At 43.9% G+C, this 130,358-nt stretch overlaps 1 long non-coding RNA gene across 1 annotated transcript, besides 11 other annotated features; it reads right to left on the reverse strand.

Moving 5' to 3' along the window:
- Nucleotides 1-1,148: 1,148 nt before the first annotated feature.
- On the reverse strand, nucleotides 1,149-68,461 carry LOC309346512. Its single transcript, XR_014158653.1, has 7 exons — nucleotides 68,282-68,461; nucleotides 15,127-15,179; nucleotides 13,309-13,679; nucleotides 12,359-13,074; nucleotides 11,782-12,007; nucleotides 5,448-5,595; nucleotides 1,149-2,273 (listed from the first exon to the last, which is right to left on the reverse strand). It is a non-coding gene; the product is annotated as an uncharacterized lncRNA (long non-coding RNA).
- Nucleotides 21,399-21,556: a sequence feature (RNA overlapping with rRNA (AC0ZRL_020874) was converted to a misc_feature.).
- Nucleotides 59,797-59,931: a sequence feature (RNA overlapping with rRNA (AC0ZRL_020874) was converted to a misc_feature.).
- A 5,962-nt stretch (nucleotides 68,462-74,423) lies between the features above and the next one.
- Nucleotides 74,424-74,502: a sequence feature (RNA overlapping with rRNA (AC0ZRL_020874) was converted to a misc_feature.).
- An 882-nt stretch (nucleotides 74,503-75,384) lies between these two features.
- Nucleotides 75,385-75,599: a sequence feature (RNA overlapping with rRNA (AC0ZRL_020874) was converted to a misc_feature.).
- Nucleotides 75,600-88,140: 12,541 nt separating this feature from the next.
- Nucleotides 88,141-88,249: a sequence feature (RNA overlapping with rRNA (AC0ZRL_020874) was converted to a misc_feature.).
- A 1,211-nt stretch (nucleotides 88,250-89,460) lies between these two features.
- Nucleotides 89,461-89,537: a sequence feature (RNA overlapping with rRNA (AC0ZRL_020874) was converted to a misc_feature.).
- Nucleotides 89,538-90,820: 1,283 nt separating this feature from the next.
- Nucleotides 90,821-90,891: a sequence feature (RNA overlapping with rRNA (AC0ZRL_020874) was converted to a misc_feature.).
- A 229-nt stretch (nucleotides 90,892-91,120) lies between these two features.
- Nucleotides 91,121-91,170: a sequence feature (RNA overlapping with rRNA (AC0ZRL_020874) was converted to a misc_feature.).
- A 10,431-nt stretch (nucleotides 91,171-101,601) lies between these two features.
- Nucleotides 101,602-101,728: a sequence feature (RNA overlapping with rRNA (AC0ZRL_020874) was converted to a misc_feature.).
- Nucleotides 101,729-126,296: 24,568 nt separating this feature from the next.
- Nucleotides 126,297-126,463: a sequence feature (RNA overlapping with rRNA (AC0ZRL_020874) was converted to a misc_feature.).
- A 3,840-nt stretch (nucleotides 126,464-130,303) lies between these two features.
- Nucleotides 130,304-130,358: part of a sequence feature (RNA overlapping with rRNA (AC0ZRL_020874) was converted to a misc_feature.) that runs on past the window's edge.

Raw genomic sequence — 130,358 nt, forward strand, 5'->3', positions numbered from 1 at the left:
CCATATCTGCTTAAAGCAGGGGTAGAGAACCTTTGGACTTCCAATGGGTTTTATTCAGTGTAAGGCAGTTTCCTATGTTCCACATTGCATGTTATAGAGAAGGGCTGTAACTCAGAGGCAGAGCATCTGCCTTGCATGCAAAAAGTCTCTAGTTCAATCCCGGCATCTTCTGGTAAGGCTGGGAAAGGCTCCCTCTATGAAACCCTGGAGAACCTTTCCTGGGTCGTGTAGGCAATGCTGAGCTAGATGGATCAGTGGTCTGACTCACTATCGGGCAGCTTCCTATTTTCCCAGGAGGGCACTGTTGCTGGGTGTGCTCAGCTGGTTGAAACCTTAAGCAGAAGCTCTTCACGCAGCAACGTTGCAGACCCAACCTGTATTAGTAAATACTGGTTGCTTGGCAGCAACAGCAAAAGAGGAATATTGCCTCCACGATCTGCTTCTAGACTTCTGAAGGCATCTGATTGGCCACTGTCGGAAACAAAATACACTGGGCTAGATGGACTTTTGGTTTGATCCACCAGGGCTCCACTTCTTCCCCGCCATCTTCACTGGTCTACTTGAACATAATGTATTAAGTAATGCCACAAATGTAAACATGAGAATGCTGGAATACTTATCCAGACCGAAATCCCCTTTCCCCTCCTTTTTGTATACGGTGGTTTCCTTTCAACAGCAACAAAACCTGAATCCACTGTAGCAGAAATCTATACATTTTAAATATCTGTAGGTGACAACTAGCATAATGCCTTCCAGGTTTTGGATTTCATCGGACAGCAGCATAACAAGAAATTGTGTGCTGAAAAGCAGGAGCGCTTTCTCTCTCTCATCCCTCCCCCTTTTGTCAAACTTAGCTTTACGCAAGAGGTAGCTAAGATCACACATTGATTTTTATTTAGAACAAGGACTTACTGATCTGTACAGGACTTGTAATGAAACTGGCAAATCTCTGAGCAACTAAAGGTTCTTCAAGGCACACGATAAACGCTTGGTGGTCCTGTTTTGTCGCAGATGTGACATGCATTTGATGAAGAGTGTCGTTGCCTGTGACAGCTTATGCCACAATGAACTGGATAGACACTTGCAAAGTGATGTGTTCAGGAGGCAGGAAGGAACAGAATGCACACACATCTAGAGGTTTGTGACATTTCTATAGGAGATGCCTACGTAGCTAAGCAGGCAAGTTGCTTTTCAGCTCTGCAGGCCTAGGTGGGTGCACTGTGTAATGTACAGTTATGACCTGAATCAGGGATGGCAGAGAAATTAGTTTAAGTTTGCGTTTAAAGGAGAAGCTACCTGTTTCACATTTCTCAACACAATGCATGAACTGAAAAGTAGCTGTCCTTCAACATTTGCACCTCTCCAAATTTTGCAATGCTTTTCTCCATTCAAGTGATCTGTACAAAAAATGTATATATCAGGGTAAAGTGTTCATAAAGATGTATATATTAGTGAAAATATCAAAGAAAAGTGCATTGTTTTTGGAGATACTGCTTTGCAAAAAAAAAGTGTATATTAGGCAACATTACACACAAAAAAATGTGTTTATTAGGATAAATTCACACTGAAATAGTGCTGAGGGTTTTTCCCCCAAGTGGAAACTGATACAGGAATGTGGAGAACTGGAGACTGGAAAAATGAGAAACTGAGTGAAACCAAAGTTGACACATTCTTCCACCAGTAGGCCTGATACATTCCTACATCATGCAGATGACCTGTAAAGAGTGAGTGAACATAGTGTGGCTGTTGGACAATAAATGCCCAGTGCTGAAGCACCTGTAGCATTTGGAAATGTATTCTTAGCCATTCATTCTGAAGGTGTTCTGCAGGTGCGCATTTTTAACTACGAATGTTGGGGAAACTCTTTTCTAATAATAGCATTAAGCGTACCTAGCAAAGCACAGGCCGGTTTGTTTCCACCAGCGGCTGCTGTGAGAGAGAGCGAGAGGCTTCCTTTTTCCATACACTTCTTCTCCAGCGTTTCCCCCCATCCTCATTGTTCGCATTTTAGGTTGGAGTACTATGGAGTTTCAAATCCCATTTGCAAACAAACGGCGAGTCATTAGCCATGAAGAAACGGAGATTATTGTGAAGAGTGTGAGAGGTGGGGTGCGTGGAATGTAATCCTGCTTCATTCTCTCGCAGCCATGAATAACCGATACACATGTCTTTCCACCGTGGAAGTTATGCGATTAACGGAAGCCATTCTGTCGGTTGAGTTGCCACTTTCAGGGGATGCTTGCCATCAATCTGCATCTTGTATAATCGACTTCCTTTTTTTCCCTTTTTTTGTAAAAAAAAAAGAGAATCAAAATCAGAGCTTGCCTTAGGAATTAGGGTCTCCTGAATTGGGCCCATAGAGTCACAATGTTAGTGGGACCTCGAAGATCTAGCACATCTCCCCTCAGCCCTAGCAAGCATGGCCAGTGGCGATGGGAGTTGTAGTTCAGCAAATTCTGGAAGAAGAAGAAGAAGAGTTTGGATTTGATATCCCGCCTTTCACTCCCTTTAAGGAGTCTCAAAGCAGTTAACATTCTCCTTTCAGACAAGTGTGACTAGCCCAAGGTCACCCAGCAGCTGCATGTGGAGGAGCGGAGACGCGAACCCGGTTCCCCAGATTACGAGACTACCGCTCTTAACCATTACACCACACTGGCTCTCTTTGGAAGGCCAAAGGTCCCCCAATCCCTGCTTTATGATATTAAGCACCTGTTTGGAAACAGTCTAAAATACACTTGCAAAACAAATGGAGGAAGGAAACCCATATGAAGCATTATATTCATGACTGGTGAGATGTTATGAGATGGCCGACCAAACATATGTTGTGCCTCAGTGGGAGTCTTGTTTATCTTTATTTTTTAAGAACCCACCTTCTTCACTGTACAGCTCCTCTGTCTCATTCGTGTCTCTAGAGGATGCCGGTGAATGGCCTATCTCCTTAATTCTTCCATCCACTTGGTGGTGTAATATGCAAAGGAAAAATGGACCCGTCGCATTCAGCATTTCTGCATTAATGAAATGTGGATTTCTATTTCAGATAATGTAACTTGCTGGATTATTTAATAACCCTGGAACTTGTTAAGAGCTCGGCTAAGCTGCTGAGTTATTAAAGTGGGAAGAAATAGTCTTTCAAACAGTTGTTTTATGAGGAGTCTCTGTAGTCGTTGGCTTTGAGTTTATCCAGTGATAAAGCTATTTGCTAAGGTTGCCGTTTTACTTCATTATGGCAAAATCACTTATTTGGGAAATAATGGAGAAATCAAAACTTTTTTATATTAAAAAGTTAGAGGAGATTAAACCCCCCCCCCCCCACATTTTGCCTATTTATTTCTCAGCGTTCATAAGCTGTGCTAAGAGGAGAGGTTTTGAGATTCAAAGGTGGAAGCCACACCTTCTGCTCAGGAAACACTAAACCAGTTCAGAGGTGTACCTAGGCTCCCTGGGACCCCTGGCAAGGAGCAGTATCTGCATCCCTTGCACCCATGGCAATCGCCAGCTTGTCCTTCACAATTTTTGTGCCTGCTTGGACCTGCATCCTTGGCGGGGCCCAACCTGACCAACCCCTAGGTACATCCCTGCCAGTTGCACAGGTAGTTCAGGTGGTCAGGGCATGATGCTAATAACATCAACGTGGCAGGCTCAATCTCCAAGTGGGTGGGGATATGCAGGCTCTCCTTCCAAGGGAGACAGAGGAGACTACAGGCTACATAACGCCATCAAACCATTGCTCCATCTTGCTTAGTATTGTCTCCATCAGGGGTAGCCAACATTGCACCCTCCAGATGTTGTTGGACACCAACACCCAGCATCTCCAGTTGATATTACCAAGGGTCAGGGATGGTGGTAGTTGGAGTCCAACAGCAACTGGAGGGCACCCTGGTCTACACCTACAGGCAATGGCTTTCCAGGGTCTCAGACAGGTGTTTTTCCCAGTCCCACCTGGGGAGGACAGAGATTAAACTTAGAACCTTCTTCACGGAAAGAATGTGCTATGAACTGTGAGTCTTCTCCAGAGAGGCATAGTTCAGTGGTGGATAACACTGCCAGATTCAAAAACAGAACAGCTTTACACCTTTTGCTCTCTAGGTCAGTTTTCTTTTTTAAATTCTATTTCCAGGGCAGTTTTCTTTTTTAAATTCTAATATGGGGAAGCTTTCAGACATGTGGTCTCTCAACTGCAGTCTCAAATGTAAAACTCAGCAAAAGCTAAGCCATATGACTCTCTTGATCACCAGCAACACAACCTCTTCCGTTCACTCTCAGAAACAATGACCTTTCACGTGCAGCTGCTCCACATTTTGTGCAAATTAATTTATTGAGTTATTTGACAGCTATTTGAAATCTTTCCTGGAAATTGGACTACACATTTACCCCATTTAACAACAACAGCAACAGCATATCAGACACTGGTATGGTTATCATATCTCTCTCTCTCTCTCTCTCTCTCTCTCTCTCACACACACACACACACACACACACACGGCAAAGCTGCTTGGCACCCCTAAAAAACCCCACACCTGTGTGCCTGGTAAACACATAATGCTAAACTATTGTTTATGGGTTATTAAACCATGGCTTAGCATTCTGTGTGAACTTTGCAGCTTACCGGTAACTATGGTTTGTTTGCTGGTGACAATGTATTGCTGTTGGTTTGTGAACTTTGGTTTGTTTTAACTATAGCTTGATGTTATGTGTGAACCCAGCATGCTTCCTTAACCATGGTTTGTTTGACCACCCTCTCCCAGACTCTCACCAAATCACAGTCTTCATAAGGCAAGAACAGCTGCAAAACAAGACAAACTTTGGAGAAACAAGCCATAGTTCTTAAACAAACCATAGCTTACACGACAGCTAAGCCTCGTAGTCTGGATACTGTACACAGGTCCCATTTTCAGGGCACTTGTTATGTGAAATTTCAGTTATCCAAGCACAAATAATTATTCCCAAACCTTTCTACACAAATGGCTGATTCAGATATCCAAACAGCTGGAGTTTGCCCATTTCCTTACTTGCTGTGCTGGTCAATGGCAGCCATTTCAGGCAGAAACCAGGGAGGGAGGGAGGGAAATCAGCCAAATCAGGGAATAGGAGAAATTGGGCAAATTGGTTTTTCCTTTGTTTGTCTTTTGCCTGTTGGCTGCAACCAGGGAGTGAAAAATCAGGCAAATCACAGATTAGAAATGTTTCCATAGGAAATAATAGAAATTGTCAGCTCACCTAATGAATGATTTTCTGGGAACACATTGTATTGAGAAAGCAGGACCTGCATTTACTATAGATTTTCAGTGGGGGCCTGGCAGACTTTTGCATGCAGGCTAAAATAGGGTTAAACATACATTCACTAATGGTATGTAGAAGCCCAAAGAGATAATCTGTCAAAAATTTAGACGCATCATCATTGCACTGGTGTGGAAGACAGTCATGCAGTCTTTGGTTGGTTTACATACCAGAAAGCAGCGAAGAATCTGAGCTTTGGAAATTCATAGTTGACATTGTAACATGTGTAAGACTTCACTGCAGTGTGAATTCCTTTGAGCGTCAGTTTCTTTTAGAGGGGATTAATTGCCACAGATGCTCCAGGCCCTGGAAATAGCTCTGAACACACCACACAGATTAATTTCAACTGTTGACTCTGTGTGTGTGTGTGTGTGTGTGTGTGTGTGTGTGTGTAAGTGGAGACCCATGCAGTTTCATGGAGGCCGTTGTTTTGTCTGTAATGCCTTCTTTGCTGTACAGTAATTTCTTTTGTTTATGCAGCATGATGAAATTGCAAGGCACTCTTCCAAAGTAAAGGAAAATAGGTCTCTGCCCCAAAGGACTTACAATCTGGGATGGGACACATGTTGGGAAAGGTTGTGGGTCAGTGGTAGAGCACACACTTTACATGCAGAAGGTTCAATCCCCAGCAACCCCAGGAAGGGGTGGGAGAGATGGGTGCTGAAATCCCGGAGAGCTGCTGCCAGTCAGTGTAGACTATACTGAGCTAGATGGTGCCGTGGTCTCACTGGGTGTTCTTGGGCCCATGTCTTGCATGCAACTCTGCCCCCCATTTCAGCCATTTGGTTGGCATGTTTGGGGCATTCTGCAGCATGTTCCCCACTGCATGGGTGTATCTGCTGTTCTGCCTATGCAATGGGGCAGAATCCTAAAGCCCCTCAGCTGGCAGGTCTTCATTCCAGGATTACATAGGAAGCTGCCTTGCACCAATTCAGAGCGTCGGTCCATCTAAGCCCAGTACTATTTGCGCTGGCTAGCAGTGGCTCTCTAGAGCAGGGGTAGGCAACCTAAGGCCTGGGGGCCGGATGTGGCCCAATCGCCTTCTAAATCTGGCCCACGGACGGTCCGGGAATCAGCGTGTTTTTACATGAGCAGAATGTGTGCTTTTATTTAAAATGCATCTCTGGGTTATTTGTGGGGCATAGGAATTCGTTCATACTTTTTTTCAAAATATAGTCCAGCCCACCACATGGTCTGAGGGACAGTGGACCGGCCCATGGCTGAAAAAGATTGCTGACCCCTGCTCTAGAGTTTGAGACGGAGGTCTCTCAGAGCCCAGCCTGAAGATGGAAATTGGGACCTTCTGCTTGCAAAGCAGATATAGTGGAACCTCGGGTTACATACACTTCAGGTTACATACCCTTCAGGTTACAGACTCCGCTAACCCAGAAATAGTGCTTCAGGTTAAGAACTTTGCTTCAGGATGAGAACAGAAATCGTCCTCTCGCGGCGCAGCAGCAACAGGAGGCCCCATTAACTAAAGTGGTGCTTCAGGTTAAGAACAGTTTCAGGTTAAGTACGGACCTCCAGAACGAATTAAGTACTTAACCCGAGGTACCACTGTACTCCCCTTTCCCAATGACACCCTGGATCCTCTATAAATTCTACAAGCAATCTCTGCAGTCCGCCCAGAAATCTCTTCTTCTCTGTTCCTAAATGTTACCCCTCCTCATTGTTTGTAGATCCTCAAATAATTGTTAACCTTTTGGGGCTTTAAGTTTGTTACTTATCATGACCCTTAAGCCATTTCTGAAATAATTATTTTCAGGGATGAAGCTCCTCCCCACTGTAGGAATGGCATGCATCTATTTACCTCCTGACACATACTACCTGGAACCGAGCTTTTAAAATGGCTCGCAGGGTGATTTCACCTTCTTAATCATCTCAGATAGCACTCTGTCACCATGCAGCTTCCCATCTTGGTATAGAGTTTATTTTATATACAGCTGATGGCCATTTTGAGTGGGGCTTCCGTTTCCAGCCCCTGTATGTGTTGGTGGAGCGCTTATAAGTGTTCCCCACCCTGTTACGCCCTTTTAGTGATGTGTTGTTTTATCGTTTCAGGTCACTTCTGAGTTCGCGCCATGTGTGTGTGCGCAGTCTCACACCTTTCAGGCACACATTAATCGGTTGTTGCCTGTAATACCAATATACAATGCACAACTGCAAATAATTGCAATGCATATTTAGAACAGAGGTGCCCTATTTTCCATTCACCGGAAGCTTTCTGATACCTGGATCTTTCTGACCTCACATCAGGGAGTTCCCTGTAAAGAGGGATTAACCATTAAACCTCTCTGGGAATTGTAGCTCTGTGAGAGGAGGGTCTCGTAACAACTCTCAGCAACCTTAACAAACTACAGCTCCCAGGATTCTTTGCAGGGAGCCATGACTGCTTAGGTGGCATAATGCTGCTTTAAGCATGTGGTGTGAATGTGGCCTTACTCTGACTCTTGATTTGACTCTTCAGCTCTGCTCCCTAGAGCAACTTGTGGATCCCGGCGGTCCCCCAGCAGCTGCAGTTGGCAGGCATATTAGCCCAAGTTGCCCAGCATGGAACTGGGCACACATAACACAGCACAGTAAGCTGTGATAAACAGACTGTGCATTGCAGCTATTTTGCAAGAAGGAAGTACGGGGCAATGGCTGTTGTTGTTTTTAAGAAGAATTTGCTTTCCTCCCTCAAGTTGCCTCTTTTGATCAGCTTCTGCTGTGCCTATTTCCATGCCCACCAGAGAGACAGAAGGCAGTTTCTCCAGTTTTCATGACAAAGGTCTTGCTATAACAAGGTATTTTGCAGTCTGGGGAGGGCGGGTGGCGGAGGTGGAGGAAGGATGGGTAAGAGCACTGCTCTCTAGCAAAGGACTCTCTGACAATCTCTCAGCTTAGTTGTGTTGATTTGCAGGACTAGGAGGGCAGTCCAGAGCAGGAAAGGGCAGGGAGAGAGGCGGCTTTGCTAGCGATATCAAGATCAGAGGAGTGCAAGGAATGAAAGCAACGGGGAGAGAGGAAATGAGAGAGGAAACCTCTCCAGCACCTCATCATAATGATCGCAACTCCACGCTTAATATTTCTCCCCTCACTTTGACACGGAAAGCGACAGAACATTTTCTCCCCTCCTCCCTTAGCGCATTGCAACTGTGTTCTGTTGTAGGAGGGGAAAGGTTCAAACTAAAGATTTCTCACCCACAGAATTATATTATCGCCGTTACGTGGCAAGTCCTAACGGTGTCCTTTATTATTTATTTGAAAGTATTTCTGGACTTCTTTATATTTCAAAAATCTCAGAGTGGCGTACACAATGTACAATATGAAAACAAGATCCAGTGAAGCAAAAATATAGGGTTGGACTAGATGACCCCAGGTCCCTTTCAACTTTCCCAATTTGTGGCTGATGAGTTGAAATTCAGCCCAGATTTGCTCTTTGTTTTTTTAAAAAAAGGTGAGAGGTGAAAGCCGTGATGTTTTGAAGCAGAACTGGTGATATCAGGCATTTGGGTGATTGCAGTGTTTACCCGGAAGTAACCCGTTCCAGTAACTCCGGGTTTTGGCAGCCTGTAACCTGAAAAAACACAACCTGAAGCGCCTGTAACCCGAGGTATGACTGTAATAAACAGTATAAAACAACAGTATAAAAGCATATATAAGCATGGAAAGGCAAATAAAAGAGATCAAGGGGAGGTTCAAACTAAAGATTTCTCACCCACAGAATTATATTATCGCCGTTACGTGGCAAGTCCTAACGGTGTCCTTTATTATTTATTTGAAAGTATTTCTGGACTTCTTTATATTTCAAAAATCTCAGAGTGGCGTACACAATGTACAATATGAAAACAAGATCCAGTGAAGCAAAAATATAGGGTTGGACTAGGGGATTCATACACCAAAGGGGGATTCATACACCAAAAAAAGGGTCTGATCTCTTGGGTCAAAACAACAACAACAACAACAAAAACAAGTCTTCACAAGATGTCTGAAGCAACAGATGTCTGTGATTGTACAGGTTTTTTGCCTTTTACTAGGTGCAGTCCGATGAAATTTCATACATCAGTGTAGCTATTTGTCATGAGCCCCATGGAAACCTCTTGGCAAGATTGGTCAGAGGAGGTGGAGAATTGGGATGAGACTACTGAGACTGTCAAGCGACATCCTTACCACAACACAGCCTGACGTCCCAATGGTGGAGAGAATTGATGGAGTTAGCCCCAGCTCTGTCCTCTGAGAGTGTGGTAGACTTGACAACTGAGGAGGCATGCAAGCTTGAGTTGGCCAGTGAATCGGCCTGGCAGGCGTAATTCCCAAGGATGCTCCAGCAGACCTGCCGGTGTGAGTAACCTCAGTCTATTCGCAGGAGTGCCCACTTTCTTGCCCAGTACCGTTGCTTTGGACTAGAACTGCACCAATAATTTTGTCCACCATGCCTTCCGAAAAGAGAGCCAAGAGGGCACGTTAGGCGTTGAGGCAATTACCACATTCACACCATACATTTAAAGCACTATGATACCATTTGAAACAGGCATGGCTTCCCCCAAAGAATTATGGGAGCTGAAATTTATTAAAGGAGCTGAGAGTTGTTAGGAGACCCCCCCCCCCCATTTGCCTCACAGAGCTACCATTCCCAGAGTTCCCTGGGAAGAGGGATTGATTGCTAAACCCAGGTGCTTAGAGAGAGTCTTCACACTGAAGATGAGCTGTTTGTTTTCACAAGCTTTGAGGCTTTATGGGGGGGGGGGGTTAGCACCACTGATCTAGAAAGACCTCAGCATAATGCAGCTCCCTGTCTTCCTATCTGGCCAGAGTGGTCTGTCTCTCCTGGCAGGTTTTTGGGTGGGAAAGAAGAGGACCACAGAGATAAAAAGGGAGTGGCAGAATGAGAGAGGGGCAGTGATGGCCTCCTTAGGTATAGAGGAGAAACTAGATTTAGTTTGGATTTGAAGGCAAACCTACCCAATTCCCATTTACTGAAGTATGCAGAGGGAATACTGTTACAATATGCAAACCAAAACACAGAAATCCTTTGAAATTTGCACTTCTCTAGATTTTGCAATGCAGTTCTGCAGCCGAAACTATACGAAAGGACACCGGGTGGTATGCAGCTAAGTTTTACTCAGAGTAGACCCACTGAGATTAACAGATTTAACTTTCTCATGCTCATTATTTTTAAGGGGACTACTCTGAGTAAATCTTAACTGCACACCGCCCAATATACTAAAGCATGCGGATAAATCCAGATGCTAGTGAAAATAACATACACGACTTAGGGGAATTTGCTTTGCAAAAATGTGCATATTGGGAGAAATTCACACTAAAATACTGACGAATTTTCATGAGGACATTTTTTTTAAAAGCAAACTGATGTGGCAATGTGGAGACGTGAGTTTAAGACTGGAGAAATAAGAAACTGAAATGGACAGATTCAACCATCCCTGGGCTTCACCTGCCACTCCAAAAGGTGACCTCAGGAGCACAGCAAAATGGTTACACCTGTTATAAACTGTTCATCGTATAGATTACTATAGCAGCCGTGGCCAGGATTACTGGGGTAGTTGGGTGAATGGGTTGATGTTTGTTTTTCCTGGCTTCGTAAGACTGCAGTTTTGGAGATTTGCAAGAGTTCAGGGAAGCTTCCACTGCAAGCCACATCTGATCTGGTGGAAATCCGGCTGAGTTCAACTGTCCTCCCAAATCTGCCATCTCTGTGGTGCTTCCCCAGTGGCATAGACACGTCTCGTTTACATCTCTCACTCCCTGTTACTAGCGCATTAGAGCCCAGTAACAAAGATTGACAGTATCAATAATATGTAAATTCGTCTTTTTAATATCTTTTCTCTCCCTAGGAATGTTTGACATCACCCAGGGAAAAACAACAAACGCGTTTCATGTAGTCGCAGATCAGAGCATCTCTCCCTCTCTCCCCCTCTCCCTCCTTTCTTCTCCTTCTTCTTTAAACGTATCAATCATTGTATTCTGACATTGCGAGGAAATGTTCTGATTGGAGATATTTATGTCGCCAGTTATTAAAACGAGACAATTGCAATTAGGCGCACAGTGACGGCTTCTTATCTTCCAAATCATTTTGTCCTTAGATGAAACAACTTCGCTTTCTGCCCCCCCCCGTACATGTCCCCCCTTCCTCTGTGTGTGTGTGTGTGTGTGTGTGTGTGTGCGCAAGCACGCCAGCTTAAGCTGTCAAAACCGGATTCAGTAAATAGGAAGTGCTGTTCTTCCCTGCAAAAGCTTTAGAAATTCCAAATGAAGTGTTTAATTATATAATTACCAAACAGACCGCCTCAGGTTAAATTCATTAGTGTTTCACCGGATTGCTTTCAGTGACTTCCCCAAGTACCCTCTTTTGCTTCTGGTAATAGAAACTTGTGGAAGCAGATTGCACCAATCGTTTCTCTCTGTCTCTCTCTCTCTCTGCGATTGCCTAGGTGTTCTTGCAACTTTTTTTTTTTTTGAGGGCGACACATAAAAGACAAAAAAAACCCCAAATCAACAAACCTGCCAGCCGGCCATTGTCGCTTTGAAGAAACTGTTTCAATCACTTTGCGTCGTCTTTATGTCAGTTTGCCAGATGGCTTGGGTCTTTCTGAGGTCCTGTACCAACGGGGCTTACAGAGTGCTGTTAAAGCTTCAAAGCCGCTTTTTAATCTTCCCGAACATCACAGGGGCTGCGAAAGTGACTTGGGCTCCCTGAAGTCTCTCCTACAAAAGAGGCCAAGCGAGCCTGGAAATGAAAGCCAGATAAAGGGATTGCGGGAATAAGAAACAGAGGGAAAAGAGCAGTGGTTAGTCTTTCTTGTAGCGTTTCAAAAGGAATTCTAAGACAAATTATGGCTCTGGGTGTTTCCAGCCCCCACTCTTCCCCCCCATCCCCACCCCACCCCGGAAAGAAAAAGGACTGATGCAGCGAAGAGATGCTGAGGCAGAATATTTTGACCCAAAGAACCCTTAACCTTGTATGAAGCGAAAAACAATGAAAGCACCTCTTTTTAAAATCATCTTAAGACAGTGTCCCTTGCATAATTACCAGTGTGCATGTAAAGGAAAGAAGGAAGAGGTTGTGTTCTCCACTCACCTTGCCAGCGGCAATGTTAATAATGAGGTCTTGGTTTTTATTTTAGGGGTTGTTATGGGCTGCTTTGGGTTGTTGTTGTTTTTGTTTTTTTAAGAACCTCTTTCCTTAGCCTGTCTGCATTGCCACACTGAATGATGTTGTCCTCAGATGTTCATGACATTTGACGACAGTTGTGTTTATTCGATGTGGCACTCGATCTGAAGAAGTACATCTTTCTTCTACACATAAAGGGCTGGCTGATATTGCGGTTGTTTTGGGGTTTTTGCCTCCTTAAAATGCTTAAGTTCATCCTCCTTGCACAAATAAATACTTGCAATGTGTTTTGAGCAGTGAACACGAGCTGAAATGAGAAACTGGAGACTGGTTGACCTTTAGAACCGCATTTAATGGCACTCTAAATACTGGTTGCCCCCATGTGAGCTTAACATTTTGGTTGTGTCTGGTTGAGCTAAGAGCTTGATGGCTGTTTGGAAGCTTCTGGAACCCAGCAGCCCATTGTAGGCATTCAGGAATACAAGATGCCAGTTGTCCTGGTGCCTGCAATGGTCCTCTTCACTTGACTTAGGGTTGGCAGAGGAAGCTGTCATCTCTTCAAGGGGTGCAGAGTTGGAAGGGACCCTAAGAGTCATTTGGTCCAACTCCCCACATGCAGTAATCACAGCTAAATAATCCCTGACAGATGGCCACCCAAACTCCAATGAAGGAGAGTCCACCACCTTCTGAGTCGTTAAGAGTCGTCAACAGGCTCATCACAGCTATCTGCCAATCACCCATTCCCACCACCCTTCTGAGTAATACCCCTCCCCACCTTCTCACTATATAGAAGGGTCTGGTGACTTCTGTTTCAGTGTATCTGAAGAAGTGTGCATGGACACGAAAGCTCATACCAAGAACTAACTTAGTTGGTCTTTAAGGTGCTACTGGAAGGAATTTTTTTATTTTGTTTTGACCTTCTGAGGGAGTCTGTTTCACTGCCAAACAGCTCTTACCATCAGATAGTTCTTCCTCATGTTTAGTTGGAATATCCTTCCTTGTTCCATTAGTTCAGCTCCTACCTCTGGTGCAGCAGAATACAAGCTTGCTCCATCTTCAATCGGCCAGCCCTTTAGATATTTGAAGCCAGCCAAGATCCAGGGCCAGCATCAGGAACTGGCAGGAATGTGCTGAGGGGGCCACAACCCTCCCGGGGGCCTGTTGACAAGAGCCCCTGCTCTTCAGTGTTGCACCCTGCTTGCTTGACTCTCATTCTGGTCCAGGGCAACAGTTCCGGAGAGATGGAGGAGGCACAATAGATGCCACTGCTTGCTTGTTCATTGAGTGTCTGCCTGGCAAGGGAGCAGGTGGAAACAGTGAGAAAAATGAAGATGGTAATTATGGTGGTGAGGAAGCAAATTCCTCAAGAGAGAGGGATCAGGCCATGGATAGGCAAACTAAGGCCCGGGGGCCGGATCCAGCCCAATCACCTTCTAAATCTGGCCTGCGGATGTTCCAGGAATCAGCGTGTTTTTACAAGAGTAGAATGTATCCTTTTATTTAAAATGCACCTCTGGGTTATTTGTGGGGCATAGGAATTCGTTCATGCCCCCCCCCCAATATAGTCAGACCCACCACAAGATCTGAGGGACAGTAGGCCAGCCCCCTGCTGAAAAAGTTTGCTGGCCCCTGAGTCAGGCTGTGTGACTTCCCCGGAGCCCCCCCCCAAAAAAAAACCCCTGGATCTGGCACCGTATGGCTATTAAGATGCTTTGCTCTGGTGATAACAAGAGGCCATGATAAATAATCTTTGGAATGTTCATCTTATATTTTGAATCCTTTTCATATCACTTGAGGGAGGGAGAATGTATCTTTTCGCAAATGTCTTTGGCTGCAGGAGATAAAAAAAAGTGGCTGACTGGCTATAGCAGGAGCCGTAGTGATTCCATCACAATCTGCAAGATTGGTTTGGGGTATGGGGCAGAGCAGGGGCAGCTCCTCTGATTGGTGCTGAATGGCTGCCATTTTAAATTTCCCACAATGCCCTGGAGCAGCTGACATAGTGTTGCTCCAGGGCAAAAGGGAGAATTTAAACTGCTTTCCACACCTCAGCCTGGGGTAGGCATCAGCATCGTTGGGCTCTGTCGGACTGCACAGGTCCTGTCGCCTTCCCTGCTGCCTGCTCTTCAGGATCTGAAGGGGAGGCTATCCTTCACTTCCTGATAGAAACACAATTGGGGAAAGGTTGCGTCTCAGTGGTAGAGCATCCCAGGTTCAATCCCTGGCGTCTCCATATAAGAGACCTTATGGGGTGGCACAAAGCAGGGCCGGTGAGGGGCATGGCCTGGGAAATAGGGATGTGAAACAAGGAGATTCCCTAGGGTCAAATAGAAAGGCCCCATTTGTAAGGCCCCATTTGACCCTCAGGCCTGAGGTTCCCTACCTTTGTAGTATGGGGTAGCATAGTAGGTATCTTTCTGGAGCTGCTTTTAAAATTCGCTCTGTTCCTAGGTGGAACACATGGATAAGTGTGCTGCATCTTGGAATGGGTAGGGTGTTCTGTCCTTCCAGTTGTGCAGGATGAGGTGACTGGCAGCCAGTTTTGCACAAAGAAGCCATTTCCCACATCCCAGGGCTATATCCTGGAAATGGCTAGCACATTGCCAAGGTTGGAGCTGACAAAATAGAGCCAGATTCTGGTTTTAAAGTCCCCCCTCCCCCAACAGAGTCTTCTGAGACAAAGGATGACAATGGAACATCCTTGATCCAGAGGAGGACTCATTTTGCAGACATACATCTGGGGCTGGTCCTGGATTCAGCTCTTCTCCTGACTCCTCAGTCTCATCCCCTGGAGAAGACAAATATGAGCCCAGGGTCATGGCTGGTCTGAGCCACCACCGGCAGTCACTCCAGCACTGTGGTGACAAGTTAATCTTGTTGTATATAAAAATGAAGGGTTTTCTGCATTTTAATTCATAGGTGTGCTTCAGCTACCAAGAAGTTGGAACAAAAACATGTACTGGCACTGTCTTTGGGCAAGGACCACATAAACCAATGTCACTGGTTCCTGGAACCAATCAATTAAGCCCTTATTGGTAAATTTACCTGGAAACTCTGTTATCTTTCATCTCAAGTATCTCCTTGAAGATAAAAAAAATAAAATAACCCTAGCCATAGCAAAATTTTCTCTTGGAGGTAGTAAGAATTAAAAATCCACATGTCTTGCATAAAACACAGTGACTGCCTAGTAATGTCTTTTCCGTATTCTGTACTTTGCTTTCGAAATTGTTTTTTCGGGTCTTGGGACCTTAATAAAGAATGTGTGTAGTGTCACTGGAGCTCACTTAAAAATAATGATTAACATCCAAACTGGGTCATTATGGATAAATCACCAAACCATGGTTTGACCAAAAGGAGCAGGTCTTGGGCTTACTCAGTCTACTTCCCTTGCATGCTACAACAGCCTATCTATCAGACCTGGTTCACAGCAAACCATAGGGTTTTCTAACACCCAGTTTGAGGGGAAATATTGTTTGCTACAAAGCAGAATTGGTCTGTGCTTCACAGTTCTCACCTTCAAACAAACAATAGCTTGCCTGAGAAACATAGCGTTCTCAACTGAGATGTAATGGCAAACTATTGCTCTACCCAGGCACTTGTCTTTTGTGTCAAATCAACATGCTGGGAGAGAATATGGACAAAACTGCTTCCTCTACTGTCCCATCAAGATGGGACAGTTGACCTTCATGAACTGGAGGTCAACTTTCTACAACTCTCTGTATTTGTGTTGACCAGCCTTCCTCAAACTGGAGCCCTCCATCTGTCTTGGACGATACAACTCCCATCTTCCCTGACCAGTGGCCAGGCTACCTGATGCTGCTATGAGCTTGCTTCTTGAGAGCCAGTGTGGTGTAGTGGTTAAGAGCGGTAGACTCATAATCTGGGGAACCGGGTTCGTGTCTCTGCTCCTCCACATGCAGCTGCTGGGTGACCTTGGGCTAGTCACACTTCTCTGAAGTCTCTCAGCCCCACTCACCTCACAGAGTGTTTGTTGTGGGGGAGGAAGGGAAAGGAGAATGTTAGCCGCTTTGAGACTCCTTCGGGTAGTGATAAAGCGGGATATCAAATCCAAACTCTTCTCTGAGGCAAAACATCTGTCACAGCAGCTTACAAAATCAGTTGTAGGCCAAAACATCTGCAGGGCAACATTGAGAAAAGCTGGTGTAGGCTCTCTGTTCCAATATAAGGATGTCCATGGCTGCTAGCCACAATGACAATGTTCTACCTGCATCGTTGGAGGCAGTATGCTTCTGAATACCAGTTGCTGGAAACCACAGGAGAGGAGAGGGCTCTTGTGCTTGGGTCCTGCTTTCTCCCTACTGTGTTGGCAGCTGTGGGAACAGGACGCTGGGCTAGATGGGCCTTTGGTGTGGCCCAGCAGGGCTCTTCATAAGTTCCACAGGGCTCCAAGATGGTTGATGGGTGGGAGCTAACATGCTCCTCTCCCCTGCCTCAAGCGTTAGCACAGAGGAGAAATGCCTGAAGAGGGCTTATGGTTTGTTGCAAACCAGGATGTCAGGAGCAGGTCAGCAATAAAACACCCATTGTGTCTGTGAAGTCAACTCTTTATTCAAAGAAAACAAAATAGTGCAGGCTTAGCGATCACAGCAATTCTTCCCAATAGGGCTTGCATCAGTGAAGGAGTTTCAAGGACTGGAGGTCCCTGCCTCCTCACTGCTCTCTAAGGTTCCTTCTGCGGTTGCTTTCCCAGCAGCCTAAGGCTGCTTCATTTTCTCTCTCTCTACTCCGCCCTCTTCATTTCTCTCTGTGTTCTGGGAGACCAAGGGGTAGGGGAGCTAGTCACTGCAAGAGGTTCCCCAGCCTCCCACCAGTCTTCTACATCCAGGCAACCCATGACACAGGAAGTCCAGGGAACTGGCAGAACACCCTTGGAAGGAGAGAGAGGGAGGTTTGAGAATGGGAGCATGAGGAAAGGGCCTAGGTGGTCAAACAATGGTTTGCCTTCCCATTGCTTCACCAGTATGTTTCAGGGGAAAGGGATGGGCTATGGACTTCTACATTTCAGAACGTATACTCCCCTGTTCTCTTTTTCCTCTCTCTTTTTTAATCATCTCATTTTCCATAAGGATGTAATTTGCAGCCCTCTTTTTTTCTTTTTAACAATTAACACCTTCCCAGCCCGCCCCCCGCCCCGCCCCCCGGTTATTATACCCACAAAAGAAGCCAGCGTCTCTTTGCTTCCATGCACAGATCCCAAATGTAGGTCATACAATCTAATAACTTTCAGCCCCTCGCTGACAAAGTTTCATGCGAAAGAAAAGAAAAAGGAGGAGAAGAAGAAGAAGTAGGGTGAAAAACCTGGAAAAAGAAACACACAATAACTTGGCTTTGACCTTGCACTCTTCAAAAAGGAAGTTACTTCTGAGCCACAAACATCAAAAAGAATAAATAATTGTTTTTCTTTTTTGTTGTTATGATATGGATCATCTGAGCAGTTAGTGGTAAGCAAGCCGCCTTTGATATGGTTTAGATGCCCTGGTGCTCGGCCCTCTATTTATGTCAGCGTGTTCCTGTTCCCACACCAGGAAAGTAGAATCCCTTGATTAAATTCATATTTGTTTTAATCTTTCCCTGTGTCTGATCTCAAGCTCAAAGATTCTAATGAAAAAGTAACACGTCCTGCTGGGTTTAGTGCTGATGTCAGGCATTCATGTGTTTGTCCTGTTCTAACCTGATAATGCCAGAAAAAGCTCAGAACCCCAAATGGCTCAAAACTCCAGCCGGTTCGAAAGACAAAAGGTATTTGGGTATTTTATGTGGGGTGTTTCCCCCACCTCCATACAAGCCACAGGCCTCTTTTTGGTGGTGGTCTCTCTTTTTATAGATGTAAAAAAATGTTTTGTTTGTAGAAGTAGCAAGAAAGGAGGAAGAAAGAGAACCCCGATAAACAACAATTTATAAAATATCAACTGGCCACAACAGGGAGTTTAATTAATCTGACCCAGGATGTAATTTTGTATGCAGGGGACATTCATGTGTAATCTGTAGGAGTAAGAAGAAAAGAAAACCGATGGGCATAAGAAGGAATGATAAGGAAGAGAGAGGTTGTTTAATTAGGCTGGCCCTCTTTTGGAATATTTATGTAAATGTTTGAGACTTTTCCAGGAGCGTTTGAGCTGCTTGAGTACTCAGTTTTGTTGCTCTTTGCAATTACCAAACCAACTTACGCAACTTAGGCCACATTCACACCATCGATTTAAAGTACTAGGATACTACTTTGAACAGTCATGGCTTCCCCCCAAAGAATTCTGGGAGATGTCATTCATCGAGGGTACTGAGAGTTGCTAGGTGTCTCTGAGCAACCCTCAGAACCCTTAAGAAACTACAGCTCCCAGAATTCTTTGGAGGATGCCACAACTGTTCAAAGTGGTATCATAGCGCTTTAAATAGATGGTGTGAATGTGGCTGGGGTCTCTCCAACCCCTACCTCAAGACATTGAGAAATTGAACCTGGGACTTTTGGCATGCAAAGCGGATTCTCTACCAGTGAGCTACAGCCCTTCCTCTCTCATACTGAACCAAAACATGCACAGGAAGCTTTACCATCTTATTAATTCTGCAGACTATAATCACGTGCTGCTTTTTGTAGGATTGCCTGTTTCCTTTTTATAACCTTTTTGTTTACTCTTTCTTCTTTTGATTCCTTTTACTCTGTTGTTGCTTTTGTTCTGGGACCCACAAGATCCAAGGGTGGGTTATGGATATATTAAAAGTGCAATATTCAAATCATTTTTAAACAAATGCAATCAAAGGAATGGGGTGAGCTGCTTACAGCTGTTCATTTAACTCTTATGAGATTCTGTAAAGATTTAAAGGGCGCAGCGTTCGACTACAGCTATGAGAGAGTTTGGAGGGTACCTTGAGTAGAAAAAACTTAAATATAAATTGAAAGTAATTAGGTGGCAATCAAAGAATTATTACTTTGTAGTAGAGTGGGATGATTTTATCTCCTTTGCTAATGATAAAACTAATGACCTATCTCCACATTATATGAGGCCTTGGACGTTTTAAAGTAAACGACTCTTTTGGCAGACTTAATATATTTTCGTATGTATTATGTTTTGCATTTAAGCTGCTCTTGCTTTGCTACAGTTACCTGCTGAGGCATAATGGGACATTCTCATTCTTAATGACACTTGGAACCAAAAAGTCATTTGGTTGAGGGGGAGGATTTAGTTTTGCTTGAATTAATTTATTTGTCACGGTGGTTCTGCCTATGATGTTTCTTTGCTGAGTGAGGGAAGTGTAATGCAATTGTTTCGACATACGCTATTGAAGAGATAACTTCCTTGGCTAATGTGTTTACTTACTGAAAACACAATAAAATAATTTCAAAAGAAATTGGGGGGGGGGGAGAGCTCTAATGTAGAGAGAGAGGAAGAGAGTCAAAGGCCAGGGTAAAGAGGTGCGTCTTCAGCATGCAACGGATACTTCATAATAAAAGTCTCACGTGCACCTCTGTGTGGGGAGGGAAAACCACCACTTAGGGTTTGCCACAAATAAAGTGCTCTCCAGCATGGCCACTCCTCAAACTTCTGGGGTCAGTGAAGCTACCAAGAAAGGACTCTCTGCTGGTCTTAACACCTGAAATGATCTGTAGGGAAGGAGGCACTATTTCAGATAATTGGGTCCCAAATCTTAAATGCTGATGTGAGCACCTTGAGTTGGGACTGAGGGGAGGGGGGACGACTGGCAACTAACCCAGCTGCTTTTAAAACAAGGGTGATACAAGTTCTAAATGGAACACCATCCAGTAATCTGGCTGCTGCATTGGTTGTTCCTGCCACTGTCCTTGGGGAGGTGACCATTTTGAGAGCAGCGAGAAAGAACTGCAGCTATTAAAGAAGTTTCCTTAAACGATTTTCCAGACGTCCTCGCACGGAGACACACACTCGCTTTAGAAATCAGACTGGGATATGTAGGAGTAGCTTGTCTCTTGACAAGCAGAACTACCCAGCAGACCCAAACATAATCCTGCCAGGGAAGAGAGGAGGAGAAAGTGGTGGCAGGGAAACGGAAACACAGGCCTCTAATGTTTTTGGCAGACGTGTCTGCTCCTACAAGTGGGTGCGTAGGCAAGTTGAGATTACTGCCTGTGTTTCCAAAGACGTGTGCGGTGGGGGTGATGCTGAGCGCGCCTGATAGCAAATAATAGGATTTATACTTGTATCTCTACTCGTCGCTTTGAAAATGCATCTCTGCAAGAGGGAAAATGCTGAGCTGTACAGAATTTAATCGGATGATGCCAACATAAACTGCTTCTCCTCATCCCCCACATTAAGCTGGAGGTCAGAGCAGTCATTTCTGCTACTTTGACACCACCAAAAAAAATCATACACAAGGTGTTTTCCTTCCCGAACTGGCCAGTACAGTAATACCTCAGGTTACAGCCACTTCAGGTTGTGTTTTTTTCGGGTTATGGACCACCGAAACCCGGAAGTACCGGAACGGGTTACTTTCGGGTTTCAGTGGTCACGCATGCGCAGAAGTGCCGAATCGCAACCCGCGTGTGCGCAGACACGGGTTGTGAATGTACATCCCGCACGGATCACGTTCGCAACCCGAGCGTCCACTGTACTCAATAGGGCTAGGGACAGAGGGGAAGAATTTGATTCAGTTCACACTGAAAGGTGAACCAACCCAGTGGCCATTAGGCTTGGGTGGATATGTCAATTTTGGGTTCTCATTTTTTAATCCCTAAGTTCAGTTTTGTATGTTTCCACATCAGCTTGAGATTTATTTATTTTTAGTATTCATAAGCATTTTTGTGTGAATTTCTTCTAATACACACATTTTTATTGCAGTTTTGCCCAGTGCATACATTTTTGCAAAGCAATTTTCCCTAATGTAATGCATTTCTGTATGTTATTTTCACCAATAAATGCATTTATATGCACATTTTATCCTACTACATAGATGTTTAAGGGGAGTCACGTTGAAAAGTACATTTGATGTTTTGTGGAACTTATGTGACCCATATGTTCAGATTCAGGGTCAGATTCTTCCACCTGCTTCTCAGCAACCAGTGTTGATCCTGCCTCCGTCTTCTAGTACTCGGAAACACAACCACAAACCCATCCTTCAAGCTCAACCCACCCTGAGGATTGCCCAGTCTCATGACTAGAGCCATTTGCTATGCTAAGTGTTGTGCCTGTCCTGTCCTTTGAAGCAAGGTGCAAGGGACATATTGCTTGTTGGACTAGCTCCTTAGCTTGCACCTAGCTATGTATCTCATCCTCTTGCATACCTGCTGTACCTTGTAACTGTGCCTTGCCTATGTACCACTCTTATTTAAGCATTAAAGTCTTTGGCAGAAGCCGAGCTGGGAGCTGGAGTTCCTCTTCTGGCAGTGAAGGCCAGGATACTTGGAAACCCGTTTGCTCACATGTACTAAGCACGGCAGAAGAAATTAGTATGTGCACCAATATCAGCAAGTGATTATGTGTACCATATGTCCATAGATCTCAAAAATCTTTGCCAGTCTCCTGCCTGTTATTGGTGCAATCCTACTGAAACTACCATCATCATTTGGAACTGTTTATCTGTCTCATGGATGAAAGCCAGTGTTGAAAGTTTGCTGCAAGCAAGGATTTTACAATGCTCCATCGCCAATGGGCATCACCAGCAGTAAACCTGAAAGCTTGAAAGGAAACCACACTGTCCTTCTTAGCAAAGCTTGTTAGTTACAAAGCATGCAGGGCAAAGGGATGGAGCCTTATTGCATATGAGTGACTACAGGCTACATCTCTCTATCTCTCTCCTGATACTTTCTCCAGATGAGCAGCTTGGGATAACATCACTAGAGTTATAAGATCATAAGAACGCTGCTGGATCATGCCAAAGGACTGACTAATCATAAGAACATAGGAAGTTGCATTATACAAATTCAGACCATTGGCCCATCTAGCGCAGTATTGTCTCCTCTGACAGTGGAGGACATACACCCTTGCGCAAATTAATTGAAACAAAGCATGTTTTCTATCTTACTCGTAATCCTGTACTCAAAACAAACACAAAAAGTCAGTTGATCATTATGGTGTCGGAAGCCTGCAGCCAATAGAAAGAATGATGCACTCGCCACAATATACTGAGGTTCTACGAAAGAGAGTTATTCCAGAGTTGGAAAAGAGGTATTCTGACGGTACTGGGATATTGCAGCAGGACCTACCCCTCTGTCACACATCGAAAGTGGTGAAGAAATTCATGACAGAGCAGCAAATACAGGTACTTGATTGGCCAGGGAATTCCCCGGACGTAAATCCCATTGAGAATTTGTGGGCTATATTCAATACTCACCTCTGTGCTGTAGACTGTATGACTATGGAGAAGCTCATTCAGGCGCTGATTCAAGTGTGGTACAGGGATCCAAAAATCAACAGTGACTTTTCAAAACTACTAGACTCCATGCCAAACCGTGTTCAAATGCTGCTTAAAAATAGCGGAGGTCATATACGTTACTAATGTATATATATGTGAGTTTTGTACATGTATATGTGAGTTTTGTACAATAAACTACATTGTTTGTTTCAGTTAATTTGCACAAGGGTGTAGTCATCTTGGCTAGTAGTCACTGATATCCTGATCCTCTATGGGTGGCATCGTGGCAGCAGACTTTGTCTCCTATCTATGCACATTCCTTAAAACATTTGTAGAGAGTCCCTGCCCTTATAGCTGGAGGGCCTTCTCCATATGATTGGGAACCAAACCTGTATAGTTTGGTGGTAGAGCCTTCTACTGCAGTGCCATGCTTATGGTACCCTGTTGAATGTCTATAAGAGGACAATAGTCATTCAGTGTGCATATATATGTGTGTGAGAGAGAGAGAGAGAAAGAGAAAGAGAAAGAGAAAGAGAAAGAGAAAGAGAGCGAGAGAGAAAGAGAAAGAGAAAGAGAGAGAGAGAGAGAGAGAGAGAGAGAGAGATCTGGCCAGACTGTGTGTGTGTCCCTGAGAAATAAACATACAATTTCTGAAACTCAGAAAATGCGTATGGAGACAAACGCAACCATATTCCTCGAAACTGGATTAATAAGAATTGAGGCAAGAGTGTGGCTCGCCACTCTTAATTACTGGCTGAGACTAGCCTTCCTTCCGAGCGGCCTTGCTTCCCTGACTATTATAGACAAATTTCAGTCGACATGGAAACAAGCAGTGGAAAATATAATAGCAACTTTAGGATTCAATCCACAAATCCAACTCAACATGGGGCACGAACAAGCAAAAAACAATATTTAACAGCGTGTGGTAGATATAGAACGACAGGTAGACCTAGCCAGGTCCACCAAATTTTTAATTAGCGAAACTATAAGATATTTGACTTCCCAAATGCCATACATAGCTAATCTCAAAATACCAAAATAATGAAGGGCTTTCACTTTGGCCCGTTGTCAGGCCCTCCCTTCAGCAATGCAGAAAGGCCGTTATAGGAAGATACCTTACAAGGAGAGGAAATGCCCGTGTGGCTCTGGGCAGCAGGAAACAAAGGAGCATGCCCTTCTTCATTGCCAGTAGACATCTGAACTAGGCTTATCCAGCCCATTTTATATAAGTTTCCTGGGCGTTCGGAAGAACATACATCTCCCTATTACTACAGGACGAGAGCCCAGAAGTCACATATTCAGTCACCAGATTTTGTGCTGCCATGATAGATATTCGACGAAGAATGGCCTATGCTACAATTCAGTCCTAAACTGAAGGCCCATATTGTTAGATCCACACTTCTGAAACCCACCCCATATAGCTGTGTTAACCAATCTTTTAATTTTTCTTATAATCTTTTACTCACCCATTGTCTATGCTTAATTAAGTATTCTATGTATATGTTTAAATCTATGTTTGGTTCTTGCTCCTATTTATTTAATAATTATTAGCTTAGATTTATACTGTTATGCTGTTTATTAAGATGTTTTGCTTATGCTGGTCTATGACCGTAATAAAGTACGGTACTTGACTTGACTTGACTGGGTATGGAGACTATTCCCCTTCCGAAACAGTGCCCTGGCCCTATATCTTGCCAAGGCTTCTGACTCAGTCCCAATTCTAAGAATGCAACCCTTTTGATCCTAATTTTGCCAATCCTGCCCATACCCTGGTATCTGTCAGTATGATACTCCAAGCATATAGGTCTTCGTTTCAAGAATTTTGTATGTTATCAAGTATTTCTGGACTTTGGACCAGACACAATTAATGCTTGTGTTGTTCAATAAATCTAGCTATATCTGTTGATCTTAAGCATCAAGAGCATATGTCACACATAAAAAGATCCAGCTGCTGGCACACAATTGGATAGATTTATGGTGCACTGCAGATAGCTCTCTCCTCTGCTTTCTCTTTGCCCAAGACTTTGAGCATGCTTTCCCATTTTATACGCACATAAAAGTTTGTTCTTTAAAAAAGAAATCTGTCTTTAAAATCTTTTCAAAGTGTGTGTAGATATATACATGCACGTGAAATCTTGCAAAATCTTGAAAGTTGGTTTCTAAAACCAGATCAAATAGTTCTGACATTTGCTATCTAGCCTTTAAAAGATGTACTATAGATGGCGGTAGTTTCTTCCCCTGGTTGATTTGCTGTAGATAAAGAGCTAACCTGCACCTGTCGCTATAAACACAAGGAGACCAGATTGTGGGAGCCAATGTCCCGGAGAGAAACACATTCCTTTAAATGTTAATCCATTTGGCTTAACTTTTTGTGACTCTTTATTCTTTTAGGAAACCAGGACCTGGCATAAATTGAATTCCTCTGCCACAATCTTTGGAGAGGGAAGGGAAGAGAAACATGCATGTTCCTGGCCTGATCTCTTTACTCAGGCGTTTGTCATGGTAGTCTAGCCAGAGAAGAGGCCTGTAGCCGAATATCTGACTAGATGTTTGAAATCAACATGTCAACATCAGCCCCCCATCAGTGCCAGCACATTGGATGTCCATACCCACAACTAAGCCCAGGGACAGGGTCCATGAGGTCATTCTTTTCATCTGGAACAAATGAAACAAGAAAGTTGTCACAGTTCCCTGTGAATAGCAATTAATTTATAAACCACCCTTAAATATCATAGCACTTGTTTTATTTTATCTGCTTATTTTATTCATTTCATAAAATCCATCCGCTGCTTGATTGTAAAACAGAAAGAAAAAACGCAAAGCAGTCTACAAAAACTGTGAGGGAAATGGGGGGGGTCTCCAAACAGCTCTCAGCAGGCAGCATCTTTAACAAACTACAGCACCCATAATTATTTAGGGGAAGCCATGACTGTTTAAAGCAGTATCATAGTGCTTTAAATGTCTGGTGTGGATGTGGCCTTAAAATCCTCACTGAAGTTAGAAGTCTGCTGTGAAGCCAGAGGTAGGATGGAGGGATGGCCACTAATTTAGATGACTTTAAAGGAGGACTCAGAGAGCATAGGTCCGTCAGAGGCTATTAGCCACAATGGTTAAACAAACTACTAGGCTTAAGAGGCCATATGTCACTCAATACCAGATGCTTGTTGGAAGTTTGGTAAATATATTGCAATGGTGTGAAGAAATAAAATTTACTGGTAAGACTGCCGGTTGAAGGGATAAAGAAAACTTTTATTACTCGTGCCAAACAAAGAGAACCTTAAGTATAGGTTTTTGTTGTTGTTTAGTCGCTTAGTCGTGTCCGACTCTTCGTGACCCCATGGACCAGAGCACGCCAGGCACTTCTGTCTTCCACTGCTTCTCGCAGTTTGGTTAAACTCATGCTGGTAGCTTCGAGAACACTGTCCAACCACCTCGTCCTCTGTCATCCCCTTCTCCTTGTGCCCTCAATCTTTCCTAACATCAGGGTCTTTTCTAGGGAGTCTTCTCTTCTCATGAGGTGGCCAAAGTACTGGAGCCTCAGCTTCAGGATGTGTCCTTCCAGTGAGCACTCAGGGCTGATTTCCTTCAGAATGGATCGGTTTGATCTTCTTGCAGTCCATGGAACTCTCAAGAGTCTCCTCCAGCACCATAATTCAAAAGCATCAATTCTTCAGCGATCAGCCTTCTTTATGGTCCAGCTCTCACTTCCATACATCACTACTGGGAAAACCATAGCTTTAACTATACGGACCTTGCCAAGTATAGGTTTTACATGTGGCCAAAATAGAGTCAATACACACACACATGTTTGCTCATACTGATGTTGTCTGAACTTGGAGAAGAAGCAGGAAGGAAGTAAAGCCTAAGAGGAAGCCTAACAAGGTCTGCTCTTAACCTGAAACTGTTCTTAACCTGAAGCACCACTTTAGCTAATGGGGCCTCCTGCTGCCACTGCATGATTTCTGTTCTCATGCTGGAGCAAAGTTCTTAACCCGAGGTAATATTTCTGGGTTAGCGGAGTCTGTGACCTTAAGCGTATGTAACCTGAAGCATATGTAGCCCAAGGTACCACTGTAGTTGCTAAAAGAGAAGTGAGGGGGGGAGAACAGATTAGCTTTCTGTTTGCCACACCCCACTGGTTCAGGTAGTTTATTGCAAACATCGTCCTTTCAGTCCCAGTGTTGCTGAGGAGTAATATTGCCTTCATGCCCAGCTAATGAACTTCCTTCCTAGAGGCGTTTGGTTGGCTACTATGGAAAACAGGATACCACACTAGGCTTCCAAGGAACCACGAGGTTGTCCCCAACACGTAGTTCTTCTACCCCCAGAAAAACTCACCCTGTACCACAGTCTATGCCTGCGAAAGGGAAGGTTTTTGTGACTGTGAGGGTCTTGACTCCTTGTGCCAAAGCAACCCAGTGGAAGCTCCCCACCCCCACCCCTACTTTTTTTTTGTCCTGGAGATGAACATGATGAAGAGTTAACCACATGTGAGACAGGGATGGCTTGAAAGGGCAGGTAATTAATATCATCTGTCGCAACCTTCTTATCTTGATGGACTGATGTTTAGAGTCGTGACCTGAGGACTGGCGGGAGGCGTGACCCCCACCCCTATAAAACCAAAGGAAGGCCACTGACTTTTGAGCTTCACAAGACAGCTTTGCTCCTTCTGTTGTCACACAAAACAGCTTGATTTGTGCGTGAGCATGAGAGTGAATGATGTTTTGCACCTCCATCTGCTCCAACATTAAGTTCCTTTCAAGTTTCTTTTGGCAAATGGGGTGGGAGAAAATGTTTGTGGCACATTTCTTGTCTTAGACTTAGAGGCTTTATTGTCCAAAAAAATAATAATATTCCTGTCAGGTGATAGAGAATTTTTTTGGAGGGAGGTCCTCACAAACAGACCATTGATTTCAAATAGCTCCCCACCCCTTCTACGTTTAATTATTCCTGACATTTTGCCCATCATGTTGTAATGAGCTTCTTCAGAGGAAATTAAAACAGCTTGTCCCTTTGAAAGCGGAGACGGAGCTATTTTTCTGTGTCTTTGTTATCACAACACAAGCTGGTTCCCCACGCCCCCCCTTCCTCAAAGCATACCTTGCTGTGCAATGGAAACAACATCAAGAATTTGGTTAGACAGCATCAATCTCACATTAAAAGAAGTATCTCTTTAAACACATTTGTTCGTTTTTAGAGAGAGAAAAAGCAGGAGATGTGGAAGTTTTAAGGATTTAGAAATCTTCACCTCCCTCCCCCCCCCCCATTCTCCAACACCCGTGAGGGTCTGTTTTTGAGCGCAGATGTGATGGTGAGGAACTGAACTGCAGATTTTAAGATAATGGCCTAATTGTGAACAAGGAGGCTTGAATTAACTCAATTCATTTGGGAGGTCTTTTGATAATTCCCTATATTAGCTGGGTCTCGAGCATTCTATGGTCCCCTGCTCATTTCAAAATATGTATCCGCCTTTGATCGTTCGACGATGTTAAGGATAAATCACAGATTAATTACTGGCTGCTTTGAGAGGCTCTTTATATAAGTCTAAGGCGGTTTTCTGGGAGCAGTAGTAGAATTTATATTTTAAGTCTGAGCAAATAAAGCCATTTTTAGTTTCAGTGATTATCATAATATCCCTAAACATGGCAGGATGAGAGATCTGGCTGTGTAAGGATACAGGGCGAGGAGCTGGGCAGCTCATTCACTACTGCTTCTATTAAAGGCTTGTTGAGATGACCCCATCAAGAGAACTCAAAGGGTTGGTTTTGCAATATACCACTAACCCAGAAGTAGAGGGGAAGGAGCTACCACTAAAAAGTGAGGAATTATCAAAGAGCCCTCTGGTTTCTGCTGGTTCCCAGAGCTGATCTAGATGTTTACATATTCTGTACTATAAGTTCCTGCAATGTGTTTGTGTGTGTTTAAATGAAGGCAATCCTTGGAGGCTGCAGTTAGGAGTGGGAAAGGAGCAATTGGGAAGGAGATGCTTAGCTTTTTCCTTGACCACAGTTTTTCCTCTCAGAATTTTTGGCACTCCCCCACCCTGCACTTGGGAGCTCCTTTCCCCCAATCTGTCCCCCTCGGGGGTTGATTATGAGAAAGGGGAGCAAAGACCAGCATGTAAAGGGTTAAGTATCCCTCCCCACCAGCAGTTTCCTATCCCTAAATTGCAGACTCCAGGGGCTGCATTAAAAATGCTATGATCAGCGTGCCAGACGCATTTTGCGACCAAGTAAAAATGCCCGGACCTGAGGTCTCCACCATCTGGAGGTGCATGCCTGGTGATCCTTGGATCTTGACTGTTTTCACACACTAGCAACACATCCTGTAGAATTCTATCCACTATATTTTATCTGCGCCATCAGAATAATTTTCAGGAATGCAGAAGTTTTATTGAAAAATACAACTTTCTGTCTGCCTGGCCCCAAAATGGCAAGTAGGCATTCCGTTTTGATGACTCTACCCTGGTTTAAGGAGCCATTTTGCACCTAGCTTATATATCTGAGTTTCTAACGTTTGCTTTGATCTCTTTCCACTCTTGGAAGCAATGTGTGTCTGAATATCGGTTGCTAGGAATTGCAGGGAGAGTGTTGTTGTGCTCAGATTCTGCTTGCATGTTTCTCACAGGTATCTGGTTAGTCACTTTGAGAACAGGGTGCTGGACTAGATGGGCCTTGGGCCTGATCCAGCAGGCTTTCGCTTTCACTGGGACACTGCTACTGTCGCCGCCAGTGAATTTCAAGAGCTTAATGGGGAGGGAGTGTAAGAGGAGCCCACCAGAGGGCACTATGCTGAGGGCCTGCTAAAATACGGAGCTAATCCTGCCATACAGCTTTACAGGGAGAGGTGTATGTAGGATGGCTAACATGGTGCCCTTCTGATGGAGATGGAGGTTAATTGGGAGAAAGGGGCAAAGGAGGGCAGATCTCCCAGAGCGTCTGTGCTATAATTTGCAGTCAACTCCTGCTGGGCTGAAGCTTGCAAGCGCTCTCTCTCTCTCAAATTAAAGGCACTCTTGCTCACCTGGAGATTCAAACCTGCCACCTGGAGGGGGCCAGTCAACCTGGAGACTTTGGGTCAGAACTGGAGGTCTGGCAACCCTAAGTGGTACTTATTCTTTAAGTGCTATTGTCCTTTTCCTGGCGACTTCTCATCAGCTTTTAAACTGAATGACCCTGTACTGTTGGGGCTGAAGAACCCAGCTCCTCCTTTCCTCTCCTGAACAAAATAGCTTTCTTTTCACTTGAAGTGACCAATGTGTTGACAAAAGAGCCTACTTATCTCAGGGTGGCCTAGATAATTTGAGTGTTTGCTAAATCAGCTTGGGCATTCCAACCCCCCCCCCTTTGTGTTTGATTGTTTGTTTGTTTTTTGCGTAAAACCGCATGAATTGAACAAATTTGAGCTCCACTCCACATTGTGCATGTGCATTGTGGTTCACCAGAGGCATTGTGAAAAGCGTTTGTAGTTAATATCTTTACAGAAAGCATCTATTGAATCGGAGGGTAATTTGCAAACAAAAATGTAAACCTCATTTTTGTGGGATTTGGGAGTTGCTTATTCAGTGAAATGCTATGGAATTACCTTACTGCATTTCGAGAAATCATCCTTGCCAGAAAGCATCAGAATGGGGCATCTCAGTCAGCGCTGCACAAGGGAGCAATGGCTAAAAGGCTAGCAACTAAGGGTGGGAGATAAATTTGGCCTAATTCACATTTCTCCGAAGCAATATGCAAACTTTGATGCAGCTGTCATTCAAAATAATCATTTTATTTCAATTTTGCACTGCTCCCCCCACAAATGTACAAAAATGCATATATTTAGGAGCAAGTGTGCATAAATATGGATCACTGAAAATAACACTTGTATTGGGCAAAATTGCTTGTGACAATGTGTATATTATGAGACATGCGCAGTAAAAATGCCAATGAATTTTTGTGCAGGCATTTTTTTCACACAAACATTTGGAGAAATGTGGAAAACTAATCTTCAGTAGAAACAAAGGAGATACCAAAATCATTTATTAATTAATATATTTATTTGTTTGTTTGTTTGTTTCATCTATATCCTCCCTCTTCCCTCCAAAGAGCTCAATATTATGGCTTATACACATTTCTCCCTATCCTCATTCAGACCTCACAACAACCCTGTGAGGTAGGTTAGGTTGAGAGACAGTGACTGGCCCAGTTCCTAGTCCGATACTCTAACCACTACACCACACTCTCTTGCTAAAAAGAGGGAGAGGTGGGGAAAATATGATAGTTATGTAGATAGGAACATAGGAAGCTGCCTTCTGCTCAGTCATACCATTGGTCCATTTAGTTCAGTAATGTCCACACTGACCATGATTTCAGAGAGGGTTTTCTCCCAGCCCTAGCTGGAGATGCCAGGGACAAACAGATGCTGTGCCATGGAGCTTTGCAACTCTGAGCTCTCTGAGTCAAGGGCGCCTTCTTTCAAGCCTCAATTCAGCTAGAAGAGAAGGTACTGTGGTTATCAGGGAAAGACTCTTTGGGTGAATGTGTGCCCCTGGGCACTGTGTTAATGAAGTGCATGACTCCAGCTGTACAAATAAGAAGCCAAGAATATAATAAAAACACAGCAAACAGCAACAGAAATATCTATAAATCAATACAAGTCAAGTACATAGACAGAGACATCTTGAACCTTCGTTTGAAGATGTCAACTATTAGCACAGGCTCAGTGTCACCTGGAAGGAAATTCTGTTGCAAAGGATCACTACCCAAATCCATGGGTTTGAAATAGGTGGCTTTAGGATTATTACTGGCCCTTGCTAATTCCAAGAGGACAACCCTCCCTCCCCCCGAACCTGCGAAAGTTTTGTAAAGGAGCGAAGTTAATTTTATCTTGTATAAGCATCGCAAGCTGTAAAATGCAAGCTATCCACAACTAAAAATAGAAAACAGCTGGTGATTGTGAAAGGGTCTGTAAGCACCGACAGCTGTAATTACACACAGACACCCACCCACACCCACACACCCAACTCTTCACCAGTAAGTGTGGAGAATGTGTATGGCTTTTGCCACCATTTTTATCTGTTTATACAAGACTTTGCAATATGTACTGAGGCCAAGGTATGAAACTATAGCAGTAGAGCTTTTAAAAAGGATGCCGTTTCACACGATTTACTAATAAGCCAGATAATGTCTTTTAGTAGATGGAGCTATTTCCCCCCACACTTCCAAGATGAAACTTGGAGCATCTTTGTGGATAAAGAAGCTGCAAACAGAAAAATAAATAAAAATAAAGCAATTGTAAGATGTACACTGGGACTTTATAGGCTCAGATTCCCCAGTGCTGCTTCCCCTATCCCCAGAGGGCCACTCACAATGGCTCTGGCACAGTAGCTGCGTACACACCATACGTTCAAAGCACTTGACTACTCCCAAAGAATCCTGGGAACTGTAGAGCTAGCACCCTTAACAAACTGCCCACAGCCTCCACCTTTTTCTCTGTTACACATTGCTGATCGGTTTTTAAAAACTAAAGAGCAGGGGGTCTCCAACCAGTGCCGACCAGATCCAGCTTCCGTGGAGGGCACTTTGCACTCATTGGCCTCCTCTGCTGTGCACTTCGCACCACCTGGTGGCTGTGCGGGGGGAGGCAACTGGTGGGGAGGTTGCACAGAGGAGGAGAGGCCATTTTCTGCTTTGCCTCTACAGTGGTACCTTGGTTTACGAACTTAATCCGTTCCAGAAGTCCGCTCTTAAACCAAAACCATTCTTAAACCGAGGTGCGCTTTCCCTAATGAGGCTTCCCACCGCCGGTGCCCTTCCACCATTCGGATTCCGTTCTTTGACCGAGGTAAAGTTTGCAAACGAGGACACTACTTTGCAGAGTTCGTAAATCGAATTGTTCGTAAACAGGGCTGTTCTTAAACCGAGGTACCACTGTATTGGCAAAATACAGGGCCGGCCCTGGTTTCCACCCCACCCCACCCCCACCAAATCTACACTGAGATCCTGGTGGGTAGGGGAGGAGGGCTTTAACCCTTTGGCCTCACTGATTCCAGTCCAGAATATGGAGGGCCTCCTCTACCACTAGATAAAGAACCAGTCATACGTGCATGAATGACGGTCACCTAGTTTGGCCCTGAGTGATTCCATTTGGAATGAGAGCATCTTAGGCTTCCTCTTTACTGTCCATTTAAAGCGATATCAGGGCACCATCTCTAAGGGGCCCTAGGAACCCAAGGGCCCCCAACACAACTTCCAATGCTTCGCAGAGCACTGGAAGTCATGTCCGAGGCATCACAAAGTCAGGGTCTGAGGCTGCAGGGTGCGTGACGTCATGACGTCATGACATGCACGCTGGGCACTCATAACCTGGGGCCCAAGTCAGGGCCCCTGAACCATATCAAGCAGTTGTAAATTGGGAATTCTAGTTTGTTAAGGATGCTGAGAGTTGTTACAAGATCCACATTCCCCTCTGAGAGCTACAATTCCGAGAGTGGTTTAACAATCCTGCCAATGGGGCCCTAATGAGGAAATCAACTGGGCAACGTACAGAGTGGGCTTGACGGGTGTTATTGATTGATTCTGGTTTCTTGTCCAGCCAGTGACATGTTTTGGCCAGAGACTGTTTTCGTGGGTTTGTGCGGTGCCTCCAGTAGAAAAACCGCCTTGGAATTTAGGTCTCTGCCGTTTCACTGTCTGGTTCACATTCCCCCAGTGTTGAATTCCTAATCCCCACAAAAGTAAAGCTGCTGCCTGCTGTAGCTTTCCTTCTCCTTTGTTTTTGTTTCCTAGGGTTACTTTATTATTATTATTAAATGTCATTACTTTTCAAATACATTCATGCTTCTTAAATCACTTCACAGAGGAGCCTTTAAAAAATACAGAAAGAAAGAAAGAAAAGGAACTAGTTGTCTGCTGACACATTTTTCTTTGCTATTAATGCTGGCTTTTGGGGGGATCCAAATCCTCTGACACAAGGACTTTTTCCAGAACATGGCATTAAAATATGAAGCCAGCAGTTCATGCACACACCTACATGTGTGCGTGCGTGTGCGTGTACACACTCACAGTCTAAAAAAGGCTAAAGCTACATTATTTATTAGCAGAACCAAGAAACACTGTAAAGCATTCCCTGTGTTCAGCAAATTGCATCGACTAATGCCATATCCAGTTACCTGCGTGCTGGAGGTACGTCTTGTTGCATTGCCAAGAAAAGCAACCAGTAATACTTCTTAGAATTTTAACTGTAGGATATAAAATCTGCGGTGTGCGCTTGTTCTTGGCACTGACATGAGAGGGAAAACCAGATATAAAGTAAATAGAGGGAGCTTATTCTGTGGACGCGGCTGTTGTCGTTCACCACAGGCCGGCCATTGTTTTTCGCTGTGATGAAAGTTGAAAAGCAGCATCATTAAGTAACAAGGCGTTGCATAATGATTCTGTATGCTGTTTACCCAAAAGGAAGATAGAAGGCCAAATCTTACACAGCGAAGTTTTGAACTGTTGCATGGGGAGGCCTGTGCTACTTCAGTGTGTAAAATCAGACCCCTGAAAAATGTATTTGTAATAACAGAAGGACCTGAGTGGAGGGGAGAAGGCTGGATGAGGTGGGTGAAGGTCCTCTTCATGCTGCCTCTGATCTCAGCTTCCTTTGTTCCTAAATAGGCCAGTGATCTGGTGCCACTTTTGTCACCTCCCCCTACTCTACATTATTTTTGGACTATATTTAAGCTTTTCAGCAGGTCCCATTTAGAATTCAGAATGAAAAAACATACCCTCCAACATTTCTCCGATGAAAATAGGGACGTGCCATTCCACAACAACAACAGCTGTTGTTTTTATTGTTATTGTACTATTTACACTTCATCCACAGCCACACTGGGCAGCTTCCAACATATATAAAAACATAATAAAACATTAAACATTACAACACCTCCCTTTACAGGGCTGCCTTCAGATGGCTCAGGGGTCAGATAACTCCATACCCTCCAACATTTCTCTGATGAAAATAGGGATGTCCTAAGGAAAAGTGAGATATTCCAGGATCAGATCAGAAACTGAGATGGCTTCTGTAAATCCGGCACTATCCCTGTAAAAAAGGAACACTTGCAGAGTCTGAAAACCCCCCAGTTAAAACAGAATACTGTACAGTCATGGGAATAGGGTGGACCTGAAAACACACCTCTCAGGTGTCGAAGGCTGGAGTAAAATGGCACATCTTCAGCATTTACCAAAAGTGCACCTCTGTGGGGAGGGAGTTCCTCAACTTTGGGGCTGCCACAGACAGTGTCCTCTCCCAAGACACACCCACCCCAAACTTCAGAGGTGGGGTGGCGGTAAGAGCTAACAAGAGGGCCCCCTCTCCTGATCTTACCATTCATGGGGCTTTATAGAGAAAGAGGTGACCTTTCAGATATTTGGGGCCTAAGTCGTTTAGAGCTTTAAGCACAAATGTGAGCACCTTGAATTGAGCCCAGAAGCAAGCTGGCAGGCAATGTCTTTGCTCATGACCTGCCTTCCGAGCTTCCCACAGGCATCTGAATTACCACCGTGAGGAACAGGATACTAGACAACTTTCCTCGAATCTAGCAGGGCTCTCCTTCAGGAGAGGTGGTGAACCCTCTGGAAACCCTGCCTTCTCCTTGCGTCGAACGTCACATGGCATCTCGGTTTTTCCAGTCCATGTCTGCCCCAGGGGAAAGGGGGCTGATGACTCAGCATTTGTCAAAATGTCTGGTATGAGAGTTTGTTTTATTAACGCGGGTGAAATAATGCTAATACAGAGGAAAGGCAAAGATGCTTGCCGAAAGGCCCAAAAGTGTCTGTGAGGCTAAGCAAGCGTTCGCCGGGTGAAGAAACGCTGCAAGCTGCTTATGAAAGCAAACTGTTCTTTTGATTTTAAACCTTTCACCTTGCGCCTTTCTTTGAATGATGCCATTCAGAGAATGAAACCTAATCCTCACATAGTTTATCCACGCTCAGTTGCCTGCCAACAAGGCTGCTAACAAAGAGGAAACTACTTCTATATTTGCAGACTCTCACCATCCAGCACAAGTGCATCTCTCTCTCTCTCTCTCTCTCTCTCTCTCTCTCTCTCTCTCTCTCTTTTGCAATATGGGTTTTGTCATCATTCCACAGGTGAATCCCTGAAGCCCAGGGGACAACAATCCCACCAGCCAGTTCTGAATTATCACCTTACAAAATGAAGAGCAGGGCCTGATGCTGGATGACAGTATTAACTTGGGGTTCTTCCAAATGACCAGTTTCTCAAGCATTCAACGCAATTTTGTGTGCGCGTGTGCTCACACAAAATTTGTGTGGAAGATAAGCAATGTCTCTGTCAGTGCTTAGGAACGCCATCAACTCTGTGCTTAGGAAAACATATATTTATTGCAACACATGACAGTATCTGATTTCCTCAAACTATTTTGATCTATGATAGTAGGATCCTCCTTCATCACTGGTTTAGGTGGGAATAAGTAATAAAAACAGAACGTAAAAAGGGGGCAACAGGGTGGAGTGAAGGAAGTTTAACCAAGTTATGATTTGTCCCCCACGATGATTACTTTGTTGCTTATTTTAAAATACATCAAATGTAAAATTATTATTTTTTTAATAAAATAAAAATCTTTTTCTTTCTTTCTGCGGCCCCTGCTTTGCTGGTGCCCTAAGTATGTGCTTAATGATACTAATAATTTTATTATTTTTATGCCACCTGGACTGGGTTGCCCCAGCCACTCTGTGCTGCTTCCAATCTGCTGATTGGGTAATCCAGCGCTGGTCACGGACTGTTCATTGGCCATTCTATGGCCCAGTTTGAATGTCACAGCAAGCCAGTGTATGGATTTACTGTGACTGTCCAAACTAGTTCCCAGAGAGGGTAAACCTTGGGTACAGATGCCAGGGCCTGAACCTGCGACTTGGCTCCCAAACCCCTTCTGTGAACAGGAAGTGCTTAGATCCAGTGGAGGTTTCCATGAACAGAAGTGAGGAGGAGACCATTCTGAACCATTCACTCTTCTCCCTGCAAACCTGCACCCCACCATGCCACTTGAATATCATAAAGACAAGTGAAACCTGCAACAAAATGTTGCAGTACATTCTGCCTCCTAAAGGGACTGCTCCTCCTAGCCAGTCATTCTTTCCAAACAGGGAATTCCACTCCCCCTCTGATATGTCAGCATTGTGTTTGCGCTCTTAATTCTTATTATATAAAAAAAAACCTTTTGTTCCCCCTGTGCATACTGATAGCTCCTGCTTGCTTCTCGTTTGATCTGTTTTCACTACAATTCAAGCGGCACTCACTACCTGAGTTTTCTGTGAGAAGGAATGATGCTCCTTTAACATCCTCCAACTTCAATTCTTGCACCCAGTCACAACAACTCATCTTCAGGAGCGCAGGTGGTTGGCCTAGCCTGACTTTTGAAGCAGCAGTCAGCATTTATGTGACCTTTTTAGGCTTGTGGAAACATAGGGGGAGTTTTAGCCAGGCTGTCCAATAAATGTGACAGCCATGAACCCTAAAGGTCATGCGAAAGTGGAATGAAACACAAGCTAGGTTTTTAAAAAGAAAGAAAAGGTGTTTAAACATGTTGTGAAGGCATTTGTTTATCTGTGGCTACTGACCAAGCAGCTAAGAACGGAGCCTTTGACTAGAGTTTCCCATTTTCAAAAAGTGAAAATCTGAAATCTGGACACAAGAGTTGTTGAGCTCTTTTTGTAATTTCTAAAAAGAAGAAGTTTTTGAGCTATTTTAAAGGAATTCGTCAAAATCTAGACATGGGTTGCCATATGTCCGGATTTTCCCAAACATTTCAGCAATTTCCGCCTGGACACTGCTTCCAACTGCTGTACTCTGGCTATGTCTGGGAAATTCTGGACTTATGGCAACCCTACATTTAAAGAACATGGCTTTCCCCCAAAGCATCCTGGGAACTGTAGTTTGGCCATCACAGGGCTACAATTCCTAACCCCCTTAACAGACTACAGTTTCCAGGGTTCTTTAGGGGAAAGCCATGTGCTTTAAATACATGGTGTAAACATGACAGCTTTCTTGGGGTATCTGCTTAGCTGTTGTCAGAGACAGATAACTAACTAGATGGGCCCCTGACATGATCCATCAATACATATTACATGTTTTTATGGTGGTCCAAAATGCACAACCAGTGTACATTCCCATTTAAACCTTCACGTTCATCTTAATTTTCCTCTTGTGTTTTGCAGTCCTACTAAAGCAATGAAGAATTGCAAAGGATGGGCAAATTCCTGATGCATGTCAGGATCTAACAATACCCTTGGGACTCCAGAAGCAAGCTTGTGGCTTTGGTAATGTGATATACGAGATCACGATGGCAATTAAACCCCCTCCTATTATTGCAGACTCTAGAGTTTTTCCTTGTGGTTCCCATGATGAGGCCATAAACATTGCTCATATACCGCTAGTCAAGCCCTCCCTTCTAATACCTGTTGCTGTTTAAATTTTGCACGTTAAGTGTATTGTACGACACAACTGAAACACACATAAATAATTAAGAAGCGCACCAGCTTGAGAAAAAGAACGGCAAAACCTACCCCGTTTATTCTCCCAATTGCTTGAGCTCATTTGATCATGAGGGACAGAGGGAGAGACCAGGCTGCTCTAAAAGATCTCACATTTTCCATCAGCTGAACCAAATCCTCCTTTGATCTGTTAATCCCAAATTTATAAGGTTAGGAGATAAGCAAGCGTAACCAAATTCCTTTTTCTTTTTTGTATACCTAATAGTCTATGAATCAAGGCAAACATAATAAGCTTCTTTGCTATGTTCCCCACCCCCCTTTTAACCTCTTCTTGCTGAATAATTCAAGGTTTGCATTTCAGGGTCTTTTTTTTTTTTTTTTACTAAAAAGAGAAAGAAACTCCAACTGTACATGCAGAGCACTTTTCCATGTGAGGAGCTTTTTCTCTCTCTCCCCCCCAATTTTTTTTTTTTTTTTCATTCCTTAAATTTGCGTTCATAATATTTTGATTTTGTATTTCTGACACAGTGGCTGACTAGCTTACTCTCCTTTGTGGGGGCGGGGGGGGGGGAGGTAGAGCAGGAGTTCCCTAGTTTCTTTGAAGTCCTGTGGAGGAGAAGGCCTCTTTTGTCCAGGAAAGCCTCAAGGCAGATCTTAGGTTAGTGAGGAAGCCAGAGGTTTGAGGCTAGTTAAATGTCACCCAAATGGCTCTCTTTATGTATTGAAATATCAGTCTTCTCCTCTTAAAGGAAAATGAATCGCATTACCACTGAAGGAGGCATGTCTTTGTTGGAGGAGACTGCTTGTCTACTGCTTAACAAGAAGCTTTTAATTCTCCCTCCACACACACTTTTATAGGTTTCTGGTCAAGCCAACCTTGCTTGCGCCATGTTAGAACTTCAAGACAAGAGTGTTGTTTGCTTGAGGTAACAGAGCACAGACTCATAGCATTGTAGAGTTGGAAGGAACTACAAGGTTCATCTAGTCCAACCCCATGCAATGCAGGAATCCTTTGCCCAAGGTGGATCTTGAACCCATGGTCCTGAGATTAAGAATCTTATGCTCTATCAACTGAGCTAAGAAGTGCCAGGCGTTAGCTATTGGGGTCATTCCCAGACCATCTATTTATTGAGTATTCATCCTGAGCATTTGCAGAACATTTGCAGGGAGGTTAGATGGTGTTAGCTATGTATTGATTGTTCCTTCTGATTCTGTGTGTGGAGGTTATATGACCGTTGCATCAAGCAGTCATTATCCCACACTTTCCAGTGCATTTCTCCGTCACTGCAAAATGTCCAGTTCTTGTTTTCTCATTTGGAGCAGGGGTTCTCAAACAGAGGGGTACGGCCCTCCCAAGGAAATTGTGTAGCGATTTTAACCTCCCCCCCCACCCCACCCCCCAAAAAATAAATCTCAAAGCCACATGCTTTCCTATCGCACACACATTTTGTACTTGGTTTAACTCGGGAACATTTCTGTCTATGCTTCTCTGGCCATAGAGGTTTCTGCAGCACTCGGCCAATCCTAATCCAAAAGTATTGCTATGGCAAAGAGCCCCACCCCTCCTGTGTGTCTCTAATCAGAAAAAAATCATTTGAATGATCAGGCTGCCTGAAAGACAGCCCTACTATGAAGGCTTCTACTACATCTCTTGTTATGAGGCTAACCAGCAGCCACAGTATTGACCTAATAGGGCTGCCTTGAAGGGGCAATCTGAGCATGCTCTGAGCTGTTTCCTACAGCCGTACCTCCAAGTATGTTCTTTGTAGCTCAGCAGGAGAAGCTGTGCTGACAGCATGTGACATCTTTGCTGAAACATCTGCACTGGCTGCCCATATGCCACCAGGCCAAATTCAAGGCTCTTCTGTTAACACCCAAAGCCCTGAACAGTTTCAGTCCAGGGGATCTTCAGGAAGGGCCTGAGCCATTCCATCCCTGCTCAGTCACAGAGGTTATCCAGAGGAGCGTTGTTAGTTGTCCCCTGTGTCACAGAGGCCCAACTGGCCTCAACTAGACATCAGTCACTGATTGTTGCCAGCCCCATGCTGTGAGACTTCTGGCAGAGATTCTGCAGGCACCCTCACTTTTGACTTTCATCTGTCTCTTGAAGACCTCTTCATGTCAACAGGCCTATGCAACTATTTAAATTTTCCCGATTAGCTAGTCATTTTAATGATTACTTGGTATTTTATGTTTCATTGTACTTGTATACATTGTCGTATACCGCCACTGCTTTTTTCCAGCCAGAACTTGCCAGAACCCAGTTCCAGAGCCTCTCAGGTGGGCGCTGTTGTCATTATAAGAGAACAAGGGAGGCGTACACGGTGAGTTCCAACACCTCTTTCTCTAGAAAAATAACGCTGTATACCACCTTAATATTTTATGTGAGTTGGTCATAGAATCATAGAATCATAGAGTTGGAAGAGACCACAAGGGCCATCGAGTCCAACCCCCTGCCAAGCAGGAAACACCATCGGAGCATATGGTTCCTGACATATGGTTGTCAAGCCTCTGCTTAAAGACCTCCAAAGAAGGAGACTCCACCACACTCCTTGGCAGCAAATTCGTACGTGCTTGGTCGCACATACATATTTTTTATAAATAAATAAAACTATTTTCCCTAGTTGCATTTGCCTGCCCTGTTACATGTCATGCTAAATGTTTGGACTCCTTGGCAGAAGGATGGTATAAAATGTAATAAATAACCAGTTAATCAAGAAGCAAATTAATTAAAGCAGCAGAATCAAACTGTCCATACAAACCAAAACTATTTTAATGGGCAGAGACAGGATGATGTCATCTCCCCTTGAAACAGGATGATGACGTTCCCTTTGCTCTTAGAAGGGACATTTTCAATGTGATCTTTTACACGCCTGTACTCAGATCACACCCATATGGTACATCTAAAACACATTTAAAACTTCCTGGAAATTGTGGTTTGTTAAGGGTTCCAGGAACTGTATCTCTGTGAGAGGTAAACTACAGTTCCCGTGCGCTATAAATGTGCTTTTAAATGGTGTGAACGTGACTTCAGAAGTAAGTCCCATTGAATTCAGTGGGGCTCATTCACAGGGAAGTGGAAATAGGATTGCAGTGTTATATGTAAATCAAGCTCCCCGCCTTTTCCTCTGAGGTACCTTGGCATGAGGAGAATCATGGTCCATTATGGGATGCCAGTTCTAGGGTCTTTGTTATTCGTATGAAAAACAAAATATTTGATTTGAAGTAGAAAGTGAAATCTCAGAAGGTGTGTGTGTGTGTGTAGCTTTGATGGTGTCCCTTTAATTGTGTGCTGGAGAATATGAAGGCAAAGCTAAGGTAGCCTTCTGTTGGTCAATCAATAACAGGGGTAATATAATAGAAAACAAAAATACTTTTATCTCTAGAAACCAGCCTCAAATCTATTCTGGATCAAAGTAACAAGAGTATCTAGTGTCTGTTAAAATGTCCCAAGAAAGAACAGTCAGGCAGCTTCTTTCTTTGGTTTTTTGCATATCACACAAATCTATTCTTGGCATGCTTTAATTCCATAGAAAATACACATGCCTTAGTTAACAGTCAGGCCACCAAGAAAAGAAAGGAAAAGACTCTAACATTGTCACATGTCTTTGCTTTATGCTGGGCTCAAAAGCTTTTAAAGAGCAATTTTAGAACAGCACACACAGTGTATGGAATAAATTTGCTTTTGCTCTCATTAGAAGTTAAATTTATCCTCCAAGAAACTGGCCTTTGTGCTGGGTGCAGATGACAGCTGGTGGGGTGGGAGCTTCCTTCAAGCTAGACACATAAGGAAATTTGAACAAGAATGAGAAGACTAATTGTCCTACTTAGCCAGAATCAGCATTTGTCTTTGAGAGAGCCTTTGCAGAACACCAGTGTTTCAAAAGTACCACATCCTCCTCTGTGAACCTGTCCCACCAGTTGACATCTAAATCCCTGAACAATTGGCCTTCAAAGCCATGTGTGGTGCGTGGTCAGGAGATCAGAGGGGCAGCTTCTACCCATCTAAGCCAGCTGAGAGTCAGCCCTACCATTAGACTGTCATGATCCACAGGGATTTCCACCACTGAGGAAGGGTGATGGCGTGAGCAAAGGGAGGTCAGTAGTTCCTGATTCTCAGGGCAAGACAAAGCAAGAGTCAGCACCTGGGAAGGAGATTAAAACTGTGCTCCTGAACCAAGGCTAAACATCAAGGTGTCTCAGCAAGTTCTTGGAGAAACTGGCTGAGTTTGTATGTCAAAGTGCAAGTAGATAAATCGGTACCGCTCCGGCGGGAAGGTAAACGGCATTTCCGTGCGCTGCTCTGGTTCGCCAGAAGCGGCTTAGTCATGCCGACCACATGACCCGGAAGCTGTACGCTGGCTCCCTCGGCCAATAAAGCGAGATGAGCGCCGCAACCCGAGTCGGTCACGACTGGACCTAATGGTCAGGGGTCCCTTTACCTTCATTTACCTTTAGGTAGTTCTTGAGAACACAAGAGTCCTGCTTCATGAGGCCAAAGGTACATCTAGTCCAGCATTCTGTTCCCACAGTGGCCAATCAGATATCTAGGGCACACCCACAAGTGGGACATGAGCACAATAGTCATCTCTCACTCATGAATCCTAAGCAACAGGTATTCAGAGGCACACGACTTCTGATAGTGGAGGCAATATATTGACCAGTAGCCACTGGCTACTGGTTTGATTCAAGCTTTGTTTCGAGAGAAGGAATGGTTGTGTGTGAAGGGAGGAATGAGCATGTGAACGCAAGGTCCTTTGTCACTCATTTATGTAAAGGAAAAGCATAGTTTGACATAACAACTAAACTGCTCCACTGTGTTGATCCAGGAACATAGGCTGTGTAGACGTTACTGCTTTCTCTGGCTCCAGCGCACTTCCTACCACTGGTGTTTAAAGTCAAGTACACATGACATTAGCCACAATCCATTTGTATCCCGAGCTACTCGTCTATAAGGAAAAGTTACAGCGTTTGGGACTTTTTCGTTTAGAGGAAAGGCGAGCAAGAGGTGACCCGATAGGAGTTTATAAAATTATGCATGGCATGGAGAGAGTGGAGAGAGAAATTCCCCACCACCCCATAATACTAGAATTCATGGACATCCAAAGAAGTTGAATGTTGGGAGATTCAGGGGAGATGAAAGAAAGGACTTCTTCCCACCCACTGCCCCAGGAAGGCAGTGATGACTTTGAAAGGATTAGACAAGTTGATAAGACAGTTGGAGGCAGCAATGCTTCTGAATACTAGTTGCTAGAAACTGCAGGAGAGGAAAGTGCTCTTGTGCTCAGGTCCTGCTCATTGGTTTCTCACAGGCATCTGGTTGACCAATGGGAGAACAGGATGCTGGACTAGATGGGCCATTGGTCTGATCCAACAGGCTCTTCTTATGTCCTTATGGTGCAAAAAACACTGTAGTCACTGTCATGGACCACCTGAAAGAAGCTTGTAGACCCTGTGGAAGGCAGTCCATTAGGGCAAGTGGGACACTTCCTCACCATCCTCATTCTTGTTTCCTCCAAGCCCAGCTGCCTTCTTATTTACAACAAGTCCAATGAGGTGGTACTGCCTGTCAACTTCCTCCTCCATAGTCTCTGCCTCGCTCCTACAGAGCTCAACAGGAAGGAGGAGGATGGGACAAAAGTAGAATTAGATGGCTCCATCAGTCATTGACTCTCTGGCTCCACCTACTGTTGGCCTCTGCACCTTCTGCCCCACCAGTTCCAATGGGCACCAGCCACCACTGCCAGCTGACCATACTTGGGGAATCTCTGGTCTATGGTTTTTCCCATTGCCTTGTTCCTAACCTTTTAACTGGATAAGCTGCATTTGAAGCTGGAAGGAGATCTGCTGTTTGCAAAACCTCCTATGTATCCTAGGTATTCTTTGCCTGTGAGTGCCTAGTGAATAAGGGTATAGACTAAGGTTACCAGATTTTTTTCAATGAATCCGGGGACACTTTTCATCTTTAGTAGGAATGATCGGATTTTGTATGGGGACTGATTTGTAAATCCGGGGACTGTTCCCGGGAAACGGGGACATCTGGTAACCTTAGTATAGACTATGGGAGAAAATCACTTCCATACCACTTTACTGAAGTGTTATTTGGATTCAGGAAGGGCTTGCTGAAAGATAAGTCGCCCTTTGGTATGTAGCAATGTATTGCTCCCCCCCCCCATTTGCTGACTATTTTCCCCGCGTTTGCATTATGCAAATTGTCCCTGTCCCCCTCTTCTTCTCCCACACAGCGTGAGATAGGATTGGTTCTCTCTATTCAACAAAAGTGGCTGGGAATAGATGCTTCTATCTATATCGGATGCCTGTGCCTTGGCACTCAAACGCAGAAAGAAAACAATATCGGTCTGCCCGTAGGAGGCTGAATTTGTAAATATACATTAGTTTGGAAGTAGAATGAGAGATGATAAAATATTCAGAAAGTAGCTTGCACAGCCAGGGAGCAGATTAATGATTCTGCACAGGGGATATAAGTATATGTGATACGCACCATAAAATATAGATTTGGAACTGGTAACTGGGAAGACGCGGCACTGAAAGGCTGATGGGCTGCTGTCTGTAAAACACACACACGACTTTCTGTGAGGTTTGTGAGCAGCAGATTTCCCCCTCCCCCTGATGATGCAAACTTAAGAGCCACAGCTGCATGGGGGCGGGTCATAGCTCAGTGGTCCAAGGTTCAATCCGTGGCTTTTCCAGGTAGGTTGGAAATATTCCTTGTCTGAAACCCTGGACAGCTGCTGGCAGTAAGTGTAGACCAGGGATACCCAGTGTGGTGCCCTCCAGACGTTATTGGATGCCAACTTCCATCAGCCCAAGCCACCATGGCCAATGGTCAGGGTTAATGGGAGCTATACCACAGTGACATCTGGAGGATGCTGCATTGTCTACCCCTGAGATTCAAACTTCTGAGTTAGATGGACCAATGGTCTAACCAGGAGAGGACAACTTCCTGTGTGTGTGTGTGTGTGTGTGTGTGTGTGTGTGTGTTTGCTTTTTAAACTGCATGGGCAGGTGCGCCCCTTGATCAGATTGTTATTATACAATTGCACTGAAATGCAATATTCAACATCTATTTTTTATTATCATTAATTTTAAAAATGGGGGGGAAAGCACATGATTAAATACTGAACCATATCAATATTATTTTCATTATGTTGCTGAACCTTCAGTATTGGGAATATGCAGCATGAAATTTAACCGAGACACTGTCAGCATTTGACATCAGTAATGAAATGTCATGTATTTCTCTAAAGATAACTAAATAAAAAGTGAGTCCCCCCACCAATTTTGAGGTGTTCAGTTTTAAGCACTTTTGTTCTCTATATTCTGTGATTTTGCTGTGAAAGAATGTTGTTGTTGTTTAGTCGTTTAGTTGTGTCCGACTCTTCGTGACCCCATGGACCAGAGCACGCCAGGCACTCCTGTCTTCCACTGCCTCCTGCAGTTTGGTAAACTCATGCTGGTAGCTTCGAGAACACTGTCCAACTATCTTGTCCTCTGTCGTCCCCTTCTCCTTGTGCCCTCAATCTTTCCCAACATCAGGGTCTTTTCCAGGGAGTCTTCCTCAGTTTCAGGATCTGTCCTTCCAGTGAGCACTCAGGGATGATTTCCTTAAGAATGGTTAGGTTTGATCTTCTTGCAGTCCATGGGACTCTCAAGAGTCTCATGGAGTCTACTAATTAGTTCCAGAATTAGGCATTGTGATGGTTTTATTATCATTTTCCTTTTCTCGCTTTTTTTTTTAAAATGTGTTTCTAATACTAGTACTCAGGCTCATAGATAATAGCTTAGAAACTTGGAGGTAGAATTTGGTTCGGAAAACATAGGGTAGTTAAGATTGTGTTCAAAATGAGCCTTGATTGCTCCAAAAGTTCTTTCAGAAGAAAATAAATGCAAATTAATTTAATTTGCCCAGTTTATCCTGTGTGTATGGATAATGGCTGAATGTCTCCCTGCTATGTACAAGGCCTGAAGAAAGAAAGAGAAAACTTCCCTATGCCTTTCTCCTCAAATTACCGGTATACACTGTTTCTGTTCAGCTTTCCTCAATAAAGCATTATCAGGTTTTCTTTGCTCTCTGAACTCCACCTGCATAATTTAAGTCACTTTGCTAACAACACTGACACAGATCATTGGTATCTTAATGATCTGTTGGTATCCTATGTATAATTATGCATTATCATGGTAGCCATGATAATATGACAGCAACAATCGCAGATAACAATGGCTCTCAAAGTGAACCATTCACAGTGGGATCAGGTGTTAAACAGGATTGTGTCATTGCCCCAACTCTATTCATTATTTTCATTGCCATGATCTTACATTTGGTTGAAGGGAAACTCCCCACCGGAGTAGAAATCATATATCAAACAGATGGAAAGCTCTTCAATCTGAACAGGTTGAAAGCAAAGAGTAAGGTTACCGTAACTTCCGTCATAGAGCTTCAGTATGCTGATGACAACGTAGTGTGCGCATGCTCTGAGAATGACCTCCAAACCATCCTAAATATCTTTGCAGAAGCTTACAAAAAGCTTGGACTATCACTCAACATCCAAAAAAACAAAGTGCTGCATCAATAAGTACAAAGTAACCCCTCTGCAGTGCCACAAATCCAACTCAATGGTGTAATGTTGGAAAATGCCGATCACTTCTCCTACCTAGGCAGTTATCTTTCCATAAGGACCATCATTTATGCCGAAATCCAGCATTGCCTGACATCTGCAAGTGCGGCTTTCTCCCGACTGAAGTGCAGAGTGTTTGAGGACCCAGGACATTCGCAGGGAAACCAAAATGCTTGTTTACAAAGCTATTGTACTACCAACCTTAATATATGCTTGTGAAACATGGACCACTTATGAACGTCATCTCCAACTCCTCAAAAGATTCCATCAACAGTGTCTCCAAAAATATTTACACATCACTTGGGAAGACAGGCAAACTAATATCAGTGTACTGGAAGAAGCAAAGATCACCAGTGTTGAAGCAATGATTCTTCAACATCAACTTCGCTGGACTGCTCATGTTGTGCTGATGCCTGATGATCGTCTTGCAAAGCAACTACTCTATTCCGAACTTTAAAATGGAAAGCTTAATGCTGGTGGTCAACAAAAGAGGTTTAAAGACTGTCTCAAAGCAAATCTAAAAAAATGTAGTATAAACACTGACAACTGGGAAACACTGGCTTGCGAGCGCTCCAGTTGAAGAACAGCCTTTACCAAAGCTGTCATGGGCTTTGAAGACACTCGAACTCAGGACGCAAGGGAGAAACATGCTAGGAAGAAGGCACGCTTGGCAAATCCACACCGTGATCAGCTCCTACCCGGAAACCAATGTCCCCACTGTGGAAGGACATGTGGATCCAGAATTGGCCTCCACAGTCACTTATGAACTCATTGTTAAAACCGTGTTTATGGAAGACAATCTTACTCAGCTACGAGTGATCGCTGAAGAAGAAGATGTAGGAAGTGGTCAGGAAGAGCAACTTTCTATATGTGATGGCCTGGGACTCGGGCTTGGACTCGGAACCAGAGGAGTCTCAGTCTGCACCAGATCCTTTACCTCAGGCATCATCAGAACCAAGTCTGGGGCTTGATCCTGAAGAGTCCCAGTCTGCACAGGTTCCCCCTGCAACAAACACCAGCTGGGCCGAGTCAGAGGCCTGAGCCTGCCCTGGCTCCAGATGCTGGGATTACCTCATTGCCTTCAGCTGGGCCATCACTTACAGCTGCTCCACTACCGGTTGGGTCAGAGGAGACTGAGGCAGTCCCTGGGTCTAATAACCCACCGACGTCTCCCGAGCTGCAGAGACTAAGGTCTGAGAGAAGGAGAGACCTGAGTACTTGCTGGAGGAGTGCTCGCCTTCAGGCCAAACAGGGAGGAGAGTTGCCGGGGGATCAGGACCGGCAGTTACCCCAACAAAGATAAAAGGCTGACAGACCATTGCTGTATGCCAGATCCTGCCTGTACCTGTTCTTGCCTGGTTTCCTGCCTGGTTTCCTGCCTCGGCCCTGTCGGACTGACTCTTAGCAGAACCTCTGGATTCTGGACTGGTCCTGGACTGTGTTTCAAGGATTACCCCCGGGCCCAGCACACTATATTGTTGATTGAGTTCTATGAATTTAGTTCTGCTAGCTCTTTCGCTGCCATAAATTTATGCTGGTAAGGGAGGGGAGAAATAAACTGGTTACCAAATTGATGCTCCTGCACCAGACCCCCAGAATTGCACAGTTATCGTCATCCCCACCACCACCAGTGCTGCCTTAGCTAAAACAGCATAAGAGTTTTCACTTCCCCAAAGATATGTGATCGTAACTTCCTTCCAGCAGAATAACTTGGGAGTTAATGGTGGTGTAAGGGGTTTAGTAGCATTTCTAACTTCATCCAGCTGGCGTAACACAAAGACAGGACGGCGTTGTAAATCTGATTTCAAAGCTATTCTTTCTCCACTAAGAATTTTAGGAGCTGCAGTTCTTTGGGAGGAAGCTAGGGATTTATAACAGAGAAATCTCAGCTCCCTTCAAAATGGAAATATTACAGAAATACCATGATAGTTAAATTGGATACAAGCCCCTGAGGGTTTGCAGTGTAGCGATGCCCTGGGTTTGGTGGGGGGGGGGGGTAAGAAGCTACATGACCCAAATCCCCCATATGTGTTTGCAGGTGGCAATGTTGCCTTGAAACGCATCACCAGGTTTTCTCTATCTCGCTGCTCTCTTTGAGATTTGAGCGCTCCACTTCTCCAAAGCCAGACCATAGCTCAGTGGTAGAGCACATACATACTTTGAGTGCAGATGGACCCAGGTTCAATAATAATCCATGCAAATCTGAATTAGTGGATTCACACTAAGTAAGGGACAGTGTTCTGTTAGAAGGAGGAGAAATCAAATTTCCAAGAATATTAGATGTTCCCGAATAAAAGCCCTGCTGAGTAACATACACATTTTTAATGGCTTCTTATCAATCTCCTTCACTCCGTATACAAACAGCAAAAAAGAAGACAGGATTAAAATATCAGATTTGTCAAGTTGTGTTTTTTTTAAATGTCTTTCAGCTTCTGCGTTATTAAACCCAAGCCACTGACCACATAGCCGGGCTTCTCTTCATTTGACAAGAAAGGAGGATTTCTTCATGCCTGCAATTGATTTCCACACTTCAAATCAAAGATTATTCAATCTTCCTCTAGAAATCTGATGTATGTTTTACAGGCTTTTCTTTTTCTTTAAAAAAGAAAAAGTCCTTTACCCTAATTATGCCATTGCATGTCACAATTATCACTTGACTTCAGCAAAACCCTTCGGCAGGGGGAGTATATTGAGGCCCGAAGGTCAAATATAAACATTTTAATAAGGAAAGAAATAAGAATGTGAGGGGCGGTAATTATAAATTAGTGCTTTTAAGGGGGGGGGGCAGGCTTATCACTTTTTAAAACAAAACAAAAAAGCTATGCTGATGCACATGTAAGAAAAGTGGGGGGGGGGGACTCCATGTACCAGGATTATAAAGTTCAGTGCAAGCTTCTTAATACCACATGATTTTCTCTTTCCTAGTCCCAGGTTAGTTAACATCTTCACATTTTTCTCTCTTTCTTTAACTCTCCCCATGTCAGCTAGTGCAAAACAAATTTCTCTTACACTCCACCACCCTTTGTCTCCTGCATTTTTTAAGATGGTGAGTCTGCGGTGGGAATGGGCAAACACAACATTTTCACTTTTTCTCAGTTTTTCATTTTCCCAACCTTAAATTAATTTCTCTATATTTCCACATCGGTCTGTGATTTAAAAAAAAACAAACTAATGAAAGGTCATCATCATTTTAGCACAAATGTCTCCTAATATACACATATGTACTATATGCAGTTTTTTCTAATATACACATGACATGTTTGAAAAGCAACTTTCCCAAACATAATACATTATTTTTACATTTATATGCAAACTCCTCCCCAATACACTTTTTTTTGGTACACATCACTTGGCTGGGGAACTGCATTGCAATATGTTTCTGTTCATATATTGCTTTGCAAAATGTGAATTAAGTGATTTTGCATTTAAATGTGAACTGAATCAAATTTCTCTTCCCATCCCAACAATCATTGTTGACTTAAAATTTTTTTATTTTTTTTAAAGTATTGACGTCCAGACATATTCAGACATTTATGGATCTAATTTCACTACTTTCTAAATGCCAGGATAGTGGACTCCCTTGTGGTCTTAAAGCAGTGTTGGCATTAATGACATCGTCTGCAGCCGCCCATTTCTCCTTCATTTCATCATCTCTTGTGCCTGTTTCAACAAAGTCATCCTTTCCCCGCACCCCCAGTCTCAGTAGGAAACACTAGAAACTGAGACCTCAAACAACCCATTTGAATTTATGCTCTAAAAGCTTCCCAGACTTTGACGTGCAGATGCCATCAAAGGCGATTCTTATCAGCATCCTGAATGCTCAGGTATGATGTCTGTTGGCGGCTTAGCTGGGGGTATTTTAGCAGTGATGGCAAAAACGGCATTTCATTCTCCCACATCTGAGGCTTGGGAATGACTTTGCAAAGTTTCGTTAATTAAACCTGGCAGCCCCCTTGTGAGTCAGACAAGGAATATCTAAACGTGCGACATTATCCGCAACTCTAATGCAGCCACCTGTGGGATGGAGCGTGACAGTCCTCCAAAAGGCAAGCCCACACAGCTTGCACCCTAATTAAGCAATTAGGAGCCGCGGAAGGCTTTATTCAAAGAGCATGTAATTCCAGGCAATGTGCAGGTTGAGAAATGCATCTGTATCTGTAACCTGCATTCGTTGACTTCGCCGACGAGTTTTGAGCGGCGCAAGTTACATTGCCACGCTTCGTCCCAGCAACAGCAGCAGCAACGGGCTTCGGTAATATGGCACCCTGGATGAGGACAAAAGTTGGCGCTCCCTGTATATTTCTTATTTTCACAATAGTTCCTTATTTATTATTAATTTGCACACACCCCTTGGCTTGGTGCCCTGTGCAGGGGAACCGCCCGCACCACCCTAAATCTGGCATTGGTCACAGCAAAGCTTTGTCTAGCTTAGTTGTCTGTGACAGTAACCGGCCCTGCAGTGGAGACTGGGAAGTGGGCCTTTTTGAAAACTAAGTGTCGTGCGGTTGCATGACAGCAACACTATTAGATGGATTTCCTTTGGATGAGGAGCTTAACAGTATCTTTCTGTGTGCGGGCGAAATTCTGAACATACAAAGCAGGGATGGTCCAAAGATAAATCTACTGATAGCTGATTTGCAGCAGATCTGCAAGGGTTTCTGATTCTGAATTGTTTCAACAATATCGACAAAAGGATGCCTCTTCAGCCTTCCAAATTAAGTTGTTTGAATCCCTGAACAACTCAAGGTTCACACTTATATTTATTTGTTATGTTTATATCCCATCTCTCCCCCAATGAGCTCAATGTGGCATACATGGTTTCCCCTCTCCTCATTTTCCCCTAACAAAAACACTGTGAGGTAGGTTAGGCTGAGAGACAGTGACAGGCCCAAGGTCACCCAGTGATCTTCATGACTTAGTGGAGACTAGAACCCCCGTCTCCCAGGTCTTAGTCCATTACTCTAACCACTACACTACATTGGCTGTTACTGGAATTCATATTGGTGTATGACTCATGAGGTGGTGTTGGGGCTCTCCTTTCTGAGCCACCATTTTGCACCTGGTTCCACCCATCTCCCATCTACTATTTTGTACCTAGCTCCATTTGGTAGAGCTCAGGGCTCTCATAACCCTGAAGGGCCGTAACTCAGTGGTAGGGCATCTGCTTTGCAAGCAGGAGGTCGCAGGTTCAATCCCTGGCATCTCTAGGTAGGGTTAGGAATGGACTAATGGCAGCTTTTTATGTTCCTAAAAAACCCCTCTTAAGTAGATTCTGACGTGAATGAAATTTAGAGCAACATGCCAGACTCTTGGTCAAAAAGTCTCAGCTTCATAATGCAACAAGTATTGCAGTGTGAGAGGAACATTAGAAAATGGGACAAAAGTGCCAGAATTCTAATCAGGAAATCTAATGCAATTGTCTCCACGTCTGAATGCACCCTAAGGTTGGTGGGGGAGCACCCTATTCACCCTTATGGGCCAGCCTCCGTGGGCCTACCCCTCAGTTTCACAAGTCCAACCTTATGTCATGAACCTAAACAAAATTGTTGGTAGGGATGGCGCATTAGAAAATCAGTGCCTGCATTTTCCCTGCACACAAGGACAAGGACATAATGATTGCCTTATTATGTTACTATTCTCGTAGCCATTGTAGGCTTTCTGCCTTCAGAATGTGTAGGAATTGTTTTCGCCCGCTGCCAATGGGGAAAAGGCTGCTATAGTTATAAAACTATCGTCTCTGTTCTGGGGGGGGGAGGGGGAAGGAGATTGGAATCACATAATTTTTCATGACTGAGATGCTCCATTTTACAATGCAGAATTGTTGTGGGGTTTTTTTTTAAGGTGCTTAAATTAGCATGGAAGAGATTCAGATCAGCTTCTGGCGTGGATACAGATAGGAGATGCTCCATTCTATTTTTAATTATCCTGGTAATGGCTTGCTTTTCTATATGTTGGCCACATATAAGATAAGCATAATGCCACACTGACATGTGAATAGCTTATTCATTACGAGAGCCTGCTAAGAATGCACATCCGGCATTCCTCTAACGAAATGCAGCTGGAGCTTTCGGATACAGGACTAAGCATCTCTTGAACAGCTTGTATTCTGCAAGGTTCAATCGGCTATTATCTGTTGCATTGTGGATTATCTTTTCCTCTACTGTGAATAGGAACCTCGCCCTGCAACATTAACCATGCTGCTGCAAATGCTGGAATTTACATAATGGAATTGCATTAGGGTGAGGACAGATGTGAAAAATTGAGAGCAGCTGGGCCATTTTTAAAACATCTGCATACCTGAATTCATAAAAAATGCATCTCTCTCTGCCCCCCCGCCCCAGCCCCCACACTTCTGGGGCAAACTCAAAAAACCCTGTGGTATATTAGGTTTAGCCTCAAGGGTCCATCATTACAGTTCTGCTACATAAGATAAGTAGCATTATCCTCCATAAATTTGTCGAATCCCCTTTTAAAGCCATCTAAGTTGGTGGTCATCATTCCCTCCTCTGGGAGCAACCATAGTTTAACTATTCATTCCTTTATTCATTCATTCAGCCTTTATTGGCATAATATAGTTTAACTATGCGCTGCATGAGGAAGTACTTCATTTTGTCTGTCCTGAATCTTCCAACATTCAGCATACTTGGATGTCCAGAAATTCCAGCATTATGAGAAACGGTGGGTGATCTTTTTCTGCACTTCCTCCTCGCTGCTCACCATGTGTCAGGGTTCAGAACATGACCCTCCAGCAAATCTCCCCCTTGCCAATGACCTGGAGGAGCCATCAGATCTGGACATCACATCCCTACAAGGAAATTATCTCAAAATCTCCATTTCCAGAACATAAAAATATAAGGAGCACCCTGCTGGTTCAGGTCAGTGGCTCATCTGGTCCAGTATCCTCACAGTGGCCAACCAGATGCCTATGGGAAGAGCACAAATAGGACTTGAGTGTGACAGCACTCTCCTCACTTAGAGCAGAGACATTTTGACTAGTCTCTGTTGATTGTCTGATCCTCTTTTAAAGCTCCAGTCCCACCCATCTCAATCCAGCTTCAGTCTGACTAGAGGATTCAGCCAGATTCACTTTGTAGTTAAGGTAAAGGTAAAGGACCCCTGACAGTTAAGTCCAGTTGCAGCGCTCCTCTTGCTTTACAAGCCGAGGGAGCCGGTGTTTGTCCGTAGACAGTTTTTCCGGGTCATGTGCCAGCATAACTAAACCGCTTCTGGTGCAATGGAACATCGAAACCAGAGCAGTGCACAGAAACGCCGTTTGCCTTCCCACCAGAGCAGTATCTATTTATCTACTTGCACTTTTTGGGGGCGTGCTTTCAAATTGCTAGGTTGGCAGGAGCTGGGACTGAGCAACGAGAGCTCACCCCATCGCGGGGATTCGAACTGCCAACCTTCTGATTGGCAAGCCCAAGAGGCTCAGTGGTTTAGACCACAGCACCACCCGCATCCCTTGTACTTAAGCTAGGTGTGGACATTTGAGACAACCATTGCACTTGAGTAGATGAACATTCATGCGGAGATAACAACTTTGTGTACATGCATTCTGATCATGGGGTGTATATGTTGCATGGGCAGGGAAACCAAAAAGGTAATGTATGTTGGGTGAAGATATCCCCTCCTCCTCTCTGATGTGTACAACACTATGCAGCCAAATTGATCTGCAGATCAGGCACGGTTACAGGTGGCACATAATACTCATTCTGCATTTGTAATAAATCAATATTTTGATGTGGCAGCACCTACACTTTGGAACTTCCTTCCTATTGACATTAGGCAGGCACTTTCACTATACTCTTTTCGGCACCTGCTAAGAAACATTTTTGTTTAGTCCTGAGAACATAAGAACCTGCTGAATCTGGCCCAAGGCAAACCTACCCAGGTATGTACAATGTTCACATGTGTTTTGATGTTTTTAGTTCATTACTGATTTTAATTATTATTTGAATTTTTAAAACTATTTTAAACTATTCTAACTGATAATTTTATTGTTTTATTCTTTTTGTAAACTGCTTTCAGGGGGAATATATTATTATTATTATTTATATAATAATAAATAAATATCCAAAATCATGGTTTCATAAACCATGGTATACCATTATGAACTAGGCCAATACATTTCCTGTAATATCCCCCCACCCCCCTATTATTAAACCAAATGTTTGTAGACAAAAACTGATGGTGAAGCCACCTGTTCAGAATGCTGGAGCAGCTATTTTCTTGCAGCTGGTTCCTCATATGTTAATGCTTTAATGTATTTTTTTATATAAAAAGTAATCCTTAGAAGTTCTCTTATTCAATCAGATCAAGGCCAATGGCCTGAGCAATATCATAATGGGAATTAAAATGATTATTTTTATATAGTTATGCTTTAAAAAAGAAAGAAAGAAGAAAAACCAATTCTCTCTCATTGATATCTGAAGTAAAAAGGGTCCTTTTTAGGTTTTTATTTTCTCCAGCCAAAGATCCAGCCTTTATTGTCATTCCTGAACATTAGCCTCAAGGTTTAATTCAAGTTGAATGTAGGAGAATACTTTTGTAGTCCTTCATTTACATGTATGCCAACAAGCTTAAATGCACTGCAACCTTGGAAGACTTTCAAAGGAAGTAATAATTCCTCTGAAATAGGTCTTTTGAAAGCGTTATCTTGTTCCTTCTCTTTCTGTTAATCTTGGGAACCCCTTAGCATGTCAAAGCAATTTTTCTAATGTCACATCGTCTCAACATTACCATGAAAGCGCTTTAAAAAGATGATTTGAGAAAGAATAAATGTTGAATGAGCATTTACTAAAGGGCCATTTATGCCCCATTTGCATTTTGACTATGTTTTTTGAAATGTTTGAAAAGCCAGCTAATTTGAAAGTCAATCTCCTCTCCAAACAAACTTCGGGACACAAGTGTGTTTACACCAGTCTCCTTCCTTTGTGCCTTCATTAAAAATAAAATCATTAGGTTGAAGCTGGTTTTTCTTTTTTTTAAACAGGGCTGAGATTAGACACGTAAGACCTAATGCTGAAATGGTATTCTGTTCAGGGATGTTAGCTGTGAAGAAATGCTTCCTCTCTGCTATTTGAAAGAATATAAGGGCATCTCCAGCTAGACCACAGTGATGGAAGGGCTGAGGTGGTGTTCACCACTCACTGTATGGTGAAGATGTGGCAGGAGTCTCCCTCCTCACTGCCATCACCACCAGCTTCTGCCATTTCACCACAACATTGGGACCCTCTGCTTGATTGCCTGGTGGAAACCCAATGAGCAACTGGGCAGTGACATCTATTTCTCCTCATCTTCTTTCAACTTATAACCGTCAGGTTTGATGCCTCAACGCCTTCCACATGCACTGCATCAGAAGGATTTTAGGTATCACACAAGAGGACAGAATTCCAAACAAAGATGTGCTCCCCAAAGCCCACATTCCCAGCATGTTCACACTCCTGTCTTGGCGACGTCTACACTGGCTTGGTCATGTCCAGAGAAAGAAAAATGGCAGGGTCCCCAGGGGTGTGCTCTGGGGATTCTGGCACCAGGCCAATTGGCAGACCAACTCTGCATTACAAAGATGTCTGCAAACCTGACATGAAGACTGGCAACATCGTGTCTCCACAGAAGTGATTTTCCAGGGTTTGGGACTGGGAAGATTCCCAGCCAGTAGTGGCTTGGGACTGGCAAGGCAGGAGGCCAACAGTAGATGGAGCCAAAGAGCCAATCACAGGCAGAGCCAACAAATTCTAGTTTGTCCCCATCCTCCTCCTCCTGTCTGAATTCTACAAGAGGCAGCACTAAGATTTAAGAAAAGGAAGTGGGCAGATTGTGCCTCCCTCTGGGCTGGTTGCATAAGGAAGGAAGTTGGGGACTGACTGAGGGTGGAGTGAAGTTGGTGGAGCAGTGCTCTCCTCGCCCAAATGGACCAGCCTCCACTGTTCCCATCCTTACCTGGAGATGCTGGGGATTGAACCTGGGACCTTCTGCACACAGAGTAGATGCCCTTTCCCCAAACTTTGTGAGAAAGTTCAACTGAGGCAATTCCTATCTGAGCCAAGAGCAGGTATCCACCATTGGAGAAACTATTTCCATGAAAGCAGGATGTTTTAAAAGACACAGCGTTTACAGGCCTAATTGTGTCAAGTACCCTTAAGTCCAGGTCCAGATGTTAAAAGCTGAGTGAGTTAAGAGGAAGTAGTATGCCAGAGGTTATTCACCCGGTATTTGATTATAGAAACATTTTCCATCTTTTGAGTAGGTACTTCCTGACCTTTCCAGCATTGTGATCATATCCAAGTTCCTGAACAGGAGTCTGAATAAGGAGTTGCTTACAAGGGATGGTGTATTTGGTTCATAACAAGGCAACTCTCTGTTCAGATCATCCTTTACGCACTTCTGACACTATTGGTCAGGCAGAGCAACACTTCAAGAATAAATGGAAAATTTTTACTCATAGATCTCCCTTTGTGAACTTTTGGCACTGACAAAAGAGGATTTTCAAAATGTAACAGCTGAAAATGTCTCAAGAATGCAACTTTTATACAGATTCCCTCTATCTACCTTTTCTTCTTCTTTTTGGTATGAATAAAAGTTCAGCCTTTAACCTTAGCTCACTCTAGTGCAGTTGGTTTGCATGCAGAAATCCCAGGTTCAATCCCTGGCATCTCCAGGTGGAGCTGGAAATGTCCCCTGCCTTAAATCCTAGAGAGCTGCTGCCAGTCAGGGTTCAGTGGTACCTCTGGATGTGAACGGGATCCGTTCTGGAGCCCCCTTCGCATCCTGAGCAGAACGCAACCCGCATCTGCGAGTGCGCGGGTTGCCGCTTCTGCGCGTGACATCATTTTGAGCGTCTGCACATGTGTGAGCGACAAAACCCGGAAGTAACCTGTTCCATTACTTCCAGGTCACCGCGGAATGCAACCTGAAAACGCTCAACCTGAAGCATATTTAACCCGAGGTAAGACTGTATGCAAGATGGAGCTAGATAGACCCATGGACTGGCTTCGTTGAAAGCAGCCTCATTTAAGAATACATTCCTATTCTTCCAAGCAGATTTTTGCATGTAAAATGTATTTTTCTATCTTTTGGGGTTTCTTTTAAAATACTGACAGATGATTATGTTAAGAGTGAAAGGCTCTCTTTCCTAATATGCCACATTTCAGCATCTGTCAAATCATATTAAATGAACAATTAAAGCACACTATATCCCCAAAGAATCCTGAGAAGTATAGTTTCCCCTCACAGGGCTACAATTCCCAGTGCCCTTGGCAAACCATAGTTCCCATGACTCATTGGAGGAAGTCATGTGTTGTGTGGACCTGCCCATAGTTAAAAGGTTGTTCTCAGTGGTAGATAAGAAAAGAAACTTTGTTGTGTTCCTTCAGATGTTCTTCCGGTGGACCAGGGATGGGGAATCTGAGGCACTCCAGATGTTTAGGACTCCTATTTCCCATCAGTTCCAGCTGAGGTGGCCAGGAATGATGGGAGATGTAATCTAACAACATCTGGAGGGCCATAGGTCCCCCAGCCCTGCAGTTGGCAGTTCTGGAACCCATTCTGAGCAAGGCATGACAATGTGTTTTTAAATCTTGCCAATATGCAGGAGACCTTTTGCAATTTGTTTTTGGTTGGGAACCTTTGCAGCCATTATTACCTTGAATTGGGTCGATTCAGCGCAGGAACAAAGGAAGCTGCCTTACACTGAGTTGAATCATCATAGCTCAATATTGTCCACAAGGAATGATCCTTGCTCTCTGGGATTTCAGACTAGGGGGGGAGGTTTCTCCCAGACCTTCCTGGAGATGCTGGGGATTCAACCCAAGGCCTTCTGCAGATGCTCTACCACTGACCTATGGTGTTGCACTGGTGTCCAGTTTCCAGGCTTCCCACAGGCATCTGGTTGGCCACTGTGAGAACAGGATGCTGGACTAGATAGGCCATTGGCTTGATCTTAGCAGACTCATCTTAGTTCTTATGAACAGGCAGCCTGACTAGGTCTGAGGCAGCTTCCTAAGGCTACACCTTCTTCATCACCTACTTAAAGCCCTCTTGCACAACCTTAGCAGTTGTGGAGTATCCTGGGAACTTTAGTATGTTAAAGGTTGCTGGGAATTGCCACAACCCCAGAGTCGTCCGTGACTGAACCCAATGGTCAGGGGTCCCATTGTGTTTACCTTTATTGCTGTTAAAGTGGTATGAGTGTGCTTTAAATGTCTGGTGTGGATGCAACCTATGTACCAAACAGAAGGAGGAGGAACATTCTCAAGAATTCTCTCATTCAGAACTGAAGATATGCTTCTTATTTTCCTTTCTCAGCTCTGGAACAGGAGTCTTTCCCTGCTTGTTTTTGTGGAGACTATTGGGAGGCCAGAGCCAAAGCCAGCCTTGAAGGAGGTAGGTGTGTGTGTGTGTGTGTGTGTGTGTGTGTGTGTGTGTGTGTGTGTGTGTTTGTACTTGAGTAAAGATCCCCAACTTGCCTGTAGGGACCCTATGAAAGTGGGTAAAGTTACATAGCCCTGTTCTCTTACCCCGAGTTTCTTTCTAATGCAAGACTGTTGGCGACCCCAAACTCTGTTCCCTAAAGCCTTATTGAATTTTTGACCTTGGAAACCCCAAATCTTTCTCCCTCGAACAGATGGGAGGCACTGCTTAAGCGAACGCTTCCGTTCCTTTGTGGATATGAAATCGCACTGCCTCCCTGTGAAATAAGTAACGCACATTCCACAAATCATGGAGTGTTAGCAATCTTATACATTACAAGTTCCTCGGGGGCAGAAAAGGCTTGTGTTTTATATACTTGTAAATGGCTGTGTTCACTTAAAGGAACTAGGGAACAAAAATAATTAATGGAGGGAAAACCATTATTTATAGAGTACCATAAACATACAGCATAACACGTAACATTCCTGCCCTGAAGAGCTTGCAGTGTAAAAAAAACAAAAACAAAACCTTTCAGTTGCAGGATTCCAAGCGAGATGACGATGACACAACCGCTCCAGATGTGTCTGTGGCTTTTAGGTGTGGGAGCGAGGCCAAGGGAAGTACCACTTTGGATTTCTTTCAGCAGCAAATCTTTTAAGAAATCCCCAGACCTCTGGTAAGTGGTATTTCTTTTCTAGTGTTCGGCAGAATCACATGACACAGAGCTTTCCCCAGGCTGTACGACCTCAGGCTTCCAACAGGAGAGCACAGTTTAGGATACTTCCCCACATAGCAATCTCTGGGCACATCCACACTATATATTGAAAGCACTATGATACCATTTTAAGAGACATAGTTTCCCCCGCCAAAGTATCCTGGGAACTGTAGTTTGTTAAGGGTGCTAAGAGTTCTTAGGAGACTGTTTCCTTTACAGACCCACAATTCCCAGAGCAGTTTAACAGCTAACCCCTCTTCCCAGGGACCTCTGGGAATTGTATCTCTATGGCAGTAATAGGGTGACTTAACGTTGGGATAAATTACTCCAGTTTAACTTACATCAGCTGAGCTGGGAAAGCCCAAGATCTTCTGAATTCAAGCTCTCTCATCCCTGTGGATCTTGGGTTCAGATAGTATTCTAAGGCTGCAATCCTAACTACTTCTACTCAGAAGTAAGTCCCAATGAATTCGATTTACTCCCTGGTAAGTGGGGTCAGGATTCCAGGCTAACTTGATTCAGGTTGGCAGCCCTGATAAAAATAAAATAATTTTGGACATTTATGCTACATGAATGACTTTATATCAGGTCAACTTCAATGCCAGGGAAACAATTATTTGGTATCTTTTTAATCTATTCATCTCCTCTACCTGGCATCTCGCTGCCTTTTAGATTAGTTCTCTGTAGATCGTCGCCTTTGTTTCTGTGCAGGCATTCAGTGTTTCCAATTTCATGTTACTGTACTGAATTCTCTTTTCACAGCAAAGCGTCTTTCAATATGCTTGTATTTGGGATAATGAAGTTCATCGCCTCCGTGTGTTAAATAATTCACTTCCTTTTTCCGCCTCTGTGAAGTTCTCTTATTGTGGCGTGGCTTCCAAAACATTTTCACACACACACGCACAAAAAGCGTAATCCATAAAATATGAAGAACTAACAATGAACACTGACATTTTAATTCTTCACTTACGAGCACAAAAGGGATGACAATTGGAAATTGCTGTTGTTGCCATAATAAAGAGAGATTTGCATTCCTCTGAAATTGATAGTTTAGTATTTGAGCATAATGTCAGTAACGGCAAATAACAATGCCTAGGTTCTGCGGATTATAAGTAATAGCTGTTTTCCGTTGCGCCCTGTTGAATAGCGCCATTTCCCCCACCCCTTGCTGTAAACAAATGAGAGGTTGCTGGCAGTAATAATGCAGGTTTGCACAGAATCAGAATTATTTCTGAATAAGCAGATAACAGCTTTGAGGTGTAATGACTATGTGGGGTGGGGAACCTTTCTCAGCCGGAGAGCATAAGGCAACTGCCATCATTTATGTTAAGCTCAACGCTCAGTCCTGTATGTGAACAAACATGGCCTGGATTATCTTTCCCTTCTCCTTTGATGCAGAAGCTCCTGTATCTGACAAGTCAGGCGTAAGCTCATATGAGAACTAGAGGAACATAGGAAGATGCCTTATAACACGTCAGCTCATTGGTCCATTTAGCTCAATAGTGGCCACAGTGGCCACATTCACACCGTACATTTAAAGCAGTTTCATGCCACTTTAAACAGTTCTGGCTTCCTCCAAAGAATTCTGGAAGCTGTAGTTTGTTAGCAGTGCTGAGAGCTGTTACAAGGCCCTTATTCAACTCAGAGCTACAATACTCAGAGTGGTTAGCAGTCAATCCCTGTTCACAGGGTGAGAATTGTATCTCTTGGAGAGGAATAGAGGCCTCCTAATAACTCTCAGCACCCTTTGCAAGCAACAGCTCACAGAATTCTTTGGGGAAAGCCCTACCCATTTAAAGCCATATCAGGGAGTTTTGCTTGTACACTGTGAATGTAGCCAACGACTGGCAGCAGACCTCCAAGGATTGACCCTGGGACCTCCTGCATGCACCATGAATTATCTACCACTGAGCAATGACTCTTCCACAACTGCCACGTGGAGTGTCTGGGTCACATGTTCTCTTGTACACATGCTTGCTTTTCCTTCTACCATATGTAAATCCTTGAATGGGTGAAAAATTCAAGAGGGGTAGCCCTATTAGTCAGTTGTAGTCCATCGGTGAAAGGTCCTGTGGCACCTTAAAGACTATCAGATTTTGTGAAGGGCATGGACAGAAGTGGACTCCAGCTATGGGGCATTTGTGGTCCTCTAGATGTTGCTGGAGCCTAGATTACCCTCCACAAGAAACAGGCCTTTCTTTCCTGTAGCCCCCTAACCTTGGAACGGCTCTTCTTGGGAGACTGAGATGGCCCTCTTGTGGCTTTTCTCCCGAAGCCAAATTAACACTTCTCTTAATGTTTCACCAGTTGATTTCTTTGGCCCCTCTTTTTGTTTGTTGGCTTCTAGTGGAGGCATGTGGTTACATTCATTCCCCCACCCTTAAACTGTAGTTTTTTTAATCTGAAAAAGTTCATTTCAAAAAATGGCTAGTAGCCACGATGGCTATGTTCCACTTCTGCTGTTGGGGGAAATATGCCTCTGAATACCAGTTTTTTTTGGGGGGGGGGATCACAGGTGGGCAGAGTGCTGTTCCACTCACGTACTGCTTGCAGGCTTCCTGTAGGCATCTGATTGGCCAATGTGAGAACAGGATGCTGGACTAGATGTGCCATTGCCCTCATTTAGCAGGCCATTTGCTTCACTCAGTTGAGAAAGCGCTCCTCACTTCTCCGAGTGGTGAGAAGTTCTATGGACGGCAGTACCAGCTGAAGTTTCCTTCCTATGAAATAAAATGCAGCCTTACACTGCCTTTGTAATACTTGCTTTGTTGAAAGTTATGAAACTCCTGTGAGGCAGACCTGCCTGACAGCAACTTGGACAGTGCCCCCACCACCACCACCACCGTGACTGCACCTCCCAGGCCCAGGTAAGTCCAACTAGAAACTCTACTCTCTTTCCTTCTGCCTAATTTCTGTTTCTCTGCCCCTTCCCTCAGCTAGAGTTGGGTTATCTTATTCCAAAACACAAACCCTGATGGGTATCTTATTCCAAAACACAGAGAGATTCCTAACTATCAAGAGATGGTTTCTTATCTGTTGGCTCTTGTTGATGAGGCATCACCCAACTGTCTTGGACTATTAACAATCTGCCTGACAAAGGGCTGGTCAGTTAGCAGCCGGAACAATATAGTAGTCAACGTTGAGTGATATCTAAAGTACAATTCTTGGGAATATATATATATATATATATATGGAGGGGAGAGAGTGAGAAAATTTCCACCAGGGCAATGGAACATATTCCTTAACAATTGCCAGGCTACTAAAGTCAAAGGTTCACTCTCACACCGTACCTGCCAAGATCAAGGTGACTTTGGGGTCTCTCTTTGTGGGAAGCTCATTCGGCAAGAGCTAGTCATCAGAAGACTCTTTCCAATTAAGTAATTAGACAAGGTGCTAAATATAAAGGAGGACTGGTAATGATCCTGTTATTACAGCATTATAATATTTTGTAGCTTAAGAGCATTAAGAAGGCCTCACTGGCGATTTGAAATTAGGATCCTCTTTTTTTTTTTAAAGCCCATCAAATAAAAGAGAGAGAGGAAAGAAGAAGAGAACTTCAAAGCTGCTTTTTTCCCACTTGGAAACCTGCCTGTGTTAGGATGAAATGAATAGAAAAAAGAGCAAGGTTTGCCTTCTAATAAAGCATCTGTTGCCCACTTTGAACATTTCTTACTTCTTTGTGAGCATGTCTCTCCAGTTATGGGGACTACTGACAATGAAGAACAGAGGCCTTGAAATAGACAATACCTGTTATCTACCCAATATTTCTGATTTTCATGTCACTTTGAACTGGATCTTCATTTGACCGCATGCTGAGTCCAAAAAGAATTTCTTTGTCGGCTGATCCAAAGATGCCAGAAGATGCTCGGAAAAAAAGTAAACTGCGGGAATCTGCTCAATAAAGGCAAGATGAAAAACAAGCCTTTGCCATTCACTCCACGCACGGACAGTGCTTTTAACTTCTGCCTATTTTGGTGCCGCAAAGAAGCCCCCTAAATGCAAATTTTGTGTGTGTGTGTGTGTGTGTGTTGTTCCAAGGCTAGATTATAGCTTTCTCTGTGCATAAAATAACAAAAAGCAAGCATAAGCCCCTGAGAAGAACGGTGAGTATGGAGAAGTAGCCAGATTACTTAAAGTAGACCCCTGGCTTTCGGAAGCCCAATGCAAGGAGACTTTTGCTGCTACTGAGCCACTGCTGCTCTTGAGCAAATGTCAAGAGGCCTATTCCCAACAAAAGATTGGCAGCCTTTCACTGGGTGTTGTGTGTGGGGGGGGGGGGTCAGATTTGGCAGCTCTGCTTAGCAGAGTGATTCAGCTAAAATTTGGCCGGGCTTCAGTAAGCTTTTGTTTGTTTGTGTGTGTGTGTGTGTGTGTGTGTGTGTGCGCATGTGTGGTTGCTGAATGCTAGAAAACTCCTGGCCAGAACAGGCAGAGAGACAGGATTCCAAGGCACATTTTCATCTCCATCCAGCGGGCTCTTGTCCTGATTGGGCAAGGATAAAGCTGGGCCCAGTGAATTGATCAATGAAGAATGTTCAATGGAAACCAGCCAACGAAATCATCAAAAAGAGCCGGGGCGGGGGAACTGGATGGCTCAGAATGATCTGTGATGGTGGGAGGGGGAGAGAAAAAACAAAAGCGGGGGGGGGGGGAGAAAAAAACCTCCTTTGACTTAAATGGGGATGAATTAGGCTAGCCTTGCCTGATTAAAAGAAGTTTGAACCAACAGAACCTTTTTGGGTGTGTTCTATTAATGGCATACATAGTTCCAGAATTGCGGGATACCTTAGGTGGGAAACTCTTTTCTGGCTGAGGGCCACATTCCCTTCTGGGGGCTGGTGATAAAAGTGGACAGAGCAATATATGTAAAATATTTACATTGTTCGCTAGACTGGTTTCTGCACGCACCCCTGTTTGCGTTCCATCCAGGGAAGAAAGTGGCATGATCAGAATTCAAGGACAGATTTCAGCTAGGTAAAATAATCTTGGGGAGAATCAGTGAGGGTATGTGGCCTGGGGAGAGTTCCAAAGCCAGATGAATTGAAAGCATGTGGTTTCCCTCAATCCTGGGAATGGTCATTTACTACTCCCTGTGCTACAGTTCCCAACACCCCCAATGAACTACAGTTCCCAGAGTGGCTTAACCATCAATCCCTCTTCACAAGGAACTTTGGGAGCTGTAAATCTGTGAGGGGAATAGGGGTCTCCTAACGATTCTCAGTCTGCTTAAGAAACTACACCTCCTAGAATACTTTGAGGAAAGTCATGAGTGTTTAAAGTGGTATGATAGTGCTTTAAATGTTCTGTCTGTATGGTAGTGGGGTTTCTGAGTAAGGATGCATGGAGCCCAGCTGCAACTGGGGACCAATAGGCCCCCTGCTTTTCCCTCTCAGTGATCACACGAAGGCCAGTTGCAATTACTCTTGCCCCACTAATTCCCTCTCCGTCCCACAGCCACCTGCTCGCCCTCCCTCTGCAGCCGTACTTTGTAGTGCACATTCTTTCTACCAAGTCATCAGTAACGTCAGCTGGAGCAGATGTCTGTTCTGTAATTGATTAGGTATCTTTCTGCGGCAAAACCGTTTTGAGTTGTGATCAAATGAGCAGTTGGTAGGGCCCAGGCTCTGAGCATCAGAATCTGATTATGTCCTCAGAAAAAACACAGCCTTTGAAGTGGGCCAGAGAACACTTGGGTAATTCCAGTTTATCTGTCTTCTGCAAAATTCATCTCGAAGGGAGGGATTTTTGCCCAGGTGTGTGGGGAGGGGGGGAGGCAACGAGCTTGTTTCCATTATGACCCATCTGTTGACTTCAAAGTTCAGACATTGGCAAGAGATTGATTTAAAAACCTGGCAAGCTGGTTTTGCTTGCTTCTATATACTTGGGGCAACTGGTGGATTCAGACAACCAGTGTTCTTCCCCCCTCCCAGTCCTATCCCAATTTATTTTTTCCCTAATTTCTATTTACTTTTGAAGTCATCAGGTGTGGGGATCATGTGCTTAAGAGGGCTGAAGGAGGCTCCGAAGAATTCAGCACTGTTGAGGGACCTCCAGAAATGATCTGGCTCAATGATTTTTGAACTGTAAGTCTGTTGTGTGTTTTTTTTTTAAAAAAAGCAAGTTGCTTTACAATACAGTGGTACCTCAGGTTATATATGCTTCAGGTTACATACGCCTCAGGTTACACACTCCGCTAACCCAGAAATAGTGCTTCAGGTTAAGAACTTTGCTTCAGGATAAGAACAGAAATCGGGCTCCGGTGGCGTGGCAGCAGCAGGAGGCCCCATTCAGGTTAAGAATAGTTTCAGGTTAAGAACGGACCTCCGGAACGAATTAAGTACTTAACCCGAGGTACCACTGTACTGTTGTAGGGGGACAGCAGATATACTGCCTTCTTCCATACTACGAACCTTCTTGGATGCTAAGATCACAGAAAAGGCCCTCTTGGTAGTTGCTCCACCCGAGAGGGGGTTTCTCTGTGGCAGCCCCTAAGTAGTAGGACTCCCTCCCCTTAGAGGTGCGTCTGTCACCTTCGTTGTATAGCTTTTGTCAAATACTGAAAACACACCTCCTTACCCTGGCTTTCGACAATTGAGATATATCTTTTTAGGATCCACCTTATTTCTATGATTGTAAGTTGTTTTGAACTTCTTCATTTTTTAAAAAAGTGCATTAACAGTTGTAACCTGTTCTGGGGCCCTAGGGCAAAGGGCAAGTAAATTGTTACAACAACAACAACAACAACAACAACAGGATTTCCTGAGGGTGGGGGATCATAAATCCATAGAATCAGAGTTGGAAGGGACCCCCAAGGGTCATCTAGTCCAACCCTCTGAGCAGTAGTCTAGGAGATGACCACAAAGAGAATAATCTCAAACCAGAAGAGTCTTGACTATAAGCACCTGTATTAGTATGCGTGTAAGAGCAGCAGATGTCAAATTTGTGCTCTGTGGAGCCCTGTGATATTTACTTAGAACAGGATTAGGGAACCTCAGCGCCAGGGACCAAAAGTAGCCCTCCAGGGACTCTTCCCAGGCTCCACTTCCTCTTCAGTCAGGCCCCCTGTCCCTAGGCCACACCCCTCATTGAGCCTTCTTTGCACCCTCCAGTGTTCAAACCCAGCATTCTGTTTGGCAGAGCAGAGCAAATACGTCAGGCAGGATTAAGGCTTTGTACTATGGCACCAAGTAAGCCAGATAAGGTATCTGCTTCCATGAGGTCTGGTGGCTTGCCTGCTAAAATAATATTTAAAAGTTTGAACTTGCAACATGTCAGCTTTCTTATATACCAGAAAGCACTTCTCCAACATCTCACTTTCCAAGCTTAAAATCAATAAAAGCACAGCTGCACTAGTCATTTCCTAAGGAAAACAGTTCAGTGTTTCGCCCTCCGCAGTTCCTGAACTGGAAGGATGTTCTAGGAGTCAGCTTTCTACCAAAGTTGAGTGTGGGGGAGCAGCTAGGCACACAGATAGGCAAGGCAGCATCAGCCACCCACAAACAAGTAGCAGCCATTAGATGAAAATCTGGTGCAAACAGCCCACTTGCAAGCTTAGTAATAAACCTGATGCAATGCCTATTAGGAAGTCAGTACAGGTGTGATGAAGTGATGGGAAGATTTCAACTCTATATCCCCATACCACACAAGATACTTCCTGTCCCCATAATCCTATGTCTTCTTCCATTCCATGAGAACGGAAAGGCCAGCAAAACATCTTGGCTCTTATTTGAAAGGAGCCTGGATGGCAGTGGATGTTTCAAGAACAGGAAGAAGAAGAGAAGAAGAAGAGTTTGGATTTGATATCCCGCCTTTCACTCCCCTTCAGGAGTCTCAAAGCAGCTAACATTCTCCTTTCCCTTCCTCCCCCACAACAAACACTCTGTGAGGTGAGTGGGGCTGAGAGACTTGAAAGTAGTATGACTGGCCCAAGGTCACCCAGCAGCTCCATGTGGAGAAGCGGAGACGCGAACCCGGTTCCCCAGATTACGAGACTACCGCTCTTAACCACTACACCACACTGGCTCTCCCCAGTTTGCAGTGCCCATTCAGTTAAAGTTGCCAACTCAGGAGCACCCCAGATCCTGAAATTTCAAGACCAAAACCTGAGAGCAACCCCTGTTGATTCTTCTTCTGCTTTCCCTGCTACCACTGAGCCCTGGAGGTTAATTGGGAGAGGAGGGAGCAAAGGAAGGCAGCCCCCCTCCCCCCGCCGAGAGCCTATGTAATAATTCACAGACAGATCCTGTGGGGCTGAAGCTTACACACATAGTCTTAATTTAGTTTCAAAACAAAACAATGCACTCTTACCCACCTGGAGGGGACCAGGCAAACGTGGAGGCTTCAGGTCAGCCTGGAGGTCCGGCAGCCCTATCCCTAACACATTTTACATGGGAATTTCTGTTCTCTGCAAGAAGGAACGCAGATCAACATAGGCCCAGGATCTCCAGCCAGAGTTATTTCTGTGTGAGTAATAAAATGGCTTCCAAGCCTGGATGTGTTTTTGGCACAACTGTTTTCCTTTTGTGTGTGTTTCCCCATTACTGGGACCTCCCAGAATGTAGGAAGGCTTTTTACTGGCAGCTGGAAATTCTAATGAATTCTTCTAACTTGACAAGAAAGCCACGAGGCCTACACACACACACACACACACACACACACACACACACACACAGCCCCTTCAAATCATACACATGACAGTAATTATCTCCTTTGCTGATGTCGAAAAAAAGCCAAAGTTTGCGTCATGCTGGATACCTCCAATAATCATTTGCATGGAGTAGTGGCGTCTGTGGCATCAGGACATCCCAGCGCCAGCACTGGGGCACATGCTGGCACAAAGGCTCAATTAACAGCAACGAAGCTGCAAGAGAACAGCTCAGGTGACGGAATGAAACCAGAATCTGAGTGTCAAGAAATGAGATGGCACACTAGCCTGTGTTCTGGGATGGTTTTGTTTCTGTTTTCTGGGATTGAGTGCTGGGGGAAATTACATCCATACTTGGTTAAGATTCCTGGGAACTGAGGCTGCTGCTAGTTGTTAGGAGGCCTCTGTTGCCCTCACAGAGCTACAGTTCCCTGTGAAGAGGGATTGATTGTTAACCCACTCTGGGAATTGTGAGGGGACAGGGACACGTTTAGGAAACCTTACTTGGGTTCAGAAGTACCCAAACAAGCAAAATAATCCCATGTCCACATACTGATCTATGTAAGCAGCATTCATGCTATGTTCCAGAAACTCCTGAGGCTCCTCAGGTAGATCGTTGTTTATTAGAGGATTGGCAATAGCAGCTGTCAAGGCCCCAACCTCTCTGTGGTATAGTGGTTAGAGTGCTGGACTAAGACCTAGGAGACCAGAGTTCAAATCCCCACTCAGCTATGAAGCTTGGGCCAATCACTGTAGAGTCAGTCTACCTCAAAGGGTTGTTTTCAAGATAAAAAGGGTGGGGGGAGAGAACTGCATACACTACCTTGATTTCCATGGTGAAAAGGGGGGGGGTAGGAATGTTTAAATAATAAAAAAGGGTTGGGTCTTGGGGCCACCATTTAAATTTCCCACAAATCCCCTGGAGTGATGGTTTGGGGGCATTGTGGAAATTAAAATGACAACTACCAGCCGTGCAGGGCTGATCCAGAGTGCTGCTTCTTCCACCACTGTTGCTGCTGTTACTAGGTAAGCAGGCATGTATGGGCCTGAGCCTTAAACCCAGTGGCTAAACTTACCCAGAATCCTTTGCACCATGCAAACAGCCAGTGTGGAAAGGAGCTCCATAAAGGTGCAGGGAGAGGGGAGGAGGAATTGATTTGGCTAATGCATTTCGAACACTTTATAAAGAAATGCATGCATGCATGCATGCTTTTCTGAGAGCAAAATCTGGGTTTCTCTTTGGCCCAAAAGCTTGCACTTTGTGTGAGCTGCAAAGTATGAGGAGCCACTGAGTCTCCTTTCATTGTCCTGAATTCCTTTTCTGCAATTCTTGACAATACCAAGGGGAGCTCTGTGGAATTCCGCCACCAGGGTGCGTTGGTAATGAAAGAGGAAAGACCAATGTGTTGTGGCAATGCGATGTCTTGTCCGGACTCAAGTGGAAGGGGGAGCAAGGGGAAACAACATGTCACTTTTGATCCTGATTCTTCTGAGGAGGGACAGGATCAGGACCTCAAACTTACTTCTGAGAGCAAAAGGGAGGGAAACCGGCCCAGACAGTTTTACAGAGGGAACCTTTTCTCGAGGAGAGACAAAACTAACAAGACACCTTAAACTTGTGTGGCAGCCTTTGAAAAAAATGAAGAGTTCAAAAGGATGAAGCTTTCTAAATTCACAAGAAAGATGAAAAAGGAGCTGGAAGGCAAAGAACAAGAGGTACCCCTCCTCCGCCAACCTTGCTCTGGCCAAGCTGAATAAGCTGCATGGTCTTATAACAGATGGAAAGAAGATGCTTGAATTGCACAGCTATAGGTGGGTGGGGGGAGAAATATGATTCCGTTTGCTTTTAAAGCCAAAAGTATCAGCTTTGTACTTTCTAAAACAATATGTGAACCAAATCGCAGCCATCCGTCAAAATTTGCAATTACAGTGGTACCTCGGGTTAAGTACTTAATTTGTTCCGGAGGTCCGTTCTTAACCTGAAACTGTTCTTAACCTGAAGCACCACTTTAGCCAATGGGGCCTCCTGCTGCCGCCGCGCCGCCGGAGCACGATTTCTGTTCTCTTTTTTTTATATATATATAAATATTTATTAAAGTTTTAAATATAAATGCACAAATAATAAACAATCTTACTTCTGTCACAAACATAGTTTCATCACTTCTTTGGACTCCCTCACGTCTCCCGCTCCCATTTACATCATTAAAAGTTTTTTTTCCAAACAAATTATCAACTTGTTTACAATCTCATATCCACTCATTCAAATATAATCTAGCAATTCTTCCAAAAAAAATTTATATTTTCTTTAGTCTCACTTATCATCAAATTTAAATCTAATTTAGTGGTGGCCAATTTTTTATAATCTAGCATCCTTCTTAACATTCAACCAAATTACAATGTTTTTGTAGATACATCTTAAATTTCTTCCAGTCTTCCTCCATTTTCTCTTCTCCCAGGTCTCGGATTCTGCCAGTCATCTCGGCCAGTTGCATATAGTCCATCAGCTGCATCTGCCACTCTTCCAGTGTGGGTAGATCTTGAGTTTTCCAGTTTTTTGCGATGAGTATCCTTGCTGCCGTTGTTGCATACATAAAGAATGTTCGGTCCTTCTTTAACACCTTCTGGCCGACAATACCCAGAAGGAAGGCCTCTGGTTTCTTAGTGAAGGTATACTTAAATACCTTTTTCAACTCATTATATATCATTTCCCAGAAGGCCTTCACCCTAGGGCATGTCCACCAGAGGTGAAAGAATGTTCCTTCATTTTCTTAACAAAACAAATTCCTTCCAGTAGCACCTTAAAGACCAACTAAGTCAGTTCTTGGTATGAGCTTTCGTGTGCATGCACACTTCTTCAGATACACTGAAACAGAAGTTTCCAGACCCTTCTATATAGTGAGAAGGTGGGGAGGGGTATTACTCAGAAGGGTGGTGGGAATGGGTGATTGGCAGATAGCTGTGATGAGCCTGTTGACGACTCTTAACGACTGCAATAGGTCTTACAGGAAAAAGCAAGGGGTGAAAAGGTGAAAAATGGCTTTGTCATGTATAATGAGATAAGAAACCAAGGTCTTTGTTCAGACCAGGTTTCTCCATGGTTTTAAGTTTGGTGATAAGTTGTAATTCAGCAGCTTCTCTTTCCAGTCTATTTCTGAAATTCCTTTGTAGTAAAACAGCTACTTTGAGATCTTGTATAGAATGTCCTGGGAGATTGAAGTGTTCTCCTACTGGTTTCTCTGTCTTGTGATTCCTGATGTCCGATTTATGTCCGTTTATTCTTTGGCGTAAGGTCTGGCCTGTTTGTCCAATATAGAGAGCTGAAGGACACTGTTGGCATTTTATGGCATACACAATGTTAGACGATGAGCAATTAAATAGTCCCGAGATGGTATGTGTGATGTTGTTGGGGCCAGTAATGGTGTTGTCCGGGTGTATGTGGCAGCAAAGTTGGCATCTGGGTTTATTGCAGGCTCTGGTGCCAGTGTCCGTGTTAGGTCTGGTTGTAGTATTATTGTGGGTTAGGAGTTGTTTAAGACTGGGTGGCTGTCTGTAGGCAATGAAAGGTCTTCCTCCCAGAGCTTGAGAAAGAGAACTGTCATTGTCCAGGAGAGGTTGTAGATCTCTGATGATGCGTTGTACTGTTTTAACTTGGGAGCTGTATGTGATGACTAGAGGTGTTCTGTTATTTTCTTTTTTGGGTCTGTCTTGTAGCAAGTTCTCTCTGGGTATCAGTCTGGCTCTGTTGATCTGTTGTCTAACTTCATCTGTTGGGTATTTTAGTTCTAAAAAGGACACTGGCACCAGAGCCTGCAATAAACCCAGATGCCAACTTTGCTGCCACATACACCCGGACAACACCATTACTGGCCCCAACAACATCACACATACCATCTCGGGACTTCATTTTCTTTACATTTCCAACATTTATTATCAGACGAATGGTATATTTTGGCAAGTTTAACTGGGGTCATGTACCATCTATATATCATTTTCATTACATTTTCCTTCAGAGCATTACATGCGGTGAAGTTCAACCCAGTGGTCCACAACCTTTCCCAATCCTCAAACATAATGTTATGCCCAATGTCCTGCGCCCACTTTATCATAGCCGATTTAACCATTTCGTCTTGTGTGTTCCATTTTAACAGCAAGTTATACATTCTAGATAGTACCTTAGTCTTTGGTTCTAACAATTCTGTTTCTAACTTCGATTTCTCCACCTGGAACCCTAACTTTTTGTCATTTTTAAAAACTTCTTTAATCTGAGCATAATGTAACCAGTCTCGCACCTTATCCTTCATTTTCTCCAAACTCTGCAATTTCCAATTGTCTTCTGTTCTCATCCTGAACAAACTTCTTAACCTGAGGTACTATTTCTGGGTTAGTGGAGTCTGTAACCTGAAGCGTATGTAACCCGAGGTACCATTGTATCTGACTTTCGCAATGCAGTTCTCAAACCAAAGTGTTTACTACTGTTGTTGCTGTTGTTGTTGTTGTAACCCTGTTTCCCTCCCAGAGCTACAGTTTCCACAGTGGTTTAACAATCAGTCCGTCTTCACAGGGACTGATTCACAACTGGAAATTGTAGCCCTGTGTGGGGAATAGGGGTCTTCTAACAACTATCAGAAACCTTAACAAACCACTGCTCCCAGAATTTTATGGGGGAAGCCATGACAGTTTAAGTGGTATCATAGTGCTCTAAATGGATAGTGTGAATTTGGTGAAAGTGGTTTTGAAACAGATTCTCTGCCATCAAAGCAAATGCTGCAGGATGCAATACTAATTCACTTCAACTGCGCTCTCCTTAGCAGCAAATTCTATATATGCCCTCATCACCCATTGCATGTTGAGTGGCACCCATCGATCGGAATCCGGCTTGCAAGGTGCCAACACAGACAACCCAGATACCACCCTTTAACCCAGAGATTTTGGCAGTTGAGAAAAGCAGCCTAAATTCCAGATTTTATATTCCATTCTCTTCGGAAGGAGAGCTGTGTTTTGGTTTATGTTAAAATGAAAACCAAACTTAATTTCTTCCCCACCCATAGCCTTAATCCTTGATTAATTCCTATCTTTCCTCTCCTTCAGCAAATCATCAGCTATTTCCTCAGCCATTCCCCCCTCTCTTTTAATTGTATTGTTATTTTAAAACAAAAACAGGGTGGGGGGGCAATTACAGGCAATTGCAAGAGTAAGAACATTGCTGGGAAGGAGCGTGCTACATCATAAATTCATCTAGGATGTAAATCAATGGCCAGATGTCTCTCCACGTGTGACCATGTGTCTTGATTTTTTCTTAGGCTAAGAGACATTTTGAGGGCACATCTAGATTTGTGTGTGTAAGGTGTGTGTATCAAAAATGAGCCTCTGATTTTAGGTGGGGCTGAGCATCTGAATTCATTTACTCATGGTCTCAGGGCAGATGGCACACAGGACTGCAGAGATGTAAGCCCCAAAGCATATTGCCCCATTTTGCCATCAGACCCTTTAGAATGTTTGTAGAATGAGAAACATTACGAAATATGTTCCCTGGTAGTCTCTAGGGTTGGCCAAAGTGATTCATGCTTTCTCAAACAGGCTTAATGGTCCACATGTGTTTAGACTTCTTGAAACTGCTGTTTGGGGGCAGGGGGAAGGCTTAGCTGGATGGGTTTAACAGCAAGACCAAATCTTGTCAAAAACAACAACCTAACTTCCAGTTCAGATTGGGAATTTAACATCCTCTTTTTATGTATTTTTATTATTTTCTCAAAGGCTTCCCATTTCAATTACAAAACTGATTTGAAACTTCTTTTTTATTGTGCCACAGCTGCCTCTGAGATTCTTCACTGGATACTGAATTACAACTGATGATCTTTTAGTGCAATCCTATGTAGATTTACCCAGAAGTGAGTAAGTGCCTGAAGTGGAAGAGGGAAAAGGATGGGGGGGTGTTAGGCCCACTGTGGCCGATTGGAGAATCATAGAGTTGTAGAGTTGTAGAGACTGAGGGTCACCTGGTCTAAACTCCTGCAATGCAAGAATCTCAACTAGATCATACGTGACAGATAACCATCCAGCCTCTGCTTAAACATGAAGAGAAGTGGTATCCCATCCCATCTCACTTCACTTTGAACATTGCACTGAGTTTATTAGCGCTTAGTCCCAGGTAAGAGTTCATAGGATCGTAGCCATAAAAAGCTTTGCAGGAATTCTCTTTTCACAATCACCTGGCATTCAGAGGCATGCTTCCTCTCACAGTGAAGGTAGACTATAGCTGTCATGGATAGTAGCAACTGATAGATTTACCCTCTGTGAAATAGACCCTTGATAAGGGTCTTGGTGCCCTACTCAAGACTTAAGGAAGCTGTGGTGGACTTTGGGCTCTCATATTCCAGCAGCAGCCTATGTGATGGTAAATTTCGGCATCCTCTGCCACTCCATTCTACATCATTGTTGCAGCCCTGGCACCCAGTGCAGCCCAACTGACCACGCTACCCTAAAACCATCTCTGAAGGAAAGACGTCAGCTCAGTGGTGGAGTATCTGCTTTAATGCAGAAGGTCTCAGTTTCAATCCTTGGGGTCTCCAGGTAAGACTGTGAATGTTCCCTCTCTGAAACCTTGCTGCCAGTCCGTGTAGAGAATATTGAGCTGAATGTCCTAACTCAATAAGGCACTAGGCAGTTTCTTACATTACTGTAAGACGAGGGGGAGATGTCTTGTGGTATTACTAAGCAGCACCTTTTTTCTTCTCTTCTCTTTTTCTTCTGTCAATGGCGTTTGGCTTCAGAGAGTTTTTTCCCTTTCTTGGTTGCATCAAAGCACGTCCTGCCTCATCGCACCTTAGAGCATCCTCAGAGCGCAGTGACATGATCTGTGCCAGCCCACCTGGAAACACAACCGTTACAAAGCAGTAGCATCACCGATTCTCTTTCTACTTCTGCCATCAATGAACTGGAGAAAACAAGAGGCAGGAGCAGGCCAAACAGTGGGGATGCAGGCAGGGTAAGAATCGCTTTCTTTGTAAGGATAGAGGATGTAAGCCAAAATTCACCCCCCTGTCTTGTCAGCGAAGTTCCAGGCGTCAGCAGAGGATGCTGGCTGAACTTTGCCACTTTCTTCATAACATACTACATCTCACGTGGCAGAGCCCTCATCTTACCCCCATGATAGAGGTGACATGATAGATGTTTATAAAACCATGCACGGCATGGAGAAAGTGGAGAAAGAAAAGTTTTTCTCTCTCATAACACGAGAACTCATGGACATCCAATGAAGCTGACCGTTGGAAGATTCAGGACAGAGAAAATAAAGTACTTATTCATGCAGTGTGCAGATAAACAATCAAACTCTCCCATAGGAGGCAGGCATGGCCACAACTTGGATGGCTGTAAAATGACAAATTCATGCAGGAGAGGTCTATCAGTAGCTGCTAGCCATGATGGCTATGCACTTTCTCCATGTTTGGAGGCAGTATCTTTGAGTACCAGTTGCTGGAAACCACAGGCGGGGAGAGGGCTCTTGTGCTTCGATCCTACTTGCCTGTTTCCCAACGGCATGTGGTTGGCCACTGTGAGAACAGGATGCTGGACCAGATGGGCCATTGGCCTGATCCAGCAGGTTCTTATATGTTCTTATGATTGCTGCATTCTCGCCTCGGTATCCAGAGATGTTCATAGGAGCTTCCTCAGGCCGGGTCAGAATCTTTTATTTTGTTCACAGCAGCAGTTGATTTAATCCCGTATTTCATACTTTGTGTTCTCTTTTAATATGTGTTATTGTAGGCAACCTATTAATCACTGTTTCTTTTATTAGTTTGCCAGATTGCATCACTGCAGTTAGATTCATTATTTCCAATTGTTCCCAAAAGTTCCTAACTGTTTCCAATTTCTTTGGCTCTCTTTGCTCTTTCCATGCTTTGGCGTAGAGTGTCCTGGCTATGGCCATTATATACAAAATCCGTTCTTGATTTTGTTTTATACTGTCTTGGCCTTGCTTGGCCTTGGCATGCTTAAGATTCTTTTTTTCCAAGAAATACTTGGGTCCAAACTAGACACAATAGGAGCTCCGTCAGGATGCAGATCCAGGAGACCCATGGCTGAGGCTGGGCTACGCAAGTGTAACTCCCCATCCTCAGCTCAGATATGGGACCCAGCTGCCTGAGCCAAGCCTAGCAGATTGTAATCCCTAAAAAGGGGGTGTTCTGGCAGCAGGACCAGAGACAGGGGTCTTAGGTGGGATTCTAAGATCATTTAGCTTGGTCACTTGTGGTGACAACCTGTCATAGGTTAAGCCAGCAAAAAGGTGATATAACTCAAAGACTATTTTAAGGACTTGTTTTCCCTCTGCCAGGCTTAGGCCTGCTCAGCCAGCAGCAGCCTTGCTCCTAAACAAATTTTGGAACTGGGCGCCCCTGTTTTTATCAAAGAAACATTGGAGGGTATGGAGTTATGTGACCCCGCCCCCAAGCCAAGGAGATAAGTACTATAACTATACAACCTTTAGAAGACACCTGAAAGCAGCCCTGTATAGGGAAGTTTTTAAATGTTTAATGTTTTTTGTGGTTTTATATATGTTGGAAGCTGCCCAGAGTGGCTTGGGCTACCCAGTCAGGTGGGTGGGGTATAAATGATAAATTTATTATTATTATAGAATAGGACATCCCTATTTTTATTGGAAAAATGTTGGAAGGCATGGTGAATTGTTTGTCTGCTGGGTGTTGTTCCTTCTCAGGTCTAGCTCATGAAGAGGCTTATTTACTGGCAATGCAGCAGCGTAGATTTATGTTTGCACCGTTTACAATCACACCGTGCTCACATTTGTTCTTGTCAGTCAAGTAGTGATCTATTAATCAAACAGGTCGCCTGGGGTGTTCATTACCAAAAAAAAAAAAAAAAGGTATGAAGACTGAATATGAATGGTAATTTTAGTGCTTTTGACAAACAAGGATTGTTAAGCCCCCCCCCCCCATGCACTATCAATTCATTATTAAGGGCTTGCTTGTAGTTATGTGACAAGAACCCCAAATCTCTTATTCAGTCACTGACATGGCAGTTTATTCCTGCTCGCCCCACCCAGCCCCAGTTCTGTTCATTCAGTGCCTAAGAATCCCCGCTGCTCTTCCCAGCATGCACTGCTGTGTGACCCCTGACCTCTGGCAGTGATTAATTGTCTTAGTGTCATAGCAATCACCTTGCTTTCTCTGATCCGCGCTCACTTTGTTCTCTCTGATCCTCGCTCACTTTTTCTCGCCAGATCTCTCCCCCCCCCCCATTTTTAAAAAATCTCTCCAGTATCCTGGTTACTGTAAAACAAATTAAGAGAAATGGCCTGTTGCTGGACCCCAAATCTCTTAATTCTTGATTCTGAGGCAGCTTTCTGCTCATGTTCTTTTTTTCTTTTTTCTTTTACCTTGGATCTGATGAACTGGGAGGAGGTGATCTGCATCTGTGTCTGGACTCTAGCATACCCTCCAAGTGTCCTGATTTTCCAGGGACAGTCCCAGAACTATGAAAGTCATCCCAGCTTCTGATTTGATACCAGAATGTCCCTATTTCCCCTGCCAGGGTGCCAGAACTCAGCTCACAGAGGAGGAGGAGACTGTGCTTCTAAGCTGTAGCGGAAGCTGCGAAAGAGCACCCAGCCTCCCCATGGCCGCTGCTGCCAGGCTCCTCCATTGGACAGTTTGTGGCGGTGGCTGGAGAGTAGGCAAGGAGGCGAGGCTGCAGCTGCTGCAGCAGGAAAGGGGGAGGAAAGCAGAGCAAAAGGAGTCTTGATTTTTTTTTAAAAAAAAAAAAACACTTTATGTGTCCGCATCTAATCTTGCCCTTTTCTAAAATTTATTTATTGATGCGTGTTTTACTTTTTGTAAATCTATCAAATAATAAAATAAAATTGGGATTAAGGGGTTTTCTCTGGACGGCGGAAGGTGTGTGTCCCTTGGTGAAGTGGCGGCGGCACTTGCCCTACTTCTGATAGGAAATGCTGTGGGGGGAGGGATGGAGACAAAAATGGGGTCTGTTTGAGGAGGGTCAGTTTGGGGTGTGGGGAATGTCCCTATTTTCATCTGAGGAATGTTGGAGGGTATGCTCTAGACTGGTCAGAAAGGCAGGTCTGTGGCAAGACTCCTGCCTGGCACCCTGCAGAGTTGCTGCCAGTCGGTGTAGTCAGTATTGAGCAAGATTGGACAATGATCTGCTTCCAGACTTGCCACTGTTTTCAAGGTTCAATTTATAAGGGAGGTCTTGTGCAATGAACTCATTTCCCTTAAAGAACAAACTTTCTGCCAGAAGGAAAGTAGTGGGGGAAATCCACTAGAAAATGTGGACGAACATTTGCTTTGGCACAATGGCCACATCTACAGTATACATGTAAAGCACACAGCTGTCCTAAAATAAAAATAAAAAAATCATGGGAGCTGTAGTTTACCTCTCAAAGAGCTACAATTCCCAATACCCTTAATGTGCTTTACATGATGGTGTGGATGTAGCCAAGGACATCTAACCCCCATGCAAAAAAATCAGAATGAACTCCCATTAAATATCCAGCATGACTACGGTAATTTCCTTGAAAACAAACAGGGTGACTGGTCAATAAACAGCCCACCAGAAAGGACCCAAAGGCAGCCTCAAATGCTCTCTTCTCTTTGGCTAGGGCAAAAGGGAGACCCAAGGCTCTCTCCACAAGCCAATGCTCACTGTTCATCTGTGTCCATTGTGTCTGCATTGAACAAGAGCTTGTTACTGTATCTCTGGTGACATAAGGGTGGAAAGAGGAGGTAAATATCCTGCTCTTAGGCTCACTCATATCGCACAAGGAACCTTTCGCCTGTGAGTGAAGATTGCTGTGTTTAGGATGTTTTAGTTTAGAGAAAAGACGAGCAAAAGGTGGCATGATAGAAGTTTATAAAATTATTCATGGCATGGAGAAAGTGGATAGAGAGAAGGCCCTCCCCCCTCTTATAACACTCAAACTCATGGACATCCAATGAAGATTCAGGACAGATAAAAGAAAGAACTTCTTCAGGCAACACTGAGTTAAACTATGGAACTCTCTTCCATAGGAGGCAATGATGACCACCAGTTTAGATGGCTTTTGAAGAGGATTAGACAAATTAATGGAGGAGAAGGCTATGGATGGCCACTAGCCATGATGACTGTGCTCAGCCCACATAGTCAGAGACAGCAATGTTTCTGAATATCAGTTGCTGGAAACCACATTTCTGCCAAATCCTGCTAAAACAGAATTAGCAGAAACAATATCAATCCACTTCGGGGTTGTTGTTTTTTATAAAAAAACAAAAAAACCAGAAGTGAGGGAAAACACTTAGCAGTTTTACATTATTGATTCTGCTACTGAGAATGGATGCGCTAGCTGTGTGGTATCTTTGTGACACTTGTTCAAGCATGGTGTGATTGTTAATTATTTCCCTCCAACGCTTTAATGTTGATTTGACAGGTTGTCAGGTTGTTTCTCTCTCTCCCCCTCCCCCAGCATTGCCTTGTCTATTTTGCAAACGTATTGCACATGGTTGTGGTTGAAGAAATGTAATCATATGCCTGTGTGTGTGTGTGTGTGTGTGTGTGTTTAAATCGTGCAATGAAATTAAATGGTGTATGACAAGAATGTTCTTTAAATAAGCCTTTAATGTGTGTGACACCTTTTGGAGGAAATAATGGAAGCTGGTTTTGTATTTACAGCTGCAGTTTCTACAACCAGTCCTGTATTGATTCTGCAAACCCCTTATTAACACCTGGCTGCGCTTTTGCAGTTTGCTGTTTGCCTGTGAGATTAACTTGCTTAAGTGAGTACAACTGCTCCCATGGTCCTGAGGTGATAGAAATGCCCCCCCCCATCTGCAGTCTATCTGAAGGAGATAATAAGTTTCAACAGAAGGCTGTGTAGTGGTGCTGTATCTTTGGAACTGCCTCCTAGCTTTTAAGTGTACCTTGAAAATGTATTTGTTTGAAACAGCAATCAATTAAATGGCTTTAAAATGTTTTTAAGTGCTTTGACTTGGCTTTTAAACGGCTTTAGACCTGTTTTAGGTTTTGTGATTAGATTGTCTCCTTGGTATTTTAAAGATTGTTTTATGGAGTTAATTATCTTCTGTAAGATGCTTAAGAAGCGCAAATCCCTGAAAAATGGCATACATTTTTAAACAAAACAGTTCGTGGATCTTGACTACTGGTGAAATTCCAAAGGCGTGCCACTTGATTGTTTCTACAGATACTGTACTCTGCTCCAGTCTTCTCTGAAGTTCTGCTCTTCCATAGAGCTATGCCTAACCTCTCTGCATTACTCATTGCTGTGAATGTGTTTCCTTTTAATCACACCCCATCTGCACTAAACATTAAAGTGGCATGATGCGGCCATAGCTTCACCTGTAGAGCTTTAAACAGTCATAGATTTCACCCCAGGGAATCCTAGGAACTGTAGTTTGTTAAAGGTGCTGAGAGTTGTTAGGAGATTCCTATTTGCCTCCCAGAGCTATGTTGCTTTGCCATTTGAAATTAATGGCCCCAGATTCCTCCAGGCAGATCTTCCTCGGCAAAGTCATGTTAAATGGGCAGAACTGGAAATTTCCCAAACAGCAGTGCATTGATAAAATTTGGGAGATCTGAATTACGTACCAACTCCCTATACAAGTGCAGTGAGCAGCAGTCCAATTTTTTAAAAGATGTTATGACTGCCGTGGCTTCCGTTTTATCTCCTTGGTGGAAGCTCTTCAAGATTCTGACCACATTCCAATCAAATGCAGATGTAGGTATATATTTTTCTGACTGCGATTCCGTTATATAACTTATGTGCTCAAGCTGTCTTAGGGCAGATGAACGCATCTGGTTGTGCTGATGCAGGTGTACCATGATGTTTTTTCTTCCCGAACTCCTCCCAGTGGCCATCAGTCTCCCATTAGATCATGCATTTTTCAAAAATTCTGTTTTCAATGCCATGTGCATTTTTACGCACACTTTATCCCAGTACATGCATTTTTGTACGCATTGCTCAGCTGGAGAACTGCATTGCAAAATCTGGAGTAGTATAGATTACAAAGGATGGCTGCATTTCAGTTTGCACATTGTTTTGAAAGTTGGTAAGGTTCCCCTTTCCAAGTGAACTGAACCTAATTTCTGCCCCTGCCAACCCTATCAAACTCTATGGGGCTTAAGTTAGCCATGGATCAAGTCCCATTGATTTCAATGGGAGCTCAATCCAGCTACCTGAAGCTTGGATCCAACCTGTTGTCTTGACAGATGATTGACAGAGGTGCAGTATATCCTGTGGCTTCTTTGGACTAGGCAAGTCATCTTAGATTTCTTTGACATGTTAGAGAGTTGAGAAGCTGTTCCATTTCAAAGCACACAGATAGGATGTCGGTATGTGCTCGGCGCACCAACGTCTTCAGATGTTTGCTAAGGTTGGATACATGATCTTGTTTGGCTTAACAAGCAAACAGTACGATCGCCTTGTCCCTTGGCATTCTTAGAAACCAGGGTGAATCATTGAGGAAAATCCCCCCCCCCCTTTACGTTCCTTCCATGCTTGCAGAGAGAAACCTCCCTCCCTCTCCTCTCTCCCTTCTCTTTGGCTGGAGTTCCTTATGTACTTGGAACACTCTGCTGAGCTCCTGAGCTCTTGACAACTGCGTGAGGATCAGAGACACCGAATACCTGGGCTGCGGCCGCAACAATTATATTTTCCAAACGTTTTAGGGTGTTTAACAGCTAGGAATGCTAATTCCGTGCACTTTTACCGCTTGGTGGCTACTGGTACCTTGTCAACATGTGGAGCTGCTTTGCCTCAGCTTCTCTCTAGGCTTGCATGCTGTGGAGTGCAAGTAATATGTTTAGCGTGCGGTTATTGCAAACGAAAGGAAAGCCAGTGTGGCTTAGTGGTCAGTGTTGAACTAGGAACAGAAAGATTCCCGTTCAAGTCCTCCTCACTTGCCCACAAAGATTATTGAGTGAATTTTTGGCCAACTATTCTCTCTTAGCATGTCCCCCCTCCTAGGGTTGTTGTGAGGATAAAAAGGCTGGGGGAGATGAACTTTCCTGTGATGCAAATAGTGGGTTATATCCAATGTTTAGGCCTACTCAGAGCAGACAAATTGAAACTAATAGGGATTGCTAGCTTAGGTCCATAAATATTGTTGGGTGTACTCTGAGTAAAACTTGGTTGATTGCAACCAAGGGTTGTTAACAGATTAGAGAAAAATTGGCTTGATGGGGGCAGAGGGAGCAGTTTTCATCTCCTCCTTCAACCTTTTTAAAAAAAATTAAAAAAAGGAATAAGTTGTGTCTCTTTGCTGCATAGACAGCTTTTAGTTTGTCTGTACCAGGACCCACAGCCAATAGCTGGTTCTGCCCCTACTCTCTGTTCTTAGACTCATTCTGGGTTCCACCCCTTGGCATCCCTTATTTAAAGAGTTGGTGTCCTTAAACATAAATAGTTGAGAGACAGCATTGTCCTGTGGTTAGAGTGCTGGGCTAAGACCCAGGCTGCAAAGCTTACTAGGTGACATTGGTAAGTCACTATCACTCAGCCTGACTATCTTCCAACCTTGCAGGGTTGTTGTGATGATAAAAGGAAGTTGGGGTGTGGGGACTGTGCTCCCTGAACAAGGAGTAGCTGGATTAAAATGCAGTGAGTAAATTAATTAGGTCCATGTCCCGGCCTAAAATACATATTTCTCTGTGTGTGTGTTTTGGGGGCCAGAAAGAGAAGAGCTACATCTCACTTTTCACACATTGCCGCCTTGCTCCAAATTATATGAGGAGGGCCCAGCTGGATAGGAGCAAAGGCTTAGCTTAGTCAGCCTCCTGGGGTGCATCAAGATAAGGGCTTAATACTGTAAACAAGTGGTGGTGGTTATTATTATTATTATTAATTACCTGCACTTCACCCTAAAGTCCCAGGGCAGATTGCAGCATTTCAAACACATTATTAAAAGCCATTTAAAACAACTTACTGGAAGAATGGCAGATGCAGCTGATGGACTATATGCAACTGGCGGAGATGACTGGCAGAATTCGAGACCTGGGAGAAGAAAGGATTGAAGAAGATTGGAAGAAATTTAAGATTTATCTACAAAAATATTGTGATTTAGAGGAATGTTAATAAGGATGCTTGGTTATAAATAATTGGCCATCACTAAATTGGATCGGAAATTGACGATAAATGAGATTAAGAGAAACAAAAATTTGTTGGAGAATTGTTACACTATATTGAATTGAGTGGTTATAAATTTGCAAATAAGATGATAATTTGCTTGAAAAAATTTATTAACGATGTAAGTGGGAGCGGGAGACGTGAGGAAGTCCAAAGAAGTTATGAAATTTTGTTAAAACAAAGCAATGCTGTTTATTATCTTTGTATTTCTTTTATAAAAAACCCTAATAAATATTTTATTAAAAAAAAAAAAAACAACTTAAAACCACAGGACTAAGGTGGGACTTAAAAATATGCCTCTACATTGTCAAAAGCCAAGGTAAAGAAGGCTGTATAATGAAAGTGGCAGACTCACCCATGTGGGGAGGGCATTCCACAACATAGGGGCTGCCACAGAGAATGCCTTCTCCCAGGCTATCCCACTCCCCAAGCTGCTGAGGGTGGAGGAAATACTCAGAGGGTCCCCGCTGCCAATCATAACGCCCAAGAGGGTGTGCAGGGAAGGAGATGGCCTTTCAGGTATTTGGGGCCTGCCTCATTGTTCAGACATAATAAGTGCATTGTTAGTAACAGTGTTTAAACTTATCAGACCTTATCTGGGAAGCAGCAATCAAGAGTAAATGTGGAGTGCTGGGGGGAGATATTTGGGCTGTCATTCGGATGCCAGCAATGCAATGTAGGCATTAGGGATTTAATGGCAAATATCTGTACTTTCCAAAACAATCCAGGAACCAAAATGCAGCCATTCACAAGCCATTCACTCCAAAATTTGCAGTGCAGTTCCCCTGCTGGGTAATGTCTATGAAAAACTGCACACACCAAAGCATGCATACAACAAATGCATTTGTTATTAAACATAACATACAAAAATGCATTACATTGGAGAAAACTGGCTTTGCAGAAATGTGTGGGACCTCTCTGTACAAAAACATTCCCTTCATCCCATTGTAGTCAGGGGGTGTTATCTACTGTGGAGCTATCTTCATGCATAAGAACAAAGGACAATGATGGCTGAAGGGGACATTCTCTTGCTTGGTGGCTTGTGAGTCATAGCCAATGTCTGACATGGGAAAAATAACTTGAGACAAGTTTTACTGGGTGACCTTGGAGGGATGTGTGGTCTGTTAGCTCCCAAGGTTATGGCTATTTGGAGATGAGAGGCAGGTTTTGTTGTCCTGGGATCGGCAAGTGTTTGAATGTAATAATAAATACTTCAGGAATGATAGTTTTCAAGGGAACAGATAAAGTTAAGTAGGAAGAAAGGACACATACCACGATGTTTATAACCACTATGTTATCTTGTCAGTCAGCAGGAATAAAAAAGATGGAGTCCTAAAAGAGATGGGGGGGGGGGAAATCCCATAGCGATGAGTCCATCTGCACGCCTTAATCTTAAGAAATCCATCCTTTATTCTCTCTCTTTTTTTAGTCTCACTAGGCATTCAATATCCGTGTTAGAGCCTGGGATGGCGGCAGCAGCTGCCTGGAGGACTCCCAAGGAGAGGGAGAGGAAGCTAAGGGACCACTCCACAAGGGAAGGTGTTTGAAAAAGGGTGAGATGCTGTCAGCTCTGCAGGCAAAGGGTGATATAACTGGGCTCCTGCGCCCCACAGGGGTGCTACAGAAAGAATATAGTTGGTCAAGGGAGCTGTGGACTCAAAAAGGTTGAAAACCTCTATTCTAGGGAGTTTCAGACGCTTACCCAGGGTCTCTGTGTCTTTTTGGAAAATAAGGCACAGCGGTGACTGTGGCATCTTTTATTTACACATATATACAACCTGAGCCTATCAGACAGCATCTTAAAAAGCAGAGACATCACCTTGCCAACAAAGGCCCGTATAGTTAAAGCTATGGTTTTCCCAGTAGTGATGTCTGGAAGTGAGAGCTGGACCATAAAGAAGGCTGATCACCAAAGAATTGATGCTTTTGAATTATGGTGCTGGGGGAGACTCTTCAGAGTCCCATGGACTGCAAGAAGATCAAACCGATCCATTCTGAAGGAAATCAGCCCTGAGTGCTCACTGGAAGGACAGATCCTGAAGCTGAGGCTCCAATACTTTGGCCACCTCATGAGAAGAGAAGACTCCCTGGAAAAGACCCTGATGCTGGGAAAGATGGAGGGCACAAGGAGAAGGGGACGGCAGAGGACGAGATGGTTGGACAGTGTTCTCGAAGCTACCAGCATGAGTTTGACCAAACTGCAGGAGGCAGTGGAAGACAGGAGTGCCTGGTGTGCTCTGGTCCATGGGGTCTGGTCCATGGGGACACGACTAAACGACTAAACGACAGCACAACCTGAGCCTATGATGGAGGGGTCCCCAGCATTACACTCAAAGAGGGCCTTGCCCCTTCCAGAAGTGCAGCATTGGGTTCAGACATCAGCTATTTTTCTCTGCCTCTTGCTCTCTGCTTGTCACATAACATGTTCTTCCCAGCTTCTAAACCACAGTTCCTTTTCCTGAGGTGTGAAAGGACCCCCACCCCATAGTTGCCTCACAGAGATTCCTGGTGATCCATTGTTATGCTAATGGCTCATTGCCCCACAGGCTAACACCTCCAAGGAAATTAGTCTGAGTTATTCCATGGGATTAATTAGGTGTCAAATACACAGTTTAGGAAGTTTGCCTAGCTAAATTAATACTTTCACATATGTTAATTCCAGAGAATTAAAAGCATCCAACACACATCTTAACACAAATGGGTCTGGCAACAGACCAGCCTTAATTAAATTCTAACACTACCTTGATCCGGAATTTAGGGTGACTTGCACCCACAGATTCATAACAATACAAAGCAATAGAGCTTTCCAAGCAATTCAGATAATATGCAGGATTGTATCTTGTTTTTTGCTTCTTCAGAATCAAATTGGATAATTCTTAATAGATGGCAGTCATTATTCCCCCTTATCAACTCAAATTTTCTTTCAGGAATATGTCGTTCCTGTTGATCTGAATTTTTTTAAATACAATATACTGCCTCCCGTTTGATAATTTTAGATTATAGGAGTGAAGCCTCAATATATGTATTAATTGTCACTTAGGAAGATATTCAGCTACATTTTATGCAGAGGTCGATTGTAATTAATGGAGCTAACTTAGGGCTCACCCAGATTTGTGTTTATCCAGCAGCTAGAAAGCATGGATCCAAGCAATTTTCCGTTGGTATTGCAATTTCTTGGCACAGATCTGAGTGATTTTGCCCTCGCCCCACTGCTTTTATTAGTGATAAATTGGAGCAAACATCAATCTGGAGGAAACCCAATTTCTCTTCTTTGCCTCCAAATTTCACTTTGATCTAAATTGGCTGTATAAACAAAAATTGGGCAGTTAAGATTCCATAGGCCAGTTTAAAAAATAATATAAAATCCAAACTTGTGTGTGTGTGTGTGTGTGTGTGTGTGTGTGTTTCGGGGGGAGGGGGTGTTTTCCATTCCAAATAAGAGCATTTGCCTAGAATGGAACCAGAGATCTTGTTCCGAGGAGCGCAAAACAATTTTAATGCCAACAATATTTTACACAGTAGAATACTTCCCTTACCCGCTGACTCTTCCATATAGGAGCAAGCCCAAAGGAACATTTCATGTGGAATTATTTAATTTTGATTAACAGAATGCTACTTTTAGCTGGGAAAAATGTTCCCATAGACTGGTAGGCAACAGAAAGGCTGTATAAAGCCAGATTACATCACTACTTTCTCAGAGCAACAAAGGACCAATGGCATCCCCTCTTGCTGAGAGAAAATTAGCAGCAACTTTGGATCCAGGGCAAATACTTCAGAAATTAGGGGGTTACTGGCTCCTTCTAGGACCTGACACCTATTTTGCAAAGCACATCCAGAATTTATTTTTGGTTCTTAAGTCCATTTCCTTACTTTTTAATATTTTTACTATACCAAACTGTAGGTTTCTGAACGGAAAACATCTAATGAGTGCAACTGGGAATGCAAAATGGTCAGTTTAAATTTGGGAAACAGTGACTGGGAAATTTGGAAGATGAGAGAAGCCAAAATGGATAGATTTGGCCATTTCTAATTGCCAGATTCCATTTCTGAATTAAATATAGGAAGCGAAAAAATAATTAAATATGGTTAAGGAGGAGGAGTGTAGTCACATCCACAGCATACATCCAAAGCACACAACTTCCCCCAAACACACCCTGAGAACTGTCGTTTCACCCTCACACAGAGCTATGATTCCCAGCACCCTTAATAAACTACAGGTGCAGATTTGATCTGTGTATTTATGTGTGTATGAAGGATTTTGGGGGGAAAATCCCCACGAGGTGGGGAAAGAGGGGAAATATTTAGCTTCTGGTTTTTGTAAAGCTTGTTCAGGATTTAATGTCTGGCTTTAAGATCATTCACCTTTCTGTCTTCAAAGCAACCTGAAGAAAGAAGGGAACGAGAGACGTCAAAGATGTTCATAAATCACCGAAAAGGAGAAGAAGCCGCAGACCATCAAATGTGCAACAGAGCAAGGCATTTTACGGGTATATCTGAAGGAAAGGGGTAGGGGTGGGAATCTGTTCTGGGTTTTCGGTTTCCAAGTGCGTAATGCTGTCCTGCTAGCCAAGTATCTCAGGAGTGGAAGACTCTTCGGCACACAGTTGGTATGTGACTCTTGCAGCACCTGAGAAAATATACAGGCAGTGTGCTGGCCACAGGAATTTCATCCAGAATACGTGCTGCTGTTACAACCAGCGAACTCCATGCATCATGTGCAGATGTTCATAGGAAGCTGCCCTATATAAAAGCAGGCAATTGGCCCATCTAGCTCAGTATTGTGACTTAGGCCTCCTCCAGATGACCGATTTATTGAGCTTTGCTTGCACAAAGCTTATGTGAGGTTAGATCGGTGGTTTCCAAACTTCAAGTCACCGCCCCCCTTCTCAGTGCCCCCACCCTATAAAAAGCTCTACTCAGAATAGCAGTTTGCATGGCCAACTGAGGAATATAACAACACAATAAAATTCAAAACAGTAGCAATTAATTGTCCATTTATCTAAAATACAATTGAAACTATTTAGTTTAATTAATTCAACAAAATCATAGATTTGGAAGGGACCCAAGGGTCATCTAGTCCAACCCCCCACAATGCAGGCATCTCAGCTAAAGCATCCATGACAGAGGGCCACCCAACCTCTGCTTAAAAACCAAGGAAGGAGAGTTCACAACCTCCCGAGGGAGACTTCCACGGTCAAGCAGCTCTTCCTAATATTTAGTTGGAATCTGCTTTGTTGTAACTTGAAGCCATTGGTTCAAATCCTACCCTCCAGAGCAAGAGAAAACAAGCTTGTTCCATCTTCCACGTGACAGCCCTTGAGATATTTGAAGATGGCTAAAATGGATGACCTTGATCCAGTGATGCCAGCTTTTCAAATTATGATAGACATTTACACCTCCAGCAACCCCTTGCTGCCCCCACTTGCCTCTTAACACCCCTCTATGGCAATCCCACTGCCCCCAGTGGGTGGTACCACCCACCTTGGAAACCACTGGGTTAAACTATAGCCTGAGCACACACCATACATTTAAAGCACAATGAGTTCCCCCAAAGAATTCTGGGCACTGTAGTTCGTTAAGGGCGCTGGGAATTACAGGTCCAGGAGGGTTAGACTGCAGTTCCCAGGATTCTTTGGGTGAAAATGTATGCATTAAATATATGGCGTGTCTACTAAGCAGCCACCTTTTTTATTTGCAGGGTGGTTGTACTACAATAAGCATTCATCTTCATTTGCTTGTGGTGAGTTTATACGTCTGCTCATTCATCATTTGCAAGTTAGTATTAAAGGTGTTCCACAGGTAAAAATTCTCCAGGTCAATCCTTCAAAAGCTGGCATTCATGGTTTAATTTCTTTTCTTGATGTGATGACTCTGCTGCAGCAGAAGGCATCTGTAGGGAAGGGCAGTATCTCAGGGGTGGATCATCTGCTTTGCATGCAGAAGGTCCCCAGTTCAATTCCTGGTATCTCCAGGTGGCACTAGGAGAGAACCCTGCCTGAAACCCTGGGGAACTGCTGCCAGTCTGTGTAGGCAATACTGTGCTAGATAGACCAATGGTTTGACTCTGTCAGAGGCAGCTTCCTATGTTCCTATTGGTCACTGTGAGAAAAGGATGCTGGACAAGATGTGCTTTGGCTTCATCCAGTAGGGCTGCTCTTATCTTCTTCTGCAACACAACTTAGAGCAGAGGTAGCCAATGTGGTGTCCACCAAACATTGTGGACTACAGGTCCCATCATCCACGACCCTGCCAGCTGGGGCTGATGGGAGTTGAACAACATCTGAAGGGCACAACATTGCATACCCCAGTCAGAACCAGTGCCAAATAATGTGCAGATGAGGCATCAATACACAAACCACAAAGTGCATCTCATTCAGGATAATTAAATGAAGTCAGAGCGGCCTCAAAATAGGCCAGGGAACCTACAAGCAAACATAGGATAGTATTCAACACTCGTGCTACTCAGAGTAGACTCACTAAACTATCATAGGTTCTTTTAATTTCAGCGGGTCTACCCATAATTAAGGCTTTATATGAAATCTACATGGGGAATGTGTAATCTGCTGAGGAACGTTAACACGATGTGTTAAAATCTCTTTTTAAACGCACATCTTCGCTAATCCTTAAATGCGCTTTGTTTTCAGCTATGTTCATCCTGAACATTTTAGTTCAGTTGCTGTTATTATTTTAATCCTGTACATTTTATGAAATTGGCTGGTCCTCTTAGCAGTTGAAGATTTCAATCCTAAACACATCTACTAAGAAACACATCCCATGGAACTGTGTAAACCGCCATATGATTGCACTGTGAGCAAACTTTCAACTTTTGTACATTTAGAATATTGTTGTTGTCATCTTCATTATTCTTTATCATTATTTTAAGCATGTATGTGTTATGAAATTGGCTGGTCTCCTTGGCAGCTGACGATTATAATCCTAAATACGTTTACTAAGAAATAATCCCATGGTGGAGCGGAGTATTCCACTGTTGTACATACAGAATAAAAGTTGTGCCTATATAAGGTATACAACAAGCAACTCCTTCCCTCCCTATACAGCATTAGCAGGAATGTCTCAAAGGACAAAATCATGACCAGACCCTGGCAGAAGAATGCACATATGGTTAAAGGTAGGAGACAACCACATATGCACACAGCAAGCTCTGCTCACATCTGTTGTTTGTTTAACCAGCCTTTTCCTTCTTCATAGTTTTTGAAGGAAAGAGGGGAGGGTATGTTTGGAAGGGGGGAATGATCAGAGAGGCTTTGTTTTCTAAAAGAGAGGGGGGGGGGAAGTGGTACAACTCAAACACGGATCAGTTTTGTACTGCTTTAATCATAATGGTCTTCTCTCTCCAGGCCAAGAATCCTGGGAATTATAGTTTGGCGACATGCAAAAAATTATCTGTGTAAGTTGCTTAAGCCCCCCTCCCCCTAAATAATCACACAGCTAGAGTTCCCAGGGGAGAGGAAATTACATTTAAACCAGTAAGGCCATAGTGTAGGTTTTTCTCCCGCAATAAAAAAGTTCAATTTTAGCAGGGAACGAGGTTAGCAAATGCCTTGTAAGACAGTAAAAGGCTTTTTGATTTCGCCTCTCCAGTCATTTTCGGTTTTATTTAGAAGCAATGTATTAAAGGAGGTGAAAGTATCTGATTATTGCTCCATCTGCTTTGCTCCGGTCCCAGTGTTGTTCATGGTTGCTGTTGTTTTTTAAAAAGATATAAAGTCTGAGGATTGGCTTGCCTGCGGGAGCAGACAAAGCTACTGTCTACTGAGTCAGGCTGTGTCCATCATGGGCACACCCTGGCAGGGACGAAAGCAAAGCCCTGATGCCTGTCCTGGACCATCCTTTAAAAAAGTGAATAAATTCTGAACAACAGAACCTGGAAGCCAGTTTTAAACCCCTGCAATGATGCCGATGTTGCAGTGTTCCAGGGCTTCGTAAGGAATCCAAACGGCATTTCCCAGCTGCCTGCCACAGTAGCCAACTACCGGTAAGTCTTACTCAGAGTAGATCCATTGAAATTAAAGAACTGAAGTCTGTCGTGATCATTTACTTTAATGGGTCTACTCTAAACAGGAATAGTGTTGAATACCACCCATAGTAAAGGGCTCTCAAAATGAGCCTACTCAGAGTTAGATCACTGGTCCGTCTAGTTCAGTACTATCTAATCCAGTGGCCTTCCAAAGTCTTGGGCAGGGGTCTTTCCCATCATTCGCTAGCAGATCCTTTTAACTCAAGATTGCTCTAAAGAGGCTCGAAATAAAGAAATAAAAATGAGTAAAGCTCTTTCATGTACATTTTGTTGTTGTCATCTGTGAGCGACCTTGCAAGGTAGGTCAAGATTATTATCCCCATGTTGCAAGTAGAGTTCTGGCGCCCTGAGCTGCATTTTGAATGCTCTCCCCAGAGACCTTTGCCTGGCACTGAATATGATGTCCTTTCAGCACTAGATGAAAACCCTTTCCTTTGCCCCAAGCATATTAGATTTAAGTTTTTATTCATTTTAATTAGGCTTGTACAATGTGTGTCCCCCTGCACTGCTCCTGTTTATATTATATTTTTATTTGATTGCTATTTCTATTGTGTTATCGGTGCATTTTATTGTTTTAGCTGCTCTGAGAGCTCTTGCTGGAAAATTTCTAAACAAATTTTCAAAACAAACAAACAACAGCATCTGTCTTGCAGAGATGAAATTAACTACAACACCACAGCAGTTCCTGTTGCTTTCAGTTCCATTTCTGGTCACACTAGATCATGACAAAGAAACAGCAGTTGGCATGTAGGTTTTAGATAGCAAAATGCCCACCAAATTTGGTGTGCAAGGGAGGAGAGATTGAGAGCTCCAGCCCCTTCCTAAACACACACCCCTCCCCGGTTTGGAATTGCAAAATGTTTACTTAAAAAATAAGCAAATAAATACAGATAGGTAACATTTCACCAGAAAGAGGTTACAACCTGAAAATGTCTTATACAATATTTCTTATCTCTTGGTGGACTCCTTGATATAACTTAATTCTGTTCCAACATAAGACAAAAGGTCTCCAAACTTCCATGAGTATGATTGCTCCATTTCCCCATCACTGACGTTTGCCAACTGTTTTGGAATCAATCGTCAAGCATTGCTAGATTTTCACCCCACCCCCAGGAATACAGGAAACTGCCTTGTACTCAGTGAGACCATTGGTCCACCTGGTTCAGCATTGCCTACACTGACTGGCAGAGGCTCTCCAGCACTTCAGACCAGATGTCTCTCTCAGCACAACCTGTGGATGTCAGTGATTGAAACCTGGGTTCTTTTGCATGCAAAGCAGATGCTCTACCACAGAGCTATGGCCATCCCCATAAAGTGTTTAGCAACTAAATTATGAGTTGCAATCTACGTATTGTTTACTTAGACATTTGTATTCTGTTTTCATAGATTGTCCAAACAGAGCAAGAACAAAATTTCAGGTTTTAGAGACATCATTTCCTCTCCAGTCTCTTTGATAGTTCTTATGATAAGTTTCCTGAAGTTTATTACATACTTACAGGACCACCACATTTGCCTGAAGCCTGTGTTTTGTTCCATACGCTGCCAGCAACATGAATTAGCTAAGCCAAGTACAGCTGCCACCAGCCCTGCACACTCGCCACGCTGGCTGAAATTGTTGGGATTTGTAATTCAACATTTGGTGTTTGCCACCCTGAGCTAAACCGTATAGGTGACAATACCCATCATTAGTCATACTAGGGAGACCCACTGAGTTATGTTCAGTGCAGTTCTACTTAGAACAGACCCACTGAATTCAGTCATGCCCATGAATTTCAGTGGGTAAACGCTAAATAAAATTAATCTTAGCTACAATCCATTGAACTCAATGGGTTTAACGCCATGAATTTCAGTGGGTCTACTCAGTTTTGTTGGCCTTGTGTTTCTTGCAAGTATGGGGAATCTCACACCACATGCAGATCATTTTAATGAAAATTTCTTTAGATCTAGTAGCTGCTTTGTTCTTTCTTCTCTGCTTTATGCCCTCTTAATGTAGTTTCAGAATTAGGGTTTTCATCCCATTATTCAACACAAGATGTGAAGAGAATCTGCAACCCTTCCTTTTTTTTTTTTTTTGGTGGTGGTGGAACAGTGTCCCTGATAGTAACAGCCAATTGAACTACCAGAGCGAGTAGATGCCTAACACAAAACAGCTGTCAGGGTTTCCCCCCACCTCCTCTTGGCAAATATAAGCTTTCAGATCTATAGTTCAACCCACCGTTTGAGTGGAAGTCAGAGAAGCCATCCCTGAAACATCTGTGGTAAGGGTTGTAAGGCTTTTAAGAAATGGAGAAGAGGAAGTAAAGCAACACTAATGGCATATTCACATCACACATTTAAAGCACTGTAATACCACTTTAAACAGTCATGGCTTTCCCCAGAGAATTATGGGAGCTGTAGTTTGTTAAGGGTGCCAAGAGCTGTTCGGAGACCCCTACAATTCCAGGAGTGGTTTATCAATCAACTCTTCTTCACAAGGACCTATCAAAATCGTAGTTCTGTGAGAGGAATAGGGGTTTCCTAACCGCTCTCCACACCCTTAAACTACTGCTCCCAGAATTCTTCAGCACAATCCTATACTCGTCTACATGGAAAGAAGTCCCATTTCACTGCTCGCTGGGTTAGAGGGGGCAAGGGCAAAGGACAGAAGCGGCTCACTAGGTGAGATGGATCCACTACGCTTGTGTCCTTCAGTGACCCATCTGCTGGGAAGCTGGCAGAGCAACTCTGCCCCACCCAAAAAAAGCTGTTTCTGGCAAGAATTGTGAGGATGAGGAGCACCAGGAGGCTCTGGGGATGAGCCAGGGGTGCCATTTGGGGGAGCTGAGCAGCTGAGGGCTCTTCTTAAATCTTCAAGCAGGGGGCCAGCTAGGTTCCCTCAATATTCCACAGCCTGAAACGGGCCTTGCTGGTCCTTCCCACAGCTGTGATGGGCCCCGTAGGGCCTTCCCATGGCTGCAGCAGGCCTCGCAGCCTCCTCCTGCCACGTGACATCACATGTGCACATCATGTACGTGACATCACACACACACACCGGGCACCCCCAAAGTTGGGCAGAACCCACTGGGATGGGCAGTGGGTCCCTTCCTAAAACATGACCTTTGGCAAGTGCCCGATGGTGCTGACCTCAGGCGTTAACCCTGTAACTTCTTGCTGGCTGTGTGTATCCAGGTTTTGACACCAGTTATCCATAATGAAACCTTGTTGGGTTACAAAAACCCCTTAATCACTACTGCAAGGAAGCAAATTGTATGTGGATGGGTTTTTCTTGGGTCGTCAAAGAAGTGTGGTAAAAAAACACTGCTAGTTGAAGAATAGGCTGTTTCCTTTTTGCCTTTGCAAAAGGAAACAAAAAAGCCAAAAGTGAATTGGCTCTTAATCTCCAAAGGAAGCTGATATGAGATGGATTTCTCCCTTCATCTCTCCCTGGACTGTTTTTTTTCTTCCTGCTGTGAGAAAACTGGTCACAGCACACCTGTGTTTCACAGGAAAATAAAGGTTTTTGCAGCAGAAACCTCTGAAGCCCCCAGGAATTCCTTTGACGCTGGGATATGAGCAGCAGTTGTGGGTCTTAATAGCTGCAGTCTCCTTTTGGGGGGACTTTAATAAACATCCCCTTCCTTGAAAAGAAGCTCCAGTTAAAAAAATACATTCTCAAGTTGTGTATTGGACTGTTAAATAAATAAATTTGTTAGCCTTAAAGGTGCTTTCTGCAGGATTCTTCACTGTTGTTAACGCGAAGATGGTGACCCTAAAGAACAGTGTCACAAATGATCTAGACAGCCTTCTCTGTTAAAGGTTCTGTCTCTCCATTTGGCTGCATGCACACTAACCCATTTCTAGATGTAGAAAATGTAGTTTTTCTCGATCTGGAATTGTTGATACTTATCCTCAACATTAAGGGACACGGGTGGCGCTGTGGGTTAAACCACAGAGCCTAGGACTTGCCAATTAGAAGGTCGGTGGTTTGAATCCCCTAGACGGGGTGAGCTCCTGTTGCTCAGTCCCTGCTCCTGCCAACCTAGCAGTTCGAAAGCACGCCAAAGTGCAAGTAGATAAATAGATACCGCTCCGGCGGGAAGGTAAACGGCATTTCCGCGCGCTGTTCTGGTTCACCAGAAGCGGCTTTGTCATGCTGGCCACATGACCCGGAAGCTGTACGCTGGCTCCCTCGGCCAATAAAGCGAGATGAGCGCCGCAACCCCAGAGTCGGCCACGACTGCACCTAATGGTATGGGGTCCCTTTACCTTTACCTTTATCCTCAACATTAGGGTTGCCATATTTCAAAAAGTAAAAACCAGGACACCCTGAAAGTTTCAACAGGCCTTTCGGAAATTTCCCGGACGTATGGCAGCCCTACTCAACATGCCACTTTCAATTTAGATTGATCCTAGGTCCTGCCATCCATAAGCGGGGGTCTGTTTACTTGATAAACAATTGGAAATCTTTTCCTTTACATTATTCACACCTTTTTCTTCCCTGTACATACCCTAGGTGAATGAAGGAGGAGATAGTGATCCCACCCACAGCTTCATTGGGCAGCTATGGATCTCCCCGCACCAGCCAATTGCTGGGCCCACTTCTATCTGTTTTCAAACGGGCACACTGTGGGATAATACAGAATCAATATGCAATAACGCCCCCCCCCCCGAACGAAACTAGTTTCTCAAGAGGCGCTTCTTAGGGGCAACATATTTGCACTATATTTCCATTGTGTGCAGACTACATAGGAAAGACAAGTACTCAGCCTCCATAGATTGTAGAAATGTGTGCATACAGCCTTATTTCCATCACTGAATAAGGTTTATTCTGTTCCTACCATCTTTCGTTGGTAACAACACTCAGTCTGACAGCTTCCTGGTGCTTTTTGTCATCCTCTGTAATGAAGAAACCCAATTTGTATTGTGTTTTGTTTTTTCAGGTGGTTTTTTTTTAATTCAAAAATTATCCTTGTTAGAATACTACTTTAAGGGACTTCGAAGGAAGGGAGGTTTTTTTTGTTCCTTTTTTGTTCTGTTTTATTTTAAGATATAATGAGAACTTTGTGTGAGCCGCCTGCAGCATCCCTGTTAAAACTGTGATTAATGTCACTGTATAATTCTGACAAGCTGAAGCTCTCTCATGGCATCCATTCATCTCAAGAGTTCCTCTCTAGCTCTTATTTATTTATTGAACAACATGTAAGCACCGTTCCCTTTTTTTTGTCTAAATGTATCAGTGTTTCAGCACAGAGACTTCAAGGTTTCAGTCTTGTTGACAATAATGAGATCATTCAGACAATTACCGCTGTTCCCCCCCTCGTATGTTTTTTATTTCTTTTTAAAAAAAACTCCACTAGTGAAGAAGATTAAAGAAAAGTTAAGGAGCTTTGTCTGTTTCCTGTTATCCATTTGCTAAGCTGGAGGGGGAAAGCAGTGTGTTTTTGTGTGGGACACACACACAAACACACACACACACACACACACACACACACACACACACACACAAAAGAAAAACCCTTTAACATTCCAATTGTATAAAATCAGGGTAAAGACAGCTGTAATGTTTGCAGATTACTAGGGCTTCTTTGGAAGTCCTGCACCATCATCCTGCACCAACACACCCTTTGCTATCCAGGGTCAAACTCTGGGGGTGGGAATGGAGGGAATGGTTCCAGAAAAACCCAGCTGTGTGGGTGGCACTGATTGGCTAGCTCTAATGCCATCACCAAGACACCTCCCACTCCCCATATCGCCGAGGCATTTTCCTGTTGTTTTACAACTTACCTTACTCTGTGCACTTGTACTTTTGTACTTTTCATTTTTCAATAAAGAATATAAAATTTAAAAAACCTTGATTTGAAAACAAGACAAGGGATAAATGTAGAAAGTGCTAGGTATACATGTGCTTGCAGATTTGTTTTGTTCTAAAGTGGGCAGACCACATAAAGCAAGGGCCCAGACGGATCAAGTTGTTTGGGATAATGCAGAGTTGTCACTGATGTCTGTGCCTGAAACCTTAAGATCTCCCTCATACAGCTTGCAAGTTGACTTTGTTTTCCTCAAGTCACTTCATTAGTCTAGTTTCAAACTTTAGCTGACCTGAAGCACCTCAGACTCATTGCCCAGCCCTGACATCAGATCATCACCCACCTAAACCCATCACCCAACTCCTGAAGACTTTCCCTCAATTTTTCTGGGGATTTTTGCCCATGGTAAGATGGGCCTGATGTTGTCTAACAGCTCGTAAGGACAGAAATTTGCTGGGAAGCCAGCAACATTAAGCCAAGGCACCCTGTCACAGCATTTGCTTGCTCAGTTATACTTGTAGCAGAAACAAATCTCATTAGGAGCCTGTGACTGTCCTGCTAATAACAACTGCTTTATTCATGCAAAAGAAGAAGAAAAGAGAGGGGTGGAAGAAGAAACCCTCAATGTACAAATGGGAACAGGGCAGTGGGGTGACAGAGAAGAAAAGTCCCGTCAAAACTAGATTAAAATAACATCAAAACATGAAGATAAGTGAATTCAGAGTTTAACTATGAAACTCTCTTTCCTGCTGTGTATCTAGATACTGCAGGAGCCTCAAAGCCATGATTAGCTTAGACACCAAAGGCCGAACGGTACAGTAGATCAGCTCACACAGTTGTAGATGACATCAAAGCAAATTCCACATGAAGGACAAGGGCAGGTGGTACACAGCGCTACATGCGCCTCAATCAACATGGTCAATGGGGTGTCCTAGGAGCTGTTGCTAAACACACACACACACACACAAATATCCACAGTACTTGCTTAAGTTTTCAGGATCTGCACCATCCTGCCAAGCCATGGGATGCTGCTTAGATATGCCGCTGATAAGAACAGCCATGCTGGATCAGGCCAATCTAGTCCAGCATCCTGTCCTCACAGTGGCCACCAGATACCAATGGGAACCCGTAGTAAGCAGAACCCGAATACAAGAGCACTCTGCCTCCCCTCCTGTCATAGCCACGCAATACATTTAAAGCAGGTGGCTCCTCCCAATCCTGGATATTGTAGTCTGACCCTCACCGAGCTACAATTCCCATGATTCTTTAGAGGAAGCCATGCACTTTGGATGGTTCTCTTCCCCATTTCTACACCAATAGCCCACTGTCCATATGTTATCTTCCCCAGTTAAAACACACAGGTTTTGTTGAGAACTTAACCCAAAGCCTTCACTCTGGTCAGGGACTCACTGCTCATTGTGGGCAGCTACTAAACAGCTGTCACTCTGGCTTCAGCTCTTCTGGAGTACTGCTGCAGGAGTTTTGCTCTTTGCAGACCTTTTTTAGATGTTCTTACTTTATCTGTAAGCCACCTTGAGTCCCTGTCGGGGGGGGGGAGGCGAGGTGTAAATAAATATAATAATAATTCAGACTTCTGTGATATCAGCTTTGGTGGCCTAACATCTTCCTCTTTGGACAGCTGTTGCTTCCTGCTGCTAGGACCTCTCAGCCCTAGTCTGGGTTCTTCTATGGCCTTGTCTTGGTGCAGACTCTTAATCAGTAACCAATCAAATGTTGCACTCTGTCAACCCATCCATTCAAGGGCCAATGAGTACAAATGGAATGCCCACTAAAAACCTATCTCAGTCCTAGCTTTTTTATTCTACTGTCTTGTATAAAAGCTGGTCTTTAATGTCAACTGACATAATGGAAAACTTCAAAGGTACAAAGTCACTGTATTGGCCTAGCTGGTCCTTGACAGGATGCCAGCTGAAGACCTAGTCATTTTATCTCCCAGGCCTCCATTAGAAACAAACTGTCAATCTTTGCCCTTCAGTTAACTATCCACAAAACTTTTTTTAAAAAAATTATAGAACAGCATTCATACATATAGATTTATATATCACTTATGTAACTTTAACTTCATAATATTGCTGTATGTCCGCAGGTCCTATAACCAGAAATGTTGTGGCAAGAGGTCCTAAGGGTTGTAGCTTCCCATCTGTGGAATGCTCTCCCAAACAAGGTCTGCCAGGCACCTTCATTGACATATTTTCTGCACTAGGTAAAGACTTAAGCTCCCCCCACCAGGCTTTTGACAGACTAAGATGATGTTACTTTGTTACTAGTGTGTTGCCAAAGCTTCCTGTGGCTTTTATGGGGTTTGTTGTGTTCTGCTTCAATATATTCATATTTATATTTTAAATGTGTTGCAAATTGCTTGGAGGCCTTCAGGTAACAAAAGGCTTACAAGTCTAAACAACAACAACAACAGCACCAATAATAATTGTATTAATGAGCAGTTAGGTAAAATACTGACTGCACACTTTTTATTGCATTGTCCACAAACACAAGGGAGAATAACTCTTTTCATATCTACAAAGCTGACCGTTCCAGTAAGAGCCTGTAATATCTCCAATGGGAAGCTAACCATTCCCAGTCCAGGCTGGAGCAGAGCTTGTGACAGACTGCCATGGAGTCTAGCATACGACAAAGGCATGTGAATCAGAGGCATAGCCATGAACAAAGGTCAGCGACCAATCAGCCATACAGGAGGCCAGAGGCAGGAAAGGCTATAGACCACATACCCAAATGACAAATCCAGATTGCTATTCATATTAAGAAGTTGCTCAGGCTAGTGTAGAAGGAAGGTTTTATATGGCCTTGCCTGTCTCCATTGGGTGGAGAGGTCAGCTGATCACCTTCAGATTCCAGGGTCAGCTGACAGCACTCAAACCAGTACTGCATCCTAGAGGGAGCCCTAGCCCAGAGTACTGGTGACTCAAAGAAGGTGGCTTCTGGAGTCCCAGCTTGAGACCTCCCTCCCACCCCTGGTAAAACGTGAGTATTTTTTTAGCAGACCAGCATATTCTGTGGCCTAATGCAGCCTGTGCATACCAGGTGTTCTGACAAGCCCCTGGCTTTGCATTCCATAATAGCCAAAAAACAAACAATTAAATGAGCCCCTGGTGGGTCACCATATGTGGTTTGTGGGCTGCATTACCTTGGTTTGGTCACCAGTCGTTCAGATCTGTTGCCTGACCTCAGCAGGGTAACTGGATGGTATTGATCAAGGATATTGCAAATGCAAAGGAAAGGAAAGGAAAACCACACAGTTACCTGACTGAATGACCAGTTTTAGCAGGAGCAACAATGAGAAAAATTAGCAGCTGGGATGATATTTTCTCCCCAGCCAGCAGGGAGGTTGGAGAGTGATGTACTGAAAACAAATTTCTGAAGCATCAGAAACTAAAGAGGAAATCATTTTCCAGGTGGTCAACGTAGACTTTGGAATGTTCATAAAATGAGATCTAGTTGAAAATAACACCTGTTTTTCATTTGGCAAAGCATCCCAAATGAAGTAAGCGTTCACCCCACACCCATTATCCCTCCAGTGCTTATTGTCCATGATCATTCACTTCATCTTTCTCAAGAGGCACATGTAATAATGAGAGAACCTGTACATATTTTTTAAATGTCCCACAACCTCTGACCTATAGTGGTATGATAAGTCAGCTGTGCCTTTCTTTGGAACCCACCTGGCTGTAGAAGCAGGGCTTGCTTTGCCTGCATTTTAGAACAAACTGAATCACTTCACAGCTCCTGAACTGAGTTGTAGGTAATAATCAAAATTTGGCAATTTTGGTTCAAAGTGTCCAAAAATGTGCATTGACGTACCTATTTTAAGGAAATTTAATTAGATTTGTGTGTTGGTTTCACTGGCATGTGCTATTTTACTATTTACACTGCTTACCTAACCTTTAAAGCAAAATATTTTAGAGCATAGACCCAAAGGCAGGCTACAAATTAATAAAGCAGTTTTTGACGCTCTTAATATGCTTTGATCTGTTTCCAGGCACTCTTTGAGATGCTGACTTTCATCTGTAAAACGGCACATCACTTGCAACCCAGTTCTTCAAGGCCGAAGTGGAGAAGGGTTCCATGTGAACAGCAGTTGAACATGGGTCAGTAGTTCCTAAGAGGTAGGGGAGCACCATTCCGAAAGGGCAGGCAGTGGCCACTGTTGCCCTTGGCCAATCAAACAGGAGTTGGGTTCAGATCCCTGAATCTGGAGTGCCGGAAACGGGCGCCAAGATGTGTCCAGGGCAGTAATGCAACTGATCCTGGAGAAGCTGGCGGGAGCCCTGGGGAGAGTTCTCTTTTATTTGTGAAGGCCAGGGCGCCCTGGCATGGGTTTGCCTTGAGAGAAGGGCCTGAGCCTTGGAAAGCATTGGAGTTCCAGCAGTGATTCTGAATAAACATCGGGAAGAACTTTCTGATGGTAAGAGCTATTTGACTGTGGAACAGACTCCCACGAGAGGTGGTGGGGGATGGCTGGCCATCTGTCATAGATGCTCTGGTTGAAATTCCTGCATTGCAAGAGGTTGGACTAGATGACCCTTGTGATCCCTTCCAACTCTACAATTCTATGGTATAGTGATTCTATGAGCTTCCAAAGACCTCAAGGAATCCCAGCAGGTGAGATCCTGGGATCCATGAGCCTTGTGTTTAGAAGTTGGTAATCAAGATGGTGAGTTATTTATGCTTCAGCAGAGTGTTTAGGGCAGCCTTTCTCAACCATGGATCCCCAGATATTCTTGGACTACAGCTCCCATCATAATTAACCACCGATCATGCTGGCTAGGAATGATGGGATTTGTAGTCCAACAGTCTAGGGACCCACAGTTGAGAAAGGCTGGGTTAGAGTGTTGGACCAGGGTTCAAATCCCCACTTGACCATGAAACTCACTGAGTGAACTTGGGCCAGTCATTGCCTCTCAGCCTAACCTACCTTACAGGTTTGTGGGGATTAAACAAGGAGGAGGACAATTTTGAATTCCTTAGAGAAAAGGGTGGGATAAAAATGAATTAACAACAACAAAACCTGTGGCCCTCCAAATGTTGCTGGGCTCCAATTCCCATCGTCCTTGACCACTAACCACTCTTCCTGGGGTAGTTGGGTGTCGGCATCCAACAACATCTGGAAGGCTGAAGGCTCTACAGTAGTGACATTTGATCCAAAATATGGGAGGAGAGAACTGCACTCCTAAAACAGTACTGCTGCATAGGTTTTAAAAGAATCCCTGTACCTGACCTTGACCCTTTATTTTTGAGCGTTTAATTCTGGACTTCCTACACAAGCACAGAGTTGCAATAGACAACAAGACAGGATGAGAGATGTGTGCAGAATGTTCTTGCGCTTGCCTCCAAACCCAGTTCTCAAAGGCCAGTCTGGACTTTGTATTATTCCTTTTGTACGGAGCTTAATCTGCAGTGTAGAATTTTTCTCTATGAACGCCAAGCCAAGCCATTTCCTTCCCAGAACATGCTTTTGGCATTGCCGGCTGCCTGCTATTCACTGGACTTGACTGCAGGCCAAACCTTAACATCTTTACATATTTCTGACTCAGGCAAACCTCCAATAGTGATTGATGGAAGTTTTGCCTGAGCAAACACACCAGAATTAGTCCAAAATGTGTAGATCAGACTCTGCAAGGGTACGCACACGCACACACCTATGGCTGTGTAAACACCATGCATTTAAAGTGCATGGCTTCCCCCAAAGAACCATGGGAACTGTAGTTTACTGTATCATGGGAACTGTAGAACTATGGTTCCCAGCACCCTTAACAAATCACAGTCTACAGGATTCTTTGGGGGGAAGCAATGTGCTTTAAATGCAGGCCTGTCTTAAGCATATGTGGCGCCGGGGTGCAAAGATCTGCCCAGGGCCCCACCCCCAGGTTGCCCAGTCCCAGGCACGCAGGAGGACAGAGCCAGCCAGCCACCTCAGCTTCTCACTGGTTCACATGTCACTACTGACACCCACTATAAGACCAACCCTCACACCACTGAGGCTGTAGTGACTTTTCTCCTTATACTAGGTTGGGTCACTGAGCGTGCATTACAGTAGATTTCTAATATCTACACTGGCTTTCCTTCATTGGGCTCATCCACACTGTCATTTTAATGTGGACAGTAAGCTTCCTGTTACCTGTACCTCCATTTATTCTCCGTTGCCCATATGACGTTTTCCTCCTAATCACTGCCTTCCCACACTTTCCCCTCCTGCAATCCAGATTTTCTCAAACTGTCCCGTTTCCGGAGTATCTCTGGCATAAGAAAATCCTGACTGAGGGAGGGGGGAAAGTGTGGGAAGGCTGTGATTTGGAGGAAAACGTCATACAGACAATGGAGAATTAATGAAGTTACAGGAAGTTTGCTATCCACATTAAACAACATTATGGATGTGTGGCCCATTGTTCCCTTGGCACAGTTTAAGGCACCAATTTTGACCCATATTCTCTTAAACTACTTTCCACTCAAGGACTGCATTTCCTTCTGAGCAAGCTTCCTAGGAACATATATCCCAGTGGTGGGTGGGGCCAGAGGCAAAAGTGGGTGGAACAATGGGTGTCAATTATCCCTTTGCACAGTAGGCTAGTTTCTATGTACACTCACACACCCCTCTTCATCATTCATCCATGAAAGCAAGAGGCACAGCTGTACTGGGCTGGGGCTGATGGAAGTTGTAGTCCCAAAACATCTTGAGGGCACCAGGTTGGCAAAGGCAGCTCCATGCATTGTAAGATAATGGTGGTGTTGCTGGGTCCTTTGATGCTCTTGGGAGGGGGGCTCCTCCTGCTAGCCCTGTACAAAGAAGTGGCTTGTAGAATGGGGGAGTGTAACCCGAACCAACACTGGTGATAAAATGACGTTCACCGTAGCCACTCAGAATAGAAATCAAGGCAAAGCGAATTCCGAATAGGTCCTTCTGTCTCTGTTTGTGTTTTGTCTGGCACTCATATCGCCGCCCAAGCTCAAATAATAATGCAAAACATTCATGTTCTCTTCTGAATCTCAGCCAAAGGGGAAATCGTATCCAGGCAAACTTTACACAAAATCCAATCATCAGGCGTAATGGGAATCAAATGAACAGGATGATTGGATGCTTAAAAAACAAACAAACAAAAAAAGACACACAGAGAGAAAAGCAAAGAAAGAAAGAAAGCAATGGAAAGAGGGGACGGCCAAATAGAAGAAAAAGGTCTGTTCTTGAATGGAACTTGACCAATAAGGATCAGCCAAATCATCTGGAAAACATACATTGGATTTGCTGTGCTAAGTTGACGATTAGGCTGGCAAGGTATAAGAAACATCTTAATGGAATCCTGATTACTCAAGGTGTTGCCATTCTGATTGTGTTGATAGTTTAAATGCTTGTTTGCGAAGGAATCGGGGTTGTGGCATTCTGGGCGAATGTTGTTTCTCTTTCTTTCTTTCTTACCTTTCTTTCTTTCTGGTTAAAGAAAGCATTTTGGGCTCATGTACAAGCTGGGTGGTTTTCAAACTACAGGAAGATGCTCATGAAGGATCCCAGTGATTCCATACATGTAGGAGTGTGATGAATGGACTTCTCCAAATCTGGGTTGCCAAGCGGTCCTTGTGTGACAAGGCCTTCCTACCACAAACCAACACAGAAGTAACCACTGGAGGGATATGCGGCCCTCCATACCCTCCTCTCTGGCCCTTGGAATTCTCCCAGGTCACATCCTTTACTGACTGTGCTACACGCCCCAAGTGTTTTTTACTTAACTGGATGATATCTGTGGACTCTGGATTGCCTGGGTGGGCAATTCAGTGGAGCATGTTTAGAAATTACTAGCCTACTGTACAAAGGTGACATTTACATTCATTGCTCCTCCCACATTTGCCTCTGGTCCCACCCACCACTGGCATGTGGTCCCTGAAAGGTTGTCCAGACGGAAATGCTTCATGCTAATATCTTAAACCTGTGCAGGACCATCCTCTTACAGATTCTGCAATATTACACAGCATTTCCTTCTATTTGACCTCTATTTCAAGCACAATTTAAAATTCCAAAAAACCTTGGGATGTTAAAGTTGAATAACCATGGGTGATCCCAAACTATAAATGCATCTGAATTCCAAAAAAGGAGGGAGGTTTCCTTATTACTCTAGCATACACATAATATAAGCTCATTATAGAGGCATTTGGCTTTAAAGGCACATGTAATTTAAATGTAATCTAAAGTTCAGAGCTTTCTTTATTGCACCCACAGCTCAGCTTGCCTTTTTGAGCTTCATTTAAACATCTGAGCAAACTCTAGTTCATCATGTTTTTGTTCCCCTGTGCCATTGATCTCAAAAAAGCCCACGGTCGCCTTGTGCATTATCCATCTTTAACTTTTTACATCTGTTTCGGTTCCTCTTCCTCCTCCCATCCCATCCCACAAGTTTCTGGTTGATTTAATACTTTACCAGATGAGCAATTGATCCTTTTGTCTCATCTTTTCAGCCATCCCCCCACCAAGTGAAAAGCATTGGCCCTAATACTGTCCCACCCCCACCCCATGTTTCAAGAGGCAGACTTCAAGGAACCTCATGCCTGCTTCTTGCATCTCTCTCCACCCTGAGGCTTATTAGTGTTGGCCTTGACCAGGAAATCATTTCATAAACACACAGCTAGCTTTCTGAGATGATACTGGTGTGTGATGTTTGGGACTGGAGCTGAGGTTGTTGGGATCCCCCTCTACCCCAAACCTCTCCCCCACACACCTCTGACAGCTGTACCTCACTCTTAATTTTCCTTTTTCCCTGCCATTGTTTCTACACATCAGCCATGAGTGATTTATTTTTCTTTAGTGGAGGGAATGAGAAGGCAGTGAGATAATGACATGAAAACGGCTCAAGTGCTATTTATATAGGGTTTTTTTTTTATCTCCCTCCATCAGTTCACACAGGGAGAACTTAAAGCTTGATATGTTCTTGCTCTTTTCTCTCCCTCCTTCCACCCTTCTTGCTTGTACAAATGCAAAAGGCGCAAGGAGGGCTTTTGATTTGAAGTGCCTCTTCCACATATCTAATTATTTCTCTATGATATTCATCTTGAGGTTTCGAGAGGAAGGTTAAAATTGCAACCTTGTTTTATGGCTGGTTTTATAGTTACTCCGCTCCTTTCCTTTTTCTTTTTTTTTAATCGACCTTCCCTGTGAAGCTATTTCTGAGCTGCTCCACTATAATATCAGCAAGGAGGCCAAGCTGTAATTTCTTTCCCCCCTACTCTCTCCTTTTTCTGATCTCCTTGCCAGAGAACTCTAGAATTTCTACCTTTCTCCCCCTCCATTTTGTTCCCTTTTGAAATATGACACGTAGAAGAGACTCCATGGTTGCTGGCTGAAGAAAGGATTGGGAGCCTGGCCATTGGGTAAGGCTTACATCCCGGGTCTAGTTTAGGTCAGCATGGACATTACTTAGTAGGGATCTAAAGAATGATTCTGACATTTCCTTAGCAATGATTAAGTCCATGGGTGGTTTATTTTGGGGGAAGGGAGGAGATTATGTGTTTCCTTTCATGCATATCAAGACCGCATGGTCTTGCAATGCCTAAAACCACCCTACATAATTATCATGGTTCCATAGCCAAATGGAGATTGGTGTCTGGAGAAACGGTTTGTAGCACGTTTCTGGATTGTGACATATTCATTCCAGGAGTGTCGCTAGTAGTCCAGAGCACCACGTTTGCTTTTGTTTTGCTACTGGAAAGATTTTTACTCCTCCCGCCACCTCGCTCTTTCCATCAAATTGAAGTTTGAGGCAGTTTGCATAATTTTAAAAAGGATAGTTTGTTTTGTAAAGTGCATTATAGATAAATATCAAAAATGGTAGTGTTAGATGACTGATGGAGAACCTGTTGTTGGACTGCAACTCCCATCATTCCTGCTCAATAACCACCCTGTCTGAGGCTGATGGGAGCTGGAGTCCAGCATCATTGGGTGTGGGTGGGTGTGGATACAGGTTCCCCACCTCTGCACTGGATAGTGCAAATGGCCCACCATCTACTCAGAAATGTTCCCTTAAGTTCAATCAGACCTACTCCTAGGTGTGTTAAACCAGCAGCAGCCCATCATTAAACCCCACCAAAGCATATAATAAATAAAGCAGTTTTCACCTGGCATCTAAAAAGATATCAGATAAGGTGGCAGGCAAATCAGGGTGAGGACCTGTAGTCAGGGAGCTACAATGGAAAATACCTAGCAGCTACCAACTATCTAATGATGGGACATCTGGATCAAAGTCTCAGAAGTTACGGGCTTGGGCATTCTCTACTTTATTCATTCATTCATTTAATGTATTATGTGCCCTTCACCCTATGGTCCAAGTGCAGGTTACAACATTAAAACACAACAGCACAATATTAAAAACAGTTTAACAGTGGCCCAACTAAAAAAATTTCCATGACCTAAATTTATTTCTTAATTTTTTGAAAAGCTGGTCATAATTTCTATGGACAGCTGATTAATTTCAGCAGTAACTTTTAAACCTAAGTATTTAAACTCACCACACAATAACTTGAAGCCCGAATACAGCCAAACACACTCCTGATGTGGGACAATGATGGGCAATATAACCAATTTATTGTAATTTATTTTCAAGCCTGCTATTTTTGAAAAGGAATTTAAACTCTTGCATTCTGAAGCATTAAAAACATATCATCTGCAAAAAGATTAAGTTGGTCTCCTTCAACCATAATATCCTCAATACCTTTTGAGACCTCAAATTTATTGCTAGAACCTCTATTGCCACTGCAAAAAGGAGCGATAGAAGGCAGCCCTGTTTAGTTCCTCTATTAATAACAATACTATCTGCATGCTCTCCTTTAATTGTTATTCTTGTTGATGATGGTTAAATTAGATTTATCAGATGGAGGAATTTATCACTGAAATGCATCTTAGTCAGACGTTTTTGGAGGTACCTCCACTCCACACCGTCAAATGCTTTAAAAGCAGCCAAAGAAAGTAGCATAACAGGTGAATTAGTATGATGGGCAATAGATTATATTAAGAACTCTACATGCTGTCATTGGCTATGTTTCTGTTAGGGATAAACTCTGTCTGATCTGGGGCTATATAATTGCCTATATAAGTACAGTCATGCCTTGGAAGCCGAACGCCTTGCAAGTCGAACGTTTTGGTTCCTGAACACTGCAAACCTGGAAGTGAGTGTTCCAGTTTGCGAATGTTCTTTAGAAGCCTAATGTCCGACTTGGCTTCCACAGCTTCCGATTGGCTGCAAGTCTCTGAACAATTACCAAGGAAAGTAATTTAGCATCTACATTAATTAGAGCTATAGGGCAGTATGACCCAACCTCCATCAAATCAGTATTGGGTTTTCGCAGTAGCACAGTTCTTGAAGATTTCCCCAACCAGAATATTGTTAAATACAGGCGACTCCCCACTTACATAGGGGTTACATTCCAGGCCTCTGTGCACGTAAGTGAAATCATGTGAAGTAGGGAGCGCCCTCTAAACACCCTTTAAATGCCACTCTCTCTTCAATCCATATAAAAAATACTGTATCCAAAAATATCTACAGCTAGAATTGAAGCTCTGGGGCCACCAGGAGGCTGGAAGACACACAAGAAGGCAGCTCTTGCTGCTGCGCTACCCCACACGTCCACTGTTGGGTGGGAAGGCTGAGCAGCATAAGCAAATCCCTGCTGTGCCTCTGATCTCTTTGAGGCTTTGTCTGCCCTCACTGACATGCCCTTCAGGCTCCGGGGAGGGTGTCCTCTTAAGCCACAAGGACTCTCCAGCGCTCTCCCATTTCCGGGTTTGAATTATTTCCTGGTGCTGCACATATACATGGGAGCCCAGAAATAGAATGTGCATAAGGGGGGGATGCTTGTAGTAAAGTCAATTAGGGTAGTAAATAATCACAAAAGGCCTTATAAAAATCCATAGAAAACCCACAGCCCTAGAGAGTTACCCTTTTAAAGTCTGTTGATAGCATTGCACACTTCTTATCTCATTATACATGACAAAGCCATTTTTCACCTTCTCACCCCTTGCTTTTTCCTGTTAGACCTATTGCAGTCGTTAAGAGTCGTCAACAGGCTCATCACAGCTATCTGCCAATCACCCATTCCCACCACCCTTCTGAGTAATACCCCTCCCCACCTTCTCACTATATAGAAAGGTCCGGTGACTTCTGTTTCAGTGTATCTGAAGAAGTGTGCATGCACACGAAAGCTCATACCTAGAACTAACTCAGTTGGTCTTTAAGGTGCTACTGGAAGGAATTTTTTTATTTTGTTTTGACCATGGCAGACCAACACGGCTACCTATCTGTAACTTCCTCCTCAGAGACAGCCCTGTTCAAAAAGTTCTTCCATTGAGATTAGAAGAGCAGTCTGAGTAAGATATGAGTCGATGGCCTCTGCAGATGATGAATTAAAGGAATATCGTTGTTTGAAAAGTTATATAAATTATTTGCTAATTGAAGGATTACTGTATAACAAAACACCTTGAGATGATTGAATACAATGAATTAAATTCATGGATCTCCGTTTCTTCAAGGAATGACCTAGCAATCCAGATGCCTTATTGCCAGACTCATAGTATAAACTTCTTGTTTAAATCACTAGAAACGAAAAGATAGTCCAAATGATCCAGATATGCAAATAAGTATGAATGAAAAGAATATTGCCTAGTAGTAGGATGGCAAAGGTGCCAGGTGTCATACAGATTGAAGTCATTAATAAGTTGTGAAACAGTAGCATTGGAGTGTTTATACTGTATCTTTTTGTAGAGTTATTTCGATCTAGATGAGGATTTAGACATTCATTTAGGTCTCCTCCTAATATAATGCTTCCTTCCTGAAATGCCTGTAAGGTTTACAGTAAATCATTAAAAAAAACAAACCCTTTTAATTGGAATTAGGAGCAAAAAATATGCTAATTCTAAGTTTTTACAGTGAATTCTTCTTGAGCTGTGATTGTTGCATTGCAGGGGATGTACCAGATGAACCCTGGGGTTCCTTCAAACTCAATGATGATGATGATTTGCCCACCATTTACCATAAGTTCCCAGGGCAGGTATCAGCAATTTAAAAATACAATATAAAAATCAATTTTAAAAAATCAAAGTCAAGAGAATAGAATGAGTTCCTAGATCAATCGATCGATAGATCACATTGAAAGAATCAAACAGCACTTCAGACACGTTTGTGCTGGTTCCTAGTAGGATATAGTTCGTCACTAAAACTATTTACAGTATTATAGTGACTAACAAAATAGAAATTTCAGATTCTTTAAAATAGATATAGATAGATGATAGATAGATGATGATAGATAGATAGATAGATAGATGTGCTCGTGCAGATTAGTGATCAACTCACATCATTCTTTTTTTTTTAATCAGATGAATGTCCAGATGACTAATATATATAAAAAATTCTTTAGCTGTTTTTATTTGGTTTTGTTTTCTCCAAAGGCAGAGTGCAATGGCCCCAGGGAACAAAACCTTGCTTCCCCCCCTAAATAACTATATGGAATACTCCTTGTACACCTGACTCCTCCAGCAGGCATTTTCAGCCTTTCCTCCACCATTGTAAAAAGGCTGAAGTCCTCCGGATCCTGGAGGGGGATCCAGCTGACATGTGGTGTGGGATGTGTGCAGAATATCACTTAGCACGAGGGTCTTTTGATTTACCGTGCGGCTTTGTCTGCTGCCCATAGCTACTTCTCCCTGTGTTAATATTATCTTTACAGTCCTAAGAAGAGATTAGCTGTTCTGACCCTCGAGCGGATCATTAGAAAGATAGATCTTCTTAACAGCTATTATGTGGTTTGAAAAAAGAAGAAGAAGCAAGCCTGCTTTCTATTTTATGTTAACATTAGGATTATTTTCTGTGTACAAACAGCCTTGATGCCTGAGAGCATTAAGGAGCGAAAGAAGTCAGACAGGGTGTGGGTGTGTGAAAAACACAAACAGCACAATTAAAAACAGAGAAACGTGGTTCAAAGTGCAGTGGGGATATTGGGAAATAATCGCCCACAAGGCTTTCTTTCCTTAATAGTGTTACTCTTCGTTCTTACCTGCATTCATTTGGAACTCTGCTATTTATATTTTTAAGCAGATAGATAACTCTAGGTAAATACATAATTTCCAGATTCCAAAGAAACTCAAGGCTGCATACACAATCCAAAAGGCCAACAAAATGTTGTCTTTAAATTATCACCCTGTCCTTCCCATAGGAGCCCAGGATGGCTAACTGTAAATTTAAAAACCCAGTGCAGCAGGCAGCAAGCAGTACTTGCACCATTTACTTTCGCTTCAGCTATGTATCAAAGGCCCGAACAGATAAATATGCTTTACGTTGTTGCCTAAGTGACATCAGCTAGGAGACAAATGGATCCCCACAAGGAGGGATTTCCGCAACTAAGGTGTCACCACCAAGAAGGCACTGCCCCACGGGTCATATACTTCGGAGGGACCACAAGCAGAGCTTTCTCCACCATTTAATGTATGAGCCGGTAGGAACTGGGGAGGCAATTCTTTAAGTCCTTGGGTCCCAAGCAATTCAGGGACCCTAGCACCAACACTGTGAACTGAGCCCAGTAGCTCACAGGCAGCCAATGTAGTCTTTTAAGGGTTGATAACAAATGATGCCATCTTGCTTCTTCACATAACAATCTGGCGGCAGCATTCTGCACCACTTGCAGCATTTCCTGGACTGCTGGGCCCCTCCCTAGGATCCAATTCTGCACTCTCATCCTATTCCCCCTCTCCCTCTGACTAGCCTTATCAAACCTCCATAGGGCTCATGACAGGGAGGGGGGAGTTCCATTGCACAAGTGTACATCCTTGCACTGATGGAAGAGTTAGGGCTCATCCCCATGTACCTTTTGCCCTGCATTTTCTAGGAGCACAGAACTATGCTCTTGAAGCACCATGTCTGGGTGTCCCCCTCCCTTTTCCTCAGGAAAACCCGCTCCTTAAAGCTGTATTGGATTGCTGTGCATTGCTGTTTGCTCTGGTTCAGCAGTAAAGAGCAGGTCATGCAGGGAAAGCGCCAGGTGCTGGCTTTTTCAAACATTGGGAGCTAGAGGTTTTGGCGGGTTCTGCAATTCCCATGTGGCAGGAATTTCTCTGAGGGAAAAGTTCCCCTGAGGGAACTTCTCTCATAGATCTCCTCTTATTCCTGTGGCAAAGGAGGAAGAGGGCAGAGCGCTGAGGCTTTTTGGCTGGGCTCCTATAATACCCGTCAAATGGGAGCCACGCTCCCTCTTTCTCCCTCGCTGCATTTGGTGAAACCACCACGTTTGGTGTGTCAGATTGTGGTTACCTGAACACCGAGTGTGTTCCTTCTTCGTTGAGCGGCCACCAAATGATTCCCTCAGACCTTCAGTTTACCTGTGTTAGTTCCCTCTGAGACTTAAGGGACTCAAGGCGTAAGGTGGCTGGTGAGGAATGCATCAAGTTACTGGGTCATTTCTTTGAAGAGATTCGACACTTCTCCTCAGAACAGACAAGGATGTGAGTAAACCAATGGTGGTGCTGGAATTTCAGGGTGAAAATGTTTCTCTTTGGAGAGCTGCCTTGGATCTCTCACCGAGGCCTGGAAGATCAGGGGAGCATTTCCAAGGCAACAGCCTCAGAAGGCCAGTCTAATAAATGTATAAATACTAATACCCTCAGGAGTCCCCCCCACCAATGAGGAATCAAAAACAGGTTCTTCCCTGCAAAACCGCCCCCCAATCAACCAGGGGTAACTTATTTATTTAATATTATTTATATACACTTGCTTGATAAGGGGGAAAAAAACCTCAAAGCGGTTTAGAAAACCAAGTGTAGGCTTGTATATGTGGTGGCATTTACAAGAGCAGTTAGTCCTTCTAAATAGCTATAGTTTGAAAGAAAAAAATAATTACCTCATGAGTCCATGAGGAGTTTTAGGGTTTCGCCAGAGGATGGATTGGAATTACCCTGCTGGATGAAACCACAAGATGGACTCCTCCTTTTACCTCTAGCAGATGCTTGTCTGCAACATTTTGTTGATGTCTCAATCACCGAGGTGCTAATGCAGCATTTCAAGGGTCCTCACTTTGACTTTTGCCACCTTGTAAAGATCCCACTTCATCTCTGACATGCTGAAAATGCCCCTGAGATGCGCTGAGATTCAGGATTCGTCAAAATGTGATGCACATCCCTACTGCCTACATGTGACAAAATAATTTACACAGGCACATGGGGAGCTGGGGAGCATGTGGTATAGTCCTCCTGAGAATGTGTCACTAAAGTCTCTATGGGGGATGATGTTGCTGAATACTTTTCCACGCCAAGAATTCCCTGTGTGTAGAAAACTAACACTTCTAGGTAGGTTAGTTTTTTAATTTATTTTGACATGCTACCTTGCCATAGGCAGGGATTTTAATTTTTATTCTTTGACATGGGAAGAAAATCAGATATACACCATCTAGACTGAGAAATAGTGCAGTCCTGAAAGGGCAGCACAGTATAGCTTGCCATTGCTAATTCATAAACCACCCTGGAAATCTGCTTGGAGTAAAAACACCTATGATCAACAACGATAACAAATACAAATATGGTTCAGCTCTGAACATCTTCTGAAAGCAGTGCAAAATATTTTCAAAACCCAATTTGGCTTTGGGCATCTCAGGACAGTACTGTACAAGGTCCTAGCTTTCATCTTTGTGAAGGTTCGTTATATTTAACATGTGCTACCTTATCCCCAAGTTGTTAAGGAATCAAACTATGTTTCTTCATGGCTTGATGATGAAGGTGGGAACCTTTGTGATGCCTTCTTTTTACACTGATTCAGACCCTTGGCCCTGCCAGACTCACTGGCAGAAACTTTCTAGGGTTTCAGAAGGGGGTCTTTTTCAGCCTACCTGGAGGGAAATCGTTGATGCTTTTAATACCGCTCCCCCCTCAGGCTAATTCCATCTGGCCCAGGGGGCGGGGCCCAGACTGACTCACCACCGCCACTGGGACATCGCTGCTGCTGCACCTTGGGTGTTGGGGAAGGCTGCTCCCTCCTGTAGGCCCACTCCACCAGGCCTAGGGGGCGGGGCCCACACCCGCCACCGCTACAGCTTTAAGGACACTGGTGCTGCTGCAGCAAATGTTTAAAATGTTTTTATATGTTTTAAAGTGTTTTAAAGGGGTTTTTACTTTTTACTTTGTTGTACTACCGTGAATGGTGGTTTTTATTGATGTATTTTTATTTTGTTTCGTTTTATTTTGGTTTGGGGTTGGATATTGAGTGGGGTGGGGATTGGTTTTGTTTGGTATAATTGTTTTTGGTTTGGTTTGTTTTTCTATTTTGTAAATGGAGGTTGGTATGAGGCTTGGGATTGCTACCGTGGTGGGGCGAGGGAGGTATGGCGGTGGGGGCAGATGTCATAGGCGAAGGGGATCGAGATACAGATATGCTTGTACCCCTTCCAATCTGCGCCCCATCCCGAGGGACGAGGGTAGGGTGAGCAAGGTTTTCTCACCTCCGTCACTGGTGTTGTGCAATGCCAGGTCCATAGGCAACAAAACCGCCACCCTGCGAGATTTCTTCACCTCGCAGGGGGTTGACCTGGCTTGTGTGATGGAGACCTGGGTGCGCGAAGGGGAAACTGTTACCTTACGAGAGATGGCACCCCCGGGTTTCTCCAACCTCCACCAGTCGCAGACTGTGGGCAGGGGGGGGAGGGGTGGCATTATTAATCCGGGAAGATTGTTCTTTCAGGGCTCTACCATCGCCATCGATCCCCGGCATTGAATGTGTTGGCCTAGTGTGGGGCTCCGAGGTGAGCTTGGCTGTCTGGCTGGTGTACCGGCCACCTAGTGCACCAGCAGCCACCCTGTCAGGCCTGCTAGAGGCGGTGGCCGGCTGGGCCTTGGAGTTCCCTAACCTATTGGTATTGGGGGACTTCAACGTCCATGCTGATGCCACTCCCTCCTCACAGGCTCTGGACCTGGTGTCTTCCATGGCGACACTAGGGCTCTCCCAGTTTGTTTCGGGCCCTACACATCAAGCAGGCCACACGCTGGATCTGATCTTTGGCATCGGTATAGATGTGATCATGTCTCCTTCGATGAAGGTGCCATGGTCTGATCACTACGCTCTGAAAGCCAGGATTGATTTTCCACCCCACCCTGCTTCGGTGGCGAGCCAATTTGGGCTCGCCCGCAGAGGCTGATGGACCCTGATAGATTCTGTCAGGCCTTGCAGGACCTTGCTCCCCCTGGCAACTCATTGACTGAGCTTGTTGAGGGATGGAATATCCAGCTCCTGGCAGCCATCGATGAGATCGCACCTAAGCGCCCTCTGCGACCCCGCAGAAACCGGGCTCCCTGGTTTACTGAGGAGCTTCAGAAAATGAAGCGGGACCTCAGACGGCTAGAGCGAGTATGGCGGGGTGCCCGTGGCAGAGCCTCAAGAACATCTTATAGGGTTTTTATGAAAACCTACGAGATGGTAATGAAGGCCGCTAAGAAGTCCTACTTCTCGGCCTCCATTGCCTCTGCTAGCTCTCGCCCAGCACAATTATTTAGTATAATTAGGTCTCTAACGTCCCTTGAAGGACAGTCAAATTTAAATAACAATTTGACACACAGCTGTGAGGCATTTGCGAGCTTTTTTGCGGAGCTTTGTTGCTCCGCCATGACCTCCCTGCCAATTTGGATACAATAAAGGAACTGGAGGCCCCTCGACTGTCCTCGGGTCCAGTATTGGACCACTTTGACCGGATATCCCCAGCCGATGTGGACAGACTCCTCTGAGCTGGGAAGCCCACCACCTGTCCTCTTGACCCGTGCCCGTCTTGGCTGATTAGAGCGTGTCCAGACGAGGTGCGGGCCCCCCTGGGTGATATCATCAATTTGTCCCTTGGCACCGGGATATTCCCAGGGGAACTGAAGGAGGCAGTGGTGCACCCGCTCTTAAACAAAACATCGTTAGATCCCTTAGGTCTGTCCAATTACCGCCCGGTTTTGAATCTTCCATTCCTAGGTAAGGTGATTGAGAGAGTGGTTGCTGAACAGCTTGGCAGGTTTCTGGATGAAACATCGGCTCTGGATCCATTCCAGTCCGGCTTCCGCGCTGGTCATGGGACCGAGACGGCTCTGGTCGCCCTAACAGATGATCTCCGCAGGCAGCTGGATCGAGGCGGGTCAGGGCTGCTGATTCTTCTAGACCTGTCAGCAGCCTTCGACATGGTCGATCACGAACTCCTGGACCACCGCCTTGCCGATGTGGGGATTCAGGGCACAGTCCTTCAATGGCTGCGCTCATTTCTCTCTGGTCGGGGACAGAAGGTGGCGCTTGGGGGGGAATTGTCATCGCGCTACTCCTTGGTGTGTGGAGTGCCTCAGGGTGCGATTCTCTCCCCGATGCTTTTTAACATCTTTATGCGCCCCCTCGCCCAGCTTGTCCAGAGTTTTGGGCTGGGTTGCCATCAGTATGCTGATGACACCCAACTCTATCTGTTGATGGATGGCCATCCTGACTCGGCTCCAGACACACTGACCAGATGTCTGGAAGCTGTGGCTGGATGGTTACGTGGGAGCCGGTTGAAGTTAAATCCTTCGAAGACAGAGGTCCTCTGGCTGGGACGGGGCGATATGGGATTGAGGGGGCAACTCCCATCTCTTGCGGGGGGTGCAATTAGTGCCAGCATCGTCCGTTAAGAGTTTGGGTGTAATCTTCGATACCTCCCTCTCTATGGAGGCACAGATTACAGCTATAACAAAGGTGGCATTTTTTCATCTCCGCCAAGCTAAGCAGTTGGCTCCTTATCTCTCTCACCCTGACCTAGCCACTGTGATCCACGCGATGGTCACCTCCAGACTGGATTATTGTAACTCGCTCTACGTGGGGCTACCCTTGAGACTGACCCAGAAACTCCAGCGGGTGCAGAATGCCGCAGCGAGACTCCTTATGGGGTCTTCGCTGCGAGATCACATTCATCCGGTACTATACCAGCTGCACTGGCTCCCAGTAGAGTACAGGATCAGGTTTAAGGTGCTGGTTTTAACCTTTAAAGCCCTATACGGCCCAGGACCCTCATACCTACGGGACCGCCTCTCCTGGTATGTCCCACGGAGGAACTTACGGTCTGCAAATAAAAACATCTTGAAGATCCCAGGCCACAGAGAGGTTAGGCTGGCCTCAACTAGAGCCAGGGCCTTCTCGGCCGCGGCTCCAATCTGGTGGAACGCTCTGTCACAAGAGACTAGGGCCCTGCGGGACCTGACATCTTTCCGCAGGGCCTGCAAGACAGAGCTGTTCCAGCAGGCCTTTGGTCAGGGCGCAGCCTGACCCCCCTCCTCTGGCAATCTGCACAGAATTTTGCTTAATGGTTGCCATCAATTTGATTTTAATTAATTTTTATAATGAAATGTTTTTAGAATCGTTGGATTATTTTGATTGTTGTTAGCCGCCCTGAGCCCAGCTTCGGCTGGGGAGGGCGGGATATAAATTATTATTATTATTATTATTATTATTATTATTATTATTATTATTACAAACGTGTGCACTCTGTTCTTGAGTTCCTCCTCTCTGAGCTCAGCCAAAATATCATGGTCCTCTTCCATAGCTCTTGCATTTTCTCATTCATCACAAGATGCTTCAGGCAAGGAGGATCCTTGGTGCCCCTCACCCTCTTTTTTGTTCAGCTTCTGAACACCTTATTCTGTATGGCATTGGTTGCCCTTGTTACTACTTGGATGCCCCATTTGCACACACGGACTACTGCTGCCATGTGAGGTGACAGATTTGCATACTAGGATCTGTAAGTCTGCATATATATTCACGCAGTACAGGATGTTCATATCATCTGAGTTGAGTATATGGGCACCCCAGAAAACCTGTAAAATATAAAGGAATGGGAACTAGGCCTTGTACCATCCTGTCTCTAGATACCAAAAAAACCCCACACTTCAATCCAGGCCCCAGCAAGATCACCAGCAGACCCTATCTTTCATCACCACTCTTTGAAATAATCTTGATGCAAACGATCTTCTGCTTTTGAAAGGAGAAGCATGGTGCAAACAGGGCAGCTTGCAAGGTTGAGTGTGCATTTTGGAACGTCTTGGAGGCCTACCAAAAGTTTTTTTCTCTACCCTCGCTCTGTGTGTCTCTGCGCGCATTAACTGGCTAAGGAATAATACCCTCAGCTGCCAGTTGAAATGTGCTGCTCATGTAACAGGAAGAGTTTGTCAACTGTTCCCCTGCTTTTCATTAGAGCCGTGAGGTTTACGCAAGGCAGTTCTCAGGGGAGGGGTGTGCAAGTTCTTTGAAGTCCTTTGTGGTGGCTGTCTAATCTGGGGGAAGAGGATTACTTTCTTTCTGCCAGGAGCACATGACAGTTTGGTAATTAATGAGCATCATAAAATTCTCTTTTACCATTAGATACCCATTAGAAAACCTGGGACGGTTGTCATCTCAGACAAAACCATGCAGATTCTCAATTTATCCCGACATCAAAGGGAATCTCCTACTGTCTTATCCTGAATGCTCTAATTGTGTTTGCATTCGGCGTGGCTGGTGTTGAATGTGACTGAGACAAGTCTTGGTGTAAGGCGCAGGTCCCCTGATTCGATACACAGCCTGAGCCCTTGCAGATCTGGAAGGGGGGGCAGGGAAGCAGCACCCTAAATGTGGGGTAGGGCATCTGCATTACTCTTAAGAACCCCCGCTTTTCTTCTTACGCCTGCTGACTGTTTATAGTATTCATTTTCTGGTTTGAGAGCCTGGGAATTAATTCCACTTCCTATACAGTGTTGCGAAATGAAAGAAATAAAACATTATATATGCTTTTCCTTTATTGGTATTGCATTACAAGCATATTGTGTTCTGGGTTTCAATTCAATTCAGCTCAGAGAGCCTCTTGGGTCATCTTTGCTACATTATTCTGAAAGGACAGCATCATCTCCTGCTTTCTAATATGGTTTGCGGATGAGTGTGTGTGTGTGTGTGTGTGTGTGTTTGTGTGTGTGTGTGTGTGTGTGTGTGTGTGTGTTCCTGCTGAGAAGGTTGAAAAGTATGAATCTGAAGACTTCCTTTGTGGCTTTTTCTGTGTGTATGTATATTTGAAAATGCCATTTCTTTCTGGAAAAGAACCCATAGACTTGTTCTTGAACCAAATTAGATCTCTCTTAGAAACAAGAAGAATAGACAAGTCATCTGTTTTGTATACTCTAAATGTAAGGCTCATTCACCCACCCCTTTGGAAGGTCAGATATTCAGCCTAGGCTTGAAATCTACACTGAATTCAGAGGAGAAGTCAAGGCAACATAAGCCTCTTTTCTCTAAGAGAGGCTGGTTGCAGCAAGTGCTGTTGTAATGAAAAAAATATATGCTTTCAAAGCAGTTTTGCTCTTACAAAGCAAGAAGAGACCAGCTGAGTCAGGGTTGCCAGCTGGTTTCAGGGAACTTTGTCTATCCTTAGAAGTTTTGATGATTAAGCGGTATATAAATCCTGTCAGGGACGCGGGTGGCGCTGTGGGTAAAACCTCAGGGCCTAGGACTTGCCGATCGTCAGGTCGGTGGTTCGAATCCCCGCAGCGGGGTGCGCTCCCGTCGCTCGGTCCCAGCGCCTGCCAACCTAGCAGTTCGAAAGCACCCCCGGGTGCAAGTAGATAAATAGGGACCGCTTACTAGTGGGAAGGTAAACAGCATTTCCGTGTGCTGCGCTGGCTCGCCAGATGCAGCTTGTCACGCTGGCCACGTGACCCGGAATTGTCTTCGGACAGCGCTGGTCCCCGGCCTCTTAAGCGAGATGGGCGCGCAACCCCAGAGTCGGACACGACTGGCCTGCACGGGCAGGGGTACCTTTACCTTTACCTAAATCCTGTTAAATAAAATAAATGGTGTAGAACATCATATGAGAATGCTAATTCTCATGCAAGTATAGCATGAGGAAATAAGGTTGTTCTTTAAAGCACATTTGAAGCATATGCTTTCCCACAAAGAATTCTGGGCCCTGGGCATAGAGTTACAATTCCTAGCAACCCTAAACAAACTATAGTGCCCAGAATTCTTTGCAGGAGGAGAAATGCATATTGAATGTGCTTTGAAGGTATAGTGTGTATGCATGTCTGCAGGTTTGTGGTTGAAGATGGGAGATGGTGCAGCCATCATATTTAAAATTCCTATTTTTTAATTGTGTTTTTATTTTATTTATTATATGTTGTATGGAATACAAATTGTAATACAACAAAATATGATATATGAGAATTAACTATATAATTGCAGTACAATAAAATGCAATATATAAAGAAGAAACAATAAAAATAAACTCAACAATGATGCAGCATCTAGTGTAGCACAATATAAACTACAGAAGCATAATTTAAGTTACCAAGTGTAGCCAATGTGGTACCTTCCAAATGTTGCTGGATTACAACATATGGAGGGCTCCACATTGGCTATTCCTGATTTAGGCCATTAAGGTGCATAGCTGTCAACTTACAGATTTGAAAATAAGGGACCAGCAGCCTTGAAAATAAGGGACCAGCAGCCAAAATAAGGGACCTGCAGCCTCACCTGTTCCAGGCACTCCAGTCTTCCTGTCCTCCTGCAGTCTGGTCAAACTCATGCTGGGTAGCTTCGAGAACACTGTCCAACCAACTTTGTAACCAGAGGTTCAACTGAATAGAATCTGAATCACATGCACCACAAGGCCTATGCAGCCTCAACTTAAGATGGCTCCCCGGCCTGGCTTTGCACTGCAAAGTTTGCAGCAGCACGTGCAACAAAATGGCGTCCAGCATTCAAAAACCCCCTCAGCTTGCATTAACTAGCCACACACAAGGCATGCAAGCTCCACCCCCCAGTCATTCTTAGACTTCTTATTGGATGAGCAACACAGCCAAGCAACACAGTTGGAGCCTCCCTCCTCCCTGGCCGGCAGGGAGGGAGGTAGAGGAGCTGCTTCCTTTGAAATTTAAGGGACATCATTTAAGGGACATCCATCAATAAAGGACAGCAGCGGGACATGGCGCTGGAATAAGGGACTGTCCCTTCAAATAAGGGACACTTTACAGCTATGTTAAGGTGTTAGAGATGTGCAGTGAAATCTGGTGCATGTTTACTCATACATAAATAGTAGAGATCACTTCCAAAAACGTGTGCCTAAGAATGCCACCCAAGTTTCTATCCCTCCACGAAAAGTTAGGCATGGATTACAAGCTCATCCACATTCCCCCTTGTTCTGCGCCTAGAAAGCACGAGTCTGAGTGATTTCTCCCTTGCCCCGCTCCTTTCTCAGGAAAGACCCACTTTTTAGTGTTAAATTGGAGAAAACCTCTGGAGAAAACCTGAATTGCTGTTTGCTCCAATTAAGCGCTAAAGAGTGGTTTTCCATGGGGAAAAGCAGCAGGACAAGAGGAAGTGTGGATGAGTCCTACAACAACTTTGGACTTAAGAGTTAGCTGGGTAAATTCCTGGAGGCAGGAGTGGGGAATTCCCCCCCCCCATGAGTGTATTCATTAATCAATTTATATCCCACCCTTCCTCCCAAAGAATCCAGGGGAGCAAACATCAAAACATATATCTTAAAATGAAATAAAAACACATTTAAAACATAAAAAAGAACATCTAAAAACATTTACAAAGCAATACCATACCATCAAGTGGCCAGCCTCTCTCAGCTATTAAATGCCTACGTAAACAAGAATGCCTTTAAATTTATCCTGCAAATTGGCAATGAGGGAAGTGGATGCATGTCACCAGGAAGGGCATTCCACAAACAGGAACTACCCCCCATCAAGAGGCATAGACAACCATGCCGCAGCCCGTGGTAGGCAGAGACAGATCTGATTGCAGGGAGAGTCAGTGCCAGAAGCTGGCTCACTTTTCAGTATTGCACAGCTTTTTCACTCTCTGTACCACCCTGTGTGGGGGTCCCCCCCCCCCGGCCCCATGTGGAAGAGGAAGCAGTTCCTGGAGGGGCCACAGAGCAAGAGTGGGTCCACAACACTTGGATAGATGAATGATGACATTACAGTGGCCTGTCTAGTCCAGCATCCTGTTCTCACAGTGGCCGACCACCAGACACCTGTGAGAAACCTGCAAGCAGGACCTGAGCGCAACAATACTTTCCCATCTTGCAGTTCCAGCAATTAGTATTTCCTTCATCATGGCTTGTAACCATTGAGAGTCTTCTCCCCATGAATTTGTCCAATCTCTTTTAAAGCCATCCAAGTTGGTGGTTGTCACTGCTTCCTGTGGGTGCAAGCTCCACAGTTCAGCTGTGCGCTATGTGATGAAGTACTTTCTTTTTAGTTATCCTGAATTTTCCAACATTCAGCTTCATTGGATGTCCATTAGTTCTATTTTACGAGAGGGGGCGAAAAACCTTCCTCTATCCACTCTTTCCATTCCATGCATAATTTTATAAACTTCTATCATGTTGCCGCTTTCTCGCCTTTTCTCTAAACTAAGAAATGCTGCGATCTTCATAGTTGAGTCGCTTTATCCTCAGGATCATTTTGGTTGCCTTGTCCTACTTGCCTCACTTTTCTCAGCTTGGGCCATCCATTCCTACCTGTTAGTGTGTTTTTATCCCCTAGGCAGTAGGTGACAGACCTCTGCAGAGGCCAGCTGGGTTCTTGTCCGTCCTGCTTTTTGCTTTTTGCTCTTTGCTAGCGGCAGTCTCTCCTCAGCCCTTCCTGGAAATGCCAGAGATTGAACCTGGGACCTTCGGCATGCAAGTCAGGTGCTTTAACCACTGAGCCCCAGTCCATTTCCTGTATCTGCAGTGCTTGGATTTGGCAGGGCTCATTTCCGAAGTTCCTCACCACTGGATCTGGAGCCATCAAGTGGCAGACGGGACACACGTGAACTGATCCCACATCTGCTGTCAGTCTGAAGATGCTTTTCTGCAGACACTAAAGCAATTATTAGCATTTACAGTCTCTTGTTCACGCGCTTTCATTTGTATTAAAAATAACAACAACCCACTTTTGCCTGGCTAAAATTAAATGTTTAACTCTTGCCCTGTGATGAAAACCCTTTCCTTTCAGTGGTGGCAGAGGCAACAAGCAAACAGTTCACTAGAGAAGGGGGGGGGGAGTGAAACACCCTCTGAGCATTGTTTTTGGACACAAACATACACAAGTTATTAGAACATAAGATCAAAGGAGATGTCCTACTGTGTTTCTTTCAATGCTTCCTTTGTGCTTGTATACTGAAGCCTGGTAGAGAGTTAGAACAGGAGGAGAGGGAGGGAGAGGAAACCCTTTGTACAAAGATACTTGTCTCGGAGAGAAGCTCATAAAAGGTGATGTGAGAAAAGACGCCAGGTGGAGTATAAACCACCCTTATTGTTAAGAAATGCAAATAAAAAAGCCTCATCTATATTAAAACTTCCTCCCTTGTCATTTCTTTAGATGCTAAAGGATTATTGAAGTCCTGAAACTGCTAGTTCCAACCCGCCCCCCCCCCCCATTCCCCAACTCCCAATTTTTCTTTTGTTTTCATCGTAATATACCATACATGATTGCTGGTGAAAGTTAAGTTTTCTACTTTCTCAGCAAATAACAGTAAGTTAAGGGAGGAAACCTCATTTCAGCAAAAATACTTGCAGGAAGCAGGGAGAAAACAAGACTTGAATTGGAACATTTTGTTTTAAATAAAAAAATAATCCTAGCGTTTCTGGTTTTTTTTTTTTTTTAAGTAATGCATTCGATGAATGAGATTATCCAATGTCCCATATAGCTTAAAGAAAGACTGGTCTGTTGGCTGATGGCTTAGAGTTTTGTGGTGAAGGGGGGGGGGTCTGGGAGCTGTAGTTTGTTAAGGGTGCTAAGAGTTGTTTGGAGACTCCTTGTTCCCCACACTGAGCTACAGTTCTTAGACTTCCCTGTGAAGAGGGGATGGTTGACTCTGGGAACTGTAGCCATGGGGTGTGTGTGTGTGTGTGTGTCCGTCTTAACAACTCTTGGCACCGTTAACAAACTACAGCTCCCAGAATTCTTTGGGGCAAAACCATGAGTGTTTAAAGTGGTGCCATCGTGCTTTAAATGTGTGCTGTGAACGTGGCCTATATAGTGTGGCACTGGAGCATCGTCATGTTGAGTGCGTGGTCCCTGATTGGGTAGGATCACTCATATCATTACAGTGGTACCTCGGGGTTACATATGCGTCAGGTTACATACACTTCAGGTTACAGACTCCGCTAACCCAGAAATATTACCTCGGGTTAAGAATTTTGCTTCAGGATGAGAACAGAAATCATGCTCCGGCGGCGTGGCAGCAGCGGGAGGCCACATTAGCTAAAGTGGTGCTTCAGGTTAAGAACAGTTTCAGGTTAAGAATGGACCTCCGGAACGAATTAAGTACTTAACCTGAGATACCACTGTACTTCAGGAAAGAGGAAAACATATCAGCAGCCAGTGTGTGGGGATGTCAGAGAAGCAGGAACCAGAATAAGCAAAGGAGCTGCACTTGCATTAATGTGGGTTGAAATAAAAGCAAAATTAATGAGAAAGATAATGTAAGAAGAAAACGGAAGGTGCACCATCACAGTCAGCTCAGCTACTTAATGTTTTTGAAAGGGCTGCTGCCACAGTTTCTGTTTCCTGAGAAATATCTAAATTTTCACCATCACAACATATTACCAAGAATTAACTTTCTGCAGAGAATGGGTCACTAATGCATCACTACAAAGTGAGTTTTTACAACTCATTTCCCTTTTTGCTCTGTGAGCTTCTGGAGAGGTTCACTTACAAAGCATCCAAGTACTGTACTGTCTTCATTAAAATTCTCTGGTTCTCTGGTTGCTACCCTTCCTCCTGTAACGTGAAAAGAGCAGCTGTCTCAGGACAGCACCTTTCTCTCTCCCTCTCTCTCTCATCGGAGCCTGAGATTGTTTTAGGATAAAATGCGGATCCCTTTGATTACAGTGAAATGTTTTTGCCTGATCTGTCTGATCTGTCATAAAAGTGTGGTTATATCATCACCTTAGTAGTACCTCTTTGACCCCATGTATTTGATGACAGATTGTCACCTGGTTTCAACAAAGGAACCTACAGGGCCGGTTAGTCAAAGGAACTTTCTGCTTTTCCTCCTATATTTATTTCATATTCTTGTTGCTATGAGTCTTCCGTAAGCCACTACTTATAGGTAGAATATGACATATCCTTCAGTCTATTAACAAATGAGCTGGGAGCAAGCTACATGCTAAGGTCGAGTACATATTATACATTTAAAGCACATGGCTGGGGAGGGCGGGGTATAAATAAAAAAATATTATTATATCATTATTATTTCCTCCCTCAGATAATTCTGGGTACTGTAAGGCCCTTTTGGAGGATCTCTAGCATCACAATTTTACTGTCAGTTTCTGGGAATGTAATATAATTGTTGAAATCCTTCCAATTGCTTCCAACAGACTGTCAAATATTTGTTTAATCAGGAGACAGCACTACTAATTATTAATACCACATTTCTCGCTTTTGGCTGGGTCAGGAGGCAGACTACATCATGTCCTCCCCATATTCCAATAAATAAATGTGTGCCTACTCATTGTATTGCTAGAAGGTGATAGTGATAAATTATTTTTCTTGGGGTTCCCTCCCTTGAAGAAAAATGAAACTCCATCTCTTTTCTGTTGTTCTTTGGGGGATGAGAAGCAAACTCAGGACACTGAATCACCTTTGTTTTGTGTTCATTCTAGTTCATTTCCGTTATGAAGTTTAGAGGGTCCGTGTTTTCTTTGACTTTATAGCCCCAAGGAATGGTGTGAAGGCACATGATGCAGCATCATTTCTGAAGCTAAGCACGTCGGGGTCTGGTCAGCATCTGGATGGGAGACCACCTGGGAACCCTGAGCTCCATGGAAAAAAAGACACAATGCAAATGTAATAAATAAGCAAGCATGGACTTCGCTCCATTGTAAGTTCAGTGTCACCCCTGCAGAGCACAGTGTAACATCACAGGAGCACAATGTAGCTTAGAATGGGATTCCATAGACATACTTTTGGTCTTCTAGCACTGCAGCAGTGTTTAGGGAATTGACATTTGGCCAGTTATGCCTAACTAATGCTACAATAATGGATCTCCTATCTTGCCTTGTATGGGGGAAAGTGCATACCATATACATGATCTAAGGAGCTGCATCTGAGGTATAATTAGGGCTGCCATACATCCAGATTTTCCCAGACATTACCGGGATTTCAAAAGTGGAATTGACATCCCAGGGGAATTTCTGAAAGGCAGTGCTTTGTCCTGGATCTTAGGCAAGTCAATCAAAAAATTGTGGGGTTTTTTTTGTGTGTGTTTTTGTAACAACTTTTGGGGTGTCCTGGTTTTTCCTTTTTGAGTATAATCAGCTGGAAAATCTTAATAGTACATATTTATGTTATGTCTACGAGTCTTTGTATTTTTTAAATTTTGTATATTTTAGTGAATGGTGGAGAGGGACTGGGCCATTGTAAGAACTGCCTTGTTGGAATAAACCATGGTCCTTTCATTAATCTAGAAATATGTTCTAAAGATAGGCCAGGTCAGTGCCAGATTTACCCAGAAGGTCTGTAGCTCAGTGATAGAGCATCTGCTTCGCATACAGAAGGTCCCAGGTTCTGTTCCTCAATATCTGGGAGAGACTCCTGCCTGGAACCCAAGAAAGCACCATCCATCACTGTAGACATTAATGAGCTACATGGACCAGTGGACCCATTTAAGACAGTTTCTTATGTTTTCAGCTTTTAAATGACTTAGGGGACATGGGCCTTTGTTTTTTAAATCTCTTATTCATTTTCAGGGTGCAGCAAGTTCTATCTCTTTACTTCTCATCTTACTGTTTTCTATTTCACTTTTTTGTAGGTGGGATACCTCAGATAGCAAAGCACGAGACTCTTGACCTCAGGGTTTGAGCCCCACCTTGGGCAAAAGATTCCTGCACTGCAAGGGGTTGGACTAGATGACCCTTGGGTTCCCTTCCAACTCTACAATTCTATGATTCTAAGTGTTTTTCACATAGTTATTATACACCATTCAGAGAACTTTATGTTATGGGGAGGCAGCATACAAATGCCATAAATAATTCCACACATGGCAAAGCCTGGTATTCAAAAGGTCTGCTGGTTCTGAACACTGAACTGCATCAGTCCATAGATCTATGGGAAATGTTCATAGATCTGTAGAATGGGGCATTGCATTTTATGTATATTTAAATGGTGGGTGGTCACTATCGATGGGAGCCAAACCTGGCTCTCATTCAAAAGTGGCACCTTGTCCTGCTGCCCCCAGTTTAAACGGCCAGCCAGGGACTCAGCGAGCTGACAAAGCTGGAGCAGGCTAACCTGGGGCCCTTCAGAACAACTGGGGCCCTTGACATCCAGCTGGTGCTGGATATGCCAATTTTTAAAATCAGTTGGCAGCTTTTCAAACAATTAAACCATAGAACAGTCATCTCCAGTGCAGACAATAGCAAACTCATGCTGCCTGTGTGTGTGTTTTGTACAGCTTCCTTCCTCTTTCTCAGCTCCCCTTTCTTTCCAGAGCAGCAAGAAAGCAATTTCCTTTCTTCCAAACATTATTTATACATTTATTTCCCCCCTCCAAATCTACACGCATACGTTTTCTACTACAAATAATCTCTCTCTCTCTCTCTCTCTCTCTTTTAATGAGCATGTAAAAGTTCAAGAGTGCGATCTTTTTGCGTTATTTTAACTCTGGCACAAATTTAATTTCCCATCATCAGATGGGAACAGGTTTATATTGCATGAGGGGTTCAAAAGGGCTTTCTTTCAGCATCAGCCCCTTTGCAAGAGTTTTTGCGCGCTCTGCACTAATGAAAGGGCAATGGGGGAAAAAACAACAGCCACCCCTCCGTCTGCGTCACAGATTTCAACCCTTCGAAAAAATTCCACTGCGGTCACAGGGTTACATGAGAGGCCCCTTTAATCATTATTACAGTTTTATGAATGGTGTGCTTTACTCTGATATTTTACTACACATCACTTCTTAACATGCTCCATTGAAATTGAGGGGTGGGGGGAGAGGAGAAGAAGAAGAAGAAGAAGAAGAAGAAGAAGAGAGAGAAACAAAAGACTTTGTGTATTTGAAAGACCCTGTGGTTACAAAACGTCATTGTAATTATACTGTGACACCCCCCACCCAGCTCCTCCAATCCTCGGAGCCCGCTTGGTTTTTGACATCCTTTGGTCCGAATTCCATTGAAGCCGGAAGATGCCTGAACAAATACAGAGTTAAGGCCTCAGGATTTTACTGTATGTGAGGAATTGTTTTCACTGATACGTTTAGGCTGCGACCCTCCAGCAGGGGAGGGAGGGGGAAAGAACCAAAGGCAGTTGAAATGCCCTATCCAACGCCCTTCTGAGCCCGTGCCGGCAAGGCGGATGTAAGGACAGAACAGCGCTTTTGCACATCCCATCTCTTTATCTCTTTTGTGCTCTAACAACTTCCCTCCAATTGGAAACAATGGCAGGAAAACACACTGCCGCAGCTCCAGAGCTGTATTATTCCACAACTGCAAGAAATCAATATTTTAGTGTAGCGGCACCCACTATCAATATCAGACAGGCACCTTTGCTTTGTATTCTTTTTGGCGCTTTTGAAAAACGTTGGTTAGACAAGCCTACCTAGTTCTCTAGGATGCTGGCGTGTTCTTAGTCTATTGCTGATTTGTAGTTTTCTGAGTGTTTTAATTGAAAATGCCAGTGTCTTATTATCTTTGTCAACTGCTTTGAGGCTTTTTTACAATCAAATGGTATAGAAATTTTATGAAATAAATAAAGAGATCATCATCATAGTGCCAGTAGCAATGAAAATAGATTTATACCCCATCTTTCCTCCAAGGAGTAAAGTGATGCACATGGTTCTCTCTCCCCACCCCCACACCCCAAACTTATCCTTAAAACAAACCTGTGAGTCAGGTTAGGCTGAGAGAAAGTGATTTACCCAAAGTCATCCAGTGAATGTCATGGCTATGTGGGAATTTGAGTCCTAGTCTCCTAGTTTGACACTATGATCACTGCACCCCACTGGCTCTCTCAACTGGCTGTTTCTTTTCCTATTTCCTTTTCTTTTTTTTTCAGTGGTAGGGTACATGCTCTGCATGCAGAAAGTCCTAGATTCAATACCCAGCAGTTCCAGGTAGGGCTGGGAGAGAACCCTACCTGAAACAATGGAGAGCCACCGTCAGTCATCTTTTCTGACCTGGTGTGTGGCAACTTTCTATGAACATTTCTGAATACAGAGGTGGGAATGCAGTAATCATGGGATAAGGGTGGGAGCTCAGCTATAAAAGAGTTCCACCTACTCCAGACAAACCTTACCTCCATGAAGGTGTGCTATGAAGAAATACGACCCAATTCATCCAATATGTTACAGGGTTCTGAGAGGATTCATGGCCCTGGACCAAACGTGAGATCACCTGCCACCAGATCGAATGTTTTCAGCTGACATCCACATACTCCTTTGCCCCCCCCCTTTCTTGGCAACCCAGGGTGTGAAATAGTTGTAACCTTTGCCAAGAGGCAGGGGGGAAAGAGGATTTGTGTGATGCAAAATGTCTAGGGAATCTCTGAGGACAGGATCACATTATCTCTTGTTAAAATATTATGGAAATCAAACATCATTGTTCATTAGGGTCGTCTGTGTTTTATTTATTGGCTCAGGGCTGACTGCAAGCTGTGAAGGGATTTTTAAAATAAAATAAAAATCGAAGCATTTGGCTATTTCATAATCTCTTTTCTCTGCTTTCTCCAGGTGAGCTCCAGATCCAACCACTTTGAAACTTTCATAGAATTTTTGAAAATGAACA

The sequence above is a fragment of the Podarcis erhardii genome, assembly GCF_964252035.2.
Source record: "Podarcis erhardii genome assembly, chromosome: 7".
NCBI classification, from domain to species: Eukaryota; Metazoa; Chordata; class Lepidosauria; order Squamata; family Lacertidae; genus Podarcis; species Podarcis erhardii.